The 110,569-nt window shown below is 40.2% G+C and overlaps 4 protein-coding genes across 11 annotated transcripts; 2 read left to right on the plus strand and 2 right to left on the minus strand.

The window, feature by feature from the left end:
* Positions 1-10,846: 10,846 nt before the first annotated feature.
* Positions 10,847-32,774, minus strand: macroh2a1 (macroH2A.1 histone). 6 transcript variants are annotated; one of them, XM_028031234.1, is made up of 9 exons: positions 31,832-32,774; positions 28,854-29,054; positions 28,271-28,377; positions 27,987-28,178; positions 27,200-27,304; positions 25,609-25,708; positions 18,204-18,293; positions 12,306-12,480; positions 10,847-12,190 (listed from the first exon to the last, which is right to left on the minus strand). In XM_028031234.1, exons 2-9 carry the CDS (start codon positions 29,023-29,025, stop codon positions 12,025-12,027), a joined length of 1,107 nt encoding a protein of 368 aa, XP_027887035.1. In that variant the 5' UTR covers positions 29,026-29,054; positions 31,832-32,774; the 3' UTR covers positions 10,847-12,024. The 6 variants fall into 6 exon arrangements, with proteins under 6 accessions (XP_027887035.1, XP_027887036.1, XP_027887037.1 ...); XM_028031235.1 differs by having other exon boundaries at positions 31,824-32,774; XM_028031236.1 differs by lacking the exon at positions 31,832-32,774 and adding an exon at positions 31,685-31,792.
* A 3,050-nt stretch (positions 32,775-35,824) lies between these two features.
* Positions 35,825-48,524, plus strand: faxdc2 (fatty acid hydroxylase domain containing 2). Its single transcript, XM_028031240.1, has 9 exons — positions 35,825-35,989; positions 36,959-37,002; positions 39,565-39,662; positions 42,672-42,775; positions 43,904-44,025; positions 46,187-46,392; positions 46,483-46,588; positions 47,409-47,575; positions 48,116-48,524. The coding sequence occupies exons 1-9, from the start codon at positions 35,971-35,973 to the stop codon at positions 48,270-48,272; spliced, it is 1,023 nt and encodes a 340-aa protein (XP_027887041.1). The 5' UTR covers positions 35,825-35,970; the 3' UTR covers positions 48,273-48,524.
* Positions 48,525-49,174: 650 nt separating this feature from the next.
* Positions 49,175-86,225, minus strand: larp1 (La ribonucleoprotein 1, translational regulator). 3 transcript variants are annotated; one of them, XM_028031242.1, is made up of 21 exons: positions 85,520-86,225; positions 73,284-73,348; positions 72,329-72,394; positions 69,197-69,268; positions 66,507-66,657; positions 64,612-64,746; positions 64,389-64,541; positions 62,740-62,902; positions 59,562-59,706; positions 58,708-58,876; positions 57,594-57,760; positions 57,310-57,405; positions 56,787-57,113; positions 55,553-55,676; positions 55,085-55,290; positions 54,909-55,015; positions 54,558-54,715; positions 54,333-54,477; positions 54,153-54,262; positions 52,307-52,434; positions 49,175-51,237 (listed from the first exon to the last, which is right to left on the minus strand). In XM_028031242.1, the coding sequence occupies exons 1-21, from the start codon at positions 85,890-85,892 to the stop codon at positions 51,016-51,018; spliced, it is 3,282 nt and encodes a 1,093-aa protein (XP_027887043.1). In that variant the 5' UTR covers positions 85,893-86,225; the 3' UTR covers positions 49,175-51,015. The 3 variants fall into 3 exon arrangements, with proteins under 3 accessions (XP_027887043.1, XP_027887042.1, XP_027887044.1); XM_028031241.1 differs by having other exon boundaries at positions 73,284-73,351; XM_028031243.1 differs by lacking the exon at positions 69,197-69,268 and having other exon boundaries at positions 73,284-73,351.
* An 8,589-nt stretch (positions 86,226-94,814) lies between these two features.
* LOC114152922 (15-hydroxyprostaglandin dehydrogenase [NAD(+)]-like) lies at positions 94,815-109,508 on the plus strand. Its single transcript, XM_028031086.1, has 7 exons — positions 94,815-95,108; positions 104,825-104,948; positions 106,376-106,482; positions 106,574-106,670; positions 106,775-106,851; positions 108,938-109,095; positions 109,168-109,508. The coding sequence occupies exons 1-7, from the start codon at positions 95,016-95,018 to the stop codon at positions 109,304-109,306; spliced, it is 795 nt and encodes a 264-aa protein (XP_027886887.1). The 5' UTR covers positions 94,815-95,015; the 3' UTR covers positions 109,307-109,508.
* Positions 109,509-110,569: the final 1,061 nt, after the last annotated feature.

Consider the following 110,569-nt stretch of genomic DNA (forward strand, 5'->3'; position numbering starts at 1 on the left):
CAGACCAAGCAAAAACAAAATGTGTCATTTTTAAAGTCACACTGGTTTCTTTTTCTTTTTAGGTTTTTATATCAACAAAAACATCAAACGTCTTGGAAAACAGGATGAATATCTTTTCTTTTCTTGGAAGTTGATGTGTAAAAAAATAAAACAAGAAAAGTAAATCTCCAGAATTTCACAATTGTTTTGTGATCAAAATCAGTTTAGAAATACTTGTGAGGAATTTAGGAATATTTGTGCTTTTATACGACATTAAATGTAACTTTTTGTTTCATGAATCAGACAATAACGTGACATCAAGTTAGGCTGAGAAAGCAGTAAAAATAAGAAATACTGCCACCTACAGGACGGGGTTAGCATCACGTAAACTGATGCTAACCATGTTAGCTCAAAGCAATTCTCAATAAATTCAAATCCTGCATTAGCATGGATTTCCATGCTGCAACATGGCCTTTTGAGCCCCGAGGGCCACAGAAACAGCATTGGCGGGCCGGATTTGGCCCTCGGGCCTTCAGTTTGACATGTGATGTAACTGCTTTCTGTGTCAGTAAAATAAAACAGCCACCAGTAAATATGGGCTGTGAATGAAGTTCTTGTGAGTCTTGTTGTTTTAGCTCAGCGTGCTAACGCTGCGGAGCGTCACGCCGCCTTCACACGCCTCCGTGGGAATCAGCAGCGATCTGCGCTCAGACTCGCGCTGCCACGCCGGCATGCCGCCACAGGAGTGTGTTTGAACACACACTCACAGGCCGGGTCAAAGAAACTCTGAGGTGAACCCGAGTCACGCTGCCGGAGCTCAGCCTCAGGGCAACGGTCGTCATGGCAACAACATGGCAACAACATGGACAGACCGCTCTGTCCCCAATCTGTCACAGAAGCTAACGTCTCAGTTAGCCAGAACGTCTCAGTTAGCCAGAACGTCTCAGTTAGCCAGAAGCTAACGTCTTCCTGATGAAGACGAGAATCTGGAAACTTTTTCTGTTTTTCTGCTCAGTTTGTCAAACAGACGCTGCGTCTCTCCAATCAATCAAATTTAATTTTATATTTATTATTTATTTACAGCATGTTTCAGCAGCATTTCAAAGAGCTTCACATCATAAACACACAAAGTCATGCAGCATCGAATCAACAATCAAACATGATAATAAGTCGAGTTCCATCGTTAAATTGATTATTGATTACGTTTCTAATAAAACTGCTTTTAGTCTGGATTTAAAGGATCTCAGTGTTTCTGATGTTTTACAGTTTTCTGGAAGTTTGTTCCAGATTTGTGGTGGATAGAAGCTGAATGCTGCTTCTCCTCGTTTGGTTCTTGTTCTGATGCAGAGCAGAACCAGAACCAGAACCAGAACCTGCGGGCTCTGGAAGGTTGATCCAACAGCAGTAAACTGGGCTGCGAATGAAGTTCTTGTGAGTTTTGTTGTTTTAGCTCAGTGTGCTAACGCTGCGGAGCGTCACGGCTCTTTTCATTAAACTCACTCATTCTTCTTCTTCTTCTTCTCCTTCCTCTGACTCAGTCCCGTCTCTTTTCTCATCTGGACCTCCTCCATGCTTTGATTCCCTTCATTTAGCCTGTCAGCGCTGATGACATGTTCCCATTCAGCTGCTGGCTGCTCTGTTGGACATGTATTGTGACTCAAGCAGCAACAAGCTGCAGCTCATTTCTTCCTTCTGGAACGTTTTCTGCCCAGCGGAGCCTGCAGACATTCAGCTCATCAAAAGGATTCCTGCTTCCAGGTCCATGTTTGCAGAACCAGCAGAAGATCAGGGAGATTTTCTGAAGAGTTTTCATCTTCAGGTTTAGATGAAACCATTTTACCAGATTTGATCTAAAGTGGCTCAGAATCAACTTCCTGATCATATTTATACAAAATATGATCAACAACGCTCTTAAGATTATGCAAAATTCACATTTTGGTTCTTGTTATTTTTCCATTTGGGTCTCAAATGATTCTGAAAACAAACCAGGCTTAAAAAATCATCCAGATGTTTTTGCTTCTGGAAAACGAGACGATTCAAAAACCTCCCGATTCACATTCAACAGCCCGTTACCTAGCAACCCCAGGCGATCTCTGGTCCGTTACCTAGCAACCCCAGGAGATCTTCGGCCTGTTACCTAGCAACCACAGCCGGTTTTCCTGCTCTATTTGCTGTACAATGGCTGCTGGAAAACACAGTGTTGTTGTGCCGCACCACATTCCCACCTAAAAATAAAATATCAGATTTTCTTTTTTTTTGTTCCAAATCTGATTTCCAGTTTTAATGGATTTCTTCTTCTTTTTCTTCTTCTTCTTCTTTGGATGATTAGTTTTGGTCGTCTGTTTGTCTCCTTGTTTCACATTTTTCAGTTTTCTCAGTATTTTTTATTTTTCTGTCACTATTTGCTTCATAGCTAAAAGTCAAACTTTCACCAAACTGATTTCATGAATCCTCCATTTTTATTTCTAAGTTTAAAAGCTGAAGTTTGGAGCGGATGAGTCGAGATGTTTTAACCCAAACTGTTCATTTCCAAAGAAAATCCGATTCCTGGAGGATCCTTCAGTCTGATTGTGATGTCACTTCCTTCTGTCATGACAATCAGACGATCATAACTGGACTCCCTGTTGATGCTAAATGTGTGAGTTTGTTTCTCTGTCAGGGCTGAAGGTCACCTTGAGTTTCACCTCTGACAAACTGTCCGCCTTTCTGTCCCAGAATCCTCTGGGGCAGCCGTCGAGCTGCGGCCAATCACTGAGCTTAATGATTTACAGAAACACAGAGCCGGAGTTTATCAGCTGGGCTCGACCTTTGACCTGGGCCTCAGATTATCACGGCTCTTCTGACGACCTCTGTGTGACCTCCAGACCCTGACCAGACCAATAAAGCCGTTTACGACCGATTGCTGACGCGTTGCTGACCTGTTGACCTTCTCCCAGCAGCACTCACCGTCTTTGTCCACCATGTTGCATAATTCAATCCTAAACAGACTAAAGAGAAAACTGGAAGCCGTTACAAAAACCCGCTTGTATGAGTGAATAGCTTTAAAGGAAACCTGTTTGGTAAAATTCACATTTTGCATATTTTTTATATTTCCATTTTGGTTTCTAAAAAACAAACGAGGCTCTTAAAAACATTCAGTTTGGTTTCTGGTGTCTGGAAATCGTGCCGTTTTAAAACACTTCCTGATTGTTGAGTCACTTTGTTACCTAGCAACCCCAGCTGATCCCCATGTACAATGGCTGCTGGAAAAGGCCAGTTTTATTTTGGTCGTTCTGCCATGAAAAGGATACGATGGGTAAAAAATCTGGTTTGGTTTTCAGAGTTTCTGCAGTTTTCTCAGGGAGTTCAGCTGTTTCCGATCGGACCTCCGCAGGTTCCGGTGAACACATGAATCTCTGTTTGAGGAGCCATCTTGGTGTCACGCTGTCGCTGAACTCCATCATCCATTAAAGCGTATCTGCGCGTCGCTCAGCGATTACAGCAGCGCTGCCTGAGCAGATCCTCCGTCCGCTGCGGCTGCCGTGTCGCTGTTGTTGGGTTTTCCTGTAAATCCAGGCGGAGGATCCAGGCCACATTGACTCCCAGATGAGCGTCTGAAGGCAGATTAGCGGCTTTGTCCCTCTGTGCTGCTGATGCTCAGAGCTCTGCTGAAGCAGCAGCGGGGTGTTCAGGATCAGGACAGAATATTTTGGCTCCTGAGCCACCTGGTGACTCGTTCCCATCGCTGTCCCCTCTGCAACCTTCCTCTGCTCCCTGTGACTGACAGCTGTGCTCAGCCTTTATTATTGCCTCCCAAAAGCCGCATTTTAAAACATATTTACCATGTTTTTTCTCAGTGAGATTGATGAAAGAAGGGGGCTGCGGACGAGGAGAGCAGGAAGGGAGGGAAAAGCTCCCCAGATGAAAATCCTAAATCAGCATGCCCTGCCGCTGCAGCTGAGGCCGAGGAAGGGATTGCATTTAATTTATTCTCTAAAGCCTGGGAATCAGGCCATCAAAAGGAACCAAAATATCAGGTTTCCTGCTCCAAACGGGCCAGCAGCGTGATCCCAGCCTGGATTTAACCCTTTCAAGGTGGCAGGCGGCATCAGAGGCAGCAACACCAACACACACCGCCAGCGGTTGCTCCGCCTTTACTGACAGGAAACGAAAACACAACTTTGTTAAATCAGAAACAATTACAATCAGACGGGAATAAATTTGTTCACATTATAAAAAACCTGCAGTACCTTCATCCTAACACTTCCTGTTTTCTTCTTCTTTGTGGTTTCCAGCAGTAGTAACTTCCTGCTGCTGATCATGTGACTCATCTGGCCAACAATCTGTTTCTGTTTCTGAAATAAACTAATGAAATGTATTTTTTATTAAATTATTTATAAAATCTCAAACTGATCAGTTTTATAGTGGACAGAAAAGCAGCTTCTGATTGGACGTTTAATTCCCTCCTCAGGATAAACTTTGTATTAAAACCTTTTGCTACATTTTGAGCTGCACATTTTTTCACATCTGCATTTCCGTCTGGGATTCATTCATTCATTCATTCATTCATTCATTCATTCATTCATCCAGTGGCTGATTGTTTTCTCCTTCCTTCTTCCCAGTCTGACGTTTTTCTGTCTCTGTCATTATTCATTCATTCATGGTCAGTTTCCTTTTTCCTCCCCACAGCATGATGCTGTCACCACCGTGTTTCAAGTGTTCAGATTCATTTTCAGTTATTTGCATGAAAACAACCAGAAGTCATTTTTCATCTTTCCATGTTTCTGCTAACAAACTGATTTTCTTTGAACGGTTTTTATCCATAAAGTTCAGATTAGTGACGTTTGATGGATTTGATTTCCGGTCCGTCGGGTTTGGTGGCGGCCATGATGGGACGCTTGCAGGTTATGAAATATTGTTTCATAACCTCATCTGTGCTCCTTCACTGCAAAAATCAAAATCAAAAACTTACCAAATTAATTTGGTTTAGTTTCTTGTGCAAATATCTTAGTTCACTTGAAATAAGATAAAACTAATTTACAAGTAACGTTTCAGTAAAATTTTTCAAGTGAACTAAAATATTTGCATTACAAATTAAACTAAATACTTGTTAATATTTGGTGTTTTTGCAGAGTTGGTCTTCATGATGCTGAACAGTTTATTATATTAGATTTTATATTCCAAATGATATTAAAAGTATCATCCGCTTCATTTAGGCAAATCTGCTACAATCAACTTATTTACATTCAGAGTTTTAATCTTTAGAACATTTTTCATATTTCAACCCAAAACAAACCATCAGTCAGACTTTAGTTATTTTCTGCAGATTCATCCTGAAGTTTGTGAATCTTCATACTTTTGCTTTAAGTTGTCAGAAAAACATTTGTGACAAATAGAATGAAACATTTCTCCTAAAATATGAAACATTTCAAATAAAACATCATTTTATCCAGCAAACTGCTTAAGTTAATTCATAAACAGTTTCTCTGCATGTTGTTGAAATAAAGTTTCTGTTTTATTGAGTTTCACGATAATCTAATTATTTATTTGGTTGAAGGTGAAAAATATTGGATTAAATCTGATGAACAGAATAAAACTGTTTCTTATTCTGTTGAATGGAGATTAAATTGTGAAAATGTTTAAAAATGAATGTTTTTGGTGGAAACTTTAATTAACAGCTTCAGCTTTAATAAACATTTGGTTTCAGTTTTAGTCTTTGTTCTGTTTTTGCTAGTTTTAGTTTTTAAGTTAAATTGTCTTCGTGTTTTTAATCGATCCGCCTGTTGCTGTGACAAATATTCTCAAATTTATTCTGAATTATTTTTCATTCATGGAGGGAAGAAATTAAATGAAATCAAATAAAACAAGTTTAAAAACGCTGCCTACGACACACTTCTTTACAGATTTACTTTAATTCAGCAACATTTGAGAGTTTAAGAGATTTATTACATAAAATTCATTTTTTGCACATTTGGGTTTGAACTGTTTATAAAAATAGTTTTAAAATACTCAGCTGTTATTTTCACAATAAGTTCACATTTTTTGTGTCTGGAAAAAGAGCCATTTAAAAACCTCACGATTGAGTCATACTGAGCCGTTGCCTAGCAACCCCGGCAGAGTTCCACCTGTTACCCAGCAACCCAAAATGAGTCCCAGCACGTTTGGTCAGCTGGTTTTTATGCGCTGTACAATGGCTGCTGGAAAAGACAAGAGTTTAGTTGTTGATTTGCTGCAGTCTGGTTGGTTGAGCAGGAGGCTCCACTAATGCTTTTCAAAGACGCACTGTTGTATAATTGCATATCTGTTTGCAGCCATTTTGTTTCGGGTGTAAATGCTGAGTTGGGGGCGTGGCCAGCAGCAGCTTGTTTGGATTTAAAGAGACAGAGACCCTAAAACATCTCAGACTGAAACCTAATTATCTGAGAATAATTTAGAGTAAAACATGTGATGAGCAGTGGTGGAGAAAGTACTCATACAATGTACTTAAGTAAAAGTACAAATACACAGACAAAAATTTACTCAAGTAAAAGTCAAAGTACCACATTATTATTTTACTTAAGTAAAAGTAAGAAAGTACAAGCTTTTAAAACTACTTAAGTATTAAAAGTAAAAGTACTTGCTGACCATAATACCTAACGGCTTATATAATGTCATTAAGTGTACCTATCGTATTTAGTTTTAATAAATCAGTAATGTACCATTTTAATGAGCAATGCTGTTACTTGCAAGTTCATGCTAGCTTATAACAATATACAGTGATCGTATTTATTTACTGCAGTCGAGTTCAACAAAAAGCTTGCTAAGATTACATAAAACTTCACTAACACAAATTAATTTAACATCGATAGCGTTTAGCAACTTAACTTACCTCAATAAGTTTTTTCAAATTTGATGGTGAATTTTTGAAAGATAGAATTTCATGCTTTCGGGGAAGGCAAAGGCGGCATTGGAATCTCCAGGAAGCGTTTTTTGACCCAGTTATTTCAAAGAAATGTTTTAAATAAGGCCATGGGTGGAGCAGGTCTTCTGGAGGATGACTATCCTTGGACTCCATTCTGGGAGTTAATGATTCTGCAGGTCCTGCGTACTGTGCTGCTCTTCTTGAGGGAGGGCCTAATGGTTATTTCCCGCTTTGGATTGGTTCGGCGGACTGATTCTGCTCTCGCCATTGGATACTTTCAAACTAACGAACAAATCAAAAAACTGAAATGCGTCTTGGATGTAACGAGTAACGAAACGCTATATAGAAATGTAGTGAAGTAGAAAGTACAGATACTTACTGTTAAATGTAGTGGAGTAAAAGTAGAAAGTATCCATTATTAAATCTACTTAAGTAAAGTACAGATACACGAAAATTGTACTTAAGTACAGTAACGAAGTACTTGTACTTCGTTACTTCCCACCACTGGTGATGAGCAGGTTTTGTTTAGGCCATAGACCAGTGGTCCCCAAAGTACGGCCCGCGGGCCAGATGCGGCCCGCCTCCACATTTGGTCCGGCCCCCTGAACAATACCAGAGTATTTTCATATATGTGCATTTTTATTTGATAAGTTGGACTTTTGCAATAAAATGTTCCTTAGTAATGAACTTTATTTATTATTAACTACTAGTTAGTAACTATTTTATACATGCATATAATTGACCCTAACCCTTTTTTTATGTGGAGAACCCAGTGTTATTTGGTTATTATTTATTTCATAAATAGTGTTATTTCCTGACTTTTGTTCTCTGAAGAATCCAGAAAAGGTTATTTGATTGTGCTTTTTGAAAAACAATACATTTTTATGTTTAGCACTCTTACAATCGTCACACTTTTTCTGTTACAAACTGACCCCGGCCCCCCATCAGAGAAGGGACAAGTTATGTGGCCCTCACAGGAGAAAGTTTGGGGACCCCTGCCATAGACTGATGCTAACTTATTCACTGTAAGTCGAGTGAAGATTTGAGAAACTTTTAAAGATTTAACCCTTTGGGTGAAAACTTTCCTCCTGCCTTCATGTTTTGTGTTTTCAGCACAAAGCTCTGGTTCTTTTCCTGGTTCTGCCGGCAGCCGACTGATTCAGGCTCCAGTCAGAATCAGATCCGTAACCAACAGAAAATCCCGTCCTTATGAGAAGCAGCGCTGATCTCTGCTGACCGGCTCCTCTCCTCCTTCATCTCGCCACTTTGTTTGCTTTGCTTTAATTTCTGTTTTTCCACCCGCCTCCCCCTCTCAGTTTTTCGTGCAAAGAATAAAATTTCATCTGCGCGGGCTCTGGGAAAGCCGGCCCTCGGATTGGCCCCTGCCCGTACAGATGCTTTGAATTTGCTGGGCTTTCCTGCCTGCTCGCGGGCCGGTGGGTAGGGCCGTGAAACCTGCCTGTATTTCCTGGGATTAGGCGTCAGATGGGCCCTCAGAGGAGGTCTGGGGTCCCGGCCTCCCTGCACGGCTGGGAAATTGACCCCCATCTGACTCTGTGGTCCTTCTGACCACATCAGGACTAAACAGAAACTTCATCTTTATCATACAGTTTTAATGTTCTCAGCAAAAACACCAAATCTTATCAAGACCTTTTGCTTTAGTTTCTATTTATTACACTTTGAAATGAGACCAAACGTACAGATAACAAACTTTTCAGCAAGAAATCTGAGTTTGTGTTAATAATTCCTGAATATCAATGAAAAAGTTCTAGTTCCACTGGCAGATTATTTCACAGAGAACTGACCCGTTACCTAGCAACCCCAGCCAAGCCCAGCCCGTTACCTAGCAACCCAGTTCTAGTTCGCAGATTATTTAACCCTAACGTAAAAAATGTTTTGTTATAAAGATGAAATAATCTGCCTGTGAAACTAGCACTTTTTCATCAATATTAAGGAATTATTTAGTTAAAATAATTATTAACTCTTTTTGATGATTCTTAATTTAAATTCTAATTATGTTGAAATTAATAATTGATCCGATGTCCGCGCGTTTTATTCATAATGTGGTCTGTTGGCCGCAGTGCTGCCACACCTGAGTGAAGTTGGCCCCCCCACCTTCTTCAAATTAGACAAAATTGGTGTCAATCAACTCGGCTACGTTTGTGCTGGTTTGTGCAGCAAAAATTTTCGTTTGTGCAGCTATCATTTTAAAGATATTAGGAAATGTTTTAGAGGTCATCAAAGGTCAACCAGCCCTCTTAATATCTTTAAAATGATAGCTGCACAAATGAAAATCTTTGCTGCACAAACCAGCACAAACGTAGCCGAGTTGATTGACACCAATTTTGTCTAATTTGAAGAAGGTGGGGGGGCCAACTTCACTCAGGTTGCTGTGCCACCCGGCCTGGCAGATCCAAACCTTTTCCCCTCCTCGCCTGTGGGGGCGCTGCGCCAACAACCACAAAAACCTCTGAAGAAGACACTGAGCGGTTTTCCTTCTCTTCAGTCTTTGGTTCCGCCTGCTGGTCCAGTACTGAACTGGTTCCAGTCTGAACTGGAGCAGAGACGTTTTGGTGGGAAAAAGTAACTTCTGAACCAGCGAGGCTTCCGTCTGGACCTTTAAGTATCAGTGTTCGGTAGAAACTCGTTACATTTACCTGACTAAAGTTTGTTCAAATGTCTATTTAGCAGTATTTTTACTACGCTGTTCTTTTTACTTTTACTTGAGTCAAATTTCTGGATTTTCTTCCCACTGAATGAAAATCAAACATGTTTAACCAGAAACAGACTCAAAGCTGCAGCTTCTGTTAAAGTTCACACGTTTTTTATTAAATTCAACTGATTTGGAAACATTTTATTTTGCCTGGTTTTATTTTTTACTTATATGAATTATTGTCATTTTGGTCCTTTATATACCAACATTTCCACTTAGGTTTATATTTTGTTCCAGCTGATGATGTAATTTTTAAATATTAAATGATCATTTGGTCAGTTATTCAGCACTTGAGTAACTTTTAGTCGACTCATTTCCTGGACGGAAACTTTTTACTTTTACTTTAGTAAAACTATGTTGAAGTTGCTACTCTGAATTATAATCTTTGGATATTCTTTCCTTTTCTGTTTAATGTCTAAGTTACCATGACGACACAGATGATACACAGCTCCACATTATGATGTCACCAGGTGACCTTTGACCCCATCCAGACGCTGAACAGAAGCTGAGAGCAGATCGATGTGTGGATGAGACAAAACCTCAGAGGAACGATCTAGAGTTATAGATCTATAGCTTTAGATCTGGTTATAGATCTATAGTTATAGGTCTACAGATATATAGAGTTATAGATCTATAGAAATAGATCTAGAGTCAACACACAGCTCCAGTACTTCCAGAAACTCATCCAGGCGTTTCTCTGTAGATATATACATTATAGATCTGCCCTTCAGGTTCTGGTTCTGCTCGGCATCAGAACCTGAAGCATTCTGCTTCTGTGCACCACAGATCTGGAACAAGGGGGCGCCGTGGCGACTGAAACACATCTGGAGTCCAAACAGGTCACAGGTTCGATTCCCTACCTGATGACCTTTGACCCAGGTCCTCCTCTGTCTCAACACCCAGTTTCCTGTCTGATCAAATAAAGGAAACCTGTGAATAAAGAAACAGTTCATTAAAGTCACAGTGTAAAATAAAACTAACAGAAAGTCTGTGATTAATTTACATAACCTGTAAATTAAAATGAACAGATTTTATCAAATATTTTAGCCTCATTTCAAAGGTGAAAAACAGAATCTGAACAAATTATTTCAATCTTTAATCTTTATGGTGAAAAATATGAACCTAAAGTCAATAATTTGTCTTTAACTTGATTTGTTGACTCTCCTCTGATCTGTTGAATCTTTGATCAGATTCATTTTAATTATTAAATAAGTTTAAGTTCATAATTTCTCGTTCTTCCATGAATAATTCACAAAATAATTTGACGAATTCTCTGACGTTTTTAAAGGGTTTTTATTACTGGAGTGAATACAGACCTTTTAAATCTTTTTGTATAATCAGACTGTAGCAATTCTTTAGAAAGCGTTTAACAATTTTTATCTTCTCATAAGAAAGTCAAGCTGCTGAAAAGTCCAAATGCAGACCTGCACGTCTGACGTCCTTCGTTCCCAATCCGCTCAAATCTGATCCATCTGCGCTGCTGAGGAAAACAAACATGGCTGACAAGACCGGCCCCATGTCTGGGGACAGAGCGCCCCCTGGCGGCGGCCGAGCCAACAGCAACAGCCTCCGGTTCCAGCAGTAATATCTTTTATGGCTTAACAAAAACAACAAAAAGAGGAACACACACACAAAACAATCTTACACGACTTTTTTTCTTCCAACTCTTTGTGCCATTTTATAATCACGGGAAATTAAAACAAATAAAATTCTGTTACAGTTTAATATTTGTCCATAATGTTTCACAAACACTCCTATCTATATGAACACTTATAGGAACACGAAGAGAAACAAAAGGCGTTCTGCAAAAACCTCCAGTTTTCAGCCAGAAACGGATGAATTTACGCTGCTTGGAACAACTTTCTACGTTTTTGCAGTGCACAGAGAAAATACTTTGCCTGTCTAAACAAAAGGCAAGAAAAGTGAAATTAGCAACACACAACACAAGAACTGGTTCTAGAACACGATACTGGAGTCTCCTAAAGACGGAACAAATCTTTACCGTTTTCTTTTTACAGTACGACAGACGCTCCAAACCCAAAACTACGACACAGTTAAAGTGAACCGAGCTCAACAGGAAGAGCCGTTTTTACTGCCTCATGCACCGACCCGTATCGTCCAAACCGCCCGCGCGGCGCGGCGCGGCGCAGCACCGCTCCCATTTTACTGGATTTATATATATATTCTGAAAACTAAATGGGAATTGTTGGATTCGTTTTGTGCTGCACTGTCTGAGTAAAAAGATCTTAGAAAGAAAAAGCTACATTACAGTTAAACACCAGAGGTGACGAGAAAATAAGGAATAAAACTATAGAGTAAACATACAAACATGATGCAAAAACCAAGTTCCCGGCCTTTACACTTCTACTTCTTCTTCTTGTGATTTTCTTCATTTTCTCTCTCCAACAGAAAACAGAAAGCAGAGGGACGAGCAGAGCGAGCGGCCAGTCCTCTAACTGGTTTCCAGTTTGGCCATTTCCTGGACGTAGATGCCGATGCTCTCGCTGTCGAACAGAACGAAGTAGACCGTCTTGATGGTGGAAGACATGGTGGCCACGAAGTAGCTGGAGATGGCCTTGAGGATCAGCTGGGCCGCCGTCTGCTTGGGGAAACCGTTCCTGCAGAAAAATCACAACATCAAAACTGCAGAGGACATATTACAAACAAAATGAACATTAATAAAACTCAGACTGCAAATAAACACAAACTAATCAACAGGCTCTGGGTTCCTACCGTCCGCTGCCGATGGAGGGGAAGGCCACAGACTTGAGTTTCTTCTCGTCTGCCAGCGCCAGGCAGTTCTTCACCGTCTTCTCCAGCATCTCCTCGCATTTCTCGGAGCCCCAGCCTGGACTGTTGCAGTGGATCACGTACTTGGCGGGCAGACCGAATCCACCGGTCAGAAGGGCTGAGAGGAGAACCAGACACAGGAAGTTACATCTGCAGCGAAACGCCGAAACTGTTTGACTCGAATTGTTGGTTCACAGTTCAAACTGGAGATCAAGACGCCAAAGTAAAAGATTATTTAAGGGGAACTGATGTGCTAAATTCAGACTTTGCAAGTTTTTGTTTTTCTGTTTGGGTTTGAACTGTTTCTAAAAAACAGACTAAATAAATAAAATATAGTAAAAAATCATTCAACTGTTTTTTGGCAGCAACTTCATGTTTTGTTGGAAAACGAGCCGATTCAGAAACCTCCAAACGTTCCAGTCGCAATCGGCAGACGCCACGCTGTTACCTAGCAACGCCAGCCCGTTGCCTAACAACCCCAACTGATCTCCACCGTTTGGTCAGCTGGTTTTCTCGCTGTACAATGGCTGCTGGAAAAGACATGAGTTTTACTGTTAACTTGCTGCATTCTGGTTGGTTTTGCAGGACGCTCCACTAATGCTCTGCAAAGGTGTACAGTTGTATAATTTAGCATTTGTTTGCAGCCGTTTTCTTGTGCGAGTAAAGGATGAGTTGGGGGCGTGGCCAGCAGCAGCTGGTTTGGATTTAAAGTGACAGAGACCCTGAAACAGTTCAAATGATTTGGTGTAAAATATGTGATGAACAGGTTTTGTTTAGGCCAGAGACCGATGCTAACCTGCTACAGGAATCTCCGCTAAGGGTTTTAGTGTAACTTTTAGTGTAGATGACCTGGGACCTATAAGCTCTGTCAAGAAAATCCAAGCTCATCCCACTTCCCCATGCTGGAGATTTTAGTTTAACAGTAATAATAAATAAAGTTATCTTTAAAATGAATCACTCAAGTGATATCAAGGCCCAACATTAGACTTAAGTGTCAATAAAATAAATCTAGTTGTGTGTGTTGTTTTTGTCTCATGCAAACTTTGCTTTAATTCTACTTTTTTCTATCTAATCATAAGAAATCATAGTCAGTCAGAGAGATTCATGAAACAGGAAAAGCAGGTTTCCTGGAAAAAGAGGAAGTTTCCAGCCTGCAGATTTATAAAAATAGCTGAGACTATTCCTTAGTTTAAAGCATGAACGTTTTAAAGAATGAAATCTAAACATTATTAATAATTGGATAAGATTCAAAGTAAAATACTTATATTAATATTGATTTACTTGTAATAATACTTACACATACATTTGTGGGAACACTTACAAGAAAAACAAGTAACTGTAACTTTGGTATAAAATAATTAGAATCATGGATTATTCTTGGTTTCTTTTCAGAAAACATCTGTAATAACTCACATTAAGATTATAATAAGTATAATTAATAAGTTATGGTTATAAAATCATAAATGAATGCTAAATCAGAGAAGCTAAAGAAAATAAATGTGATATAAATGTGATTTTGACATTAAACTTGAAATGGTGTAAAAAGGTGTAACTGCAATTAAACATCACTGATATGTTGGAGGTAGATGGTAGGTGAAAGGTTGTGCAGGCAAGGGACACAGGAGAACTAACAAGAGAACAGAGATGATCAGCGCCTTATTTAGAAACAGATTGAACAACGTAAACGTTTCAGGCAATGGACACAGGAGGTTGAGCAACCCTGAGACATTAGCTCAGACATCAGGACATAATGTCTGTAAGACAGTGACGGATATGAGATCATCTGTCTAAGCAGACAGCCAATGAAACCCTATATAAGGTGGGTGCAAAAGAGGAACCGTTCGTTGGATCCTCCGGGCAGCTTCGAGCCAAGATCGAGATGGACAAAGAACTCTGCAGCTGAAGAAGAGCCGGGGCCACGGAGCCGAAGACTGTCCTGCACATGGAGACCAACCCGTCTGGCCCACAATCTGTGGCTTCGAATCGCACTTCTCTCATCGGCTGGGTTCAGACCCCAAAGACAAAGATGAAGACAAAGACAAGGAAGAAGAACTGGTGCCTTTTTTCCTGCCAGCACCAAGTCCTGTGTGACCTCAGCATCCATGCGGAGAAGAAGTTCATCGGACCTACAGAGATCCTGGCCTTCGTCGATCAACTTCCTCCTCCTGCTGCAGCACCTTCTTCATCATCAAGCCAGGTCTGGGGTTCGAAACGCCAAACTCCGTCCGTCTCTCTCAAAGGTTCCCTTTTTTAGTACTCAGTATCAGCAGTAGGGAAAGATAGACTAGATGATTGATTTTACTTATTTGATTATTTCTGCTACTGAATTAAGCTGTACTGACCCTTGCAAAAATGCCTTACTAATAAAATATTTAGCATAAAGAAAATCTAAAGATGTTGTGGACATTCAGTTAATGAGTCACCTTAAAGTTCTTTGATGGTTGTAAAATAGCTGTGATGTTTGATTCTGGAGAGGAAAAAGTGGAAAATGTTTTTAGGTTGCTGGTAGCCCAAATGTAAAACATCATCCTTGGGACTCGCCCGAGTCACTAAAACCTACCTGGTTCAATAACAAATGCAAGTTGTAAAATAGAGAACGAGCGACCGTTAACAGGTGTGCTCTGTGAAACTAGTTGGCTGTAGGCTGCTCAGTCTGGCTAATTCACAGGGGGAAGAAGGGTGGGACACCTGGATGTAGGCCGTCAGATAACCAGGCGAATCGTTTCTCGAAACCAGCTTAAACAGAGTTTACTTCAGTTCTGGACAGGGTAAATCCCAGCAGATTTAGGAAACTCAACGGACCCGTTAGACGGAGAGCTGGTAGCACATCTCCCCTCTCAGAAGAGGAAGTACGAGAGTGAGAGAGTAGAGAAAGGAGGAGGGGGGGGAGGTTACGCAACAACAGCTCCTACAGATAAATAGAATATCACTATTATTATTATTATTATTATTATTTTGAACGGACATGTTTGTTAAAAACTTTTTTAAATGTTTGCAGAAACTTTCTCACATCTGTAACGATTCAGCTCCGTTTTTGTTCATCAGCTTGAAAAGCTTCATTATCTCATCCAGTTTGGAGACGTAAGACACTAAATGACAACTTTTCTTTGGAATGAAAATAAGTGGGAAATCTGCAGCAGCTTAAGCTGGTTGGCCCAAAGCGTTACAGTCTGCTCTCCAGGATCTGAGGATGAGGAGTGAAGGCCTCCATCAGTCCAGCAGCTGCAAAACGTGAAGCTCAGCCAGAGCCGGACACTCTGCAGTGAGAGGCTTCAGTCGGAGTTCATTAGGCAGCAGAACGCGTGTGAGGATCTGCAGGCAGCGCCGAGCCGCAGCTCATTTCCAGATGGTCAAAACCCAGAGAAGATGGAGACGCTTCACCCAGCAGCAGGTCTGAGTGTGTGGTCCACCGAGCCGCAGCCATTCTCCTTCTGTCACTTTAACAGCTTCGCTTCGCTCTGCTCAAAGAAAACACATTTCCTCTAAAACCTGCCAGAGTGTAAAAGTCACTTCAGAGTTCTGTCACTTTACTGTTCCTAAGAGAAAACACAAATTATTCTGCACACGTTTTCCTCAAACATTTTACAATATTAAAGTATAAAAACATTTTATAGAGCCGCAGAATCTTATTGTTTATATCCAGAAATCTCCAGCATGCGAACAACGCTGGACTGAAAAGATGATTCTTTTCCTTTCCATCCACAACATTTCAGTCTCAGTAGAACCGTTAAATCAACCTGCAGACCAAACTGTTAGTAAATCAGTCACTGAGCCACAACCGGAAAAATAAGGCAGAAGAACAATAGAAGAGCTAAAAACCACTAGCATTCCACTTTTTTCTCACACTCTGTCGGCTATGCTACACACAGACTTGTTGCCATAGCAACTGACAACCACATCACTTTATGTTTCAGGAAAAACACTCAAACATTTAAACACAGAGAGAGAGCAGAACGTTCAGTCTGATCCAGTTTTATGTTTTCAGGCTCCATGTTTATTTTGTGATTATTAATAATGATCGCTGTGGCAGACTAGCTACCGCTGCTAGTAGCTAAGCTAACAGATTGGTGGTAGATTAGCTAATTTAAACACCTTCTCTTCTGATGATCTGTCAGGGTTGGTGTTTATTTTTTAGCTGAACTGAGATGCACAGAATTCTGCAGCACATCTAAATGTTAGTTATCATAGTCAAGCTAGCATAGCTGACCTACTTCCCTCCCTCATTATTTTTTAAATCAAAACTTTTTCCTAACCTTATCTAATTGTTGTATTATTGACAATATACAGTATATATAGCAAAGCATTCCATCTGTATTATTTAGTATATCAGCCGTACTTTTAAGATTTAGTGCTTTATGTTGACAACTTGACAGCTAAAACCAAAGCTAGCTGTTGTTAGCAGCAGCGTTTTGCCCTCCAACAGGAAGCTGGGATCTTGCATGCATGACGCCCTAAAACGGCTCCTTCTGGTCTCTGAAGCAGACGTTGGACTGAAGCCAGTCCTCATTAAGAGGTCCGTTACTGCCTCGCCAAAAGGAACCAGAAAAGGAGCCTAATCCTCCTATCAAAGGGAAGACTATAAACTTTTTGGCAGCTTTTCCCTCCCGTACATCAGCATGGGGAGAAGCAGAGAGCCAGGACTGCTGGAGCCATGAGGAGAGGCGGCGTAGCAGCAGAAATCCCATCATTAGCGTCTCCGGCGGCTGATTTCAGCGAGGTAACGAGGTGAAACCATCTGCCAGGATCAGACAAACTGTTGGACCTACAGCCGACATCTCTGGAGAGAAACACGGCCTCGCTCCAACAAAGTCCAGAGGGATTCACTGGATCAGCCTCACAAAGGCCGAAGGTTCTCCAGAACTTAACGGAGCGGCTAAATACGCAACAGGGAAGCTGAAAATAACTTGAAATAATCCAGTTTCCATAATTAAGAATCCCAGGAAATGTCTGAGCTGATCAATTATTCTGAACATCCAGGCGAAGTTCATGATCGTTTCTCAGCACATCTGTGGCTGAGCAGAGGTCAAGAGGTCACACTGGGGTTGGACTGGGATTCTGGGCTGAACTGGTGGAACTGGGACTGGATCAGCCGGCCCTGATGATCCGCAGAAGGGATGATTAAAACAAAAAACACTTTTACAATATTTTCTGTTATTTGTTATTTCTTTTCAAAGGAAAAAAAAGGTTAAAACCAGAAATCAAATCTGATTTGAAAAATATCAGATTTTATTTTTCAGCCCTGTTCAGACATGAATCCAAACCAGTTTCAGATCCAAACCAGTTTCAGATCCAATCCGGTTTCAGATCCAATCCGGTTTCAGATCCAAACCGGTTTCAGATTCATGGGTTTAATTCGTTCTGGTCCTTTAACATTAAGAAAGAAAAAAAGCCAATAAACTACTAATTTTATTTTTAAAGGTAAAACAACAAACAGCTGATTAATTTATTTCTATCTGGGAAAAGAAAAGCTGAACTAAAGTTTACAGTCTGTTAGAGTCAGAAACAGAAAAAATTAATACATTTCCACCAAAAATAAGATTTAAAAAATCACAAATTTCCGAGTTTTTTCTAGTAAATTTCTGAGATTATTTTTTTCAAGCTGATCTTTTTTCTTTTTTTTATAGAACATTTGAGATCAAATTCTTAAATTCAGAAATTGCTTTCAGAATTCTTCTATTTTTTTCAGATTTATTTTTCTAGCTAATTTTTGACTTTTCAAACAGAAATGTCATTGTTTTGGTTTGTTTGTTTTTTTTCAGAGATTTTCTGAGATTAATGTCAAAGTTTCAGGTCTTTTGGTGAAAATGAACGTTCATGTTTTGAATGAACTCGCTGCAGTACCTCCAGCCACCTCCAGGGGGCCGTTCTTCTTCTTCAGCTCCTGCAGCGCCTCGGTGAAATCCTTCCCTCCTTTCTTCTCCAGAGCAGAGCCTGCAGGCCGAGAGCAGAGAATAAATCCTGGATAAAAACACGGACGGCAGGAAGCGAGGTGGAGGGTCAAAGGTCATGCAGACAGACAGGCGGGCAGGACGACACGAGGGAGGCAGAAACTCAGCAGCGTCACTTTAACAAAGAGCAAAGATTTAAGTTAAAGTCCAGAAGGTTCAGTTAGGGAATAAAAGCCCAGTTTTATTTTTTAACTGAGTTGATTCAGATTTACTGAAACTCAAACTAAAATGTTTTAACTTTTTCATCACAAACTCCAGGAAAAGCTTTGGGGATTTTATGTAATCAACAAAAATCTACATAAAATTGTGCAGTATTAATTTTTGTTTTTGCAAAAAATAAATTCTCACAGTCTGCTCTGCTTTGTTTTACACCCCTTTACTCTGATACGTATAAATAAAATGCAGCTGCTTTCAGCTTGTTAGAGAATCGAAATCAAACTGTTGATTATGATTTTAATCTTTCCTTCCTGACGTTTGTTTCCAGTCGATCCTGAATGAGTGAAGCAGGCGAGAGGCTGACAGTTTCTCAAAGCGTATTATCCATCAGAACGGTCCAGTCAAAGCCCCGATGTTAACCCAATCAGAATGAGACAAGCATTTCTGTGTCACAGAAGAAAGGTGGCGACCTGAAGACTAATTCCTGCCACACTTTTTAGAAAAACCTTCACAAATGAAGTTTTATTTTTCTCCCAGTTTGCAGTGATTCTGTTGGTCTGTCAGGAAAATCCACTGAAGTTTCAACGTCACAAACTGAATAAAACCCAAGAATGTGAATATTTTGTTGCAAGACATTCAACAATTCAGTTGAAATATTAAAAGCGGTTTGATTTTATTTTTGTAATAAAATGTAGTTAGAAAAAATCTCTTTAAATTCAGCGACTGGAAACAAAACGATGGAGACGCTCTGAATCTTCAGAGAAACTAAAACTGCCTATTGGCAGCCTGGTTAGAGAGGTCAAAGGTCACATGAGGTGAGACAGCTCAGGACGTCGATGCTGCAGTCATGGGGGACAAGACAAGCTGCAGCAGCAGCAGCAGCTGCAGCAACATGATGATGATGATCAAATAAAACCTGAATTTCAGGAACCTCAGAGTTATTTATTGTTTTGACTCATTTAAAGAAATTATAGATAAAACCTGCAGGAAACGTTGAGGTTTTATTAGAGCAGCTTAAGGAAGCGTCCAGAGTTGGATCAGAATAAATAATAAACACAAATAAAAACTGCAACAATAATCCTGTAGAAATGGGGGCGCCATTTTTATTTTATCTTTGTTTAACCAGGTGAGTTATGAAGAACAAATGCCTATCTACACAATGACCTGAGTTGCTAGGTAACAGGTGGCGGAGCTCTGCTGGGGTTGCTAGGCAACGGGCAGCAGTTGTGCTTGGTGATTTTCTGGAGGTTTTTGAAAAAGCTCATTTTCCAGATAAAACATGAATTTACTGACAAAAAACAGCTGAATGTTTTTAAGTGTTTGTCCTGTTTTTAGAAGCAGCAGAAAATGTACAAAATGTGATCAGAATAACTGATAGATTAATAACTGGGCTCCTCCATGGGCTGCCACCTTATCGTGGTGGAGGGGTTTGAGTGTCCCAATGATCCTAGGAGCTATGCTGTCTGGGGCTTCATGCCCCTGGTAGGGTCACCCAAGGCAGACAGGTCCTAGGTGAGGGACCAGACAAAGTGCAGCCCGAAGACCCCAATGATGAAAGAAAACCTTGGACTTGGTGTTCCCTCGCCCGGACGCGGGTCACCGGGGCCCCACTCTGGAGCCAGGCCTGGAGGGGGGGCACGATGGCGAGCGTCTGGTGGCCGGGCTTTTACCCATGGAGCCCGGCCGGGCTCAGCCCGAAGAGGAAACATGGGCCCCCCCTCCCATGGGCCCACCACCCGTGGGAGGGGCCAAAGGGGTCGGGTGCACTGTGTGATGGGTGGCGGCCAAGGGAGGGGACCCTGGCGGTCCGATCCTCGGTTGCAGAAACTGGCTCTTGGGACGTGGAATGTCACCTCTCTGGTGGGGAAGGAGCCGGAGCTAGTGCGTGAGGTTGAGAGGTTCCGGCTAGAAATAGTCGGTCTCACCTCGACGCATGGCTCTGGTTCTGGAACCAGTCTCCTTGAGAGGGGCTGGACATACTTCCACTCTGGAGTTGCCCAGGGAGAGAGACGTCGGGCAGGAGTGGGCATACTTGTTGCTCCCCATCTCGGCGCCTGTACGTTGGGGTTTACCCCGGTGAACGAGAGGGTAGCATCCCTCCGCCTACGGGTGGGGGGACGGGTTCTGACTGTCGTTTGTGCTTACGGGCCGAACGACAGTTCAGATTACCCACCCTTTTTGGAGTCCTTAGAGGGGGTACTGGAGAGTGCTCCTCCTGGGGACTCCCTTGTTCTGCTGGGGGACTTCAACGCTCACGTGGGCAACGACAGTGAGACCTGGAGGGGCGTGGTTGGGAGGAACGGCCCACCCGACCTGAACTCGAGCGGTGTTCTGTTGCTGGACTTCTGTGCTCGCCATGGATTGTCCATAACGAACACCATGTTCAAGCATAAGGGTGTCCATATGTGCACTTGGCACCAGGACACCCTAGGCCGCAGTTCGATGATCGACTTTGTCATCGTTTCATCGGATCTGCGGCCATATGTCTTGGACACTCGGGTGAAGAGAGGTGCGGAGCTGTCCACTGACCACTACCTGGTGGTGAGTTGGCTCCGGTGGTGGGGGCGAAAGCCGGTCAGACCTGGCAGGCCCAAACGTGTTGTGAGGGTCTGCTGGGAACGTCTGGCGGAATCCCCTGTGAGACGGAGCTTTAACTCCCATCTCCAGCAAAACTTCGAACACGTCCCGGGGGAGGTGGGGGACATGGAGTCTGAGTGGACCGTGTTCCGTGCCTCCATTGTCGAGGCGGCCGATCGGAGCTGTGGCCGCAAGGTTGTCGGTGCCTGTCGCGGCGGCAACTCTCGAACCCGTTGGTGGACACCTTCGGTGAGGGATGCCGTCAGGCTGAAGGAGTCCTATCGGGCCTTTTTGGCCTGTGGGACTCCGGAAGCAGCTGATGGGTACCGGCGGGCGAAGCGGCATGCGGCTCGGGTGGTTGCTGAGGCAAAAACTCGGGCGTGGGAGGAGTTTGGAGAGGCCATGGAGAAAGACTTCCGCACGGCTTCGAGGCGATTCTGGTCCACCATCCGGCGTCTCGGGGGGGAAGCGGTGCAGCACCAACACTGTTTATAGTGGGGATGGTGTGCTGCTGACCTCTACTCGGGACGTTGTGGGCCGGTGGGCAGAGTACTTCGAAGACCTCCTCAATCCCACCAACATGCCTTCCACTGAGGAAGCGGAGCCTGGGGACTCTGGGTTGGGCTCTCCAATCTCTGGGGGCGAGGTCGCCGAGGTGGTTAAAAAGCTCCTCGGTGGCAAGGCCCCGGGGGTGGATGAGATCCGCCCGGAGTTCCTTAAGGCTCTGGATGTTGTAGGGTTGTGTTGGTTGACGCGACTCTGCAATATCGCATGGACATCGGGGGCAGTTCCCCTGGATTGGCAGACTGGGGTGGTGGTCCCCCTGTTCAAAAAGGGGGACCGGAGGGTGTGCTCCAATTATAGAGGGGTCACACTCTTAAGCCTCCCTGGCAAGGTCTATTCAGGGGTCCTGGAGAGGAGGGTCCGTCGGATAGTCGAACCTCGGATTCAGGAAGAGCAGTGTGGTTTTCGTCCTGGTCGTGGAACACTGGACCAGCTCTACACCCTCAGCAGGGTCCTGGAGGGTGCATGGGAGTTCGCCCAACCAGTCTACATGTGTTTTGTGGACTTGGAGAAGGCGTTCGACCGTGTCCCTCGGGGAGCCCTGTGGGGGGTTCTCCGGGAGTATGGGGTACCGGGCCCTTTGATACGGGCTGTCAGGTCCCTGTATGACCGGTGTCAGAGTCTGGTCCGCATTGCCGGCAGTAAGTCGGGCTCGTTTCCGGTGAGAGTTGGACTCCGCCAGGGCTGCCCTTTGTCACCGATTCTGTTCATCACTTTCATGGACAGAATTTCTAGGCGCAGCCAAGGTGTTGAGAGGATCCGATTTGGTGGCCTTAGGATCTCATCTCTGCTTTTCGCAGACGATGTGGTCCTTTTGGCTTCATCAGATCGTGATCTGCAGCTCTCGCTGGATCGGTTCGCAGCCGAGTGTGAAGCGGCCGGGATGAGGATGAGTGCCTCCAAATCCGAGGCCATGGTCTTGAGCCGGAAAAGGGTAGAGTGCCTTCTCCGGATCAGGGGGGGTGTCCTGCCCCAAGTGGAGGAGTTTAAGTATCTCGGGATCTTGTTCACGAATGGGGGAAGAAGGGAGCGGGAGATCGACAGGCGGATTGGCGCAGCGTCTGCTGTCAAGCGGGCGCTGTACCGGTCCGTCGTGGTGAAGAGAGAGCTGAGCCAAAAAGCGAAGCTCTCGATTTACCGGTCGATCTACGTTCCCACCCTCATCTATGGTCATGAGCTTTGGGTCATGACCGAAAGAACGAGATCGCGGATACAAGCGGCCGAAATGGGTTTTCTCCGTAGGGTGGCTGGGCTCTCCCTTAGAGATAGGGTGAGAAGCTCAGTCATCCGGGAGGGACTCAGAGTAGAGCCGCTGCTCCTTCACATCGAGAGGAGCCAGTTGAGGTGGCTTGGGCATCTGGTCAGGATGCCTCCTGGACGCCTCCCTGGTGAGGTGTTCCGGGCACGTCCCACCGGGAGGAGGCCCCGGGGAAGACCCAGGACACGCTGGAGAGACTATGTCTCTCGGCTGGCCTGGGAACGCCTCGGGATTCCCCCGGAGGAGCTGGAAGAAGTGGCTGGGGAGAGGGAAGTCTGGGCCTCCCTTCTGAAGCTGCTACCCCCGCGACCCGACCTCGGATAAGCGGAAGAAGATGGATGGATGGATGGATGGATTAATAACTGCTGGCAGGCCTAAAATATAATCATTAATAATAAACTTAGATTCAGAACATAAAAGTTACAAGTTTTTTCCAGATCCGGTAAAAATGCAGCTCCAGTGAAAACTGAAGGCTCAAAGCTGCTGCAGCTGCTGGTGCTGCAGCTGCTGGTGCTGCAGCTGCTGGTGCTGCAGCTGCTGGTGCTGCAGCTGCTGGTGCTGCAGCTGCTGGTCCACTGGCTGCAGCAGCAAGCGTCCGCATGAGCAGCAGCAGCTGACAGTCGGTTTCCTTTACCTACTTCACCACCTGAGTACAGAGTCGAGTTGGTCGGGTGAACGACTGCGTCGCTCTCCACCGCGGAAATGTCGGCTTGGACAACTTGCAACTACAAACGACAACGGTGACAGACAACAGGCAACAACATGGAGGTAAGAACACAGTGAGCAACCGGCAACGGGATGAGTAGAGTGATGAGAGGAGGACAGATGGACAGGTGAGCGCTCCTGATTGGCTGAGAAGAGACAGGTTAGAGACGAAACAGGAAGCAGGAGCCACAGCTGGATCAGAGGAAACAGGAAGTTGATGATCAAAACACCAAATAGGATCTTTATGTTTGAGTTTTAATTAGGAAAATCCAGTTTTCTGTCCAACTGTGAATCCTGGATTTAACGATCGCGCTCCAGGTGAGAGGTCCGTCAATCAGGCTGCAGCCAATTACTATTAACTGGATTTTATTCTGAAAAACGGCATTTTAAGGAGCTGAGAGCGACGCAGCAGCTCAGACTGACAGGACCAGCATCTGGACCGGACCGGACCGGACCGCAGCTCAGCCGGACGCAGACCGACGGCACCACGGAAATCCTTGAAGGTGGAAAAGCAGCTTCTGATATTTCTGGAGATTTTCCTCCAATAAAACCAGATTAATAATCTGATCAATTTCTCAGCTTCTGTTTTACAGACAATTATTTTATATCAATATGTTTATTTTTTCACATTTCATGTGAAAAATTAACAAAATATATTCAGATTGACTCTGATCAAAGAGAAAAGAATAACAGTAGAAAAAATAATTATACAAGAATATAAATAAAAAACTTAAATTAGCTAAATATAGAGAAAACGGATGGATGGATGATGGATGGATGGATGGATGGATGGATGGAAGGAAGGATGGATGGATGGATGGATGGATGGATGGATGGAAGGATGGGTGGATGGATGGATGGATGGATGGATGGATGGATGGATGGATGGATGGATGGATGGATGGAAGGATGGATGGATGATGGATGGATGGATGGATGGATGGATGGATGGATGGATGGATGGAAGGATGGATGGATGATGGATGGATGGATGGATGGATGGATGGATGGATGGATGGAAGGATGGATGGATGGATGGATGGATGGAAGGATGGGTGGATGGATGGATGGAAGGATGGATGGATGATGGATGGATGGATGGATGGATGGATGGATGGATGGATGGATGGATGATGGATGGATGGATGGATGGATGGATGGATGGATGGATGGATGGATGGATGGATGGATGGAAGGATGGATGGATGGATGGATGGATGGATGGATGGATGGAAGGATGGATGGATGATGGATGGATGGATGGATGGATGGATGGATGGATGGATGGAAGGATGGATGGATGATGGATGGATGGATGGATGGATGGAAGGATGGATGGATGGATGGATGATGGATGGATGGATGGATGGATGGATGGATGGAAGGATGGATGGATGATGGATGGATGGATGGATGATGGATGGATGATGGATGGATGGATGGATGGATGGATGGATGGATGATGGATGGATGGATGGATGGATGGATGGATGGAAGGATGGATGGATGATGGATGGATGGATGGATGGATGGATGGATGGAAGGATGGATGGATGATGGATGGATGGATGGATGGATGGATGGATGGATGATGGATGGATGGATGGATGGATGGATGGATGGATGGATGGATGGATGGATGATGGATGGATGGATGGATGGATGGATGGATGGATGGAAGGATGGATGGATGATGGATGGATGGATGGATGGATGGATGGATGGATGGAAGGATGGATGGATGGATGATGGATGGATGGATGGATGGATGGATGGATGGATGGATGATGGATGGATGATGGATGGATGATGGATGGTCATATTTTTCTAAAATTGTAAAATGTTAAATTCAAACTTTAAACTCAGATTTTCCTTTGATGCTCCAATTAAATCAATTGATGAACGTTATCTTTAGACAGAGGACGCTCGTGATTGGACTAGGCCGATCTGCTGAGCTGCTGCTCGTGATTGGACTAGGCCGATCTGCTGGACGTTCAAGGATCTCCGTCTGACATCGCCCGGTGGGGGGGGGTCTCACCTAGGTCATCTTTCAGCTCAAGGTCGGCGTTGGTGGGGTTGATGACCCCGTCCACGTCAAAGCCAGCCAAGTTACTGACCTCGCTGTGGATGAGGTTGAGCTGTGGAGGCGCATGCACAGGAGGAAGAGGAGCAGAACGATGAAGAGGCAGAGCGTTAGCGCCAGACGCACTCTGCAGATCACAGGAATACCTTGAAGCTCTGGAGCCAGCCCAAACCCATCACTGATCAATAACCTTCATCGATAATACCAAGCATGAACCAGCTGAGATTAGGACGGAAACGATTGATCCGATTATTCAAATAGTCGTCAACTAATTCAGTAATCGACCAGCGATTTTTACTGAAATATTAACGCAGAAATCTGGAGCAAAACCAGATCAATTTAGCTTTAAGTTGAAACTTTAACATTTTCACCAAAAACTGTCAGGTTTTTAGATTCACAGGGTTCAAATTCAAAATCTCACATTCAACTCGTTTCTCTGTGTAACGATTTATTGATCAATAATAATCATCAGATCAGCTCTATACTGTAATAAACAGTTTGTCCATTTTTTAACTACAAATAATCAAACATTAAAAACTAAAGAATAAACAATTATTCACTTCTACACAATAAAATGTGTATTATTATCATTTTAAAAAGAATACAATTATTTATTTGCATTTTTAATACATTTCTAATATTAAATGTTCAAATAAAAATCTGCAGAATGTGCCAACGTTTCCTGATTAATCATCAAAATAATAATTTTTTAATAATTGCTGCTGACTTCATCAGTTTGTTTTGAACTGAGAGCCGTAACATAAATGATCCAACTGCTCAGATTAGGTCCCTAAATTAGGATTAATCCACATTTCCCTGATTCTCATCTTTCATTTTCATCATCATAAATTATCTGACTGCTAACTGTTAGCTTAGCATATATGAAACTAAAACTATGCGCATTAAATTAAACCCCAAACGTTTTACCAAAACAAATCCTGATGCATGATGGGACATAAAGCATTTAACTCAAATATGTATGTTAAGTTAATGTTCTGTGTGAATTCAATTTTACACGTTCAAAGGTTTCTTTCAGATGAAAATCTGCTTTAAATTAATACCATGCTGGCATTTTCATCGTTTTTTAATGGGACCAAAATCTCAAGGTATTCCTCAAAGATTTCCAACCTTAACACCAAATCAGCGCCGATCAGCGAAGACATTAAAGGTTTTATGTCACCAACAAAACATCAAAATGAAACGACTGATTATAGGAAGGAAAATCACCTGCAAGAGACAGAAACCAACAGGACAGAGGAAGACTCAACGTTTCCTAAATTAACTGGTTTTATTTAGAAAACTGTGTAATAATTTATGTCAGAGCAAATTAGCAAAGAGGATAAATAATAAATAAAGTTATTCTGATCAACCAGAAATAATCTCTGAACTTCCCTTTAGCAACAAAACAACACATGAATTAATGATGAGTTTTTAACAACTCTTTATATCAACATTTGTAAAAAATATCAAGAAAAATGCAAAAATATGAACAACTCCTCATGGTGAAGTCATTCATTGATGCTGTGTATGTGTTTAGGTTTCTGACCTTTTGACCCAGGAAGAGACTCTTGGTGGAGAGAACGGTGAAGCTGTCGGCCAGAGATCCCTCCGTTGTGCTGTCTGCCGACGCCGACTTGCTCACCTCGCCTCTCTGCAACAATATGAACAATATTTAATGTTCATATTGTTAATGAACAATATGTTTAGTTTGATTTTTAACAAACTATCTACAAAAAACCAAGTTAAATTCAAGATCAAAGCTAATTTCTGCAAAAGTATTTCAGATAAAATGAGTGATAAAATTGACTGACCTAATTCAACAGAGGTCCAGCCAAGTGGTGCCACCAGTGGCATAATGAGTAAAATGGAGATGACCCGAGTGCAGTGACTGGAGCTGCGTTTCCGATTCAAATATGCTCAAAACATTTAGTCAATATTCTTCTAGTGTAAAAAAAACTATTTATTAATTTGTGTGTTTCCATTAAATAAGAAACTAAATTAAAATCATGTGAATAAGTTTGTTCATGTGATAAATCAGTAAAAAAAACAAGCAGCGCCATCATCCTCCTACCACTTCCTGTCTTCTTCTTCGTGGTTTCTGCCAGTAGTAACTTCCTGTTGATCATGTGACTCATGATGCGACAAAAGTGTTTCTGTTGCCGTTTTGCTAAATACACCAACATTGATTCAACCAAAAAATAAAAACCATCTCAGGCCAACGCAAAAACTTCTTAACCAGAAATTGGAGCTTTCAGAAATCGGTGCGTTTCTGTTCCACAGTCCTGCGGCCAACGGGACGCAGTGGCTGAAAACCCAGCCGGCTTCAGGCTCACCTTGGTTTTCCCTCCAGCCTTTTTCCCACCCAGTTTCTTCGCTGCAGTCTTCTTCACCGTCTTGGGTTTCTTCTCCGGCGCCGGCGACACCGGCGTCTCCAGCTTCCCCTTGGCGCCTCGCTTCTTAGCCAGCAGCTCCGGGTGGATGTTGGGCAAAACGCCGCCTGCTGCGATGGTCACGCCTTTCAGCAACTGCCACAGAACGACAAACTCTACGGTTTCAGCCGCGCTGGTGCTGAGAGGAGGAGCCCAAACCGTCCGGCGCAGGTCCAGCTGCAGCTCACCTGGTTGAGCTCCTCGTCGTTGGCGATGGCCAGCAGGATGTGCCGCGGCGTCACTCGGCCCTTTTTGTTGTCTCTCGCTGCATTGCCAGCCAGCTCCAAGATCTCAGCTAAATACAGAAACATACATTTTCAGCAGAACTGAAATGATTAACCGTCATCAATCGATTGTTAAAATAATCGTCAACTAATTTAGTAATCGATTAATTGTTAACTAGAGTGCACAAACTAAAATAAGACTGTAACACATTGAGAACAGTGATTAAAACTGCTCTCAATGCAGTGAATGCAGTTTTCTGGCCGATCACCGATCTTTAAAAAGCCTGATCTGCTGATTCTGATTCTGGCTGATACCAGTTTGTTTTGTCTGAAATGTCGCTAAATATAGCAAGAAAGTTGCTGAGTTGGTAACGGCAGGACGACTATTGATGGCCGCAAAGGTTTGGACATGAGCTGATGTCAGCGGCTGATTTTAGATAAGATCCGCTTCACATATAAGTATCGATTGAAAATTAAGGCAGTCGCCCGGCCGATAAATCGGTGCACCCCTAGTTTCCATGCTTTCCTGTTCAGCAGTGCAGCTCACCGGTCAGGTACTCGAGGACGGCGGCCAGGTAGACCGGCGCTCCCACGCCGATGCGATATTTCGGCAGCCCCCTCTTGATGTAGCGCAGCATGCGCCCCACAGGGAAGATGACGCCGGCCTTGGTGGACCGGGACGTCTTGGTCGTCTTTTTCTTTCCTCCTCGGCTCGACATGGCGCTCAGAGTGCCGCCGGCGTTGGGCTCTGCAGAGGAAAACGAGGCAAAACGAGAAACGTGTTACACACAGAGGAGCATCAAACTCAACTGAGAGGAGGAAAGTATTTGGTGAAAAGTTTGATCAAGTGCTGAGTAACTGATCAAATTATCAATCATTTAATATTTAAAAATTACATCATCAGATGGACCAAAATATAAACTTCAGTGGAAATTTGGGTATTTTAAGGACAAAAATCACAATAATTCATATAGGTAAAAAATAACCAAATATTTTTCCAAATCAGTTTCTTTCAATAAAAAACTGTAAGTAAATGTTAAACTTTAACAGAAGCTGCAGGTTTGAGTCTGTTTCTGGTTAAAACATGTTTGATTTTCATTCAGTCGGAAGAAAATCCAGAAATTTAACTCAAGTAAAATTAAAAAGTACAGCGTAGTACAAATGCTGCTAACTAGACTTTACCCTAGTAAATGTAACGAGTTGCTGCCCAGCTCTGGTTACTCAGCAGGTTTCACACTTAATTGATCCTCGCTGGTGATTGGTCGATTGGAAACTAAAATACCATGTTTTTTTTCTGATCAGTGAACGCACCACACCCAATCCTTTAGGTTTCACTGGTCAGTGTGGGAGTTGTTACTGACTGAACACTCTGCTTTTTCAGTATCAATTAAATGTTTCATAAATAAACTCAGAGGAAACACAAAACGCTTCTAGAAGACAGTTTTCTATGAAGACGTGTGGGCTGCTGCTTTTAAACTGATATTTAAGATAAACCTGCTCTGAAAAAGTTGTTCTGGTTTGTTCCCTTGAAGAAACCCAGTGATGCTAACCATGCTAAATGCTAACATAAGATGCTAAGATGTTTGTGTTTGTTTTTAATGAATCTGTCTGGCTGAAGAGCTGTGTAGCGGCGGCGGCTCCACACCGTTTGGTTCCCATATAAACACATTGCAGTAAATCTGAGCCGTTTCCTCTCAACATTAATCTTTGTCTTCATACGGTGCAATTTTTCTCTTCCAGGTGTGTAAAGAGAAAATAAAGTAAATCTTATTAATTGTCTAGTAAGTGAGAAAAGGAGATACTCTGTCATTTATTAATTAATGTGTTAAAATTTTGTGACACAGAGAAAGTTTCTGTAAATGATTCAATGGTAGGTAGGACTTTATTTTTTAATATGACAAAAGTAGTAAGAAACTATTTTGTTGATTTTAGTTCTGGAGGAAAAACAGTTTTCACCTAAAATAACTCTAAATTCAACGATCGGAAACTGGTAACAAAATCTGGTATCAGTTGCAAATTTCATATTTACGACATTTATGGGACAAATTATTGATCTTTCTCCTCAACTTTTACCTTGTCCTGTTAACTAAATCTAATCTTGGCCGATGTTTAATGTGTTCTACTGATTTATTTGTGGATTATTGAGCTAAACCTTTTACAGAAACATAAATTTTATGCTGAGACATTTTGCTGTGGGGGTTGAATCATGTTGATTAAAAACAACATGAAACTGAGTAAAGAGAGACGATGTGTTTCCACCTGGGATCATCAGATCTGTTAGCAAACCCAAAGTGACAGGAGGCCAATCTGCTGCCAGCTGATTCCCCAACATACACAAAAGGCTTTCTGTTAATATCAGAAACATCATGCTAAAAAGAAACCTAAATGTCGCCCTCACTGTGCAGGAAGATGTCAATCACCATCAGCTCCCTGTGCAAAGATGTTTTATTCATGACAGATGGAATTATGGAGCCCGGAATGCTCGTTCATTAAAGAATAATTTAATGCATTTTAAATTAGGAACAAACTTCATCAAAGTTTAGCGCGTTTATTATGTCATGAAATGCGTAATAACTAAATGTTTCTGCACCAGATGTAGACTCCAATTATCTCGTCTGTCACTGGGAATCAATTACCGCCACCATAGGCCACGCTTCTTCTTCTTCTTTATTTTTTATTGTATTTTTTTATTCTGCTCTGAATCAAACACGGTTAGCGTAACGGAGGTCAGTTCCAGCGGAGATATAAAAATATGCTGGTTGAGGCATTTCTTCCTGCGGCCAGGTGTAGGTGGGTTTCTCTCCCCGCTCACATCCATTTCCGTATGTCAACAACCAGCCCGGCGGCTCCGAAGAGGCGTTTTAAAGCCCCGACTCGGCGTCGGCGCCGCAGCTCATCGCATAACCGCCGCTGTCAGCCGATGAAAGCGGCGTTTTCCCCGCTACAGGTCGGCGGAGAGCCGCGGCGGCTGCCCCGCTCCTCCTTCCCTCCCCTTCCTGCCTGTCAGCTCCGGCAGCCCGGGCTCCGCGCTCGGCCTCCATGGCAGCGAGGGGGAAGGAAAAAACATGGCAGCTCAACGGCTCCGCTCGGTGCGCAGATTCCCGCTCATCCGACGACAGGAGACGATGAAAGACACGAAGCGAGGCGACACGGAGGGTTACTTACAAAGCAAGGTACGGGGTCAAAACAAATCCGCTCCCAGTTCTCCCAGTTCTCCCGGTAACCAGCCTGGGCAGTGTCCCCCACCGACTCCCACAATCCACAGCGAGCCGGAATATCGGAGGCAGCCAGCGCTGCCCGCGGAGCGACCGGAGCTGCGAAAGCTCAACGTTTAACCCTTTAAACCTTTACTTTGAAACAAAACACACGGAAACACACCAGCGTCATGTTACCAAACTCTACATTTCGGGTCTGAGTGGTAAAGTTTCTCCCTCACTCCGCTGCTTATCAGGGCAATGAAATGCAATCATCGTGACGGAGTAACGATTCATCTGTTAAAACAAAAACAAGTCAAAACCTGATGACCTTTGGAAGAGCTGATATCTCAACACACTGCACTAGTCACTGGTTCTCTGGACCTAAGGGGGAATTTCCAAGTTCAGACCCAGAAAAATCCAACAGAACCAGGTCAGGACAGCGGTCCAACTGACGGTCATGACTCCATCCACAAAGGAAGTAAACCTCAAAGGGTCAGTGCTCAGGAAAATGGCTCCACAGACTGGAAAGTTGAGTGGAAGGAAGGAAGGAAGAAGCAACAGGGACTCCCACCAAAGCTAAGACAGTTCAAAGGTCAGTGTGGACTGAGCCTGGAGCCGTCATGGTTAAATGGCCCCTGAACCCTGAGAAACACCTGAACTCAGGAGAAAACGCTTCCTTCTGCTGTTAAGCTTTATGGAAATATAGATTTCATTTCCTGCAGGAATTTCCCCTGATAGGTGATTTCAATCTCATTCAACTTTCGCTGTTCAAAGTCAAAAGTCAGAGCAACGTTTTCTGTCCCTAAGTGGTTCATAAAGAAAACTTCAGATGCTTTAATGCGGCTGCCAGTGGACAGTTTCTGATACTGAATAAAATTAATAAAATAATTAGGATGTTTATCTTTTAGAGCTTTTAGGACTCATTATGGCAGACTGTGTTGGCATCAATATTTGAAAAAATTTGTCTTAAAGCGACACAAAAATGTTTCTAAACCATTTTTTAGCAGCTATGCTAATATTGGTATTGAGATCATAACAGCCCTAACTTTGTAGCATGCTATCTGGTCTTTAGCCACAACACGCCTGCAGCTGAGCTCTGATCTCTAATGTTGCACTTTCCTTTGACCAAAATCAATGATTTCTGTATTTTATTTTCTGCATTAAATTGGGATATATTATAGAAACGTCCCGCTATTTAATAATAGTAAAGAAGCAACATACAGCTCATTTGTTGACTAATTAGAATCAGGAAAAGGTTTAATTATTTTTAAATGTTACACTTATCTGTAAAAGTAATTACTAAATGCATATTTTGTTTCTGATCAGATCTGTAATTATCTAAATATATCCTAAAGAATGTAATTTCAAAAGACATAATAAAATCTTAAAATAAGAAAAAACAGCAAGTCTTCCTCAGCATTCTGGTGTAGTGACACCAGATGTCCACCAGGGGTCTCACCATGTTTAACTCCCATCAACTACACACCGCACAAAATGCAATTTTAAAATAAAACTACTATAAACTAACGTGGTTGGTCCATCAGTTCACAACATGGTTGCTATAGCAACTATTGGGAAATACACATGCAGCTAAAATTATTCAACCCCAACTAGGTTTGCTGAAAACATCCAACTTGACAAAAAAATTACAAAAAGGAAAGAAAGAACAGCATATATAGTTAAATAAAATGAACTGAACAAGATTTTTACCAAAACATTGAACCCCTGAACAGAATATATTTCTTGTTTATCTCCACCAGTCATCCGACCTGAAGATCTGCTGGGACTGAAAGTTTCAGCATTCAGATTCCTCTGTAATGTCAGAAATTATCACTCAGATCTGATTACAACCAAAAGATGTTCTGCTTGCTACTGAAACACACAAACTACTGTAGTTTATATATTTTGCAGTTAAACCTAACGAGGTGAATAATTGTAGGTGTAGCTGTGAACCTGATGGTCAGAGGAAGGTTTCAGGAAAAGGCCTGATGTTTGTTTTGAACATGTTCAAGAAGTACATACATTTATTGAAATATCAGCAGAATTATGTGCAGGACCAACAAACCAGCTGCGTTTCCATTTCTAGCTAATACGTTCAGTTAATGTAAAAAACCAACAGTTTCCATTAATTAACAATTAAATCAAAATCACACATGAATATGCTTGCTCACACGATAAGGCATTAAAAATCAGGGTTAGGGTAAGTAGGGTAAGTAGGGTAAGTAAGATGTAAACAGTTCCATGAAATATATTTATGATTCAGCAACTAGCGCTCATTATCTATCAGCCAATCAGAGTTGGCCACAAGCCCCGCCTACTTGGGAGTGGCTATGCAGCGTTTTCAGGAAAGTGTAGTCGGCCATTTTATAGAAAAGTTATAAATTATAGAGTTATGGTGGAGCTAGCTACATAAGGAAAAAAAAACATCCTGCTTCCACTTCCTGTTGTCTTCTTCTGCGTTTCTGCCAGTAGTAACATCCAGATAGTGAAAATGTGACTCATAAATCTATTTCCATACATCTGAAAAATCCTCACACAAAAACTTTTTATCAAAAAACTTGAGTTTTTTTTTTAATTGGCGTCTTTTCATTAAGCAAATTTATTTTTGTAATTTCAATTTTGACAATTTAAGGTTCATAAAACGCAGCCAGTGAGACGGTGGTGAGGTGTACGGTAGGAATGACACGAGTGGGATTACTTCAGAATTCAACTTTAATCTGGAGTCAAAGCTGACTGATGACCTCAGATGATAGTTTGACCTGCAGAGTGAGGAAGAGAAACTAAAGAAATGAAAATATAAGAAACAGAAATATTATAGACAGTATAAATCGGTTTTGGGCCAGGTGACCAGGTGTGTTTTGGCTCATTGTCTTGCTGGAGGAAATATTCTATTATCTGATAATAATATTCTATTATCTGACCAGAGGAGTGAAGGTAAACGGTTAAAGTATCAGTCAGTGATTTTGTTCTAACACGTTGTTCTTTCATCGTTTAGGGGCCACATGTGCAGCACATGAGTAATAAAAGTTTTCACAAATGATCTGACTGCTGGAATTTTAAATCTAACCTGTGAAAATGAATTCTGTTGTGAAGAGTTAAGCTCAGCTCTCTGCAGGCGTGTTTAAAGATGTTTTTGAAATTGTTTTCAAAAACAATTTCCAGACTTGTTATGTTAGCAATTAAAGAGAGAACATTGATGATGACTGATAATAGAGTCACGTGTGTTTGCAGCACGTTTAGGGAGCGGCAGCTGATAGTTAAGACACAACAGCAACATGAACGCCTCACGTCTCTGACTCGCTGCACGCTAAATGCTAGAAATACTGAAGTCAGCAGCTGGGGCCTCACAGAAACACATCTAGTCACAACATTTTATAGACAAAGACCAAAAAATGTTGAAGGAAAATAAAAATGATTCTGAAAGACTTTATTAACTGAATGGTTTAATAAGTTATTTCATTTTATTATCTTTAATAATAAAAGATAATAAAATGCAACAATATTTTTTGCCACAATGCACTTTACAAAACAAATGCTTGCTTTATTGATATAAATAAGTAGTTCGCTAACTAGCTAGCCTTGTATCTAGCTAGTTCAGTTCAATCAGATTCAGTTTGCTGTTGGTTTTTTATGTCAGTTGGTAAAACGTTTTCTTAACCCTAACATTACTTTGTTCAAATTTCTCTAAATTTTAGCAAAACACATTCAGTTTTACCGTCAGCAAAGTAACTTATACTGATGGAACTGGCAGTATTTTTACAGATACACAGCATTTCTTTAGCTGGGTACTTTTATATTTCTTATCTATAAACATACATTTCAGCTTTTTCTGATATTTATGAAAACTTTTTAATTAGTAAATAACGTTTTGTTAAAAATTTCAGTAGTTCAGTTTCTAAAGAACAATATGATATTTTTTTCCCCACGATTTTGTTTAAATGAAGCAATCCCAAAAAGAGATGGCTCATATATTTATTTCATACCATTTGTTGAAATATGCTGCAACCTGTAGCAGTTCAGTTATGATTTGTTCTCTAATGTTAAAAATCTCTCACTTTTAGAGACAGAATATCTGCTTCATTAAATGAAATTGAATAAAAATCATAAGATAATTAGTTTGAGTCAGCAGAAGACCAAATAATTATTTCCCTTCATTGCATACTGCAAGTCCTTGTAGTTTAAGTGTGAAAATTTGTATTTATTGAAATGATTAAAGCGTTGTTTTTAATTACCTTTGACCCCTACATGTCCTCTAATCATTTATAGACAGTGCGCAGCTCGACCTTTAACCTGTGACCTGCAGGAAAACACATTTGGAGATCCGGGAGCTTACTTCCGGGTTTGGCCTCTGTCAGCTGACCAGGGAGCAGCCAATCAGGAGCGTCCTTCAGAAGTAAATAAACTGCGGCTGTGAGTTCGTGTGTCAGCTGGCTGCAGGAGGAGCAGAGAGGAAAAAGCGCAGGAAACATGGAGACGGAGAACCGCGGTGAGTTTCTGTCCAACCTGCCGTCATAAAATCCGCCTGAAAGTTATTTAATAAAAACTCTGCGCCGTTTATTGGCTTCTTTGTGGATTTCTATGATTCTGTTCTCATAGAAACAGAATCAAGCATTTCGCTCCGTGCTTCTATTTTCTGTAACATTAAAATTACATTTAAAAACCTTCCACTGACAATAAAAACTCATTTGATTTGGTTTAATAGGCTTAATCCAATTTACTTGACATTTGAATTTCCTGTTGGATTAATTTTTCCATCAGGAATGAAGCCTGGAAACGCGTCACAGTTATGACTGTTTATTGTATTCCTTATGTTGAAAATAAGCATTCATTTTTGATTATTTGTGGCGTTGAAATAAAACTGTTGTAGTGGACAAAGACAGAGGTTTGCTTTTCAGTGGTAGTTTTAGATAATAATTATCTAATAGATTTGTTGTTAAAAATAATTATTAGCTGATTTTTGCTTCATTTTTACTATGTAGTGATTCGTTAATGTGATGGAAAAATGCACATTTACTGTAAAGATGGATTGTAATAGGATTATGTGTAATCCTGCAGCTCTGATCTTTTTTCCAGACAGCACTTAGATGATTATTGTACCATGAATAGATTAAAAGAGATATTTCAGGACATTAAAACAATAAAATGACGGCGCAGCAACAAGTCACATGCTTGTGTGGAAATAACAGGTAGTCTTTTTGTGTAGCAACTACTGCAAATGTATTTTTATTCTCCTAAACTTCACCAGGAGAATGGCCATAAAACCATGAACTAAAACATGTTTTTGGTCATTTTCAGTTCAAACTTTAAGAATAATCCTTCAGTCTTCTGCTGTCGGCCATGTTGCCCCTGCAGACCAACTTTTTTTGGTCTCATGTGGAGACGGTGACCCTGTCCCCTACATTCATGCTGTTGTGAAACTGACCCAGTTTGAAACACTGTTTCTGTTTGTCTGCAGAGACGGGGAGAGCCGAGAAGAGCTCAGCAGGCAGCGGCCAACAGGTGAGAGCGCATCTCCGCAAACTTTAATGTTTAACACACAGAGTTCATTTAAAACAGAACAACTATTATTACTGCTGCTGATAAAATGCTTTATTACAGTATAATAATTTAATCTATTAATTTATAGTTTGATGAAAGTACACAGCAAAAACACAAAATCTAACCAAGTATTTTTGGTTTAGTTTCTAGTGTGAATATCTTAGTTCACTTGAAATACAATGAAACTCACTTAAAGGTAACGTTTTAGCCAGATTAGATGAGCTTGTTTCAAGTTAATATTTCCTTAATATTGATGAAAAACTTCTAGTTATAAGTGAAATAATCTCCCAGTGGAACAAAACATTTTTCCCATATTATAAGTTATATTGTTCTACTGGTAGATTATTTCACTTATACTAGTAATTTTTCATCAATATTAGCTGAAAAGTTTAGTTTTATTTCTAGTGTTTTGAGATATTCACACTAACCTAAACCAAAACTACTTGGTGAGATTTTGAGTTTTTGCAGTGTAGAATAAAAATGTTAAATTTAGTAGGAATTATAAACAGGTTTTTACTCATTTGCTCAGAATATTACATTTTTAACTTTTGGCTGTGTAGCTTTCGGTTAGCTGGTTAATTTTTCAAGCTAACTGCTCCCGTTGCTAGGCAACAGTTTGCTAACTGTGGTGATAATTTATTTAATGTCATTATTTTAGTGTTGTCTATAATCTGTGAGGAATAAAGACGGCTCGCTGCGTTGTGCTCACATCTGATTTTAATATTTTTGACTGTTGGATGAATTTTGTGAAATAAATCTCCGTTTCTGTCAGAAAACAATCTTCAGTTATGTAACAAGTGAAGAAGCAGATTGTCAGTTTCACAAAAGGCCGAGTCATTAATCTGACCTCTTATTTTCATTTCTTCGCCTTTTGTCTTTGGGTGGAGTTTGTGTTGTTTTCATAATCCTTTGGTTTTAATAAAACCTTAGTTTTCTATAAGAGTACCAGTTGAAATATTAAAAGGTTCATCAATTATATTTGTTTTGTTTCTGCAGCTTTAAAACTTCAGTTTATGACACATACCGTCTTTATTTCTGCCTTGTCATAATTTATTAATAATCTTTATAAAAATTACTATATTGAAAACCCTCATTTTCAGCTAAATTGGAGGTACGTTATCAATGATATTTATGACAATATTTATGTCGTCATTATTCACCAAAGTTGTTACAGTTATTAAAACGAATGAAATAAGAAAAACTGAAATAGAGAAAAACATTTTCATTAACTAAATAAATAAAATTTTATCGTTAATGGAGAAAAACTAAAACTAACTGGAACTATTGTCATACATTTATAAAACATACTGAAATAATAGAAATATTATCCTTTGTTTTGGTGTTTAAGAATCTATTTATTAGCGTTTGAAACTGATGTGAAATCAGGTTTTATTCCCTCAAACAAGCAGTTTGTCAGCTGTCAGTAAATTACATTCACTAGTTTTACATTCAAACGTTGTTAGAAAACTCCAGAATTCAACAATAATTAAATATATTTTTATTAAAACAGTTTCTTCTGTTGAATATTCATAACCCAATCAATGTTTACATAATCACAATACTTTGAGTTTTTTAAAATTCTGCTCCTAAAATGAACCAAAGTATGAAAAAAAACTAAATAATATTTAACTAATTAAAACTGAATGAAACAAAAAGTCACAACAAAATAAAACTAAGCTGTAATAAAAACCCAGAACTATTAAAACCTTCTGATTATTACAGGCCTTTATATTTATTTTAATGAGTTTGTTACATAACAACAAGCTCAACCTAACTAGTAACATTTTAAAGTGTTTTCATCGGTGAAGCAGAGACTGAAGGATGATTGTTTACAGTGTAATGATGAAGTTAAAGTTTATGGTTTTATTTGGTAAAAATGAAACCACAACTTTCTGTTCGAACCGAGAGGAAACCCAGAAACACCCGAGGCGGCGCTGTTCCTGCGGTTGCCATGGTTACGGTAGAGGTGGCCGAGGTGAAAGCCTGAGGAATGCGACTGGAATTTAATCCCTGCTGACTGGACGTCTCCCACTGCGGAGAAGGAGAATGTCGTACTGTCTTTGAACACACCGCTGGACCAACTGTTGGCAGCTGCTTGTTTTAAAGTTTATTTATCACCATTATGCACTGTAAAAACACAAAGTCTGACCAAGTAGGTTTGGTCTGCCTCACTTGAAATAAAACCAAACTGTTACGTTTCAGCAAGATATAGGAGCTTTTTAAAGTTAATAATTCATTAATATTGATGAAAAAGTTATGGTGTCAAAGGCAGATTATTTCACTTTCATCTTGCTATGAATGAAATAATCTGTCAGTGGAACTGAAACCTTTTGTCAATATTAAGGAATTATTAACTGCAGTTAAGCTCTTGCTGTTATTTGCATGTTGTGTTTTATTTCCAGTGAACTAAGACATGTTTGCTCTGTAATCTGTAGCAGAATTCCTGGTTGGATATTTGGAGTTTTGTTTGCCTGGTGAACGCTAACGCTGCTCTGTTGTTCATCACGCTGGTTTGTTTTCCAGGAATCAGCAGGAGGACTGTGGGATTCTGTGAAGAAAGCTGCTTTTGTCATCGGATCTGGAATCCTGTTCCTGGCTGCTTTTGGAAACTCACTGACGTGGTACGACCATCACAGCACCTAGCTAACGGTTAGCCAGGCTAACTATGACCATCACAGCACCCAGCTAACAGTTAGCCAGGCTAACGACGACCATCACAGCACCTAGCTAACGGCTAGCCAGGCTAACTACGACCATCACAGCACCTAGCTTACGGCTAGCCAGGCTTAATACGACCACCACAGCACCAAGCTAATGGCTAGCCAGGCTAACTACGACCATCACAGCACCTAGCTAACGGTTAGCCAGGCTAACTACGACCATCAAAACACCTAGCTAATGGTTAGCCAGGCTAACTACGACCATCAAAGCACCTAGCTAATGGTTAGCCAACCTAACTATGACCATCAAAGCACCTAGCTAACGGCTAGCCAGGCTTAATACGACCACCACAGCACCAAGCTAATGGCTAGCCAGGCTAACTAGGACCATCACAGCATCTAGCTAACGGTTAGCCAGGCTAACTACGACCATCACAGCACCTAGCTAACGGTTAGCCAGGCTAACTACGACATCACAGCACCAAGCTAACGGTTAGCCAGGCTAACTATGACCACACAGCACCTAGCTAACGGTTAGCCAGGCTAACTACGACCATCACAGCACCTAGCTAACGGTTAGCCAGGCTAACTACGACCATCAAAGCACCTAGCTAACAGTTAGCCAGGCTAACTACGACCATCACAGCACCTAGCTAACGGTTAGCCAGGCTAACTACGACCATCAAAGCACCTAGCTAACGGTTAGCCAGGCTGAGTGGCAAAATAATTAACAGAGGAGACAAAGGCAGGGAAGGAATCATGACAGAAACAAAACGGCTGGGTGGGTCGGAGCTGGAAAGACCAGAATCCTGAGTCTGGAAACTCTGGGTTGGTCTAGTCAAAGCAAACTTGCTGCATGAGAACATAAACATTATAAGAAAAGGTGTGGAGTTTGATGGTAGAAATCTGGGTAGTAACTAGTTACAGTTACTCAGGAAGTTTTGAGTAACTTTTTTGAAAAAAATTACTTTTAGGAATATTTTTACTATGCTGTACTTTTTACTTTTACTTTAGTAATTTTATTATGAAGTATCTCTACTTTCACTTCCACTTTTGAGATAATAATAATAGTAATAATAATAACAATTAATTCATAGGGACAGGAAAAGGAAACTAGCCAGAAGCTGAAATCTGTCACCTTTTCATGTAAATAATCAATATTAATCTTTACAATAAATAAAAATATAGATCTACAATTAGACCAGAGGAGGATAGAGAACACAAAACATTCCTCAAATAAAAGTAAAAAGTATTTGGTAAAACGTCCGACTCAAGTACAAAGTAACTGATCAATGATCAATCATTTAATGTAAATGACATCATCAGATGGACGAAAACATAAAGTTAAATTTGAATTTTGGTATTTTAAGAACCCAAATGACAATAAATCACAAAAGAAACAAACAAAACGTAAAATCAGACAAATCAAAAATGTTTCCAAATCATTTTCTTTCAGTAAAAATTGTTAAACTTCAGCAGAAGCAGCAGGTTTGATTCTGATTCTGATGAGTTTCTGGTTAAAACGTTTGATTTTCATTCAGTTGGTAGAAAATCCAGAAATTTGACTCAGGAGTAAAAATACTTCATGATAAAATTACTCAGGTACAGTGTAGTAAAAATACTCCTAAAAAGTTTCTCCAGTAAATGTAACTAGTTACTACCCAGCCCTGGATCAGGCATATTCTAATGATGCATAGATTATTATTATTATGATAGAATAATATTTACTGCTTCTGTTTGGACCAGAGGTCGCGTTATCGGAATATTTTCCGTATTTTGACCGGTTATCTTTTAAATGATGGAAAAATTTTAATCCCGTCGGTCATTTGACAGATTATAATTCACACCCCTAAAATCAATCAGTAAAAAATCCCTTCTGAAAATCACCTCATGGACTCTGAACTAAATGTTGGAGAGTTCTGGACCGGACGCTTTGGACCGTCTGGTGAGGAACAGCATTAAAAACCTTCGGTTGAAATGGAGACTTTCATTCCAGACCAGAGAAACTAAAGAGATGCAACTTTGTGTTGATCCATTTAAAGTGTAAACAGGAGCCGACGGTAACAGGAGCCGACGGTAACAGGAGCCGACGGTAACAGGCGCCGACGGTAACAGGCGCCGACGGTAACAGGAGCCGACGGTAACAGGCGCCGACGGTAACAGGAGCCGACGGTAACAGGCGCCGACGGTAACAGGAGCCGACGGTAACAGGCGCCGTGCTGCCGGTGCAGCGCTGTAGATCTGCTGTGATGTGCTCCATCTTCCTGGTTCTGGTCCAGAACGCTGCTTTAGTCTGACTTCCTGGTTTTAGTCAGAACTCCAGCAGCAGCTGCAGGATTGATTTGTTTGTGTCACTATGGAGAAAATGTTAGATGTGACGGGATCTGGATTCAGGTTCAACCAGGTGAATATGAACTAACCTGCATCAAAATGCGGCTCAATAACCGACGATAATATGATTATAATTTGACAGGTAAAAACAGAACATGACGGATTTTTGATGCTCTCTGTCAACATGAGGCAGAACAAAGAAGTCTAGCGCCACCTCTGGTTTGGATTAAGAATTTTTCACTATAAAATGTGAATGAAGGATAATTATTGTATGAATCTGTTTAATAGTTTTGGTTTTGTGAATCATTTATATTTAACATCAACAAAAATGATTTCTATTATAATCAGCATCACTAATAAACAGGTTTTATATTTTTATGCAGGTAATAAATTTTCCCTCAGTTAATAAAATGTTTTTCTCACACCCAGATTGAAACAATATTTAAATAACAGATATTAAATATTAGACACGATTTTTGTGCATTTTATGAATGAATGTTTTTTGTTATGATGAATTTGGTGATGCTTTAACCGTTTATGGTTTAGTTGTCTGATATAAATCGGGTTTTTCTCGTCTTTTCAACAACAAAATCAATTAAAGAAGCTGAGTGACCTCTGACCTCTGACCTCTGGCTCCAGGCATCTTCAGAGATTCTGGGGAGCTTCAGGAGATTTCTGGCAGAAGTTGTGGACGAAGGTTTACCTGCAGTTTGAAGGTCATGATGCTGCTTTGTTCTTCTTAGGTAAGAAAATTAATGCTAGAGAATCAATATTCCAGTTCTTGTTCCCTTTCAGGTCAAAGGTCACAGATCTGAGGCTGAGATGAATATTTTTATTGTCAGTTTGTGAAACCATCAGGTTGGAGAATCTCTATCGATCTGCGTCCGTCAGATTTATGACGGAAACAAAACGTAATTTAATCCCAGGAGTTGTAAATGAGGATTAGATTACTGCCGTCTGTCTGAGAAAAGGGAAAGGTCAAAGGTCGCTGCAGCTTCATGAACCGGTTTATTCAGATGTCAGCTGGGTCAAAGGTCAGACTTTCTGGATTTTCTGTCTGAAACAGTTGTTTAAATATCCAACTCATATTTTCTTCTAAGCAGTAAATTATGATTACGAAGTAAATCTTAGTAATAATGATACAATATTTTATATATATTTCTGTATTTTATTGTGTATAATATCAGCTCCAGAAACTTGACCAGCTGCACAGATTTAAAACTAATTCAGTTTATAATTTCATTAAAAAGTGAAACTCATATCTAGGGATATTTCATAAATTGGAATATTATTGAAAAGTTTATTTTAGTAACTTCATTCTGTTCTCTTAACGCTGAAAAATCTAATTCACAGCGAGAACTAAACCTGTTTTCTGATAACTTACAGGGTTTGGATCCTTAGGAATTTATTTTTGTTGGTTTTTCTCAAACGTTTTAACCAGCGATGCCCAAAGTGTGGCTCGGGGGCCCATCACGGCCCGCTGAGGGATTTTATGCGGCCCTCCTGACTTCAGTCTGATACACAAGTTGCTGCATATGGATTATTTTCCATCTTTTACGGAAATGATTTTTATAGATAAATGAAATAAAAATGAGGCACAAAAATAGATTCCCAACAATTCTGTTTTCATCTCGACTTTAGAGAAACTAGAACCTCGAACATCGACATTTCCTGAAACATAAATCATCTCCAGGTCAATCAGGTTGAAACTAATAATATCTACGATGATTCACAGATCTATTTTCTATTTTCAACAGAAATCCGAATATTTGGTTGATTTAAATCAAATTTTACATACAAAGGCCCAATTTCAAGGCATGAAGTTTATTGTTTCACGACATTTTGGACCCGGTTTGTTTCATCTGGGACAGGAACCATGCTGGCCCCGACCTTGGTGTTCTGGATGCTGAACAGCCTGCTGCTGCTGGTGGACACGACTGGGAAACCGTCCTTCATCACCCGGTACCGGATCCAGGAGGGCAGGAACGATCCGGTAGGTTCAGGTTCTGGACTAATCGACTGATTCTCTAAACCGGAGAGATCGCACGGAATCCGATTAAAAAACCAGAGCTGTCGGTTTGAGGCGTCCAGCCGCACCAAGCGGTTTCACTCGGCAGCGCTCGGACCCCAGACAGAAAATCCAGTAAAACGTTTGAGTAAACAAACATGGCCGACGATGCAGAAGCGCAGCGACGGTTTGGATTCAATTGGAAAAGACGAAACAAACCCAGAAAGTTTTGGACTAACGAGTGACGGGATGAGAGTCGATCTGTTGAATTAAAATGATTTTCTGTTCATTTTGGTTTCAAATTTAATTATGATTCAATTTTTCTGTTTTTCTGATTCCACTGAAATTAATGAGCACAAAATGACAGATAAAGCCATTAATTTTAAATCTCACCATTTGAACCAAACATCAGTGAATGTTTTACTAGTCAGAGCTACAGTCTACCTCAGGGGTGCTCACAGTGCGGCCCGGGGGCTGTTTGTGGCCCTTGGATGAACTTTGTGCGGCCCTGTGACTGTAATCTAACAGCAGCACAAACGTGGCCTTCCAAGAGTTTTTGTAATTTTTCAGTTTAATGTAAAATACAACACAAAGATTTTTTTCTCTTATAAAACATTTGAGTGCAAAATTCATCCCATTTATCTAAAAACAGCAGTTAGTGGAAGAAAATTCATATTTTTGTTATTGTTATCATATGCTAATGAAGCTGAGAAGTTACCGGATTTATTAACTCGTTTCTGCCGATGTTCCTTGAATAAACTTTCACCTCTTTTCCACATTTGGTCTCTGATCTCTGCCGCACGCTGGGTTACCATGGTAACTGTCCTGTGTTTGGGGCTCCGCTTCCTGATTGGCTGCCGTCACATCCAGCAGGCGGCGCTCTCACTCCTACTGGGGAAAAACCACAGGATGTGATAATTCAGGACAATCCAACATGCTCAATAATCCCCATTCTAGATTTCAGATTCTAGATTGGAGCGACTCGGCATTCTACCGACCCGATCATCCTTAACGCGCGACGGAATTAAACGATAATCTTAGAACGTTCTCAGATTATCAGAAAGGACATCGTCGGTACATCGTTTTGCTGCTGAGCCGCTGAGCAAAGTCCGACTCTCAGATAAACATTAATGATTATTGATCAGCGATTAGGTCCAGAACACGCTGAGCAGGAAGTTCACTCCCTGATTCCAGCTGCAGTTTTTATATTTACAGCCACTGAGGAAACAAAATGTCTGCCGCTGCGTTTCCAGTCACCTGATCGTTCTGCAGTTTCACATTTCCTGAATTAAAATGTTAAATTTAAAGATATCAAGTTTTTCAATAAAAAGGTTTTTGACTCTCCGTTTTCCTAAACTGCAACGGAAACAATTTCACATCAACAGGAAGTTACTACTGCTGGAGACCACAAAGAAGAAGAAGACAGGAAGTACTGTATATCTGTAACAACTTATGTGAACAAATTTATTCATGTGATTTTAATTTAGTTTATTATTTAATGGAAACATGATCAAAATATGGACAACGTTTTGATCATATTGAGAAACTAAGAACCTGAACACCAATTAAATTGTTGCTTTAATTCAGGTTTTTAAATGAAATAAAATAATTCTGACCGAAATTCACCAACATTATGGACCTGATTTTACATCACAATCAGTTGATGCAGTAAAATAGTTTTTAAGAAAAATAATCCAGATTATTCTTGTTGCTGAGACCAATTTCTTTGAATAAAATTGATTTATTACATAGAAAATCATTTTGAATGTGAATAAAAGTAGAAAAAGCTGCATTTAGCAGCAAATCTTGACATTTAAAATATTCACTGATCTAATATCAATATCTATATCGGTGCAGAAAATGTGTCTGATCCATAAGGGCAGATCTATTCAGACTATTTCTATGTTCTGTGCTCTGAGTGACGTCTTTATTTATTTTACTTTTTATTTGAAATAAATAATTAAACTTTGCTTCAGTTTAGTTTCTGCTCCGACTGAACAGATTAAAGTTTTGACATGTTTGACCAGCTGGTGGCGCTGTTCCAGTTATCACTTTGTGATTCACTTCCTGTCTGTAGCAGCCTCAGGCGTCGGTACCGGCGTGCGGCTCGGTGCGTCCGGCCGATGACCCATGTCTGTTCCTGCAGGTGGACCCGGCCAAGCTGCGGCAGGTGGTTCGGACCGTCCTGTTCAACCAGGTGCTGGTCTCCGGGCCCATGGTGGTTCTGGTCTACCTGCTGGTGAGCCGGACCGGCCGGCCCTGCGGCCCGGAGCTGCCCACCTTCCACCGAGGCCTGATGGAGCTCGCCGTGTTCTCCATGCTGGAGGAGATTCTGTTCTACTACTCACACAGGCAGGATATACTGGGACATACTGGAAATATACTGGGAACCAGTTCCCAAGACCCAGTGGGACATTCGCTGATCCGTCTGTCGTTCCTCAGGTTGTTCCACCATCCCAGCCTCTACAAGCATTTCCACAAGCAGCACCATGAGTGGACCGCTCCCATCGGCGTCGTCTCCATCTACGCTCATCCTCTGGAGCACGTGGTACAGCCGCCATTTTCTCTACGTTTACCGCTAGTAGATTCACTCAGGATGTTCTCTCCTTCACTCTAGTCGACCCGGTTCTACTGGAACCAGAACTCCACCATCTGCTCCACCTCCAGCTGCTGTGGTTCTCTGAGTCAAACCAACCTGTTCCCCTCCTGGCCTGTGGGGGCGCTGCACCAAGAACCACTGAAGACACTGAGCGCAACTTCTTTCTTCACCAGATGGAAACAAAATGGAGGCGTCAGATTTTAGCATCTTTGGCTAAAGACCACAAGCTAGCGCTTGCTGCTAGTGCTAGGCTAATGCTAAGACTGCAGAAATAATCAATAATACATGATAGATCCATGATCAATAGAAAATACATCTGATAGTTTTGAACTGAACTCCAGAACCACAAAGCATTCTGGGAGATGTAGGGAAAAACTTTAGCTGCTCGACCTTTTGCTCTTTGGTTGCCTAGCAACAACCTGTTCAATAACTTGCAGTTTCAGGTTTATTTTTTAGAGAACTTCTTAAAAATAACCAGCAGGAAGTGAAAATTGGATAAAACAGGAAACGTCACATCTGCAGTTTGACAAGATTTCTGATGTTTAAAACAAAAAATGAATCAATTATCAATATCGACTGATATGGAAACATTATATGTTTTTCAGCCACTGGTTGCTCTGAGGGTTTGGTTGGTTTGACTCAGAGAACCACAGCAGCTGGAGGTGGAGCAGATGTTCTGGTCCCAGTAGAACCGGGTCGACCGGTCCATCAGGAGGTTCATCTGTATTTTAATGCAACAAAATGTTTTTCATGTTTGCGTCTCCCTCAGATCTCCAACATGCTGCCGGTGGTGATTGGACCGGTCCTGCTGGGGTCCCACATCACCACCACCAGTGTGTGGTACTGCCTGGCTCTGGTCAGCACCACCATCTCCCACTGCGGGTACCACCTCCCCTTCCTGCCTTCGCCCGAGTTCCACGACTTCCACCACCTGCGGTCAGTTTGACTCCGCCCAACCCGACCCCACGACCCAAAACCAAGAACCCGACCCCACGACCCCAATGGTTCCTTCACTCGTGTTCATTCACAATCATCGCAGATCGTAGGGATGAAACATTAACATCTGTCTCGGGTTTCAATAAGAACAAATTCAAATATTAAACATCTTTTCATGTTGGTCCCTCCAGAATTTAATCAAAATCCGTTTTTGTGAAGATAATTTAGAAATATTTGCAACATTTTGCAATATTTGTGCTCATCACAGTAAATATGAGGATAAGTGGGGTCAGGCTGAGACAGCTGTAATGCTGCCCCCTATTGGTGGGAATTAGCATCATTTAATGTTTGTGACCAAACATTAAATAATGTTTGTTTGGAATAAACTGGAATAAACTCATTAGTGCGTTAGCGTTAAAAAATGCAGAGACCTGTTGACTTTTGATTGAGTTCTGGAGTCTGGAGGGCCACATTAAGGTCTGCGGCGGGCCGTGTTTGGCCCCCGGCCCGGTAGTTGATCTGTGCCTCTCCTGGTTCCAGGTTCAACCAGTGCTTCGGCGTGTTCGGCGTTCTGGACCGGCTGCACGGCACCGACTCCCGGTTCCGGCAGACGAAGCAGTACGAGCGGCACACCCTGCTCACCAGCCTGACCCCGCTCACCCACAGCATCCCCGAAACCCCCAAGAAGGGCCAGTGATGACCTCCGACCTCCCCACTCAGCAGGTCCCGGTCATTGTGGGAGGCTTAACCTTTGACCCCGGCGTCGGTAGCTCCTGCAGCGCTCTGATTCGTTAACATGTTAATTATTGGATAAAGGAAATGTTGACCATCTCCGGCTGTAACTTTGTCATGAATCCAGTTAATCGCTTCCATTTTGTCTCATTTTGTACTTCAGATCCAAAACATGCACAGTATTTTCACAGGAACATTAAAATGTTTCAGTCACAAACATTTTCATTCTATTGTTTCTGAAGTGGAGAATTTAAATCTTTAAAAGACTGAAATAACTGTTTTGTTTAAAATAATGCAGGTAATAAACAATTTTTTTTGTTAATATTAATTTAATTTGGTTTCATTGTGACTTTTTGTGTTTTCTGTATTCTGGGAATATTAGCACTTTGTTTTTGTGTTATTTTGCTTATTGTATGACTTTATTCTTGTAATATTATGACTTCATGGTCATAACTGAAGAGGAAGCGTCTCGGCCTGGCCGCTGCTAGTCGACCACAATTCAAACCCAAGTTCATCTCTGAAATATGGAAATCCAGAGATTTCATCTGTGAATTTTATTCCAAAAGTCTAAAAGTTGTTGAAGCAATGAAATGGATTGAGCATCACTGAGGAAGAGGATGAGGAAGCCACAGGAAACCCGCTGAGCCCCAAACAAACACAAATATCACCTGGACCAGAGGAACTTCCTGCTCCGTCATAAATCACTCTCCAGCGTCGCTTTCAGGTTTTTTTGTCTGTTTTCAGTTTTTTTTTCTTTATTAAAGAATAAAGCATAATTACTACAAATTACAAATAACACTAATAGCGAATCACGTCAGCCTACAAAGCAGATATTATGAATATTAAATGTTATAATACAAGCTCTCATTCAAGTATTTTACATTTTTTTCCACTTTATATATATTTTTTTGTTCCTTTTATCCTCATTTTCATTTTTTTCCCCTCATAACAAGCCAAAGGAAATATTAGATGGTTCAGGTAGTTCTTATTCATATGGCTTCATGAAGCGTTTGTCCTTTTCAGTCTCACAAGCAGCCAAGTTTTCCATCCGGATCTCAAGTCTTTCTGTTCTCACACCCGCCTGAGCAGGCAGCGCCCCCTGGTGTCCGCCAAATGGACACCAGGGCGCCCCCTGGTGTCCACCGGCAGCTAGCAGCAGATGGATTCTTCCCGTCACATTGGCGGGAGGCTCTGAGGAAGAGGATGAGCTGGGAAGAAGGTTTCCCACTTTTACGTCCAAAGGAGATTGGAGAAAAAAAAAAGAAAAACATCGCGGCCGAACGCGACCTTCGGAATGACCTTCATCACCAGGAATCAGCCAATCAGGACAGAGTCACTCTGCTTTTTCCAGCTTCAACACAAACAGGGAAATTCAGCCGTTTAATCCAGTCAATGTCAAAGGTCACGGCCAAAACAAAAATTTTTAAAATTCAGCTTCTCAGGAAAATTAAATAGTAAAAAAAAAAATAAAAACAATTCTGATTGATGTATATATGCAAGCATGTTAATGGAAAGTTGGTGGAAGGAAAAAGTGCAGCAGATTTTTAAAAATAATTTCAGAGAATTGTGGAGAATCGTCTTTTGATTGGGAAGTAAATTTATATTTATCCTTTGCAGTTTGAGGAGTTGGAGTCTGAACTGTTTATACAGTAAATGGAGACAAAATTCACATAAAAATAAAAACATTTCTTTTTTTAAATATCTCAATATAATCTTAAAATTTCTGAGAGCCACAAAAAGTTAAAATGTGTCACTGCAGGTTATGAATCTGGACTTTTAGAATCACATTACCGACATAAAGACCAAATTCTAATTTATTAATTTGCTCCTTTTGTCAACATTTTTTGTTTTCTCTCAAGTTTCTCACAAAAATTTACAAATATCTAATTCATATCTCCACTTTTTTTTTTAAATTTCCCAAACAGAAATTACCTGAAGAGATTTAATAATTAGTCTGCCTTGCTGTTATTTTTTTTTACCCATTTTGAAGTTTGAATTAAAAATAATCAGATTTGATCACGAAAAGTCAATTTTCCCTTTTGTGTTCAAATTCCTCAGTTCTAACCAAAGCAGAGCAAATTTAACAAAAGAAATTTAAAATAAAGAGTTAAAGACACGGAAAATATAGAATTTGCTGATCTTTATCTGTTCACGTTTACATCATCAGATCCGGGTCCAGGTCCGGTTCGGTTCTGGGTCCGGTGGCTTAGCGTTGCAGATGTCTGGAAGGAGGAGGAGCCAGAAGGCGCCATCTTTAATTCTCACTTGAGTTGGTTTGTTGTTTTAAATCTCAGTAACAGAAGGAAGACGGTTCAGACGGATGGGAAACCCGGCAGCACCACCTGGTGGCCGCTGCTGGAACAGGCCACCGTGGTAACCATGGTAACAGCGAGGAAGCGACAGAAAAACCATCAAAATAAGGCAACGTTCACAGCCTGACGCAGAGAGTCTCTGTTTTTATCTGGAGAGTCAGATTTATCTGAGGAACCGGTCTGGTCCGGTCCGGTCCGAGGAGTCAGAACCTTCCAGACGGAGCGGTGGGGGGGAGACTCGTTCTTCAGTGATTTATCCACAAATTTAAACCTCTCGAGAGAAATCAAACTCAACAGTTTTTGTCCTGAAACTGATCAGGTGAACGAATGAAGCGCTCCTCTCCTCCAGCGCCAGGCGGACCCGCTCGGCTCGGTCCCTGCAGAACCGTGCCGCGGTTACTTCAGTGTTTTGGCGTCCGGTTCTGCAGCAGCTCTCTGGTTCTGATTGGCGGGTTTGGCAACGTCCTTGGCTGAGGAGCCAGCAGAAGCAGCAACAGGTGTGGGAGGGGCGACGGCGCCGGCCTGGCTATGGGGCCGGCTGGAGGGCTGGGAGGGGTGGCGGCGCCGGCCGTCTCCGCTGGACGGGTGTCTCCTGCGTCCGCCATCGTCCATCGGAGGCTGGAAGAGGACAGAAACTCTTCAGCAAGTGAAGAAATGATTCAGGATTCGGGTTTCTGCCGCCTTCAGAAACTCAAATTAACAACATTTTCAATTAAATTTAAGACCTGTATCAACTAATGTACAAAATAGCAAATGGATGTAAAGCTAGCTAGCAAGCAGGATGCTAACAGTAGCCTTGATTACCTGAAGACAGAGAAAGAAAAAAAAGAAAAAATCTGCCTCACCTGACCCACATCACTGATATAAAACTAGCTAGCAAGAAATGCAAAAATGCTAGCTAGCAGAGCTATATTAGCCAGTTGCTATCAGTCACATCAACTTCTTCAAATCAGAAGAAAAAACAAAGCTGGAGACATCAGTGCTGCATGTCCAAATTTAAGACCTGTAATTAATGTATTTAAGGCCGACTTACCTTTTGTCTTCTTAATTTAAGACATTTCAAGGTCTTAATTTACAGACATGAAACGCAGACTACTTAAGACCACTGAATGAAACTTAAGACACAAATCACAACAGAAATCTACAAAACGTCTCATTACACACATGAAATTGCTTATCCAGAACACAAAAGAAATAGCTAGCAAGAATATATTAGTGGCTTGTTAGCGTTAGCCTAGAATGCCTCAAGTTACAGAACAAAAAAAACCTCAACAATGTAGTATAAAATAGTTCTGCCATGTTAAAGTTTAAGACCTGTGATTAATTTATTTAAGGACAACGCAAAAATTAATTTAAGACATTTTAAGGCCATAATTTTAAATGGATTAATTTAATATTTTCCAAAGATGTGCAGACAAGCTGATTGAGTATTTTCTGGATTATTCTGATGATTAATTGGATAAATTAATGGTCCTGTTTTGTAGTAGCCACTTATGCTAGCAAAAGATGAGAAAATGTCTGTAAATTATTAAATTCCTTTTTTTAAAGATGAAAATATTTCCTATTTTTTCCACATCATTGCTCTTTTTGATCTGGATGATATTAAACTAAATTTAATTTGCTTTAAAGAATTTTCCTAATCGATCATTGGAGTAGTATTGGCCTTCTTCTTCTGCTGTTTACTCACGTCGATCCTGAAGTCCTCCAGGCGTTTGAACTTGCTCAGACATTGCTGCAGTTTGGGTTCGATCTCCAGGTTCTTGGATTTGGAGTATTTGAGGAAAGCCCAGAACTTCTCCAGGCCATAGAGCTGACCTGTGACCCGGACAGAGGACAGCACCAGAACTCTGATTAGATCAACTGGAACGGTCATTTCACGTGTTCAAGTGTTTACAGATCTGAACAGTTATTCTAGTAATTGATTAATCTGATTAAAATTGTCACATTTAGCAGATTTAACAGTATTTCAATTATTTATACAATAAAAACATTTTATTTTATAAAATAGAACACATTTGATACATATTCGTCCTGGTCGTGGAACTCTGGACCAGCTCTACACCCTCGGCAGGGTCCTGGAGGGTTCTGGGAGTTCGCCCAACCAGTCTACATGTGTTTTGTGGACTTGGAGAAGGCGTTCGACCGTGTCCCTCGGGGAGCCCTGTGGGGGGTTCTCCAGGAGTATGGGGTACCGGGCCCTTTGATACGGGCTGTCAGGTCCCTGTATGACCGGTGTCAGAGTCTGGTCCGCATTGCCGGCAGTAAGTCGGGCTCGTTTCCGGTGAGAGTTGGACTCCGCCAGGGCTGCCCTTTGTCACCGATTCTGTTCATCACTTTCATGGACAGAATTTCTAGGCGCAGCCAAGGTGTTGAGAGGATCCGATTTGGTGGCCTTAGGATCTCATCTCTGCTTTTCGCAGACGATGTGGTCCTTTTGGCTTCATCAGATCGTGATCTGCAGCTCTCGCTGGATCGGTTCGCAGCCGAGTGTGAAGCGGCCGGGATGGGGATCAGTGCCTCCAAATCCGAGGCCATGGTCTTGAGCCGGAAAAGGGTAGAGTGCCTTCTCCGGGTCAGGGGGGGTGTCCTGCCCCAAGTGGAGGAGTTTAAGTATCTCGGGATCTTGTTCACGAATGGGGGAAGAAGGGAGCGGGAGATCGACAGGCGGATTGGCGCAGCGTCTGCTGTCAAGCGGGCGCTGTACCGGTCCGTCGTGGTGAAGAGAGAGCTGAGCCAAAAAGCGAAGCTCTCGATTTACCGGTCGATCTACGTTCCCACCCTCATCTATGGTCATGAGCTTTGGGTCATGACCGAAAGAACGAGATCGCGGATACAAGCGGCCAAAATGGGTTTTCTCCGTAGGGTTTCTGGGCTCTCCCTTAGAGATAGGGTGAGAAGCTCAGTCATCCGGGAGGGACTCAGAGTAGAGCTGCTGCTCCTTCACATCGAGAGGAGCCAGTTGAGGTGGCTCGGGCATCTGGTCAGGATGCCTCCTGGACGCCTCCCTGGTGAGGTGTTCCGGGCACGTCCCACCGGGAGGAGGCCCCGGGGAAGACCCAGGACACGCTGGAGGGACTATGTCTCTCGGCTGGCCTGGGAACGCCTCGGGATTCCCCCGGAGGAGCTGGAAGAAGTGGCTGGGGAGAGGGAAGTCTGGGCCTCCCTTCTGAAGCTGCTACCCCCGCGACCCGACCTTGGATAAGCGGAAGAAGATGGATGGATGGATGGATGATACATATTCATTTAGTGAATGTAGGATGAATCTAAAAATATTTCTACATGTGAAAACTTGAACTGAGCATCAGTCCAGTGGAGAAATTATCTGGGATTATTTATTAGATTACCTTATTAAAGGATGTTTTTGATTTTTTTTATCACAGAATAAATTTGTCATTTAAAGAGTTTTTAGTGGAAAATCTTTACAGACAATAAAGATTTTTCATTTTAAATGCAAAATGTTTTTATTCCTGCTCCAGTTAAAGACTAATCCATAACTAAATTAATCGATTAATCGTGATGAATCGTTTCCTGACCTGCTTCATAATCTTTCATGGTTTCCTCCTGGAAGTCCTTGAAGATGTCGGGTCTGAACTTCCTCTCCAGGCCGTAGCTGTAGTACCGGAACAGGCACTCCAAACCGTACCTGCAGCACACAGCCAATCAGAACGCGCCACGCCACGTCAGCCAATGAGGCGCTGCGGAGCGACCGCTACCTGTAGCCCTCCTTGCCGTCCTCCACCACCAGCTGCCTGAACTCCTCGTACATCTTCCTGTTGAAGTGATCCCGCAGGAAGAACGACCAGAACCGGAACAGCGTGTTCATCTCCTGCGATTGGCCGATTCCCAGCCGCTTCCTCTCTGCGATCGGCGGAGAAAACGGCGTTCAGGTCGCTAATCGCCGGGCGGCGGCGGCAGCGGCGAGGGAGGGAGAGGCTTACCGTTCAGGCAGCGCCGGCGGTACTTGTGGTAGACGTGTTGCGTGAAGCCGTTCTCCTTCAGCAGCTCGTGTGACGGGTGCTGGAACTTCGGCAGGGACTGCGGCGTGCAGCCGACGCCGCCAAGGGCGGGCGTCCCTTCAGACGGGCTGGCGTTGGAGCTGCAAGGGCGGAGCAACAGCCGGCAACACAAACCACAGAAAAACTCTGAGGTTCATTCACAGCCAAATTTACGCAGATTTAACTAAACTCCAGTCTGCAGGATTTTGACTCATTTTCCATGGAAACCTAACGGCTTTTGCTTCCTCTCTTTAAAGTCAGCACTTCCTGCGTACCTGAGCAGGTGAGTCTTACCTGACGGAGGCGGTGCGGGAGCGGTGCTCCCTGGAGTCCATCACCCAGCCCACATGGCACTCCAGAGGAGGGTTGGAGCTGTGTCGGGTCTTTCTCTTCCTCGGCGTCTGAAACAGACGAAACCGTGAGACTGGGATCGAGTTTTCCTCATCAAACTCCGAGTTCCTTCGTCTTGCCTTGGCGTCGACCGGCCGGCTCTCCTTCACCACCGGGTAGAAGCGCGGCGTCATGGCGGCGTCCTTCCTGTGGGGCGTGCGCGGCGTGCGGGGCGTCCGGGCGCTGCGGTAGTTCGGGGATTCGGGCACGGTGGTGGGCAGCGAGCGCGCCATGGAGGACGGGTCGGGAACGCCGAACAGTTTGTTTGCCAGAGCGTCTGTGGGGACTGGAAACGGAGAGGAACAGGAAGTGAGGTCACTGGAAAAGCAGTCTGAATTCAATCGTTAATTCTGGGAAATAAAATCCAAATTCTGAAAAAACATAAAACAGGCTGAGTTCCAAGAAGAGAAGTCCCAATTCTCAAGAAAAATATTGGAATTCTGACAGAAAATCGGAATTTATTTTTCTGTATTGGTCCTAAAATGTTATGAAAATAAATACAATATTAAAAAAGAAATGAGCCTAAATCCTGGTAGTTGTGATCTTACTCTGCTGGGGGCGGGGCGGCCCCGGCGGCACTTCCTGGTTGGGGTCGACCGGGGGTTCAGGGGTCAGGCAGTCGAACTGTTCGCGGCTGATCAGATGAACCTTCTTGAAGTTTTCCACCTCTTGCTGCAAAAATACGACACAAAAATGACTTTCAGTCGGTTTTAAGCCCAGAGGGAGCCGATGGACCGTAAGGATCTTCAGTAAACCACAGCGACCCAAAACGCTGGTACTGCTCGGTACCGGACCCGACCCGGCTGAATGGCCTGCTTCCCGTTTGAACCAGCAGCTGAACGCCTCCGGGCCGCACCCCGTCAGGCGGCCAGCGGCTTATAAACCTGTGGTCCGTGGGGCGCTGGACGTACGCCGGGGAACACGTGGCGGTCCCACACAACAATCGAACAATGGGTCGCCGTGGCAACAAAGCAGAACAAAACTAAAAGCAGCGCTCTGTGTTTCAGCTAATAATCCACAGAGTCCTCTGGTCTGCAGCAGAAACGCCTCCAAAAACAGAAGAGAAACACGGAGCCAGAAAAGCTCCGACACACGCCTTCAAAATAAAAGACCCGACTCTTTCTGGTCTATTTCTCACTTTCTTTTCTAAAAGGGAAATTTCAAACGGCAGGAAATATTTTTCTAAACCTGGTTTTTATTTCAATCATCTGTCCGGTGAGCGTTAAGGCTGCAGGAAATATTTGATCATAAAAATATAAACAAAATATTAGAAAAAATTTCAATGAGGGAAACGGATTAGTTAGCAGGATGTGATGTCACAAACAGACTCAATCATTTGTCATAATATCATATCAGTCATAATAGTTCAATAGTTTACAGTTTAGTTTTATTTCGTTTCGACTTTTTGTTTACTGGTTTTTATTAGTTCTTATTACTTAAATATTGTTTATTTAGTTTTTTGTAGCAGCAGGTTTAGTTTTTCATATTTTGGTTCATTTTTAGGTGCAGAAAATGTGAAAGTATTGATTATGCAAACATTGATTGGGTAATTATTACTGAGCAGAAGAAACTATTTTAATAAAACGTGTGAAGAACCTAATTAGAATGAAAATCAGCTTCTCATCAGACTGAATGGCTAATAAATGGATTAATAAACATGAGAATGAAGGATATTGCATCTGTAACTTCAGCATGTTTTAGTTTTAGAAATGCAGGACGAGGTTCGTTACGGTTTTCCTGGGTTTGGTTTCGGTGAGCGGAGCGGCGGTGACCTCGGCTGACCTTGATGGTGGCGTACTCCGGCTCGTACTTGTCGTCCCACAGGTCCTGCTCGTAGTAGAAGAGGCCGTCGTTGATGACCTTGGCCAGCTCGCTGGTCAGCTTGGCGCGCGACGTGTGATGGCCGGTGCGGTCGCCGCCCGGGTGCTTCCGCAGGTACGGCGGCGTCTGCGTGACGATCAGGATCTTGTTGACGTCGTGGTCGTCCAGCTCGCAGTCCGAGTCCTCGTCCGACCAATCGGTGAAGGTGTTGCGCCGGCCGTCCATCTGCTCCATCTCCTCGTCGAACATGAAGTCCAGCTCCTCCGGCTCATCCGGCTCGGCGCCGTCCTGATCCGGAGCCAACAGAAAATATCCAAAATATTCACAACGCTTGTATTAATACATTTAATACGTTTAATCTGGAAAAATCTTTTTCTTTTTTACAAACTTTTTCAGAAAATGGGAAATCTTTTCTTTCCGATTTCACGCCGCCGCCTCCCAGTTTTCAGCCATTAAAACCAGTGATGAGTCATTAATTTCCCACCTTGTTTCCAGCGGTCAGCGGCGCCGGCGAAGAGCCGGACGGCGGCAGCGGAGAGCGCAGCGAATCGTCTCTTTCCCTCTGCTGCAGCGAGGGCGCCTGAAACACGGAGCAGACGAGATGAAGGACAAAAACTCATCTAGTCTACCTGGATTAACGGAAAATAATGAAAAATAATACATAGGATGTCTGATAATAACTGACTTCACTCTGTAAGAAACGGACAGATGTGTTTAGAGCATGAGAGTCCTGAAGCTCATTAGGGAGGAGCTCGTCATGTCTGGTACCTTGGGTCTGGCAGGCGAAGGTCTGGGTCTCTTCTTCACCTCGATCCAGGACTCGGAGTCGAGGTCAGGCAGGCTGGCTGAGAGGCCTTTGGGCATCGTCTTCAGGTTGGACACGTCTCCGTCGGGTTTGGTCTGCTGGTGCACCGGAGTGGACGATCTGGATGATCCTGCAGCAGAAACACAGTCAGGTGCATTGCTGTTTAAATATCACATCCTCAACATTTTCATCAAACACTTTAAACACCAAAAACTCCTGGAATTCAGGTTTCCGCAGGTTTTCCCAACTCAAACTTTATCCAGCCGGCTTATGAAGACTTATGGACAAAAAAGCTAGCTGTCCATAGCTTGCTAGTTAGCATGGGCATATTAGCAGCTAGTTAGCGATGGCCTCAACTGCCTTGAGCCACAGAATAAAAATCCGTAAAGAAAACCAAACTACATTAAATATATGAGACCATACAAAAAGAAAAGCTAGCTACCTAGGGTATGTTAGCTGCTAGTTAGCATCTGGGTGCGACTCCAACTTTAGCCTGACAGAAACGAGCTACAGGTAAATAAACTACATAGAATATGAGACTAAATCCTGCAGAGACACAGATTAAGACATATTCAGGCAAAGTTTTTAATGAGTTTAAGACATTTGAAGAGATTTTAGATGCATAAAATTAAGATTCTTTAAGACCTTTAAGACTTTTATGAATTAATTTTAAGACCTATATCTCCACAGAAATGTAAAAACTTTGTCCAGCCATGAGACAAACTAACACATACCCATGACAGACGCAATAAAGCTAGCTAGCTGGTTAGCAAGGGCATATTATCAGCTAGTTAGTTAGCACCTGCAGTTAAAGAATGTAATGTTGATGTCAGTACAACTCAAATTTTAGCCTGGCAGAAAAGTACTGCGAGAAAATAAAACTACATAGAACATGAATAAATAATCCTGCCAGGACCAAATTTAAGACAGATAAACATTTTTAAGGCCAACTTACTGGTTTTTTAAAATGAATTTAAGACTTTTTAAAGCTACCATAAATGAAATTTCAGACCTATATCTCAACAGAAATCTGACCAAAGAATAAAGACGACGCTGGATGAATTTTTTTCTGCTGACCTCTGAACTCCTCCGCCATCTGCCTGGGAACAAACTCAGGACAGTTGATGAGCTGGGAAAAGTCCGTGTGGTTCGGCGCCATCAGGCCCGGAAGAGGCCACCGCCCGGGATCGTCCTTCCGGCGAATTTTCATGTCGATCACCTCCACTTCTTTACTGTCCTTCAGAGCCTTTAGAGCAGACAGATTTTATTAGATTCACACTTTTAATCCCTAAACTGACTGAAATCAGAATCTAAATCATCTATTATTTCACAGAAGCACAACAAAATTAAAATGTAATGTTTTATAGATGAAACAAAAAGCAAGAAATCAGTAGTGGAGTTAAAACAGTGAAAACAAGAAGCAAGATTAATTTAAAGGTTTAAAATAAACTTAGTTTCACATAAAGAGAGAAACAGAGAGAGAGAAAAAGAAAGAGGAATAAAGAGCGAGATGGATAGAGAGAGAGAGACAGAAAAAGAAAGAGTGAGATAGAAAGAGATAGAGAGAGAGAAAGACATTGTTCCAGTTTCTCTTGTTGCCGATTATCAGAGGAAAACGTTTTATGCTTTTTAACTTCAAACCAACTGTGAAATAAAATGTTGCAATATCATAATTTCTCCTGTCAATACATAAAATATTTAGTTATAGAAATCTCTAAGAAATATTTATTACTCTCAGTTTCCTCAGCTAAAGCTCAGTACCTGTACTCACCTGTAGAACAGCCTCAATAGTCTGGATAAGACCCATATTAATGATTTTATTTTATGTCATAAATGCATTAATCTCACTGTTTCAGTCAGTAAAAATGTTTGGTTTTTCTCTCCTCTTGGACTAATTTGTCCGTCTTGTGGTGTACGTATGCGAGTCTGACCTCCAGGATGAGCGAGACGTCGGTGGTGAGCGCCTGAACTCTGTGGAAGCCGGCGATGAGTCCGACCGGGAGGAAGCCGTCGGCGTCCATCTTCCTGCGCAGGAAGAAGTCCCGCTGCAGGTTTTCCAGGCTGAAGTAATATTCTCTGCAGGAGACGAAACGTTGATCTGCTCTCAGCTTCACCAACACAATACCAACATCTGGGTCAGAATTAACCTGGATCACAATAATCAGCCGTTTCCTGATGACCCATTTGGTCGGTTTGATGTTTGGATTCGTTTTGACTCAAACTGGACCTGCAGGTCGAACGTTTCGGCTTTAAAGACCTGATTCTCTGAGATCCACCAGTGATCAGCCTGAGGCTTCAAATGTTTCTGCAGGAGAAACATTTTTACACAAAACGGCAAGAAACCCGACTTCAGCTCACATCAAATTTAGATTCTTTACATAAATAGTGGTACAATAAATCTTTGAAGACTAAAAAACATTTAATTACCCATTGAGGTTAAAGTACTTTTGAATTGAACTGAATAAATATTAAAACTATAAATAAAATGGGGATTTAAAGAGGAGGAAATGTTACCGTGTCATTCAGCTAGTCTTCAGTAAGAAGCTTCTTTAGATACGTTGCAACACTGACTGCTACCAGAGATCCTTCCTGCATCCGCATCACCGTCCTCTCTGATGATATTCTCATGATTTATATTTTATTAATGGTCTGGGATGAATAAACTAAAAACTATTAACAGTAAGTATTTTAGAGACGTTCAGGTTTTTATGTGCAGTTTGAGGATCAGCCGTCACTCCATCAAATAATCAATAATAAAATTTATATTTTTACAGGACTGGATTCATTTTACAGTTTCTTCACTTTTCACACGGAAAATTTTAAGTTTTCAAACTTTTCCAGCTTCACACTTTGGAGATAAAAACAATAGAAATGAGTCCGTTTGAATTAATGTTAATTATTAGTGCTAATAAAATCTATATTCTTCAGCAGGAAGAAGCTAAAAACTAAAATAAAATTAAATGTTTTGATTTGAAACGTCTAGCTTCATGAAAACACGACTGGTCTGAGAAAAAATACTAAAAACTTTCTTTAATGTAAGAAATAGGAGATGATCAATAAGTCATCGAGTTATTAGGAATAATAAATATTGATTAAATTAAAACAACCTTCCTGATCAAATTAATGATTGCACCATCTTCCAAATTATTATGCAAGTGATATTTTCTCAGGTTTTCCTAAATAGTCAATGCAAATGATGGTCAGTATAAGTTTCAAGTCATGAACTATTACAGTATAAATCTAATTTTACTGAACAAAGATCCCCAGGACAACAGGATTCTTTCAAAAATAAAAAACTCAAAATGTTCCAAATTATTATGCACAGCAGATTTTCCAAACATTTTATGTATTATAAAGAACATTAAAAGGTCATTCTGTGAATATGCAGCATTAAGTGTTCACATGTACTAAAATCAAAAGCTTTTTCAATCAGAACCATCTTAACAGACCCAGTTCCATGTTAACTTTGGACCTTCTCTGGTATCACAGCACAATTCTGGATCCATTGAACTTGTGAGTTTGTGGAAAGTTTCTGCTGAATTTCTCTGCAGGATGTCAGAAAATCTTCCCAGAGCTGCTGGTTGATATGAACTGGATTCAGATCTTCTGCTGGAGGAAACTCCAAAGGTTCTCAGTAGGGTAGAGGTCAGAGGTCATGGTGACCACACCATGAGTTTCTCCCCTTTATGCCCATAGCAGCCAATGACACAGTGGTTTTCCTGGCAGCATCAGATGGTGGATTGTCATGATGAAGATGATTTTGCTACTGAAGGTTCAGCTCTTCTTTTAGAACCATGACAGAAAATGATCAGTCAGAAAGTCCAGATACTTTGCTGAGGTCATTTTCACACCATCAGGGCCGACCAGCTCTCTCTCTCTTTCTCTCTCTCCCCATGATTTGGCCCACAGCATGACTCCACCACCTCCTTGCTGATGTCACAGCCCTGTCGGGACGTGGTGGCCGTCCACCACCGATCCACTACTGTGTCCATCTGGACCATCCAGGGTTGCACAGCAGTCATCAGTGAACAAGTCTGTTTGAAAATTAATCTTCATGTCCAGCTGGGCCCACTGGGACCGGTTCTGGTTGTGAGCTCTGGTTAGGGGCCCAATAGTAGGTTCCTGCACCACAAGCCTCTGGAGGATCCTCCACCTTGAGGTTCCAGAGGCTCCAGCAGCTTCTAATAACTGTTTGCTGCTTTGTAAGGGCATTTTAACAGCTGCTCTCTTAATCTGATGAATGTGTCTAACAGAAACTTTCCTCATTCTGTCTTTATCTGTAAAACCATCTTTGTTCTGAATCAGCCACAAATCTCTTCACAGGACAATAACGCTTCAGTTTTCGTTAAACATCTGAAGTTTTCATATCTTGTCATACGGCACTACACTATCTGATGATTTTCATCAGCAGAGATTCTTTCTCTTTCCATGTTGCTTGAAACCTGTGGCCTGTTAAATAATGTGGAACATCCTTCTGAAGTAGATTTCCTTTAATTGACCAGACAAACTAATCAACCAGCTCTCTTAAATTAATTATAGTGATTCAAAGAGCCCTGACACACAATAGCATCTATAAATTTAATAGCACAACAAAAAATTTAATCTTTATGACACTTAAATCCAATTTGCATAATAATTTGGAACATGGTGTAAACACAAAATAGGAAAAAAGTTACAAAAAAGAAATCTCAAAACATTATTCCCACCAAGATTTCTGGCATTTTATTAAATAGAAATAATTTTGCTAACTCTAAATTATTTAAAATAAGAGAAATTTGATCTGATTTAACTTCAGACAGCGAGAAAAATATATCAGGTGTAAATAAACTTTTACTGAATTTAGGATTTTAATCAAACATCAGATTGAATTTTATTACCAAACTGTTCAGTTTGAAATATTTTGAAGAATTTAATAGAAAAATTAAACCTTTAATGTTTAAATGAAACTGAATCATTTAAAGAGTTTTTGAATCAGAGCTGAAATTTTCTTTCTCCACTAAAATCATTCAGAGGCGAAACATGAGGAGCTCCTCCCCTCCAGCCATCAGTCATCATTAATAATCACCATTAGTCATCAATAACTGTTATTAATGGTTGATTGGTGCTTACATCTGCCTCTTGATGTAGTCCTTGAGCAGCTCCTGGTCGGCGGCGTACAACTCGCTGTTGCTCAGGTTGTCGTAGTAATATGTGACCGAGCTGCCGAACTTCTGGCCGTACGGAGCGTCTTTCCCGTCAAACGCCTTGTATCCGTAGTGGTAGTCATGGTGACCTGCAGAGACAGGGGGCGGGGCTTATTCCCACCAGTCTGAACAGGAAGTGATGCGCGCCATCTTGGTAGGCAAACAGCGCAGAGCAGAAATTTAGTTCCAGAAATTATTGCAATAAATGATAATACTTTTGTTTTAAAACCATTTTCAATTAATAATAATAAAATAATTATTGACGCACAGCCTCTAAAAGATTAAAAAAAAGAACATCTGGAACTGGAAACATCTTAAATATTCAAAATAAACAATAATGCAAATGAATAATTCATTCTCTGCATCCAAAGACAAAATGCAGGAGCATTTAACACATTAATAAAGTTAAGTTAATAAAACAGAAAGTTAAGGTTTAGTTTTTCCAACTTTTTAAAGAAATTTCTCTAACGATTGTTGATGAAATGGAAATATTTGAGCTCATTTTAATTATTAATTGTTCATTGTGACACGATTACATCCGATGTTCTTTTTCTGTACTTTCTGTCCCAAAAAAACAAAAAAGTAAAAAAAGCTCATAAGTTTACATACGGCCATCAAGCTAAACTCTGGTCAAATCTGCTGAAACATGAAACATCCGACTGAAGTTTGGTTGATTAAACTCCAACCTGGATACGTTCAGATTATTCTGATTATTGGTCCGACAGCAGGTCAAATCAAACTGCAGGAGTTTTAAAGGTTATAAACTACGGTGGCCGACAGGTGCAAATGCGCAGCAAAAGAGAAAACATGCAAACAAACAAAAAACACGCGCATAAATTAAATGCGGCAAGCAAAAAGCGAATAAAATGCAGCAAACAAAAAGAGAGGCAAACAAAAAAGAAGACACCCCCGAATGAAATGCAGCAAACAAAAAGTGTTGAAAACGGAAGTGCTCCAGACCACTAGGGGGAGTCAAAGAAAATAGTATTCATTTCTATGGGACCAGATGCAAGATTCAGAGAAAGAAATTTGAAAGAAAGTAAAGGTACGTATAACTATATTTCTGAAAAGAAATATAGTTATACGTACTATATAACTATATTTAGTACGTATAAATACTATACGTACTTATATTATAAAAAGATACGCCGTCTTTTATAATATTATAGAATAACAGAATAATTTATGGGTAGCGTGATAGACTTTGTGTCAGTCATACCGTTCTGGGCTCGGTCTCGATTTTCTTTGACTCCCCCTAGTGGTCTGGAGCACTTCCGTTTTCAACACTTTTTGTTTGCTGCATTTATTCGGGGGTGTTTTCTTTTTTGTTTGCTGCATTTTGTTCGCTTTTTGCTTGCCGCATTTAATTTGTGCGCGTGTTTTTTTTTTGTTTGCATGTTTTCTCTTTTGCTGCGCATTTGCACCTGTCGGCCACCGTAATAAACAGATTTAAAACAAACTTATGGACAAAAACATCTGAAAGGTTTTTATGTTTAGAAGCAGCAGCGACTCAAACTGAAGCATAAGAACCTGAATAATGTGCTTTTTGTGTCACAGGTCTCCGTGTGTTTGTACCTCTGCCGCCGCCTCGGCCTCGGCCCCGCCCTCTTCCTCTGCCACGCCCGCGACCTCTGAACCCTCCGCGGAACGGCGCTCCCTCGCTCTTCACGCTGGAAACCTCGTCGTGGTCGTCACGCCACTCCCGCTCGTACTTCTGACTGTGCCAATCTGCCGGAAAAACCAACCGCATCAGTGGTGACCTTTGACCTCTCCTGACCATCAGAGCGGTCTGGCTGACCTCTGAGATCGTTCCGGGCGTTGGGCGCCAGCCGCGGCTGCTCGTTCTGCCGGCTGTTGTTGCGGGACGCCGAGCGTTCCCGCGGCCCTTCAGGCTTCACGTCGATCATCAGAGGAAGCCACTTCTGCTTGTTTCCTATTGGGGGAAACATGGAGTCCAACATCGATTGGTTAGCAATTAATCAATAAATAATAAATAAATCACATCCTGCAGAACTTTCATCCATTTATACAATATTAGAAATACCTCAATAATATTTATTCCACTCATTTATTATTAGAAAATGAACATTGTATTAAACAACCTTTCATTCATTCAGTGAACATTTGACCATCTGTAGAAAACAAGAATCTGATCAACAACAGAGGAAAGATGATCCTGTTTTCAATTAAACAATTAATAAAAGGCCTTTTGAACCAGCTGAAGCTAAAACTACAGAGGAGTTCTGGATGCAGCAGATTTACAGATAAAGGTTTTTATTTAAGATAAAAGATGTTCATATTTAAACAGTTTGAGCTGACTTCCTGCTCCCAGTGTTGTATCATCCTGTGGTCTTTTTTTTGAGTCTTTAAACTCCAGTCAACTATTAATTACAACATTAGTTGACAGTTATTTCAATAACTGATTAATCATAATGAATATGGTTAATTGCTTCAGTCCTAATCAAGAACTTATCATTAAAGTTTCAAGTTTTACAACATTTTTCTTTCCTATATCCTAAACTCTGAAAAACTCTGAGAACAGATTCTCTGAAGAGGAGAATCAGTTTCTGGATCAGATTTCAGGAAAACTCAACATCTGCCGCTTTTTTCACCGGAAAGTTTCTCTTCAAAATGCGGAATGCTGCTGCAGTACCTCAGCTGGCCAGCAGGGCGCAGCAGAGAACCGCTGGAAGTTCAATTAAAAAGATGAAAAAGAGAAAAGAAAAAGAATGAAGCAGTTTGAGCTCAAACTTTTCCCGTTTTGATCTGAATTTTTTTTATTTACAGAACATTAGAATTACAGATGTTTGGTAAAATAGCATTTAAGTTTTTCTTAAATGTTTTTGAGTTTTCTTCCTAAAGATTCTCAGTAGTTTCTGGCAGAACTGGTTGAACTGGATCCAGCTCTTTACTAGAGCTTCTAAATAAGATCAGAGTTTTTCAAACCGAATCCGATTAGAGATCAAATGTTTTTCTCACTTTCTTTTCTAAAAAAGGAATAAACGACAGGAAACATTTTCAAATCATCCTTCCTGTGAGCTAGATGACACAGTATTAGAGAATTAGTGTTTAATTGTGAAAATTCAGACGTGATCAGTTCAGTTCATGTGATTCTTTCCAAACAGATTCAGTTCATGTTCAAACGTTTCAAAACCTGCTGAAATTAAAATGATGTTTGTGTTAAAACATGATTTCTATGGTCCTCAGAAAATGTCTGCTTTATTCTCCTAATATTGTGACTGTTTTCTTCTAATATTCTGACTTTATTAATTAAAAATAATAATAATCAGAATCTGGGCCTAATAAATGGAAAACAAGATGGCGGCTCTGGCTGCGATGACATCACTCTGAACTACGGAAACCCAAAGAGTTCATTCCAGAAATTGGATCTTAAAAAGCAAAAAATAAGATTAATCTGAAGAACTTTGTTTTTGTTCGTCTGGAAGAACAAATTCAACTTCCTGGTTCATGATGACGTCATGTTTGCTCCTCATGATGTCATCTAATTTAGAAAGGGAACCACGCACCCCCACAGCACGATGCTGCCACCACCATACTTCAGCTAGGTTTGTGTTTTCTGGGTTTGAGCTTTTAATGGATTTTTCTTCTCCTAGTGTGAGAATCGATCCAATGTGTGAAGACGCCAGCTTCAGCCAACATTTTAAAATTTTCTTTGGTTTTTGAGTATTTGACCTTTTTTCTTTGGCCCGTTTTTCTGCGGGTCGTCGTCGCCGTTCTTCTCCTCTCCCGAGTCGTCAGATTTGGCCTTCAGGTTCTCCTTGCTCTCCTCGTTGCTCTCTCCCTTGTCCTTTGGCTCTTTCTTAGCCGCCGACCTTTTGGGACCCTTAAAAACAAAAACCGTTTGCAGGATTAGTACTTTGCGTTCGATAGCTGGAATCTGGGATCCAAACCTTAAAACTGCAACGTGTTGAAAGCAGCGAGAGCCAAAATGATGCAGCAGCTTCTCTAACTCCTCCAAGTCAAAGTGAAGCTTCGGCGTTAACAGCAGCAACTCAAAGCTTGTTTCACTCATTCACAGGCAAATATCCAAACCAAGCAACATCAACGCAGATAAACCAGATGAAAAAGGATTTTCTGAAAACAATCAGCCGACATCCTGTGGAAAAAACGTTAAACTTTGGGATCAGAACTAAACTCCACTGTAATCAACCAAAACGTTGCTTTTGTATTACTTAGCTTCATCTTTTCTAAAGGTCCCACCTCCTGTCCATAGCAGCTCAAACGCCACGCAGCCATCGTTGAGCGGTAGAAATGGATTTACTAATTTACTGACATTTTCTGGAGTTTATTTTAATAAACTGAATATTAAGAAGAAAGGATTGCTGCTGGATTTGTTCCCATAAAACAAACAAAGAAAATCTTTGCAGAGAATCAGCAGCAAGTCCAGGTAAAATCTGCTTATGAAAAATAAAATACAGAAATATTTTAAATAGTCAGTTTCTAAATACTCCACAAATACACACAAAGGAAATCAGTAACACAAGCTTCCTGTGTCATTTGGACCAAATGTGGAGCTAAAGCAGCAGAAAGTGAATTAAATGTTTCATTAAAGAGGAACAGAAGAGGATTTGCATGAGTTCACAACATTTGACTACAGCAGAGCACAACATGGCGACTGTTCTCACAGGAAACGGTTCCTCAGGTTATCCACACACACACACGCACACACACACACACACAACCCGGAACGCTTTGGATTCATGCGCTGCATTCAAGAACGAGTCGAGAAACGGCTGGAAAAACTCTGATTGCAGCAAACGGGAAAACTTTAAACTCAATTTAAACTTTAAACTTTTAAACCGGTGAGGAAGCAGAAACATCATCACTGAATTTCTTTTTTGTTCAGGTTAAGATTGTTGCGTCAGTTTTGGCCTTTTGATTTAATTGTTTGACCTTTAATGATTTACATGATAATTGGAAATGAAGCTGAACACAAAATCAGAACAGATTAAATATTCGACCTTTAGATTTGTTGACACTTTCTGAATCTGAATTGTTTGAACAAACAACTTTACCTGTTTTTTAATATATTTTTCATATTGATGAATATATGAGGGACCAAAAATATGAATAATCTTTGTTTTCAGATAAAATGATCTCTTCTATTCCTTAAAGAGCACATTTGTTTTACAGTGAAAAAACTACAGATAAATATATCTGAATTTGAATCTTATTTCAGCAGCCAAACCACCGAGGTAACCATGGCGATTGTTTGTGAGCATAAAGTTTTCTAAGCAAGATGTTTAATTTTGTTCTGCTCAACAGTCTGTTCAGCTAAAGCTAAAGCTAAAGCATGTTAGGCTCATTTCCTCAGTGTGTGAGCTAAATGAAGGAGCGCATGTTTTTATTTTAAATTCCCTCACATGCTAACCTTTAATTGATATGAAAAAACAGACAGATTTAAAATGCTGTTAAAAATTACATGCAATATAATCAAGCTGCTTAAATATCTTTATCTTTTCCTGTTTTATTATTTATTTGTATGAATTAAAGTCCCTATAAATAATATTACAGTTGCATTAATGCAGTACAGTTAAAAGAGCAGCATATGGCCTATTCAAAACCTGTTCATTATATTCTTTAAATTATTCTCAGATAATCAGGTTTCAGTCTGAGCTGTTTTAGGGTCTCTGTCGCTTTAAATCCAAACAAGCTGCTGCTGGCCACGCCCCCAACTCAACGTTTACACTCACAACAAAATGGCTGCAAACAGATTATACATCCGTACATCTTGAAAAGCATTAGCGGATCCTCCTGCACAACAAACCACAATGCAGCAAGTCAACAACTAAACTCTTGTCTTTTCCAGCAGCCATTGTACATCAGGAAAACCAGCTGACCAAATGCTGGAGGATAGCTGGGGTTGCTAGGCAACAGCACAGTTTTTTTGTTTTTTTAAGGAGCCGTTTTTCCATAGCCAACAATCACGAAATTATTGCCCAAAAACATCTGGGTATTTTTAAGTGTTTTTCTGCTGAGACTCAATGGAACAAAAATGTGAATTTTTCACAACAGATTTCCTTTAAAGGATCACAAATACTAAACTAAAGTCTGACCAGCTGGAAACTTTCAAATCTGGATTTTAAGGTTTCTACAAGAAAGTGATTTAATCAAAATGACCGAATCAAACTGTTTAAAGTGAATGATTTAAACATTCATGTGAACCTTTGGCCTGAAATGGGTTTTATCTGCCGGGTTCTTTGGGTCGCTGCTGTGCCAACAGCAACGTTCCCTGAATCGATTTTTCTCTGTTAGTTCAACATGTGTGTTTAGTGTTGCACAATCAGGGGAAAGCAGCTTCTCCTTCTGCCTGGAGGATTTTTCATTTCTGGTCTCATGGGGAGTTAAGAAGCTGAACTTACAGCGATTCTCCACGAGTCTCTGACCTGCCTGAGAGGCGGCGGGCCGGACGCGCTCTGTCCCACTGCCTCCATCTGAACACAGGGAGGGAAGAGCAGTTTAGACAGGATCCACACACCCACACACCCACACACACACTCACACACACACAGCAGGCTGCTGCGAGTCACTCTCAGTGTCGTGGGGCCTGGAAGCGTTTGGTTCCTCCAAAACGCCACGTCAGAGTTACACAAGCTGCGGGAGCAGAAGCGTCTGCCGGCGTAACGGTTAAAGTCCCCCAGAGGAAACAACTAAACGCTTCCTAAACCTTCCACAAACCGAATCAAAGCCGGTCGCTTCCAGGCAGCTTCTCTGAATTTAAGAGAAAAGAAAAGCCGAGTCACAGAAAGCGGAGCCTCGTTTTGCCGAGTCAGTCCTGTTGCTTCACAACGACGAGCAGAAAAGGAAAAAAAAACCTTCGGCAGGTCGCCGCCTCTTTGTGGGACTCGGCAGGAAACTGACCACTGCTACTCAGAGGTCAACGCAAGGTCATCAGTCAATAAATTAAAACAAAATCATTCATTTACATGGTTTATCGTTTCTTTGTGCTGTTTAAGGATACTTTTGTTTCCAGAGACTTTATAATTCATAACAGTTTTCATACTCAGGTTTATCTGCTGTTGGAACTATTAAAATAAATATACTTGGATTTTACTGAACACTTTCACTGAATTTATTTTTTTCATGACTCGAAACGTTTAGATGAATAAATAAATTGAAAGCAGCAATAATTTCATTCGGTTCTGAGCAACAAAACTCCCAGAAATTATTATTCAAGATGTGGTTCTTGGATTCGTTACTGAACTTTATCTTGTAACTATTAGAAAAGCCGACTAAATAAAGGAAAATAATTATCTCAGTTGAAAGTGAAGATGAGCGTAGCGTTTGTTTAGACTGTTAGCATGTTTAGCGTTTGTGGCTCCGCTGCGTGGGAGAGGTCAAAGGTCCAAGCAGAAGTTCCACGTTCCAGTTTACATTTTCTCTCCAGAGAAACAAAAATTTTATTATGATTTAACCTAAAGAGGAACAACCTAGAGCTATAGATCTAGAGTCAGCACAGCTTCAGGTCTTCCAGCTGTAAACCAGAGATCAGGCTAACCTCTGACCTCTGACCCGTGGGTTCCACAGTGGGCCTTCTCCCAGCTGCAGAACATTTCCAGGATCAGAGACTAAAGTCTCATATCAGAGAAACTCATCCAGGCTTTAGTTTCTCTTTAGTGGCTTTGATTTCTGCAGCAGCGTCTTCACAGATGAAGCTTTCAGCTTCTATGATCCACAGATCTGGAGCAAACAGCCGAAACTCTTGAGTTCCTTTAAATCCAGACTTAATGCCCAGTTGGTTGGAGATGCTCTGCTTAAAAATGAATTAAAACCTCATCAATATGTTCATCTGATGTTTATCCATAACTGGTTACTGTATAAAGCTGTTTGTGTTGCTGAAATATTCTCTAATAAATTTAACTTGTTTGAATGAAGAACCAAAAGCAGATCTTGATTCTTTTATTGAAACATCCTGAGAAAATGTCTAAAAATGTCAGAAAAATGTCAGCCATAATCCCAGACTGGCAGGAATAACTCCGGGTTCATCCGAGTGTTTCTCAGCGTGTCGGCTCGCCGCCGCCAGGCTCTGATTTACGGCGGTGAACGTGACAGACGCCGCGGCCCGGCAGCACTAAGAATAGCAGTGGCTCGGACCGGCCGGTTCTCTACGGCGGCCCTAGAAGGACATCCTGCCTCCGACCGTTCCGTTCTGCCACCGGACCTGGAGGTTATTCCTGGGACCGACAACACGATCCGGCCCGTTAGCGCCACCGGGCCGCCCAAAATAGAGCCGGTTACCATGGCTACTCGCTGCGCCGCATTGCTCACAGAGAAAATATAACTAAGAAAGGAAGAAATGGCGAGGAGAATCCCAGCAGCTAACGTCTGGTAGCCAGGTAATCACTCAAACCGCAGGCAGGAAAAGAAATTTTACTTAAATAAAAATTCACGTTTTTCAATGAGACAGTTTGAGTTTACAAAAGATACAGTGAAGTGAAAATCCTCCTGAAAGTACATTTTGTCCAGAAAGTTACTAAAGTAAAGGTTACTCCCCACCTCTGCTTCAGTTAGTTTTCTCTTATTTCAGGATATTTTCAGCAGAAACTGGACAGAAATAGTCGGTCAGATTTTGTGTTTTTGCAGTGAACGCTAAAGCAAGAAGCTAACCAACATGAAAAGTTTCTCAGGCTTCATCCTCACCAGCTGCGTTTCATTCACCAAATAATTATACAATTTGCTTAATGAAACACGATTTTATTAATGTTTTAACTGCAAGGTTCTGACTGGCAGCGGCTCGGATCAGAACCTGAAAAATCATTTCTGTATGCTTCACATTTTAACTTTTCTTTTATTTCTGTTTATCTGACCAGCTCACATCTCTGACTGCAGAACGAGCCGCCGGCCAATCAGAGGTCGGCCGCCGGCTGCAAACAGACGCACAGTTCTACCACCGTAAGTCTTTGAAAAGCATTAGTGGAGCCTCCTGCACAGCAAACCAGAATGCAGCAACAACTAAACTCTTGTGTTTTCCAGCAGCCATTGTACAGAGAAAAACTAGCTGACCAACCACTGGAGTATAGCTGGGGTTGCTAGGGAACGGGCCGCAGTTGCTAGGCAACAGCCCAGTTGTGATGTTATATTCTGAAGGTTTTTGAAACGACTTTTTTCCAGACACTAAAAAACATGAACTTATTGCTAAAACGTCTGTTATTTTAAGAGCTTGCTCTGTTTTGAAGCAGCTGTTATGTCAAACTTTGTTTTATTTCAAGCAATCAATCAATTTTAGCTATAAATCAGAGGGTCAGCTGCCGCCGGCCAATCAGAGGGCCGCCGAGTCGAGTTTGTGTCGACTCGGCGGCCCTCTGAGTCAAGAAACCAGAAACTTCAATCTGAGTTTCAGATGAAACTCAGATTGAAGATTCAACTTATTCTCATCTAAACAAACCAAGAAAAACTCAAAGCAACAACAAACCGTCGTACGGCTCACTGTCAGCAGGGGGTCTATAGGCCCCGCCCCCTCTCTAGCCCCGCCCCTTCACCCCAGCACGCGCTACCTGCATGTCTTTAGTTGCAATCTCTCCTGGAGTCGGCCAGCTGTTGGTGTCGCCAAAATCTCCAACCTGAAACAAAAATGAGAGAAATATTTTAAATATCACAAACTATAATCTACAATAAAACACAAATATTTTAAAAAGTGACTTTTATTCTGAGATTCAGTAAGTTCAAATACTAGAACATATTGAGAATATTAGAATAAAAATGCAATTTTACCAGAAAAATATCTAAATATTACGAAAGGAAAATCATTTTCATAAAATTACTCCTTCGTTCTCCTAATATTTTAACTGTTCTGGTGAAAATATAAATACATTAGCCTAACCCCACATTATATACAACTTCTATATATTCCACCAGAGCTGATCTGAATTCAAAGCCCAAATAACAGAAACTGTAAAACAAGATGGCGGCTCTGGGTATGATGACATCACTCGTAACTATGGAAACAAAAAGAGTTAATTGGTGGAAAAATCAAATGTTCAAAACTCAAACATTAATTGATAAAAGCAGCCAGTGACTGAACAATTGATTCAACCTGAAGGATAATAATATAATATCCTTAATATTCTTCGCTTTCTGTCCATCTGAGCCGATGACATCACCAAACAATATGGCCGACAAACGGCTGACGGTCGTTTCTGACCTTAGAGTTGCTTCGGGGTTACAAGAAAGGAAGGAAGTGACAACATTTACACATTTGAACAGGAAGTGGAGCAGAAAGTGAAACAGGAAATGGAGCAGCAGATATCATTTGCTGCTCCATTTCTCTGGAACAGACTGGCTCCAGAGGTTTCCAGGCCGTTTCCGGAGCCCGATGGCGGTCAGACTGTGGGCTGCAGGGTCAGAGGTCAAACAACCAGACGAGCTGCCGCTCCATCCCTCGGCATTTCTCATTGTCGGTTATTTTTCCTGCCTTCAGGGCAGCAGAGCTCTAAACGCTGAGAATGTTACCTTTCCTCCTCGCCTGGCTTTGGGTGGATTCCCCGCTCTCACCACTTTGGCCGGGCCGCTCGACTCTGTTGGAAATAAAGAAAGATGGCCGACATTAAACCAGGATCCACAGGATTTCTGCTTTCCAAAATAAAATTCAAAAGCAAAAGAAAGAAAATATGAATTAGTCACCAAACACACATTTATTTAGAACCCTCACATTTTTTCTTTTGTTAGAAGCTCAAAGGTGACTCAGTCTGCTTCCAGTAACAGGTTAAGATCAGCCTATTCAAAACATGTTCATATGTTTTACACTAAATCATTCTCAGATAATCAGGTTTCAGTCTGAGCTGTTTTAGGGTCTCTGCCACTTTAAATCCAAACAAGCTGCTGTTGCTTCCTGGAACCGACTGGCTCTGGCCAGTCGAGGTTTCCAGGCCGTTTCCAGAGCAGCCTGGAAACCCTCAACAGTTACACTTGCAGCAAAATGGCTGCAAACAGGCGCAGTTATACAACCGTAAGTCTTTGAAAAGCATTAGTGGAGCCTCCTGCACAGCAAACCAGAATGCAGCAACAACTAAACTCTTATGTTTTCCAGCAGTCATTGTACAGAGAAAAACCAACTGACCAACCACTGGAGTATAGCTGGGGTTGCTAGGGAACGGGCTGCAGTTGCTAGGCAACAGCCCAGTTGTGATGTTATATTCTGAAGGTTTTTGAAACGACTTTTTTCCAGACACCAAAACACATGAACTTATTGCTAAACGTCTGTTTTTTTATGAGTTTGTTCTGTTGCAGCAGTTATGTCAAACTTTGTTTTATTTCAAGCAATCAATCAATTTCAGCCATAAAGCAGCCTTCATGTTGGAGGCAGCTCGCTGGAAACACATAATGAAGGCTTTTCTGATTTCTGACCTGGGTTTGAACCGTCCAAGTTCACAGTCTGCAGGTCAAACACCAGAGTTGTGATTTAAACTGAGACTGCTGGGATTCTCCCTTTTGCTCTCATCTCTGTAAGAGAGTTGGTGGATATTAAAAACGATGTACCTTCATCTTTTCTTCACTGAACTAGCCAGGGGAAATATTGCTATATTCTTTGCTTAATTTTTTAATAAAATAATCAAAATACATTTGATTCGTACTTGATTGACTCAGTTTCACCTTAGGTAAGACTTATTTCCTTAACACAACCGAGACACAAATAAAAGTTTACAAACATCCAAAATGTGAAATTTGTATAACTTAAAATCAGAGTTAATTGTACAAATCCAGTCATTAATAATGGTTACTTCACATATTTGACATAGTATGAACGTTTTGGCTCAGGTTTAATCAGACGTAATCCGTTTTAATCTGCTTGAATCGTGTTTCAGGACTAACTGAACTCAGTGAACGTTTTCTGCCTCAGCTGCAGCAATGAAGCGTTTCTGCAGGCTAGCCACATTAGCTGCAACATTTGCTTGACCTTTGAACTCTCAACGGCTGAGCATTGAGAAATGGAGTAAAGGGGAATCAACTCCTGATGTTGGAAACCTGCAGTTGCTTCATTTAGTTTTCTCAAACAGGGAAGGCAGATTTCTGTAAATAATATTAGAATATTCTCCTTTTGATGCCCTTTAGTTTTTCTTTCAGGTAAAATAAAATAATTTGTAAGTTTAATTTTCAGGAGTTCACTAAGGAGTTGCTCTGTTGTTGCATTATAGGTAATAAAGTGTTTATTTTTCTTATTCCAAAAATAAGTTTATTTGAATATTTTAATGTATTTCTAATGTTGTGTAAAAAAATCTTAAGTGGTTAAATGAAAATCTGCAGAATGTGTCAATTTTTTGTCCAATTAGATTAAATTAATTGTTAGTTGCAGCCCTGGTGTAAACTGATTTATGACTGAAATATGAAGTTACCTTCAGTTCTATTATAGAGAGACAGAATTATCCATCTCCATGCTGAGTTCTGGATGTATGAAGTAGAAAAAGAGTCAGTTGAATTCATGAACTCCATTCAGTAATACCAAAATACAGCCGGTCCATTTCTCATGCTACCTTTAGGAGCCAACAGACTTTGTTAGCCTCTGTCTAAGCTAACAGATCCTTTAGCTTTAGCTTGGAGGCGTTTCCTAACTTGTCATTTCCTTTAGCTTTGCAACTAGCTAAAAGAGATGGAAGAAAAACATAATTATTTACTCTCAACAACAGATTTCATTTTGAAGTTACAGAGAGAACGTAATATTTACATCTGATCTTTACTTTTCCTTTAATTTATCTTCAATAATCAAACAGTGAAATCCATCCGTCTTAAAATCACCTGGAATCGTCTCAGATGAAATTAAGCAGAAAAGTCAAACTTCCCACGTCACAAGTGAGCATTTATTTTATTCCTCCAACTTTCCACACTGAAAGTCAAAACCAAAACGCAGAGATGAGCAAGCAGCAGATTACAGCCACTAACCCTAACCCACCGCCACCTTAACTTTAATCACCTCAGAAATTAACTTTAACGCTGATCTGACCCAACATCTTTAACCGATCGGCTTCGTTTGGGAACAACAAGCCGCTTTTCCTTCAGGGGGATCCAGGAATGCCATCAGGTCACCATGACGACGCAGCAACAGCAGCTTCCTGCTCAGCAACTTGTTATGGTGTCGTCATCAGGAGCAGATTTACATCAGAGGCAGAAAGTGTTGATTCAACAGTCACAACATTTCATTATTTTAAATAACTGACTGCAGCTTCAATCACGTTTAATCGTTTTAATTCTGATTAATTAATTACTGAGATAATAATCAGCTCATTGAACTCAGCTGAGTATACTTTCATTTAGTAATTGATTAATTTATACCCTTTAATATTAAAAGTTCCCATATTTCACACATTATTTAGCAAATGGCCTTTTAACTAGTATGCTCCAGTTAAAAACTAATTGACAAATGATCGTCAATTAGTTAACGCGCTGAGACGCCTGCCGCTAACGCGCTGAGACGCCTGCCGCTAACGCGCTGAGACGCCTGCCGCTAACGCGCTGAGACGCCTGCCGCTAACGCGCTGAGACGCCTGCCGCTAACGCGCTGAGACGCCGCGCTGAGACGCCTGCCGCTAACGCGCTGAGACGCCTGCCGCTAACGCGCTGAGACGCCTGCCGCTAACGCGCTAAGGCGCCTGCCGCTAACGCGCTGAAACGCCTGCCGCTAACGCGCTGAGGCACCTGCCGCTAACGCGCTAAGGCACCTGCCGCTAACGCGCTGAGACACCTGCCGCTAACGCGCTGAGACACCTGCCGCTAACGCGCTGAGACACCTGCCGCTAACGCGCTGAGGCACCTGCCGCTAACGCGCTAACGCGCTGAGGCACCTGCCGCTAACGCGCTGAGACACCTGCCGCTAACGCGCTGAGACACCTGCCGCTAACGCGCTGAGACACCTGCCGCTAACGCGCTAAGACACCTGCCGCTAACGCGCTAAAACGCCTGCCGCTAACGCGCTGAGACGCCTGCCACTAACGCGCTGAAAAACCTGGCTCTTACCTGAGCAGTTTGTGTCCAAATGTACAGAAGCTCTGATAACTTTCTCTAAAAATAACCGAAGGACAAATCAGGTGTGTATTTAAGAAACTTCTGACTGAGCAGAACAGAAAAACAGAAAAGAAATCATTTCTATCATATGTACAGCAGCAGAATGCAGGGGAAACGTTACGAAATAAATTCTAACAGAGCGATCAGATCCCAGTATATGACCATAAATATAGAACTATACCAATATTTAACCAAAATATTCAGTTGTGTTCTCATTCTAATGCTTTATAAGCAGAAATTGTAGTTATTCAGTGCATCTGCAGCAATAAATGAATCCAATTTAAAGAACTGAAAAAAAATTCAGACAATATTTAGGGGTAAAGTTATTAATCGATTATTGAAATAATAGTACAATATTCATGTAATCAATGAATAACTGGAATGTTTAAACTCAAAAGACAATTTTCTAATAGAACAACTTAAAGCAGCAATTAACCTAAAACTGTATCAGAAATCTAAATATTTTCCACTTAAGATTTTAAAAAACATGTTTGTAAATATGTTGCACTAAAAATTTTTCAGTTTTGGTTCAAATTCTGCAAAGAAAATCTTTAATTAATCACCTTTTCTGTTACTATTAATCGCTAAATCAAATAATCAACCTGTCAGCCAGGTGGATTTTCTCATTTTAAAAAAGGGACTGAATTATTTGCATCTTTTAATGTATTTCTTTTATGTTCGTTTCATTTTCTCTACTGGCCTTTATTTGATAGTGACTTGACAGGAAAGACGGCAATAAGTGAGACATGTGGCAAAGGTCACCAGGCCGGGAATCGAACCTGCGACGGCTGCGTCAAGGACCATGGCCTCCATCTGTGGGTGGTGCTTAACCGCTGCACCTCCACAGCACTCCATCAATTCATGCATTTCTAATCTTCATAAAAATGGATTAATTGAAAAATCTGCAGAACAAGCCCATCTTATAATCTGATTACTAAAATAATCATTGGTAGCAGTTCTAGAAATATAATAAATAAACCAGCATTTCTTCTGCTTGAAATATGTGAGGTGAAGTAATTTGTAAAGCTATTCTCACACACAGGTTTTTTTATTAAACCTGAAATTGTTTCTTTGAGTGTCTTCCAGTCAGTACTGTGGAGCGAACCATCATCAGTTTCTCCATTTTCATTCTGATCAGTTTTTAGTTTTCAAATCGCCTCTGACTTCAGCAAACATGAACTGTTTCCTCTGTAAACTCTCCAGCTAATCCAGCAGAAGGCTGCAGCTTTAACTTCAGTTTCTGTCTTTCCTCACAAAACCTGAACACACACACACACACTCCACACACACACGCCTCCTGTAAGAAGAAAGGTGCTTTAAAACGCTGCAGTAAATCCCGCCGCTCTATAAATAAACTCTGTGCCACGTCGCCTCTGCAGCCATAAAAACTCCGGCTGTTAAAATCATTTATTTACTACAAATTTAACATGAAAATTTTAAATTTGACTTTAATTCATCAGAAAATCCACAATCACCTCCAGTGGCTTTTGTCTCTGCTGCAGCTGGAAATAAATGTACGTCTTTAAATAATACAATAGATTTAATATTTAAAATTTTTCCACAAAAATCAAAACTGATGAGTGAATGAAACATCTGGCTAGATATTAATACAAGAAATGCAATACTTGGATAAATCTGTACAATAATAAAATATGCAGCCGGTTGAATGGATTTCCCAAACCTGATGAATAATCTTCTATAAATATAATAAAGTTTAAGTATAGAGCTAGTTAGAAAATTAAAACTGACTGGCTGAAATTCTCATGCCATCCAGTGTAGATGCAAAAATACAGATAGTTTATTAAAGATTCATCCATTCATTGCTGTTGTTGCTGGATGTGAAATAATTTTCGGTTTTCTTCAGGTGACAGAAGGCCGACTTTGAAATCGTCTTTATGTGTCTCTAACAATCCAGATGCAAAACGCATAGATAACCTGAAATGTTTCACTTAAAACAATTTTAGTTTTTGTAAATTCTTGGAAAATCTGGATTTTTTCTGTAGTTCAGAGTGATGTCAGGCGGCCATCTTGTTTATGTTTTGGGTTCAACTCTGATGGAAAATATGGCGTCAAGCTAAGATTATATTTTAATAAAGGGAATAGCGTCATAATATCAGGAAACTAAAGTAGCACAAAAGAAAAGTAAAACTAAAGGGAGGATTATGACGTTTTAGAGAACTTAATCTAATGCTAATGATGTTTCTGCCAGCATCTGTGTCAGCTGATCAAACTTAGACTTGTACTTTATTGATCCCTTGGGAAGACTCCCTCAGGAAATTGAAGTTACCAGCAGCTCCCAGGCAAAAAACAAAGATAACACACAGTAAGCAAAAGTGCAAAAGAATACAAAATACAAATTAAATACTAAGGTACACACTAAATGTGAGTAACCAAAACCTTAAATTATGCAAGAAACAAGGAATAAGAATATAGAATATAAGTAAATATAAATACAACACAAAAAAAAAATTAAATAAAATATATATATATAAGAATTTGGCGGATAGATTGACCAGTGATATCGTAACCTCACAAATAACATTATTCTGTCATTCAAAACAACAGTCTTGTAATTTTAAGACATTTTTTCTGGTAAAACAGAGAGGAAAATAAATGGGGTCAGGTATGAAAAAAACCACCCAGCTCTGGAAACAGGAACGTTTATTTTGATTAAACCGGGAATAAAGCGGTTTGTGTTTTTTTACAGTGTTTCGTCACTGTGAAATGTTAATGTTGCACAAAGGATTGCTTGGAATGCAATAAGGAGCAAGCTGCCGTTTCTCCAAACAAGCAGCTGAGGAGAGGAAGCAGGAGAAACACCTCCTTAGTTTTCCCATCAAACTTTAAATATTCAGTTAAATAACAGATTTATGTTTCAGACCTTTGAACAAAACGAAACATTTCCAGCTTTAGATCAGTAAAAACTTTCAGGAAGGACAAACTTTAACTCCATGAACAAAACACTGTTGGATCTATTCAGACCGCCTGCAGCCTAAGGTCACATGACCAGAACGATGACATCACCGAAGGGTGCCGGTAACCGACCTGCCCCCGAGGCCAGATGCTGGACCGGCAACGGATCCCAGAAGGCAATCTGCAAGCAGAGAGGCAGCAGAGACCTTTAAAATAATAAAACCTAAATGAAATTAAACTGGAGAAACTGGGAGGCAACCAGAGTCTTTAAAATAAGAAAAATAAAACATTTATTTCAAAATGCTGGACAAACAGCTTAGCAAACCTAAAACTCAATAGTCAGACTAGCTTAGCAAACAGCAGACAAACCAAACGACCCGATATCAGTTTGTTCAGTTCTGATGCTGGACTGGCGGACTCCACCCAGCGCCAGCCGGGTCGGCCCGCTATCTCTGCAGCCAGACTCAGCCCTGAGGCTGATAAACATAGGGAGAGCGGGCCGGCTGAGGGACGGACGGTCGATGAAAGCTAACAGGCTTTATGCTAACGTGTCATATTTATGGTAAATTTACAAATTCAGGCCAGGATTTTATAATGACTGACGACCTCTGCCTCATGACTGCGAATGAGTTTCTACATTGAAACATTAGCCATTTATCACAAAAATTTATGAAAATGTTCATTTCTATTTATGTTCAAAAAGTTTAAACCAACACATTATTTTTAATATTAAAAGGCACAGACATTTTATTCAAAGCAAAATGTAAAACCCAATAAATTAATTAATAAAATACTAAACATGTACAAGTATTAGGAGTCATCATTCATCACATGGTTTGTGATTTATCGTAAGAAATTTTTATGACAAACTTTGATGCACGTCTAAACTTTAATTTGAAAGAAAAACTAAAACTAACATCATAAATGTAATTTTTCACTATTTTCTCCACTGTTTGCTCCACAATAGCATCAATAAAAATCTGAAAATATCAGTAAAAATCAGCATTTATGGCACCTCAAACACTAACAACCTTTAGAAAAACATTCCCATTTAAAATCCATTTATTCACTGAGTGGGATTAATATACACTGAAAAAATTAACTGCATTTAATAATTAGTCATATTCTGATGCCCTCAGTTACCTTAAAAGGAATAAATAGCTTTACAATCATTATCACAGTAGTAAAGTATTTCAGTCCACATCGCCCACCTCATGTCAAAGCATTTAGACTGGATCAACCCCCGAACTTTGACTAGGCCACTATTAATGTTCCTCTGCGGTTTGTTTTGGAGGATTTTTGTTTAAAATTTTATGTTATGAATTAGCGCTCAGAAAACTCAAGAGTTTGGCACGTTGTGAGAAACAAAACCCAGAAGTCATCCATGAAGAGCGACCAGCAGGAACAAAATGGCCGCCGTCAGAGTTTCACACAGAGCCACTGTTGGACGATGAAGCGATGAAGATGGATCAAACCGTTATGGCTCAACGGCAGCAGCACCACATTACATCACTTCCTGTGACTAACCTGCAGTGATGACTGGACTTTAAAGGGACAGAAACGGTGAGTTCAGGTTCAATTTGAAATGATACTTTTATTCTCTTTCTGCAGCATTACGATAAAACTAAATCAGACAGAAGTCGTGTTTGTCGGCCCCGCTTCACTCCTGCTGGTAAACTCGGCCCTGCAGACGCTTCACATGTTTTCTAAAATTATTTACAGAGTTTCTGCATTTAGTTTGTGTTGCATTATAGAGCCATGTGGAAATGTTACGGCGAATGATTTAAACATTTTCCCTTTTGATCCGTTTTCTAACATGCATGTAAATATTTGGACAAATTTAAGATAAACTGAAAAGGTGCAAAGAAATTCAAGCATTACAACAAAGAACTTGTAAAGAATAATTTTATGACATTTTTTAAAAGCATCAATAAGTGGCGCGGAATAATCTAGCACAACCTCAAATTTCTACACATATTATTAAAAATCACAATTAATCAAAATTTTAAGGACATTTATGGTGGATTAATCCGCTTTAATCCAATTTATTATCTTTAATCAAACTAAACTTTATTTCTTGTTTTATCATTTCTCTAGCTGTGAAGCACTTTGGTCAGCGAGGTTGCAGTAAATCTGCTATAAACTTTGATATTTAAGATGAAATAATTTTAGCAATTAAAGGAATGTTAATAAAAACGGGAGTTAATGCGAGTTCCTCTCTGCAGTTAGCGTCCCGTTTTCTTTCCTGGTCCAGACTCACAGCAGCGACGTTCAGATTTACTGGAAGAAAACTAAAGTTCTGGAAAGCCGAGCGAGCGTCTGCATTTCAACTGGAAACCCTGAAGCTGTTTGGTTCTGACGGCGACCCAGACACACACCGCTCGATTCTGATCCTGGATACGCGCCGCAGCCAAAAGCTGCTAAAAACACCAACAAACACGTTCAGCAGCAGAGCAACCAAACCAGCAGCGGGCTCAAACAAAGCCTGCAGACCTGGCCGGGTCCGGGATCAGACAACGCTGGGAGGCAACAACCAGCTGCCTGGAAACCGTCAACCCCATGGAAACCAGCAACCCAATGGAAACCGTCAACTGTGAGGAGTTTCTAGGTTTTCTCTGTTGTCTACAATCATTTCTGCAAATCAACTGACTGCTGTCAACATCAGGTCTGAAAAACTGCCCCAAAACATGACAACTTCCACAAATTCAAACACTTTTCAGTCGTTTTCAGCAAACTCTGAAGTGATGGATGTAAAATAAGCAAAGCATCGATTGATAAAATAAAATTAGCTCAATATTTTCCATTTAGACCATCATTAAACAATTTCTCCCTTTTAATGTCGCTAAAAACTCTTTTGACATAAAGTTAGTCTGCACTTTATTTATTTTACAAAAATCCAAACTCTCACTTCAGTTTGCAGTAAAATATTTAAAATGCAACTTCGGTTACAAAAACCTTATAATATTCTTTTGTTTATTTTGGATATTTCAGTCCCAGTGTAAGGCAGAAACGATTAATCGTGATTAATCACTTAATCAGTTAAGTAGATTGTATTCTTATTGTTTTAATGTTGCATGTTGTTCATGCATGTAAATTAAAAGAGATTTTATTATATACATAAAAAATTAACAATGAAAAATACAGGATAAAGAAACATTATTTCAAACTGTACAAAAACATTTAGATTGTACATTTAAGGTGAAAACACCTTTGTCTGTAAATACATTTTATTTTAGTGGCATAATTCAGATTTGCTAACGGAATGCTATTGTATGGTACTTTAGGCAATAAAATGTTTATTTTCATGATTAAAACATTAATTTTTAATTTGCATTGTTTTATGTATTTCTAATACTGTACAAAGATGATGAAGTTATTAAATTAAAAATATGTAGAATGTGCCATTTTTTAACCAACTGATTAATTGGCAGAATAATCAATATCTGAATCGATTACTAAAATAACTTTATTTAAGTTTTAAACATGTACTTGCATTAGTATACCATTATTATTATTATTATTGTTTTAGTTGACAAGGGTGTCAAAGTGACAGTGTTATAATTTATCACAATAATTTTCATAAAGTAATATTTGTTAGCGACAGGCCTGATCATGATTTCATCGCCACTGCATCACAGATACAAACAAATTATTCCACATCAGTCTGAGACTGAAAAAGTTTTCACTGACTTTAAGATTTCTTCTGGGATTTTTCTGTCACACTTCAATATTTGAGATGAAGTTGATTTTAAAATAAAAGATGCCTTGAATAAATCTACAAGTCATTTAAAATGAAGATTGAATTTATAAAAGCAGAAAAAAAGTTCTTCAAACCAAGCTGGATATTTATTCTACGTGAAAGTTTAAAGGACATCAGTGTGGATTATAAAATAAAACAAAAATGCCAATCTCACATTTGACAATAGAAACCCGTTTTGATGATCCTCAACACTTCTGGATCTGATTAGAAGCTGAGAGTCCAAAACGAATGCAGCCGTTCATAATTAAAACCAAACATGGTGGTGGAGTGATTGCTTAAGAGCCGATCCACGGTAACCACTTCTGAACAGCTCGAAAACAAAATTTATAACAATAGATGAAGATTTTTTAGTGGCCTAGTCAAAGTTCAGGCCTTAATCCAACTGAGATGCTTTGGCAGGACATTTTACAGGCAGTTTTAAAATCAAAAACTCTCAATATGGCTGATTTTGGACAGGAAAGTGAGCCTTAATGATGGTGCTTGTTGCCCCCAAATGTGTCACAAGGGGCAATTACTTGTCTCTTATTCCATAAGACCCATTTGGTTTGGATAGTTCATTTTCCATTATAAACATTAATCCCCATCTGAAACTGCTCTTTAAATGTACTGATTAAATTTAGCTTGATCCAAAACATTACACCAAAATTAGGGTCAATCCGCAGGAGTGAAAACGCTTGAACCACACGGTAACGTTGGGTCTCACATTTTAAAATACAGTAGTTTTCTTAACTTTCATCGTTTTAATGTATCTTCCAATAGTAGACCATTTGTTGAGAAATATGACTGTTCAAACCAATGCTAATGTTCCACTCGCTAGTAAATAAAACTTGGAATGCAAAATAATAAATTAGACATTTCATTAAAATACTGCAATTTGAATATTTTTTATTCCAAACTAAAGCACTTTTAAAACGTTGAGATATAAATTGGACTCCTATCACCTGCTAGATTCTGCAGTGCTGATTAGCTTTCAGAGCTACATGCCAACAGCAGCTAGCGGGGGCGAACAGCCATGCGGAAGCTTTCCTGGCTCTGACAGCAAACACAGTACAAGACAACCGGCTCCCTGGTGGCCAGTCACCCGGGACTGGACACCCTACACGCCCTGAGCTGACATTTATCCGCAAAAACACCGTAGACAGGCTGCTAACCTAGCCAACTAGCCTGCTAACCGCCAAGCTTTTTCTCTCGGGGAACACGTGGAGAGAACACGTGACGTCTCATAACAAACCTGCTCCTTTTTAGCGATTTAACGAGCAGACGCTTTCATGGTGGCCAATGTTTCTCGATGGAGAACCCGAGTGGACGTGGGCAGTAACCACGGCAGAGCCGGGCTAACGGGACGGGCTCGGCACACTGACTAGGCCCCAAGGGGAGTGTGTGCTATTGTTAGCCCCGGCTACGCTGCTACACAGCTACACAGCCAGCCACAACCCGGCTTTTATTCCGCTGCACTGATGCAGAGACTGGCATAATGTTCGGCGTGCTGGCCGACCCAAAAAACAAATATGTAAACAAAAACAGCTTTAAATGTTTGACAAGTCCACAGAATGCGTCTGATCAGACTGCAAAACATGGTGTGAAAGAAAGTTCGCAACCAGACTGCAGCGATGACACTGCAAAAAAAGAAACGGCTAAAAATAAATAATGCTTTTATAATTATAGATGAAAGTGAAGCCGGTTTTTCTAAGGACACAACAAGACAAAAAGACAGTTTTAGAGTCAAACCACTAAATTACAGGTCTGAGATGTGATTAAGAGCGTAAATCACGCAGAACCCAAACAGAACCATCTGTTTACACGAGCCTGAACGGACCGAGCATTTTAAGTGTTTTAAAGGGTGTGCCCACTTGGAGCAGAGACACGATGATCCCTAAGAATAGCCTGCACCGTACGGAGGGGGCTGGCTCCAAATATAACCAGCCTTACAGCTCCGTTTGTCTCCGCTTTTAGATGATTTTCTAAATGCTAACGCAGCCGCAGCAGAGCGGTGCCAAGCCGGTGCTGGAGCGGTACCTACCGGAGTGTGGCTGTCCGTTCACGCTGACCACGGTCACGGCGTTCATTTTCTTGGTCCACGGGTTCACCTTGGGCGGGGGAGCGTCCGTAAACTCCTTCCTGCCTTTAACCCCTTCCTCTCCCGGCTTGTCCTCGCTGCCACAGCCGTCCTCCAGGAGCTCCGCCGCCCGTGTGGAGGTTTGCTCCTCGCCGCCGGTGGTCCCTCCCATCTCGGCGCTGCTGTCGGCGGCACCTCGCTGCCGCTTGGCCCGCTGTTGCTCCTCCTCTTCCTCCTCCTCTCCCACTTCTACCGGCTCACCGCGGATCACTTTCCCGTGCTCCTCCGCCTTTGCGAGCGGGTTGCCGGGTAGGAGGGCCTCCACCTGAGTGGCCATTTCCCCTCCGCCGTCTTTCTTTCCCCCCTTCTCAGGACTTAACGGCCCTTTCCTTCCACCCCTCCTCTCTGTCTCTCTCTTACTAGTCCGAATCCGCCTTCAATTTCGGGGAAGAGTGAAGTTGCTCCGCGGGGCCTGCCGCTCCTCTGTCGCTCCGAGAGCCAAGGCGCTTCGGCCCGGGATGCGGAGCGGTCAGCACCGAGAAAAAAACACGGGGAAACCGTGAAGAAACGCGCCCGACGGCCTCTCAGGATTACAACCTTATCAGCTCCACTAGCAGCAATATGGATGATCCCCACCACGCGACAGACGGGTGCGCGCACGTACGGTATAGTTGAGGAGGAGTACCCACGTAAACATCGGGAGCGCGTTCCAGGGCTCAGGTCGGGATGGTACATTCAGGTGCTGTCTGAAAACCCATTTCCACCACTGTGATGAAATAAAAAGGTTTCTCTTAAGAGAAAATAAACAATAAAATTATAAAATTACGAGAATAAATTCATAATATTACTAGAATAAAGTCATAATATTAAAACTTTATTCTCAAAATATTATGATTTTAATATGAGGTTAAAGACCGTAGTATTTTGAGAATAAGGTGAAAATATAACATAATTTAAGTCATAATATTTTGCCTTTATTTCTGTAATATTATGTATGACTTTATTCTTGTACTTTTACAATTACGGGAATGAATTACACTTCATCGTGTGGCCCTAATTTCTCTGTCATAAATGAATTAAAAAGAACATTTTTTTTTTTTGGATCCGTTGGTCCTTGAGGGATATTTTTAATTTACGTCTTTGTAGACAATATTAACAATACATGAAAAGATGCATGTGTTTTTATCTTAAATGCAAAATGCATACATATATTTTGTACAGTTTTGGCTTAATTACTGCTCTGAAAATGTTTTGTTTTCTCAGTAAATAACCTGAACATCTCAGTTCTTGGAGAAATTCAGATTAGATGGATCAGTTTCACCACTACTGTGTCCATTTCTGTTTGCAAAAACAATTAACACGAGCAAGGCATTGATTTCCTACCAAAAGGCCCAGCTTGAATGAGCTCGTTAGGAGGATAAAACGCTTTCACATTCCGGTTTTGAAATGTTCCGATGACCGTGAACGCACCGTACATCCTTGTGTGACGTAGGCCTCAGCCAGTTCAAACGTCAGCGTCCGTTCATGAGAACATGTGTTCAGAAAACGCTTTTTCCCGCAGCAGGCTGTTTGTCCAGCGTCATGCATGTCAGTTAGCAGTTAGCTTGTGTGTCTTAGCGGTGCTGTCTCTTTAAATATCAGGGGGGGGGACAAAAATGATCCCCCCTCCCTTAAACTTCACACGTGCCCATACAGGAGTTGCACGTGCCTCGTCACGCGTGGAACCCCGACTTTCAGAGAGCTTTCTGTGTTTTTTTCCAAACGTGAGGTTTCATGTTCGGCCTACAAGCAGCTGATATGTTTTCAGAGTTTAGAGATCATCCCGTCTGTCTGGCTGGTTAGGCAACTGGAAAGATCAAAGTTGAAGTCAATTATTTATGTTTACTTTGAATTAAAAGCCAAACAGAAATGTCGAAAGATCTCCAACAGGCTTCGGGAACTAAAACTTTAAGGCATTAATAGACAGCCTGGCTGCTTGGAAACAAAATTGCGATGATGATTCAATACTTTTGCTCAATGCTGGGATTTTCAAACTAAACTTGGTGAAGACCCAGTCCTTACATTTGGACCGCAGGTTGCCTCAGCTCCTGCAAAAACACGGCGGCCATGTTTGCACATACAACAAATCTGCTTCTCCTGACCCGCCTGGTTACTTTTAAGAGCTGCACTGCAAAAACACAAAATCCTACCATGTAGTTTTTATCTAGTTTCTACTGAAAAGATCTCAGAGCACCTGAATTAAAAAAGTAACTTTGCAGCAAAATATACCAGCTTATTTTAAGTCAATAATTGATTAATGTTCATTTAAGAAGTAGATTATTTTACTTATATGGACACATCTGCCAGTGAAGCAGTACTTCTAAATTAATATCAAGGACTTATTGACTTAAAGCTAAAAAGTGGCTGTTTGTGTTTTATTTCAAGTGAGCTAATTGGTTTACTATAAATGCCTGGTCAGACGTTGTGTTTTTCTGAGCCGTCTGTTCGTAGATCTGTGAAGACGTTGGATGTTTATCAAGAACAAAAACAAGTTTTCCAGAAGTGTCATCTTCATGCATTATGAACTTAAAACAAACGTGTTTCTGCATATTTTAGAGAAATCTGCTGCCGCTAGAGAGGTGAGAAACTGAACCTTTCATTACATTAAGCAAGCGTGAGCTTTCTAAGATTAGAGTCATTATTACGCCTTTTACACCAAGAATCATTGGAATAATAATAATAATAATAATAATAGGTGAAATATATTTTTGAATTATTATTATTATTATCTTCCACAATTAATCAACTGAAGTTTGACAAGCTTCATTGAGACCAATTAACTTTTTTAAAGTTGGAGTTGCATTCTTGTTTTTCAGTGCACTGGGGAAAAATTATTTTATTCATCCTTTGAACTGATTTTTGCTTTTTGAAATATGATATACTTGCTTTAGTTGACTTGACTTGTTTTCAGGTATAATAACAGAAAGTTGAGTGGAAGAAAAAGGTGTAGTACAGACTTGCCTCTGATTGTGTATGTCATAACATAACGTAGCATAACTTAGCATAGCATAACATGATGTAGCATAGCATAGTATAGCACAAAATAACATTACATGTTTATTAAAATGTTTTTATCCATTTTTAAGGATTATTTTTATTATCTTGAGAAGCTGAATTTTGTTTGCTATTAGCTGAGATCATTACAGAAATAAAATGTTTTAAATATCACACAGGGGGTGATATTTAATATAAAGAATGTAATATTCTCTATATTATTTGTTTAGTTTTGGATGAAATTACTAAAATAAACTCTTGTAATATTTCAACTCATCTCCGTTTGGTCATGAAGTTACAGAAATCGTCTCCATGTTTGTGTTGAAGGATTCAGAGTGAAAGGAACGAATGCAGGAAGTTTAGCTGCAGCTTAAAGTCTCTGAGTTTATGACTAGAGCCTGAAGTTTGTGATCAGCCAGCACAGGTCCTGAAAAGACTTTTTCTCCCATGATGCATTGCAGCCAGGATGCGTTACTGTTGTTCAGTCTGAATGAGCCACAGGTGAGGACAGTTTCACATGAGAAACCTGTAAAAGAAAGAATCTATAGAGTACAATCTAACTTCTGAATGAATCTGAAGCCTAATTTCATTTCCTAACATGCACTGTAAAGTTGATCTGTTATGGAAAATTCACATTTTGAAGGTTTTTGTTCTTCCATTTGGGTCTCAGCTGCTTTTAAAAACACACAAATGTTTCTTTGTGTCTAGAAAATGAGCAGTTTCAAAAACCTTCTAATATTCAGTCACATTCAACGGGCACTGTGCCGTTACCTAGCAGCCTGAGCTGAGCCTGGCCCATTACCTAGCAACCAAAGAAAAGCTCCAACACCTTCAGCTGCTTTAAAACACTAGAGTATCCAGAAACCACTTGCTGCATTCTGGTTGGTTGTGCAGAAGGCTCCACTAATACTTTTCAAAGATGTACTGTTGTATAATTGTGTGTCTGTTGCAGCCATTTTCTTTTCATTTTCCAGCAGCAGCTTGACTGAAATCTCATTATCTAAGAATAATTTAGTGTAAAAATGTGATGAACAGGTTTTGTTTAGACCGCAGACAGATCCTAACCTGTTCAGAGAAGAATAACAGTTCACCTTTAAAGAACTGTGAATAACAGCTTGTGAAGAAACATTCCCTCTCTACAGCAGCGCTTCAGTGGATCACAGAAGAAACTGTAGAGAAATCATCACAGCAACAAACCTGAGAAAAGGTGAGAAAGTTTGTCAGATTTCAACAGTTAGAGAACGACGATCCGGCAGGAGAACGAGGCGAGGCAGACAAGACGGGACCGGTCCGAACTCCTGCTGCTGTTGCTCCCCTTCTGGTCACGTGACTCTGCCGTTTACAGAAACTCACTGTGGATCCTCTGCTGGACTTGATCTGCAGACAAACACGGTTTGGTTTTCCATAGAGAGCGAAGATGGACCAACAAGTTCTGCTTTTCTAAATTAACTGGAGCATTTAAGTATATTTATTTTTTACTGCAACATTCATAGATTTCTGCTTTTATTTTAATTATGTCAGTTTTGGTCTTCCATAGAAACGATCAGAAAGAAAATACAAAAGAATTTTGACAAAATTTAGATAATTTAGAGAAAGTCAAGTTCAAACATTATGACAAAATATTAGAGCCAAGCTAGGAAAATAAAAACAAATGTAATTACCAGGATAAAGTCATAGCATTTTGAGAATATAGTTCAAATATAATAAAATCATAACATTATGACTTTATTAATATAGTGTTCTAACTATATTGTATGAATTATTAATATTATAATAATCAACATATTTATATAGACTTTATTTTCATATAATTTTATTAATATAATATTCAAACTATATTCTCAAAATACTACGACCTCATCCTCACGTTATTTCAACTATTCTCATAATTTAATTTTTATTTTTCTTAGCAAGGCTGCAATGTTCTGTCATACAAACACTCCATAACTTCATTTATGAGACTATATCTTCACCAATGCAGACCGCTGCTATGATATTAAAGTTGAATTTTAATAGATGCATGTGATTTATGGAGCTTAGTTTTTGTTTTCTTGTCGTCACAATGTTCGGTGTGATCAGTCGCTGCAGGCTGATCCACCTGGACGGCCCGGCTGCAGCAGAATCGACTCGCTTTCCGGTTCAGTGCAGGATTTGTTTTTCTATAGAAACACAATCAGTTCACCAACGCAGCAAAACCCGAGCTGAGCTGCGGTCAGAACCAGCCAGGCCGTAACGTATCACTCCACAGGTTACCTGCAGCGTTCATCAGACACTCTGGGATCATAAAGAGGCTGACAGCTGTCCACATGTTGACCTTTGTGACCTCAACTGACCGTCACACCAAGCAGGCAAATCTCCAAATCCTGTCACAGCTGAGTTATTTAACATCAGCTCTGATAACTTTCTGTTTCATTTTCAGTACAAAACCCAAAAATCTTTTTCTGTATCAGCCGTGACTTAAAAACTGCAGGATATTTGAAGGATATCTGCATAAACATTTTGTTTTTCTGCTATTTTATTTGCTCTTTATTAATTTAGATTTTCAAAAGTAAAGTTCTCAGCATTTTTAAAATAATTTCTTAAATTCATCAGGTTCCCAACAAACTCTGATGTTAAAATGATCTGGTGACAAAAAAAATATTAAACTGTGTAGTTCCACTTTTTAAGCTAATGAGAGCAGGCTGTTAGCTTGTAGCATGCTGCTAGTGGCTGGCTACCGCTAGGCTAACTAGTAGCTAGTTTTAATGTTATTATGAAGCAACTGAACCAGAGTTGTGTGATAAAGTCTTCACTTCCTGAAAGATTTTCTCTAAATAAAGAAGCCAGTTTAACATCTCTGCTGTTAGTCAGAATGTAGCTAGCTAGTTTTTACATTTCTAAGTTACAGTGAATGTTTGGGTCTGTTCATATTCCTTTCATATTTACTCTGAATGTAACTTCATTTGAAAATGAACTAAAACATTTAGATGAGTTTTTACCTTACCATGGCTGTAGTTAGAACCCGTTGGCCTGTAGCCTGACATTAGCCAGTGTCTTGCTAAGGTTACATTTATTTCAGGTGTAATTGAGTAATTGAGTCAAGGTTGAGAAAGTTTAATTTTTCCTGACCGATATACACTAAATTAATCTTAATTTCAAAATTAACAAATGAAATACAAATAATTTTACCAAAGCTACATTACCTTAGTGTGTAGCTAGCTAGTTATAGCTGGTTGGTCTAAATTAGGCTTCATTTCAAAATAAACTATGAAAGACATTTTTCATAAGCTCCTTTGATATTCCTAAGAGACTGTATCTTATAATAAGCTTTATATGTAAACAGACTTCTTTATTATTTCAACATAGCTACATGTATTTCACCTGATGCTAGCTATGCTACCTTTCTCTTCTTGTTATAACTTTATCTGCTCAATAATAAACTAAAAATGTAAAATTTGATGTAAATCAACAAAATAGTCTGATTTTTGTTGAAAACAGATCTGTGAATTATTGTAGATAGATTATTTTCTTATTTGGCCTGTAGATGATTTATGTTTGAGTAAAAGTCAATGTTTGTGATTCTGGTTTCTCCAAAGCGAAAACAAAAACAGAAACATTGTTAATCATTGGGAATCTATTTTTGGACCTCATTTTTATTTATCTGTCAAAGGTTTTTCCCTAAAAGATGAAAAATGATCCATCTGTAGCAACTTCTGTATCAGATTTATTTAATTCTAGAATAGAGGTCAGGAGGGCCGCACAAAATCCTTCAGAGGGCCGAAATGGCCCCCGGGCCACACTTTAGGCATCCTTGCTGGTCTTAGCTTCATGGTTTGGAGGTTGACTTGTGGGTTATTTATCACAAAGACAGTAACCATTCGTTATCTGAGTTACATCGTTACTGTCTTTTATTATAGCCATCACACACACACACACACACACACACACCCACACACACACTCTCTCTCTCTCTCTCTCTCTCTCTCTCTCCTCCCTGCCCCTGCAAACGTGCTCAGCTGATTGTTTGGGGTGTTTTGTTCGGCTCTTTAGCAGAACCCGGCGGCCGAGCAGAAAACTCGGATCAGCAGCTGGTCAGCAAATCGCGGCTGAAAGCCGTTAAACGGTGGATCTGCAGCGTAAGCGGGACGCGCCGGGCCTTTGTGCAGCTAAATAAAGTCTCATTTTCATCAGGTACCAGAGGTCAAAGTTCACATTCAGGATTTGTCTCAGAAATGCAGAAACGGTTTGAACATCGTGAGCTCAAAGTTTCAAACTTTTGTTTCATAGCAGAGATAAAAATGAGGAAGTGACTCAGTTTTACTTTTACTCATTTATGTCATCACAAATTTAGTCACAAAGTAAAAAAGAAGAGTGATTATTATATTTCATCTGAGGATTGTCACTTTAAATAAAAATAAATAAATAAAAAGCTGCAGCATCTTCAGCAGCAGCAAATGAATATCGGCTGGATTGTAAATTTCACTGAAAAAACACATTTATAGATGAACTGAGTTTTTATTTTCAGTTTGTTTCATTTCCTTTTTTATTTTAGTTCACAGATTAAATATCTGTCACATTATCAGCTTCAAATACACTTCAAAAACACATAAATCTATTAAGTATTTTTGGTCTAAATATCCTAGTTCACTTAAAATAAGGAATAACTAACTTATAAACAACTTTATAGCCAGAAACAGGAGCCTGTTTTAAATCAACGATTCCTTAATGTTGATGAAAAAAGTTCCAGATAAAATGGAAGATTATTTCAGTTAGAACAAAACATTTTCCCCAAGTTATAAGGGAAATAACCTGCCAGTGGGACTGGAACTGGGTTGCTAGGTAACGAGCTGGGCCTGGCTGGGGTTGCTAGGTAACAGCGTGAAATAATCTAACTGTGGAACTGGAACTTTTTAAATCAATATTAAGGAATTAAAACAAGTTCTTATAATTTAGTTTCATCTTATTTCCAGTGAATTCAGATATTCAAATAAACAAAAATACTTTGTAATTTTGCAGTAAATTGCAGATAAAAGTTAATTTTAATGTCCATACTGCCAACAGAGATATTGATCCTTTTTATTTAAATATGACATATCATCAAACTTCTGACCTTCAGCTGGCTCTGAGTTTTTTCCTTTGAATTATTTTCTTCAAACCTTGAACAAAATTTGAATAAGCTTATAAATGTCTACAAATAATACTTTAATAATATGATTTATGGGCTTTCGTCCTAAATAAAGTGCAAAAAAAAATGTCATTGAGAGCAAATAGGAACCAAACCTTTTTTCAGGTAGATTTAAAAAACTGCAAAAAAAAAAAAAAAATCAAACAAAATTGAAAAAACTAAAGTATTGATTTGACCATAGGTATTAGGCTAGTATCAACCTAATACCAATACTTTGGTATCAATATTATCAATCAGAGCAGATAGATACAGATGCAGCACATTTTTTGTTTGCTTTTTGTCTGTTATCATCTGCTGGTGTTTCACATAAAATCAATAACAATTTTCACAGGTTGGGATTTTCTCCTGGTTTATTGTAATACTTAGTACTTAAGTGGCCAATATTGAAAATAAAGGAAACTTTAGGGAGTTTGACACCAAATCAAATTATGATTCCATGTCAGTCTGGATCATGTCATACTTTACATACAGTATATTTATATACAAGAAAAAAAACAACAGTAGCGGAATAAGTACTGGGTCAAAATATTTATCAGATTCGACTGAAAGATTGAGATTAAAAACTTGAAATTTACCATTTATTTGTAGCTTTTGTTCACCCAGTGACAGAGCGTTTAATTGTTTAGAAACTGAGTCAAGAATATACGGAAGCAGATTAGAGCCACTGAAAAAATAACTCTGACTTTTAATCTCTGAATTCCGAGATTAAAATATTAAAACTCTCACTCGTTCCGTTAACGGAGTCACGGCGGCTCTCTGTCTCCATCTAGCGGTCACATTCTGCCACAGCATCTGGCAGAACAGCGAAAAGCCGTTTTATTTTATGGTTTATTTATTTTAACTCGGGTCCAAACGGGACAAAACGACCAGATCAAATTGGGTTTACATGACTGTTAAACTGCTACAAAAATAAATCTTGATGTTTATTGGACGTTAGGATTTTTTTTAAAACTTATGAATCATCGGAGAAACGAGGGGAAAAAAGAGAAAAGATTTGAGTCATGTGGGGATTTACACCCCAAATGAATCACGACGATGCAATAATCCAAACATCTCCAGGGTTTCTATCATCGGCTGTTAGTTTTCCATTTAGCTTAATGCCTTTGAGGTGAACTGAACCAGAGGAACTCCGTGTTTCAGGCCTCAGCAGGTCCGGCTTTTGTGGGCGGAGGCAGTTCGTGGGCGGCGATAGTTAAAGCAGATTCTGTGGAAGCGGACCTTTAACGCCTTGCAGACTTCCTGAAGCTGCAGAGCCCGGCTGAGATGGCGTTGGTGGGGAAAACCGCGGTGGTGACCGGAGCGGCCATTGGGATCGGAAGAGCTTTGGCGGAGATCCTGCTGGAGAACGGAGCCAAGGTCAGGAAATAACCAGAAAATAACCAGATAATAACCAGAAAATAACCAGATAATAAGCAGATAATACTCAGAGCAGGGCTGCTCCTCCATCCTGCAGCTCTCGTCACCCGATCAGAGCCGATCCTGGCCTGGTTCAGTAAAAATGGATCTAAAGGTTTCAGGATGGCTCTGGAGGACCCTGAATCACAAAATACTCACAAAATATTCGGAAACTCTGACACTCACTTTTAATATTTACTTTCCATACGAAGAGGGCAAATTATTTGTTTGTGTTTGCATAATTTAAATTTGAAACTAAAAACCAGAATGTCATAAAAATAGACCTGCGTGAGAAATAAAGAGCAGACTGAAGCTGCATGATTTATTATATTTCAGACTTTGTTTTTGTTGCTCAGATGTTTCTTTTGATCTTTGCCTCCATTTTTTCCTTCCACTAAACCAACAATGTTCAGAGGAATGTTTTGTCATTATACAAAAAATATTCAAATAGTCTTCAAGAATCATAATTGAAATGGCATTACAGCACGAAAACATCCTCAAAGATGAATAACCTTTAAACTGTAATGAACGTTTAACACCAGATCAGGAAGACGTTCTAAATAAAATTAATAAAACAAATAAAATCAGTTATGAAATCTCTGGAAACAAAAAACTGAAAACTTTCATCAGAAAAAAGTAAAAAATCCTAGAAACAAACATGATTGAGTTTATTCGATTAATCATGCGATTAGTTGATTTATTGATTATTGCAACAGACCAGTGGCGGCTGGCCAGTAGGGGGCGCTTGGGCGCCGCCCCCTTTAAATTGTTTAGATAATAAATGATTTCTATTCTGAACTGCAAAATACTTAGAAATGTATTTATTCATACTGTGTGTCCAATAGACATGTTAGAATTTATTAAAATAGTAAATACATAATTCTAATTGCTCACATTGTGCACACTTCCTATGTGCAGGGCGCCGTCCTAATGAGTGTGTATGTAGGCGCATCAACTTTTGGCAAGCAGGTGATCTGAGGCTGACTTTTAATTGGTTGTTTAAGGTTTTTCCACAGGGCGCAGCGCTCTGCGTCCCGGACACACCCATTTTGTTGTGTCATTACTGGTAGAGCGTCAGTACTGGCTAATTTTTTTAAAAACATTGTGTGATTGGACAATCCCCGATTGGTGGTGGATCAGCTGACGGCTAGGCGGAGCTGGTGCAGGGTGTAGCCGGTCGGTTTTTGAAACGGGAGCTCGCTGAACTTCGGTGTTAAATGCGACTTAATTCGGAACATGACGACGTTGGATTTGGAAAGAAGTGACTGTAATAGTATGGAGTGACGAGGAAGGAAGGAGTGGTCGGAATGAAGATAAAGAGTGGGAATTGGTGGGAAAGGGTGGAAAGAAGCAGCGAGCTGCTGAAAGAAAGAGAAAAAAAGGAAATGAGGAAAGCACTGAAGACACTGATAATGAAGGAATTGAGGAAGGAAAAGAAGCACAAAAAAGACAAAATCTGAACATTATAATAAGATTTGATGAAGGAGAAGGAGTCAAGAAGATTGATCCACTTAAACTAACAAAAGCACTTAAGACACATGTTGGGGAAATTAAACATGCTAAAGTACTGAGAGACGGAAATCTTTTGATTGGCTGTAATTCTGAAGGTCAGGTTGAAAAGGCAAAAAAGCTTGGATGGGTATGTAAAGTCAAAATTAGAGCAGTTGTTAAAGTGGGTGAAAAAAGAAATAATGAAAGCAAAGGAATCATAACAGGAGTGCCGTTAAGTGTTGATATGAAGGAATTAATTGAGAATCTGAAAGAAAGAAACAAGGAAGTAAAAGGAGCAGGAAGAATGAAAAGGGGTACAGAGAAGATTGAAACAGAAACTGTGTTGCTGGAGTTTGAAACAAAAGAAATGCCAAGGGAGGTTTTCTTTGGCTTGATAAGATTTAGTGTCAGGGAATATGTGCCCAAACCAGTGAGGTGCTTCAACTGTCAGGAATTTGGCCATATTGCAAAAATGTGTAAAGGAAAAAGGAGATGTGCCCGTTGTTCTGGAGACCATGAATATGGTAAATGTGGAGTTGGAGTTAAACCAAAGTGCTGTAGTTGTGGAGGAGAGCACAGTGTCGCTTTTTGGGGATGCGAGGTAATGAAACGACAATCAATGATACAGAAAACAAAAGTTACGCAGAAAGTAACATATGCAGAAGCGTGTAAAGTAGTTGAGAAAGAGAAACAAACTGAGAAATCTCTATTAGGAGAAAAGCAAGTAATTTCAAAAATTATGGAAATGGTTGAAAAGAAAATTGAAGAGGAAAAAAAGAAAATGGTGACTTTTATTGCAGGAGTTATAAATGCAACATCGGATGTGAAATCAAAAACGGAAAGGATTCAGATTATTGTAAAGGCAGCATGCCATAGTTTAGACTTAAAGAATATTCGGTGGGAGGACATAAGGGGAGAACTGTGTAGTCAGGCAAGTCAAGAAGGATAGTCTCAATATTGCAATGGAATGCGAGGAGTCTTCTGTCAAATGGGCAAGATTTTAAACAGTTTATTTACGAATTAAAAGAAAAACCTGATGTAATTTGTATACAGGAAACTTGGCTGAGGCCTTTTTTGGATTTCAAATTGGATGGATATATTGCAGTTAGATATGATAGAGAAGAAGGAAATGGGGGAGGGTGTCTTTCTCTGATTAAAGAAGGTATTCCGTATAAAGTTATTGGAAGAAAAGGAGATTTGGAGTATGTTGCAACTGAAATATGGGTGGAAGAGAAGGTACTGTTGGTTTTAAATTTTTACAATCCTTGTAAAAAGCTTGAGGTAAGTAAACTTGAAGAGATGGATATGAAAGGAAATGTTATTTGGTGTGGAGATTTTAATGCACATCATTCATTATGGGGTAGTGGAAAAGTAGATTATAATGGGAACATTTTAGAAGAATTTCTAGATAGTAATAATTTGGTTTGCTTGAATAATGGAAAGAAGACAAGAATTGATATAAATTCAGGTAAGGAATCTGTACTAGATCTGACATTTGTTTCTAGCTGTTTAGCTCCACTATGTGATTGGCAAGTTAAAAATAAGTCATTTGGTAGTGATCACTACATTATAATCAGCAAAATAAGGATGGGCCAGGTGCATAGGCCTGAAATGATAGGAGGGAAGTGGATATTTGAGAAAGCAAATTGGGAGGTATTTTATAACCTATGTGATAGGAACATTTTAAATGTTCAAAATGATCACAGTATTGAAAGTATGAACCGAGTGATTAGTCAGGGTATTTTAGTTGCTGCAGAGGAGGCTATTCCAAAAACATCAGGGAAAAATAGGAGAAAGTTGGTTCCATGGTGGAATGAAGAGTGTAGGAAAGCAGTTAGAGAAAGAAATAAAGCATTTAAATTGGTTAAAAGGTCTCATAATTTTCAACATTTAATTGAATATAAAAAGTCACAAGCCAAAGTCAGGAGAACAATAAGGAGCACAAAAAGAGAATACTGGAGAGGTTTCTGTGACACAATTGGCAGTAGTACAAAACTAGGGGATGTTTGGGGGATGATCAAAAAAATGGGAGGAGATAGAAGGGAATGGAGTTATCCTATACTAAATAAAAATGATATAGTAGCTGTAACTGACAAGGAAAAGGCTGATATGTTAGTGAGAACATTTGTGGAGATAGTGGTAAAAATTTATTAGGTAATGAAATGGAGGGAAGGGAGAGAACTAAAAAGGAATACGATGGAATCTTAAGAAGAAAGAAGAATAATAATGATCTGATGAATTATCCTTTCTCTATTGGAGAGCTAAAAAGAGCTTTGGATAGAACTAGGAATAGTGCTCCAGGTAAGGATGAGGTGTGTTATATTATGTTAAAACATGTAAGTGAGGAAGTTTTAAATAAATTATTAATTTTATTCAATAAGATTTGGAAGGAGGGGAGACTGCCTTGTAAGTGGAAAGAAGCTATTATTATTCCGTTGAAGAAACCTGGGAAAGATCAGAGTAACCCTGTAAATTACAGACCAATAGCTTTAACATCTAATCTGTGTAAACTGATGGAAAGGATGGTGAATGAGAGATTGACACAATATTTGGAGTCAAAACATTTAATTGCTCCTTATCAGAGTGGTTTTCGTAGAGGGAGAGGAACAATGGATCCTATTTTATGTTTAGAGGATGATATTAGAAAAGCTCAGATTAATAAGGAAACTGTTGTTGCTGTGTTTTTTGATGTGGAGAAAGCATATGATATGTTATGGAGGGAAGGGTTAATGATTAAATTACATCAGATAGGTATAGGAGGTAATATGTTTAATTGGTTATGGGATTTTTTAAGGGATAGAAATATTCAAGTTAAAATAGGATGTCAGTTTTCGGAAATATGTAAAATAGAAAATGGAACCCCTCAAGGAAGTGTGGTAAGTCCAACATTATTTTCAGTTATGATCAACGATATTTTTAAAGAAATATCCATTGGTTTTGGTAAGTCACTTTTTGCTGATGATGGAGCATTATGGAAAAAGGGAAGAAATGTGGACCATCTTATTGTTAAAATACAGGAAGGTATAGATAAAGTGAGTAAGTGGGGAGTAGAGTGGGGCTTTACATTTTCAATTGAAAAGACAAAAGTAATGTTTTTCACAAATAAAAAAATAGGGGTTGATAAGAAGTTGTGTTTATATGGGAAAGAGTTAGAAAGGGTTGATTGGTTTCGTTTTTTGGGAGTAGTTTTTGATAAGAAACTAACTTGGGGAAATCACATAGAACATATTATGGAGAAGACTAAAAAGGTTCTAAACATTATGAGGTGTTTAGCTGGGTTGACATGGGGTGCGAATTTCGATTCCCTTAAAAATATATATGTGTCTCTAATTAGATCAAGAATAGATTATGGGAGTGTGGTGTATGGATCAGCAGCTAAAACTAGGTTAAAAAAGTTAGATGTTATTCAAGCCCGAGCAATGAGAATATGTTTAGGGGCAGTTAAATCAACACCTATATGTGCATTACAAGTAGAGTCAGGAGAAATGCCATTATGCATTAGAAGACAGCAGCTAATGGTCAATTATTGGATAAGTTTAAAGGGACATAATGCAGATCACCCGGTTAAGCAATTATTAGGAGAGTGTTGGGAAAGAGGAAAGAAACAAATGGATAGCTTTGGGTGGGTTGGGGATAATAGAGCGAAAATTTTTAATGTATATTATAAGGAATTTAGTCCAACTGTATTGTGGCCTTTGAGCCCGACATGGACTTGGAGATATATTAATGTAGACAGAACTCTAACAAATATTAGGAAAAGGAAAACATTAGATACTTGCCAAGAATTTTATAATCACATGCAGAATAAATATATTGAATATTTGCAAATTTATACGGATGGGTCGAAAGACCCTAAAAGTGAAGCAACCAGTATAGCCATAGTGATTCCTGAATTAAAGATTAGTATTTCAAAAAGAACATCTGATTATTTGAGTGTGTTTGCGGTAGAACTAGGTGCTATTTTAGTAGCTTTAGAAGGGGTGGAGGAAACTAATAGGAATAAAATAATAGTTTGTAGTGACTCTCTATCTGCGTTGACGAGTATCGGAAAGGGACGTACAAAAAATCATCAAAATATTTTATATGAGATTATGGCGGTTCATCATAGGATCTGTGAACAAAATAAAAATGTTGTATTATTCTGGACTCCTGCTCATGTAGGTATTATGGGGAATGAAAGAGCAGACAAGCTGGCGAAGGAGACAATTAAACAAGATGATATTGTTATGCAAATAAAGTTATCTAAATCTGAAGGCAAAAGTATAATTTGGAAAGAATGCAAGAAGATATGGGAAGATAGGTGGGTAAATGAAATTAAAGGAAGACATTTATTTAGAATACAAAAAACAGTCGATGTAGAAAGGATCAGAGGATTAAACAGGAGGGAAGAGATAATTATAAATAGAATAAGAACTGGGCATAGTTTCCTAAACGGAACTCTTTTTAAGATGAGGAAACACCTTACTGGTTTATGTAGATGGTGTGATGAAGTAGAAACAGTGGAACATGTTTTGATTAAATGTAGGAAATACGAAAGTCACAGAAGATTATTAAAAACAGAACTAGGTGTTAGTAGGGAATTGAAATTTGACAAGGTGATCGATCAGCTGAATAATATTGAGGGGAAAAAGAAGATTTTTCGTTTTTTAAAAGACACTGGGATTTTTAAGAGTCTTTGAGGAGTAGGTAGTAGGAGTCAATAGAGGGCAGTAGTGCAACATAATTGGATGCAAGCTGCCGTTAAAATCTAAAGAAGAAGAAGAAGAACAATCCCCGATTCGACTCATTAGCGCAGCTGCAGTTCGTTAGGTCGATTCACGGCAACGTTTGCAAAGTGGAGTAGTTTCAAAATGAGAGAAAATTCTGTTTTGTCTTTACAAAAAAATGCTTTTACAAAGCGTTCACTTGAAGAAAAAAACAGGATAAAGGAGCTTGGACCGGATCGTCCCAATTTACAAATTCAGCAGCAGGCAAGTGATCGTGGACGATCCTACACGCGGCTTTTTCCAGCTTTTCTTATGACAAGCGGAGTTGGCTAGCTGGATGTGATGTAAGCAATGCATTTTACTGCTTTCCGTGTTTGCTATTTCAAAGTTCTGGCACGGAGGCAATGTGGACAACAACTGGGGTAAGAGACTTAAAACATCTTTCAGAAAAATGCAAACGGCACGAAAACAGCCGCAGCCACCTAGACAATGCAATGAAGCTAAGTTTTTGGGGGAAACTTAGCATTGCTCAACAGCTAGATGAAGGCTACAGGATTGCTGTTAGATTTGGTTACTGTATTTTGTATAATCTTGTCCCACAAAAATGCTGTAACACATTTCATAACACAGCCTTAAAAAATGGCAGCAAATGTTATTAAAATCAGTAAGTTTATAAATAAAATGTGTTCCTTCTTTCTATGACTTAATAGAAAGGACAAAATAACATTTCATATTTAGAATGAAAAATGTGATTATAATATCATAATCTTCATGTTTGTCCTTCTCTCTTAAGGTCTGTGATATCATACTGGGACACACCAGGGAGCGCTTTTCTTTCACAAACCACCTTGTTAGTGCCACAGTCCTGCAGGGGGATAGATTTGAACAATACAACACAGCATTTCCTGAAGATGCACTGAGCAACACCTTAAAAGCCTATCCGGTGCTCAATCGAGGTAAGCTGAAGACAGAGCTTACTCTCATCTACAGCAAGGAAGAGTTCAAAGCCTGTTGTGGTGCTGTGGGCCTACTCCAGCTGTTTATGGAAAACAATCTAGAAGAAGTCTTTTCAGAAACTGTCACGCTCTTGAAGATCCTCATCACCACACCCATGACCACAGCAGAAGCTGAAAGGTGCTTTTCAACTCTGAAAAGAATCAAGACTTTTCTGAGAAACTCAATGACTCAGGACAGGCTGAATGCATTGGCCATGTTGTCAATGGAGAAAAGACTAGTCACAGAGATGACTGACTTTAACAAGAATGTAATTGAGAAATTTGCAGGGCAGAAGGAAAGGAGGGCAAAATTCATGTTCAAATAGTGCTATTTTTTAAGATTTGTTTTGTTTGTTTTTCATTTGTTTGTTTGTGTGCGCCCCCCTCAGTTTTTTTTAGCACCAGCCGCTACTGCAACAGACAGAACAAAAGTGAACGATGTTAACGATCCAGTTATTGATTTTAAATCCAGATAAAACAACAAAAGCAGATTTTAGCAACAACAAAATTACTTTTTAGATGTTTTTCATAAAAATGTTTGCATCTCATTTTTGCCAAACTTTCATGTTTTGTTTGTTTTAAGAGTAAAACTGAATAAAATTGATATTGGAGCTAAATTCATCAATAATTATCCTAACTAATAATTAATAATTGCTGCCATTCTACAGGATAAAACATGTTATCGTGTAGAAATGCTCTGGCATCTTTTTAAACAAACACAAAGTTTTGAAATAACTTAGCAGATAAAAAATATCAACAAATGTCCTGAATCATAACTAGTTTTATTTGAGAGTCATGTAAACTCTGCTGCTCTAAATGAGTGTTATTCAGTTAAATCTCAAAATCAAACTGCAAACATCAGAAAAATATGTTTCAATAATCTGTTTGTTTCACAGCCATATTTTGCCAGATTTTATAAGTAGAAGACGTAAAAACATCATTTAGCAAAATGTTCCAACTAAAGAGAAGAAAGTTTGAAACTCTTTTAAAAAAATATGAGACAGAAAAAAATCAATCCCTCTGTCAGAAACAACCAATCAGAGCCAGGAGGAGGGACTTAGCGCTGTCAATCATCCTCAGGTACACGCTGCGTCATTACTGCTGATGCTACCCATCACTGCTGGTGAACTTGCAGGATGTGAGCAGTGCATACACATCCTGATTGGCAGCGCTAAGACCCTCCCCCTCTCTGATAGGTTGATTCTGACTGAGCGGTGAGTTTCTGCAGGTGGCAGTAGAGCCACACTAAGAAAATAACTAAACATACAATTATCAGAGCAAAGTCGTAGTTTTACTACATTATTCTCATAATGTTACAACTCTCCAAATATTATGACTTATTATTATTATTACAGGTTTATTCTATTAATTGTATGACCTTTTTATAGTCATTCTTTTATTTTTTTTATTGGTACGTCCCTAAAACTGCGTCATACAAACCAGTTGGATTTTTCTCCACTGATTATCTGAATCATACTGACAGTTTTAACCGACATGTGAAAAACATATTTTTATAAAAGTTACACTCTGCAGCTTTAATAAACAATGTTTTCTGTTGTTGTGCTGTTTTAAATGTTGCGCAGCGGCTAAAGATAACGCTCCAAAGAAATTCAAATTAAAAGAGTTTGTTGATCCCTGAGGGAAATTATATTCAAATCCAAAATGATGATGTGACTCAGATTAGTTCAGATTAATTCAGTCTGTTATTCCAGGCTCAACAGGTTTTAGTGACACATTTGATCTGTTTAGGTTTTGAGTTACACCAGGAGATTAGAGACCAATTAATAATCATCTTGGTGTTTATGTTTACTAACAGGAACAAACAGCAGAAAAAATGATCTAAACTAGAAAATAAATCAATATTTTGATTGAATGTCTTCAGTTTGATGAGCTTTATGGATCCGACTTGAAACGCTTCAATAAATAAAGAAAAGAATAAAAATGTCTCTGTGTTACAACCAATCACATTAATCAAGATGATTACTGAAATAATCCCAAATTTAGTAATTGATTATTTATTAATCAGTCTCAGTTTGAGCTTCTCCTGGTTCCCACTCTGTTAGTCTATTAATCAACTTTAACATCCAGTTATTGATTAGTTAATAATAGTCCCCAGATAATCTCTGATCTGTATTGATGTTAATCCAGCAGAAACTTTTCTCATGTTGATGTTTGAAGGATTTTTAGCTGCAGATGATCAAATATTCACTACAGGAATGAAATGATTGACTTTTAGGCAATAAAGTTTTTTTTCTTATTCAAACAAGGAATTAAATTATGTATTTTTATTTTTTAATATTGTATAAACTAAATTGAATTGGTTAAATAACAGATATAATATAATATATAATAATGATAGAATGTTACATAAATGCTCTCATCTAGTTTGTTAAACTCAGAGTTAATTTGAAGATCAGAATCTTGTTCTGGTCTCTGCAGGTCACTCACACCCACTGAAGGTGTTTAACATGTTCTACCTGTGCAGGTGGCTCTGCTGGACATTAATGAGGCTGCAGCAGAGCGCCCCCTGCAGGCGCTGGAGCAGCACTTCGGGGCAGAGAAGACCATCTTCCTGAAGTGTGACGTTGAATCCGAGCAGCAGATCAGAGGTAGCGTGTTAAAACACGGAGCCGAGCTGCAAGCCGGGAGCTTTTCCACAACATCTGTCAGGAACCAGAAAGACGACAAACAGGATCAGGTTTCTGTTACACAACTGTTTCTCTGGAAGCATGGAAACATCTGGAAACATCTGGAAACATCCGAGAGTGTCTGAAAACATCTGGAAAGGGTCAAACTCCGACATGTTTTTCTCTATTTGTGTGGCTGGATCCCCATTAGCGGTTACCATAGCAACAGCTAATGTCCACATCATATAAACAGTTATAGACATTTAACATGAGAAACATAGAATATGAAATGTGCAGCTATAACACGGTATAATAAGTAGCAGAATGTTTTAAAAGCTCCAGCAGATTAAAAACAGAAGAAGGAACTGATTCGTTTCTGTCCAGCGTTCCTGTTGCATGCTGGGAAAGTAAAACGTTTTATTAAATCCTTATATTAAAATTGAGTCAAGATTGGGGCGTGCTGTGGTGGTGTAGCGGTTAGCGCGACCCGTATTTGGAGGCCTTGAGTCCTCGACGCGGCCGCATGTCTCCCCCGTTTCCTGTCAGCCTGCTGTCATATAAGGGGCTCTAGAGCCACAAAAGACCCTGGAGGGGTAAAAACAAAACAAAAAAATTTGAGTTAAGATTGGTTAAATAAAAGATGATTGGTATCTCACATATTAAAATATTTAAATAGAAAAATCATAAGAGGGATTTAATTTCTCCTTTATTTTAACGAAGCTAGTGCTTTATGCTGCTGATAGTCCAGGATGTTGATTTGATTTTAATATGTTGTTCTGATTTTTAATGTTGTCAGAAACAACCAGTTAATGTTGAACTAGTTGCTTCATTTGTCCAGTTTCTAGTTATTCTTGAATTTCATGACGCCTGTCAGCGCCCTCTACAGGTCATATTACAAACTGACCTTTTTTATGTTTTTATTTTTTGAAACATGAAATAAAAATTTGACAGTTTGAATTTCTAGTCATGTAAAGAGATATTTTCTTTGGTTGCTAGTGGAAATGTAATTACATAAACCTGTCAGAACGGACCAATCAGAGTCTGTCTTTGTGAAACACAACTTAAAAAAAATAAACATTATTATTCTAATTAATGAGAAAACTGAGATTGTTTAACAGGTAAATAAAACAATAAAACTGACTAAATATTTACCACATATAGAAAGACAAGCATCTACCCATGTTTCCTTTATGAATTATGAATTAATATGATTTAAAGCTAAATCTAACTTCCCTTTGGGATCAATGAAATGTTTCTGAATTGATTTTTTTATTTTATACCTAAATATGGTTCGTAAATCAGATAAGGCTTCCATTAACTCACTGCTGTGGTTTTTAGCTGAATATTGAAGGAACAAAACTTGAATTAATTAAATAAACTAAACCATAAACTGCTGTTTTTCTCTGCAGCTGCATTTAAGAAAACCGTAGAAACCTTCGGGGGAATCGACATTTTATGCAACAACGCCGGCGTCCTGAACGAAACCAGCTGGGAGAAAACCATTTCCATCAACCTGGTGAGTGGACGTTAAAAATACTTCTCTGAACATCTCATCATCAGTTCCAGTGTTTAGGTGAGATGTGTGTGTGTGTGTGTGTGTGTTTCAGATGGGTGTGATCAGAGGGACCTACGTGGCTCTGGAGCAGATGAACCAGCTGAGCGGCGGCCGCGGCGGAGTCATCATCAACACGGCCTCCATGGCAGGTAAACGTTCAGCTGGAAATAAAAAATCAAACATCTGACTGCCTGTGTTTTGGTCTTTAAATTGGTTTTGTCAGAAATAAGGTGGATTATCTTTGTTTTTTGAGGAATCGGTCCGTTGCTGAGCTGCCCCTCTTACACAGCAAGCAAGTTTGGAGTGGTGGGATTCACCCGAGCCATGGCCGTAAGGAAACACTCTGATATTAATTATATACCACAGGTTAATCATCAGCTGTTGATGCTGTCTGCAGCTATAATTTAGTAATTGATTGTTAATTAGAGCATAGACCAAAAAATATTTTCTAGAAGAACGCAGTCAGAGTCAAATAAACCAAAACTGTACAATAATATGTACATTTTGTGTTTAATCTCCACTTAATCTCTTTTTTCTGTCCAATTATTAGTCAGTTAATCCATAAACAGATCTGAACTTTTCTCATGTTGATGTAAGAAATTTGTTTTTATCTGCTGATTCATCTTTAGTAGAAATTATCAAACTAAAGGTCACATTTTAGGAAATCAAATGTTTGTTTTTATTTAAAAATACATTATTTGTTCATTTGCATCTATTGAAGTATTTCTAATATTGTAGAACCTGCCAATTTTTCTGTCTGATTGTCAGAATAATCAATAGTGTAATTGATTACTAAAATAATCAACCCTACAGAAAGGAACATTAACTATTTTAAAAGCCTTTCATTATTTCTCTTTAATTCTCCAAACTTTTCATAAAAATTAGGAAAAACAAAGATTTGTTTTAAAGTGCAGAGCATTGAGCGGTAAGACCAGCTGACCAACTGTGCTGGAGTTCTGCTTGGGTTGCTAGGTAACAGTTCAGGATGGCTGGGGTTGCTAGGCAACGGCACAGTGTCCATAGAATGACTCAAGAATTTTCCGGACACCAAAAAACATGAACGTTAAATTTATATAAAAAGTCAATATCTCTATTAAAGACATTAACTTAGGTCTAGATAAAAAATTGTAATCATTAAAATAAGATAAAAATAGAAACTACAAATATAAGTCACAGACTTAGGAAAAGGTTCCACATTCTGGACTTAAACCCAGCAGACATACCTGTTAGTAACAGGATGACATTTATGGAATCACGTAATCTCCACATAAATCTGTACAATTATTGCACCTATTTTAAATCAAATTAATCATGAGTGATTGCCAAAAACAGCTGGGTGGATTTTTAAAAAGCTCGGCCTGCTGTAGAAACGGTAGAGAACAGAATGAAAGAACAAAATGTGAATTTTTAATAACATGTCCCCATTAAGAAAGTCCTTTAAAAAATGGTCAGAAACATGTCAGACAGCTGTGACTGCTTCTAGATGGTTCTGTGAAGATAAAGGTCATTTTATTTATATAGCACATTTTCAGCAACAAGGCAATACAAAGAGCTTTACAGGAATTAAAAGGAAATACAAACAAAATAACAAACCAAAAGAAAGAGCAAAAGAAGAAAAAGCTAATAATGTTGATCCAAAGTAAATAAACTAGATGCTCTTATTCAGGGTTGGTAGATAAGCATCAGTAAGTATCCAAAGGACTTTCTGAGTATGCTCTACATTTTTAAGAGTTATGAGTACTGCACAGTTTCTAAGTAATAATAAAAACTAAATGTTCCTGTTCTGGAAGAAAGTTTTAAATGTTCTCTATGGTTCTGGATGAGATCTGGACGGGATCTGGGTGGTTCTGGATGGTTCTGGATGGGATCTGGATGGGATCTGGGTGGTTCTGGATGGTTCTGGATGGGATCTGGATGGTTCTGGATGGGATCTGGATGGTTCTGGATGGGATCTGGATGGTTCTGGATGGGTTCTGGGTGGTTCTGGATGGTTCTGGATGGGATCTGGATGGTTCTGGATGGTATCTGGATGGTTCTGGATGGGATCTGGATGGGATCTGGATGGGTTCTGGGTGGTTCTGGATGGGATCTGGATGGGTTCTGGGTGGTTCTGGATGGGTTCTGGATAGTTCTGGATGGGATCTGGATGGGTTCTGGGTGGTTCTGGATGGGATCTGGATGGTTCTGGATGGGATCTGGATGGGTTCTGGGTGGTTCTGGATGGTTCTGGATGGGATCTGGATGGGTTCTGGGTGGTTCTGGATGGGTTCTGGATAGTTCTGGATGGGATCTGGATGGGTTCTGGGTGGTTCTGGATGGGATCTGGATGGTTCTGGATGGGATCTGGATGGGTTCTGGGTGGTTCTGGATGGTTCTGGATAGTTCTGGATGGGAAAACCGTGTTGTTTGTTTTCAGGCTGCCTCTGAGGCTTCTGGGTACGGCATTCGGTTCAACGCGGTTTGTCCTGGCTTCGTGCAAACCGACCTGATAACCAACATCCCGGTTCGGCTGGGTCAGTTCTCCAACCTGGCCGCCGCCACACACAAACTGGTTGACGTGATGGGGACGATAGCGTAAGTGGACGCTTTGAAATGGTTTTAATCTGCTTTTTACTCCTTTTGTTGACATTCCTCTGATGGTTTCAGGGTTTCTGATGTCGCCGCCGCCGCCTTGGAGCTGCTGATAGACGACACGAAGAACGGCGAGGCCCTGCTGGTCTTACAGAGTGGAGCCACGTACATGCAGTTCCCTACATTCAATCCAACACAAAATAAACCCTTATAATACGAACAGTAACCAACATCTGGATTCAGTTCTGCAAAAAACCCATCAGACCTGCTGTGGTCTTAAATACCAAAGATCACAGCTCCTCTTTTCGCCACATTGTTTCTATAATTTACTTTTTCTCTTGTTTCTAGTCATTTTCTACCACTGTTTGAAACCCAAGCTAAGGAAATAAAGAAATTAACAGCATTATAGTAAAGAATCATTCTATGGCATTTATTGACAGACATTTTGGACATTCATAAAATTACTTCCTATAAAAAAAAAAAATCACTAGACCAAACAAACTGCACCTTTAAAAGAATTCAGATAATAGTCTCAGGAACAGACGTGTAAATGCCATTTTAATCTATATTTTCAAATGTAAAACTAACTAAAATACACTAGAATACAACATTTTCATACCTATTAATGTTATTATTTGGTGCTTCGGGGCAATAAAATCCTATGAAGGAGGTCAAATTTAAAAGAGAAGAGCTTTAAAAAGCCATTAGCACATAAAATGTTCACCTGAGTGAAGTTGGCCCCCCCACCTTCTTCAAATTAGACAAAATGGGTGTCAATCAACTCGGCTACGTTTGTGCTGGTTTGTGCAGCAAAGATTTTTGTTTGTGCTGCTTCGGTTTTGAAGATATTAAGGAAAGGGTAAAGGTCAAAAGGTCAACCAGCCCCCCACCTTCTTCAAATCAGACAAAATTGGTGTCAATCAACTCGGCTACATTTGTGCTGGTTTGTGCAGCAAAGATTTTCATTTGTGCAGCTATCATTTTAAAGATATTAAGAGGGCTGGTTGACCTTTGATGACCTCTAAAAACATTTCTTTATATCTTTAAAATGATAGCAGCACAAACGAAAATTTTTGCTGCACAAACCAGCACAAACGTAGCCGAGTTGATTGACACCAATTTTGTCTAATTTGAAGAAGGTGGGGGGGCCAACTTCACTCAGGTAAAATGTTCCACACAGTTTATATTAGGAACACCAGCAGAAAGTTAGGGTTTTTGGACTAATCCACGTAAGAACACAACAAATGTGAATAATGAGAAATCTATTTCATGATCTTCTGAAGACAAAAGGAGCCGGAAGGTTAAAATCTGTTAGTCATTAACTTTAATGACATTTTCTAAGAGCTGCTTTCATGTTTCCACAGCAAACCAAAAGTCAGACATGCAACTTTCTGTAAACAGAACATTTTCTGTTGTTTTCTCTGTGCCGTCGCTGAGCGTTTTCCTCCTCAGGCCAGGCGAGAAGGTAACAGCTGCT

The sequence above is a fragment of the Xiphophorus couchianus genome, chromosome 11 (assembly GCF_001444195.1).
Source record: "Xiphophorus couchianus chromosome 11, X_couchianus-1.0, whole genome shotgun sequence".
Classification (NCBI taxonomy): Eukaryota; Metazoa; Chordata; class Actinopteri; order Cyprinodontiformes; family Poeciliidae; genus Xiphophorus; species Xiphophorus couchianus.

Coding starts and splice junctions, on each gene's coding strand:
- faxdc2 (XM_028031240.1), top strand. Junction 42,776..43,903: donor TGCTGCTTTGTTCTTCTTAG/GTAAGAAAATTA, acceptor CATCTGGGACAG/GAACCATGCTGGCCCCGACC. Junction 46,589..47,408: donor CTCATCCTCTGGAGCACGTG/GTACAGCCGCCA, acceptor CGTCTCCCTCAG/ATCTCCAACATGCTGCCGGT.
- LOC114152922 (XM_028031086.1), top strand. CDS start 95,016: ATGGCGTTGGTGGGGAAAACCGCGGTGGTGACCGGAGCGGCCATTGGG. Junction 95,109..104,824: donor TGCTGGAGAACGGAGCCAAG/GTCAGGAAATAA, acceptor CTACCTGTGCAG/GTGGCTCTGCTGGACATTAA. Junction 104,949..106,375: donor ATCCGAGCAGCAGATCAGAG/GTAGCGTGTTAA, acceptor TTTTCTCTGCAG/CTGCATTTAAGAAAACCGTA.
- larp1 (XM_028031241.1), bottom strand. CDS start 85,892: ATGGCCACTCAGGTGGAGGCCCTCCTACCCGGCAACCCGCTCGCAAAG. Junction 72,395..73,283: donor AAGCCAGGCGAGGAGGAAAG/GTAACATTCTCA, acceptor TTTTTGTTTCAG/GTTGGAGATTTTGGCGACAC. Junction 51,238..52,306: donor TGGAGGACTTCAGGATCGAC/GTGAGTAAACAG, acceptor GTCCTCTTCCAG/CCTCCGATGGACGATGGCGG.
- macroh2a1 (XM_028031234.1), bottom strand. CDS start 29,025: ATGTCGAGCCGAGGAGGAAAGAAAAAGACGACCAAGACGTCCCGGTCC. Junction 27,305..27,986: donor AGGCTGGAGGGAAAACCAAG/GTGAGCCTGAAG, acceptor ATATTGTTGCAG/AGAGGCGAGGTGAGCAAGTC. Junction 25,709..27,199: donor GTCTCTTCCTGGGTCAAAAG/GTCAGAAACCTA, acceptor GCGCCTCCACAG/CTCAACCTCATCCACAGCGA.